Source organism: Wyeomyia smithii, chromosome 2, assembly GCF_029784165.1.
Source record: "Wyeomyia smithii strain HCP4-BCI-WySm-NY-G18 chromosome 2, ASM2978416v1, whole genome shotgun sequence".
In the NCBI taxonomy this organism is placed as follows: Eukaryota; Metazoa; Arthropoda; class Insecta; order Diptera; family Culicidae; genus Wyeomyia; species Wyeomyia smithii.
The window spans coordinates 58,234,260-58,378,438 of NC_073695.1; the positions used below are offsets into that span (position 1 = coordinate 58,234,260).

Here is a 144,179-nt window from a genome sequence, read left to right on the forward strand (position 1 = left end):
TTTGTTAAAGACCGCACATCTCCAGGACTTTTCCTTAAAAAGTTTTAGCACATTTCAGCATATTTTTACCTTTGTTATACTAAACAAAGGTTATAAAATCGGTCGAAAAACGCAAAATAGATCCATGATCTGGAGGGCCGAATCGTATATACCATTCGACTCAGCTCGACGAACTGAGCAATGTCTGTTCGTGTGTATGTGTGTGTGTATGTGTGTGTGTATGTATGTTGTCTGTCTGTATGTACCGCAAAATACTAACGCACCTTTCTTACAAAACGTAATATCCGATTTTGATGATCTTATACGCAAACGAAAGCTACTGTGCTCCCCCAGAATGCTACCGAGTGGATTTTCGATCAATGGCTTAGATTTTAAAGTATTGATCAAAGAGTATTTTTTATATAAGACATTTAACTTTTAAGGCAAAATTAATGGCACGGAGAGTTATGTGTTGTATTCCAATTTACTCAGATTGACGAACTGAACAATTTATGTATGTTTGTGTATGTGTGCCTGTACGTATGTATGTGTAAATATGTTGTTTATATGTGTAGTATATCAAAATCGACCCGAAAAAGAAAAATAACAAAAAAACACTCTTTTTACAGAACGCTTATTCCGATTGTGGTGTTCGCATGCTCAAATGAAAGCCCCAGAGATCTTTGAAAATCATACTGAGTGCGATCTTTTATTTGTTGCTTGAACTGTAGAGTTTTGACCAAAGTATGTTTTAGACATGGGATGTTTTACTTTCTGGATAATTTTTCTCTCTCACTGCTCTTCCTTCTTCTCTATCCCTCTTTTTTCGTATCGCTATTTATTTCTCAAAGGAAATCAACAATAATAAACAACTTTTCATAATCTTTACACTCTTCGTAGTGCGTCTTAACTGGTGTAAATAAATTACCCTTTAGCCTTTTTCTTGAAAATTTGAACCAGATTTTAGAGAAAACTGCAATGCTTACTTAGCTCCTTTTATTCCGAAGCTTACGTCCTCACTTCTTATAAAATATATACTAAATTGTACGTTGAACCTAGATTTGCAAAGAGTAAAAAACATTTACAGCTTTCGGGAGCCAAGCATTGTAGCAAAATCTGATCCCACAGTGTGCACATGTAACACAATTAGCGATGCAGAAATTTTGAAAAACTTCACCAAAGATGTATAGACCTATTTACGTACGAATGTGTTAGTGCCACCCGTTGAGAAAAATACAAATAAATCGCTGTTTTGTTTGCAATGCTACGTTTTGAACGGATGGAAAATTTTTCAGTTGAATACTTATTTCATGTTTTGAATTTGTGACCAGGAAACTAAAGAAGCTGGTGAACGTAATCGGCTAGATTAGGAAAAAGTGTTTAGGCAACTCTACATGGTTATACACGTTTACTAGTGTGCGCAGGTGAAAAGTCACTTTTCTCTTTGAATGATACAATATGCTCATGTAAGATATAAATATTGCTTTCTAATTTAAGACTAAGTGCAAACAGAGTATCCATGTTATTCCACTTCTCGTTATCGCAGCAAGATTTAAAAAGTCTTTATTTCGGGTTTTTTCATACAGCCTAGGCCTTCGAAAACAATAATGTTCTCGCCTACACTCTGAAAATCCAAAATTCTCAAAGATCGTGGAGAACCTTCATTTTCAGATAATGCATTTGAGATAGAATTAAATTGACAACTTTCATCAATAGCTATATTTTTTTCCTGTATAATTCTAAACTATATTTCGAGAGCAGGTTTGTAGAAGTTTGCTTCAATTCGTAAAAAAAACTTGATGATGATTCATAAATCTAGGTCCAGCGATTTCTGAAAATAAAGCGAATAAGTTGAACCGCATTAAGCTAACATACATGTTTGCTGTTCTAGTGTGAAATCAGCATCATTGTTATCTATTACTGTTTCCCAACGCTCGATTATCTAAAAAAAATTCAATTACTTCTAGCCAGCATTTAAAAATTGGTTTGTGATCGAAAAAATAAGACTCATGTACTACAGTGATAACATTCATATTATTTGGAAAAAAAACACGTCAAGCTTTAATTCAATGATCGTCTTTGGTTAACTCTCTGAAAACTATCTTTTAAATTCATTTCATTCATCATTGAAATTGGACTTATGATGGTATACGATCTGTCTGGCCAAATATGTATAAAGTAATAGTTAGTATAACAAAGGTTTCTGCACTACTAGGTGGATTAATCAGGTTTTTTCGAAAGTATTGACATCATGATTCCACTTGCCTCTTTTTAACCTATACGTTCTTGAAGTTATCGAAAAAATAAGCTAAAATATGATATAACTTTGTAAGGAAAAGTCCTGGAGATATATGACCTTTAGCAAAAATGTGTGTTTTGTTTGCCCTAACAATTCCATCGAACAATACTTTCGTATAAAATGCAACTAACAAAAGTAAAGTACAAATAACTAACTTTTAAGTAAGTTCCATTGTAATGTCACAAAATATCCAAAAATTGGTCGCCGTGACGAAAATATTCAACACGGAAAAAAAGTTCTATGTAATATACTTTATAACTATGATTAGGATAAACTTTATAACTAGGATAGGATTTTCATTTGTTCAACAAAGTTTCATATTTTTGAATCTTCTACAACTTTTTTTTGTATGGACCCCACTGCGACCAGCAAGGATGGAAAAATCGTTCAAGTGATAATTAATCAGTAGTCCAGACTGATTCTCTATCGCTAGCGATAATTTCAAAAGGATATGTGGTGAAAAATATTCACTCGCGATTACTTTGATTTGTTTGTTTCGTTTCGCGCTTTCGATTTTTTTTTTCACACGTGTAGATTCTCAGGTGTAGATAGGTACAACACGCTCATACCGAGAAACTAATTTTCTTCTTTTGAAATATGTAAGCGAAAATGAAAGCTGGATGTTCTACGGGATGTTGTCTTCTAGAAATAGGAGTTTAGATACTGGTATTTTGGCCGGGGCGCATCAAACAGATTTCCAGAAAGCATCTATTCAAGTATATTACATGCAAGCTTTCATGTAATATAGGGCTTCGGAAGTGGTTTCCTTCGGCAAGTTCCTGCATAAGATCGCTGTAGAAAACCTGCCGAAGAAAACCACTGACGAAGCCGTTCGCTACCCTACATGAAGTACATAATACAAGATTGAGATTTTAGTTGCCTTATAGTTTAGAGGTTTCAACCAAAAAATACATTAGAGAATTATTGAGTGACTAGTTTGATACTTTCTACTCTATACTACTGTAGTCTATATTTCATACTTTATGAGCACAATTTAACATCATTGTGAGACAAATCTTTAGAGTACGGCATCATTTTATATCGTTGATTCAATGTTGAATGTTGAAATTTCAGCTTAAAACTATTGAACTGAAACTGAAACTGAAACAATTGTTCCGAAAACTTCATTAAGCTAGGATGAAGGTAAAAGGCGCTATGGAATTAAGTTCCACTTTTTGCCTTATTGGACCTCTGTGAGTGTCTTCGAGAAAGTTGTGGTTTCTGCGAGCAACTTTGTTGAAGGTGTCGAATTTATATCTTCTATATTAAAAAAAATATAAAAAGTTTTGCATACAAAGTTCACGCAAATCATAATTTTCAATATAACTTTTGTCATGGATGTTCTACATATTTTATAACAACAACAATATCGAACGCTAGCCTGGGGGGCTAATGCGGTCTCGATCAACTAGATTAGTTGAGAGAATTCGTTATCGATATTGTTTTTGGCACATTTTGCATGTTGTAGGATAAGTACAACGATACACCGTGCCCCAGTGCTGAGTCGAGAAAATTTCCAGCTCGAAAAGATCCTCGACCTGATCGGGAATCGAACCCGATATCACAACCGTGTGAGAGAGCTAGCCGACCGACATCGCTAACCGCAGAACCACGGGGACCACGCACACATATTTTATATCTTCTACAAAATTATTGGCCAAACAGCTATTGGGGTAAGCGGGGTAAGACCGCCCCCTTAAGCATTTCTGTTTATAGAAAAAAAAGTTGCGGCTCCAATTTCATTTTTTCTTCGCTAAGAGGTTCTTCTATTCAATACCCGCATTTAAAAAATAAGAACTGAAATATTTTTGTTTATTTTCCAGCCTTTTCAATTTTAAAAATTCCTTTTCAATTTTAAAAATTCATTGAAAATGTGCAGATCTTTTTCATGCGGGGTAAACCCGCCCACCAGCGGGGTAAGATCGCCCACTATTTTTTGAGGATAACAAATATTTTTAGGGCCAAAGCAGTTGATTTTCTCGGTATAATGTCTTAGACAAAGTTGTAGATGGTATTTTTTTTCTATTTTAATAACATATACACTGTGAAAAATCTGAAAAATATAAATTTTTTTCTAAGTTTTAACTTTTTTTGTTTTTTTGATTATCCAAGCTCAAATCAATGTTTAGGTAACTTTTTGTGGTTTTCAAAATAAATACAGTCATGGAGAAAATAATAAATACACTTGCTGTGTTGGATAATTTTTCGTATTTGCGCACTAATTTTAATTGTTGTATGATGTTATGTTACTTCACTATGATCCGCAGACACTCTTTTCAAAAGAGGCACGGAGAAATGACTGGAGAAATTTCCTTGTCGGTCATTCCGAAAATTTTTTGCGTGAGTTAGTGTTTTTAAAGTGGCGACAAAAATAAATACACTATTAAAATATATATACAAAACTTTTCAGTCATAATTTCACAAATGACGTCATATAAAGTGAATCAATAATCAATTTTTCGAGTTTATTTTTCGTAATTTATAGAAGATATAAGATATTTAGAAAATCCAGGAGAAAAGTTATATTGAAAATTATGATTTGAGGGAACTGTGTATTCAAAACTTGTTATATCTTTTTCTAACATAAGAGATAGAAATTCGACACCTTCGGCAAAGTTGCTAGCAGAAACATTTGCCACAATTTTCTCGCCTTGGTAATTGAACATTTGGATAGGCTAGATGTACTTCATCGTTCAGGGCCCGAGGAATACAACCCTGCGTCCCCGGTGACATTCAAGGCTCAGCGAAAGATAACATACATGGTGTACATTCAACAACAAACCGAACCACTTATTAAAAAAGTGTGTAAAAATTTACCTTTAGCTTATAGAATACCCTAGAATTAAAAGTTACCTGGCTTCGTTAAACATTTGCTTTCACGAAATGTACCCCAGATTTGTGAACAAATACGTAGTTCTTCGTGAGAAGCTCGCCCACAAACAAAACAAAAATTGTTGTTTAAGGACTTAAACTAACGTGTTAGATCTTTTCTCGTTGGCAAAGGTAAAGCTTCCCGAGCCGAGACTCAAACCTACGACGACTGGCTTGTTAGGCCAGCATCGTACTTCAAGACAAACTGGAAGGTTTTATTCGCTGGCAATACAAGGAGCTAAAAAACTCATTTCGAAATGGTAAATTGAGACTAGATTGACATTTCAATGATACCAACTTTGGCCAAACATCAAATATGCACAGCCAAAACCAAATCGATTATCATCTCTCCCTGTGTAAGCTGATAACCATGTCGCAATCGGATTTTAATAATCTTTTTTTCGTGCGACAAATTCGACCCCGGATCTTTTATTGTTACGGTCTCTCATCATTACAACTAGCGATCCTTAGCCGTAACCTTGACCACGAATCATATAAGCCGCCCTACCAGTCGCAGTTCTCGTTAGCTTGCCGTTATTATCGAATAGCAATCAGGTGACCTGCCCACAATGCTCTCATATTTCTCTTATAAATAGCTTCCTCGGGCGAGGAAGTTTTTCTTACCTTCCAAAAAGGACCCGACTGGATACAATAACTGGATACAATAACTGGACTGGATTCACAATAAGTGGACGGTAAGGGGTGGCATATAAACTGAACAAAAGCAAATCGTAACTAAATTGGACGAGATTGCAAAATGTTTTCCCCAGGGAACCTGTAACCTGTTGATTGGATTTGATGGAAACATTTAAATCAAGGTGAGCTGGCGTTGATGTTCCGGATGAATGATGTTGATTTTTTAGATAAAATTGTCTATTGTCTATTAGTTTTTTGGCGATAATGGCGATGGTCATGATACCAATCGGCAATAAATTTTTATTGCTTCTTCTAACGAAACGAATTGCCTCGTGGCCATACACTCAAATTTCTATAAAAAATCAAACCGACGTCACACAGTCGAAGCTGCTCCAGTAGCGCAGAAGCTGTCAAGTTGTTGTGCGACTACATTAAAATTGATAGCAGCAAAGTTCAATGTTTCGCAAGCAACATAGTTTTATCAATATGCAGATGTGCCTATACGGAGTCAAGCGAATGATGAATGGGCAAACGCAAATAAATCCAAAGCTCCAACTGCATGAGTCTAAACCAAGTTTTTCATTGTTTCTACTTCTGTCTCATTTGAGTATAACTTCTTACCATGTTGTGCGCTTGAAAATAACAACCCATCCGAGCAAGTTTTTATAGCTATTTGCATATACAGCAGACCCCATAAATCATTGTCTCCAAGGAAGTTGAATGTGATCCAGCGCCATCAGCAGCGCCTCTTGTCACTATATTTCGACCCAAACTCGTTTGCGCTTAAGATTTAATTGATTTGTCACACACCTTGACCTTCAAGGCACCCGCATGGTGGAAGTGTTGACCGTGTTGGTGAGGTGGTGGGGTCCATGATGTGGAGTAGGTTACGCACCGTTTTTTTTAACATCACTGTTTTGATGAACACCTTCGTCGCGACTCGCGACAAGTTCGTGCCTCGCAGCAGGTCGAGCCAAGCCAATCACTTTCGATCGATTTTGGCCGGAACGCGAATAAAGCGGCAACAACGACGACGATGATGATGATGAAGATGGTAAACAAGCTCTAATTGACTATAATTGAGCAAAGCACCCTCATTAATTGGCCGATCAATTAATTGTGATACATGAGCATAATACTGGTACTTTCCTTTCAAGGACGGTTCCATTAGGCTGAAACTTGGAGACTTAAAAGATGCCCGGAATTTACTTTTCTTCGAATGAACTGCAACAACCAGACAGTTTAAAAAAAAAAACTTTTGATGAATTCAATTATAATATGTCTATCATTTCAACAGATTTTTGTGTCAAAAAAGCAATACCAAGTAAAATCGTCCTAAAAAGCTGGAATCCAAAACAAACATTTTTTATTCTGATGTTACTTTATCTTTGCTTTTGACTGGACAAACAAATAAAGGACCATTTTGTCGCACGTGTTTTTTTTTAACTCATATTTTTTCAGTGGAATTTTAGCAAACAAAAAAGTCTTAAAGACCGGCATTCACTGTAAAAATTGAAAACTCTGTTTGAAACAGATTTTTTTTTTCGTATAAACAAATCCATGCGAACTAAATATTGTTAGTCTAAAAATGGTATTTCAGTTCGAAAGGATTGAACCAAGTTTGGATTGTAATATGAAAACACATATAAAAAACTTTACTTTGCGTAACAACGGCTTACGATTTTACGGTAGTATTTACTGTATTATTAAATTATGCAGAATCCTGCTACTGATATCTCAGTCAGGCACTACATTAGATAAACCGAAATAAAACTTTAATCGTTTACGTAGAATCTTAATTTCAGTATAACATTTTAGTTATAATAAAATAGCCCTAGAACAAACTAACTGAAATCAGATAGTAAGCACTAAAACCACCGAATCGTGTGAGTTATGATAATCATATAAATCACCAACGCAACCGCAAATGATTTGAAAACATAAAAAGGTCATTACTCTGTTCTACTGCATTTCATAGCACTGCGTAGGGGTAAGGGATGGGGGTTCTAAAACGTTAGACTCAGGGAAGGGACCGCGCCGGAGGACGGGGGACAACAGAGAGTATATTTTCGTGGAATGTGTGAACGTAATTTGTACCGCTCGGGTTCTACGGTAAGTCTGCACACCTGTCAAACCGTAAATGGCAAAATCGCACGGCGTGAAATCAGCGCAAATCGTAATTTCGGTACAGCACGGCTCATTAACGCCAACCAGCCAGCCAGCGAACCGGGGTGTTGTTTTTAACCCTTTCCCGCTCATAAGTTTATCATTAAAATTTATAGCTTCACGAGAAAATTCAAACTGAACACTTTGTAGACTAACTAAAATTACTGTCAACTGTAGTATTTTGAAGAAATTGCCCAGTGATGCTCTGAGGCAGCATATAAAAGTTTATGGAACAATCGTGAGCACAACAAACTATTTCATGTCAAGATATGATGATTATAATTCTTGGTGCTTTAAAGTCACCATGAGCGAGAAAGGGTTAATTAGTGGTGCCTTTGTGAGAGGTTTGAGTTTCAAACGCGTTCGACAGCATTCCGACGCGTTCAGGCCGCAAGTGCGTACAGAGGCTGTTCCCATAGCAATATCCAGCTAAAAAGTACTTGCTGTAACCGTGGAATTGATTGCATTTCGAGGAATGTTGATATTTACTGTTTAGAGACGAAGTAGAACAAACGAGGTGATAATAACTGATGCTTTCAGATAAAGTTTCAAATTCAATCGATGGCATCACTGGCATTCGGGGGCTTGAAACTGATAAGAGCAACATATGCGTAGAGACCAATTACAAACTGGTTATCTAACTAAAGGCGCAACGAAAGTTGCTCGTTTATGTGTGGCCGTCTACTTGCTACAGAAAACAGGATAAGCATAATTTTTTTCCTACGCTAGTGACTTACTTCCGACGGTGGGCCTTCGCAACACGTTGGAAACGACGGAAACATGGCCTAGTCCGGTAATTGACACGATTGAGTCTTTCTTGATGCACTCCTAGAAAGAAAAAAACGAAAACAAATTCGTATAGAAAGTCTTGTACCAAAAAACAATTATATTCGTAGATTGTTTTTTACATCAAATTGTAACCTCAGTAACTATTAGAGCACCCAGGAAAAGAACAATACTTGACCTTCTCAGGAAAGGACTCTGCAAGGTAACCTAAAGTTTGTAAGTTTGAAGTTTAGCAGTTGGCATTAGGCAATTGTGAACGGTAAAAGCAATGAAGAACGTTAGAAAGAGTTTAAACTATAAATTTGATATTAAACTTACAGTCAAATCAATTTCTTTTAACATTCCACATACTGATTTTATTGAGGTACTGTCTACAGAAAAAAAATAGTGTATGAAAAGCCTAATATGATGATAAGTCTTCAGCAAAGATAGACTGTATGTAATGTTGTCACAAAAAAACTGTTCTTCAACTTCTTTTTGTTTTTAAGATATAACGTTTCATATGGAATTAGTCCTTAAAATTAGATTTTTTCAAATATCTCGAAAACAGTACTATTAAGAAGGTTCAGCGTATAATTGTATATCATTTAAACACACAACTGAAGTTTTTTTTAATAAATCGATATATCTAAATAATAACGAGAGATAGAGAAAAGTTGTCAAGAGACTACTTCTAGGGAATTGTCTGAATTTTCATAGAAAAATTTGCTGTCCCGGTAAACTTCGAACCGCCTTTTTTTTATTTAAATGATTTCAAACACTATAAATTGATTTCATCTACATTCAAAGATTTACCTCGATAATAGTTTATAGTTAGCAAATGCATAGAATCGGACATGAGATACGTTCAAACTAAAAAAAAAATCGTTTAAAATGATTGATTTTATCGGAATGACAACATGCTTGCCTTTCAATTTAGTACATCACCTCGATTCTAAAAATATTGGATGACATACGGTCATTTGCAGCTGATGTCCAGAAAAGGCTGTTCTCACGAAACCGGAGGTCACCATCCAAGAATTCAAAAGGGTGTCTGAGTATCTTTGCATCATCATGATTATGGAGATACCATATTTGGTCACTTTCGGAAGTTTTCCATACATCGGAAGTCGTCATTTTAAAATTCAAAATGAGATGTGAAGTGAATTTCTGGCCTTTGGGCGTCATTCTGGTTCCGGATATACCCATATTGGGTGGTATTCGGCCATTTTTAGCTGTTTTCTAGAAACCGGAAGTCGCTATTTTGGATTTCGAAAGAGCATGTGGAGTTCATTTCTGGCCTCTGAGCGTCATTCTGAATCCGAAAATAAACAATTGGATTGTAATCGGTCTATTTGGGCTGTTTTCTAGAAACCTTAAGCCACCATCTCAAAATTCAAAATGATGTCTGAGGTCGATTTTTGGCTTCTGTGCTTGATCACGACTACGACAACACCCATTTTGGATGGTATTTGGCCACGTTCGGCTATTTTTTGGACACCGTAAGGTTCCATCTTAGGATTCAAAATGATATATGAGGTTGATTTTAGGTGTCTAGGCATCGTCCCGATTTGGTCACTTTCGGCTGTTTTCTAGAAATCGGAAGTCGCCTTCTTGGAATTCAAAATGGTGGCTGAGGTCGATATTTGACATCTATGCTACGTAACATTCACGGGAATAGCCATATTATGTGGTATTTGGTCGCTTTTAGATGTTTTCCAGAAACCGGAAGTCGCCTTCTTAGAATTCAAAATGGTGGCTGAGGTCGATTTTTGGCTTCTGTGCATCATCATTATTACGGAAATACCCATATTGGGTTGTATATGGTTACTTTCGACTGTTCTTCAGTCCCCTTCCTTCCAAAATAGGGAGGGGTGTCAACAGGGCCGGATTTAGACGCTGGGGGGCCCGGGGCAAATTTGTTTGTGAGGCCCCCTTTTCCTAAAACATTTAGAGGTAACGTTCTGTAAGGTGACGAGCAAAAAAAAACAAAGGTCGCCCTAGGACTAGGGGGGCCCCTTCAATCGGGAGGCCCGGGGCATTTGCCCCCTTTGCCCCCCCTCAAATCCGGGCCTGGGTGTCAAACCATAAAAACCTTGATCATCCCCGAAAACCTTTACATGCTAAATTTTGGCTCCATTTACTCGATTAGTTCTCGAGTCGCGCTGAAATTCGTGTTTCATTCCTATGGTACTCCTATCTGAAAAGAAAGGGGTGTCGTACCATCATGAAAGTATTTTTTGTTCCTGAAAATCTTCTCATGCCAAATTTGGTTCCATTTGCTTGATTAGTTCTTGAGTTGAGCAGAAAATTGTGTTTTATTTATATGGAACCCCTTTCTTCCAGAAGGGGAAGGAATGTCGAAGCACTATAAAAATATTTTTTGCCCCCAAAAATCTTAACACGCCAAATTTGGTTCCATTTGCTAGATTAATCTTGAGTCATGCAAACATTTGTGTTTCATTTGTATGGAAGCCCTTCATTCCAGAGGAGGGAAGAGTGTCGATCAACCATAGAAACATTTCTTACCCTCAAAAAACTCCACGTGCCAAATTCGGATCTATCTACTAGACTCCCATGGAAGGTAATCATGTTAGCTTTCTCGCAAAAAAATATTACGTCCTTGCGTGCGGCCTTTTGGCAATTAGCCATTGCGGACGAAAACATGCGTGTGGGCATTTTTTTACGTGTTTTTTGACTTTGTTTTCTATACTAGATTACACTTTGTGAAATTGAGAATGAAACTGGCAAATGTTGCGTCAGATTTCAAACGATTATAGCAAGCGAACGACTTAATGCATCTTAGTCATTTATATGTCGGTGGATAGATAAAATGTGTAACAATTTCTTGATATAATGTTCAACATTGTTTCTTTACTACTTTATGGTGGAAAAAGGTGAAAAGTTCCAAGGTCAAGCATTCCCATACATTTCCCTCGTTATTGGCTTGCTTCCCGAGCACAGATAATAACAACATGGACGAAATAAATTCCACTGCCTACATATTTTGACTCAACAAAGTGTTTTGGTTTGCTTGTCTTTGTCTAAGCTGCGTGGCCACGCCCTAATGGCAAAAATCTACTCTGAACTCGATACAAAAGACTGCGTGTAGAAAATTCAGCTTCAGTTTAGTTTGTTACACAACAGCGAATGGAGTATGGCTGTTAAAGGTACGCGACATTGAGAAACGAGAGCTGCATACGAGTCAACTTCCAGGCACTGCGGAGCATGTTACCTTTATTTTGCATACGGCAGCAACAGTTACTATCGTACGCTACAGGATATTTTGCTGGCACAGCTACTGGAGGGCACAGCGGAGAGCAAATTTCATGTGCGGCCAACAAAATATTCGATAGGCCGGTGGTGGTGCGATCATCAGCGTTCTATAGCACACATTTCGAGCTGAAGATTATTGGGTTCGGTTCTTTTTAGAACTATAAATGCTTGAAGATAAGAGTTATGAGAATTTCACAACTACTCCTAGTGTGAAATGTTCATCTATTTCTCAATAATCATTTTTACAATAACGACCAGGGCGTTTCCCAGTTAGCTCCGTAAAACATTATATGTATAGTGCCGTGTCAAATATACGTTTTGATAAATAAAAACGACCAGGGCGCACCAAAGATAGCATATAATATTTACATTTAGTCCTACGTCACCATTTCATACAACCCCTAGGGCTGTATACCTTGTAGTATTTTAAATTTTTTCGTTGTTTTATTTATCAATTCCTTCTCAGTTTTCGCGACAAAATTGTTGAAGTAGATCTTACGCTTCAGGCTTGATTAGAAATTCTCGATGGGACGCAACTTGGGGACGTTGAGCAGCAGTATTCAGCAGCTCCATCTCCTCCAAGGATCACTTCGAGTAGTGGGCCGACGCTAGATCCGGCCAAAACACCGCGTCTTCGGACTTTTGGTATTTTTTGATGAACGACGCAACTTCTGGCAGGCACTTCGTATTATAAATTTCCCCGTCCACGGCCAGTCCGGAGCGAAAGAAGAGCAACTTTGAAATCCCTTTCTCGGTGATTGTCAGCCACAGCAGCAGCTTCTTGGGGAACTTGGTGTGTGAAATAAACTTCACCTCGGTGCTCACTTCGTGGGGGAGGTAAAATACGAAGTTCCCTGCCAGTTGTTGCCATCCAGGGTGAGATAGGGCACGTCGTTCATCACCACCGCCTCGTCGTGATTTGCCGGAAAAATCGACTTGACCATCTTATTCAGGCGTTGCCGCTGCGTGATTGCCTGCAGCTCCGAGACTAGTGAACGGGACTGCTGCTTCCTGACATGTATGTACAGGTACCTTTTCACTGTTTAACATGTTGCACCGATCTCCTGGCCAAACGCACGCTGCGATGTAGCCACTTTTCCCTCGGTCTTCCTCTTCAGCATCCTTTGGAGCTTCTTGTCGCTCAGGGTCGTCGGCCATCCGAAACCGGGTTTTCTAGCAATTCTCTGATTGTTGTCCAATAGTGCTAAGATGTTGTAGATGCCGGAACGGGAGTATCCGGTGTCCAGAAGCTGCCGCATGATGTTCTTTTCCGACGCTACGGGGTACCGTTATTTGAACGCGCACATGTCTGAACGGAGCAACTTCACTTTTTTCGCCATCACAGTTAAGGCCTGAATACACACGCGGCGTGACAACGCCTTCCTGACGAAAATTGTCAGTACCTTCTTGAAACCTCCTAATGTGCCTTCTGGTATCTGACACCTTCCGCTTGCCCACACGAAAGGCGCAATCACGCCGTCTCGAACCCCGCCGTGTGCTAACCTTCTTGTCGTCATGCCACCCAATTCATGTTTGTTCATGTCTGTTGGATGAAAAAACAAGGCAACACACTTCTAGAATCACCAGCAGGCGGAAAATAATACAACACGGCGTTGCCGGCGCATTCGCCAAAAGAAAGCGACACAAGACCGTGTGGAAGGCGTGACGCGTCCACACGGAAGGCAGTCAAGTACGCAGCCGAAGGCGGCGATCGATCGATGTGTAATGTCCACGGTCCATACAAAATTTTTAGAATTTATATGAACAGTTGTCCAGGGGGGGGGGGGGAGGGGAGGGATTGAAAATCGTTTAAAATCTGTCCACGTGGTATGTGGATGGCCCCTAAGAGGCAATTCCCCAAAGCTTCCTACCCCTCGCAACTATGATTAGAATATTCAATACCGCAAACTTGAATTGACAGAAACCCATCCCCACTCACTAATAGAAAAGGTCGAAATTAATAAAATCATAACGAATTACCATTTCACCAGCCGATCCGCTTCCGCCGCAGGGATCCTTCCGAATGAATGGCCCTCCTGGGCCGAGCATTTGAGTCTGATTGTTCAGAGCAGGGTGCCCCACCAGTTTATTATTATTGGCACCATTACTATCGCTGCCAGTTCCGACGCATACATTTGCAGCTCCGTGGAGGCCACCGCTGTCCTTACGCTGCTGCTGGTTGCTGATGTCTCTAGTGCTGCCGGCACCGCCACCATCGCCACTGCTATTGGATAGGATGCTAGGAGTACAACCCATAACTACATGGGAACCCGTAGCGGTCGGATCGCGTTCCACGACGCACTTCGGACCGAATTTGACCGCTGCCGGTGGGTCCGGAACGCCACACTCTTCCACCGGAAGACCCGTTGAGGAACCGTTCAGCTCCTCCTGTTCTGTTGGTTCCGACCGGCAGCACTGACCAGATTTTTTCAGTATACCGTCTCCGGTGCCGCAGAGACCACCACCGCCACAGCATAAACCATTGAGCCACATTCACGGGTTACTCCTCCGGGCTCGTTTTGAGGAAGGAGTAAACAACTGCTGAACTGCTTCAAAAATAATTGGATGGTTTCATTTCATTGCTTTTCCTCATTAGCTTGACTGCGTTGAGATTTTCGTGGTAAATAATTTCGCTCTTGTATCAGCTTTTGAGCTTTAAGCTAGATTTCCCGATTAACTTCGATGTCATTCATGATTCTTTCATATCCAGAACAAAGAAACGGTTTAATTAAAAATTTTCACTTGTACTACGAGCACGACTCTCCCCGCAATTATTGCTTCGCGTTACTTCACGAAGTAACTTATCAATGAACACTCTCCCCAGCAGCCATAAATTCGATCACTTTTGTGCTTTTTGCTGCATTCTTTACACATTCATCTCCTTTTCATGCCACAATCTAATTGAAAATTCACAATAGCCAGCAAGCTTTCCGTTTCATCATTCTTCTACTGCACATTACTGTGGCTGCCTGCCTGTTGAAATTATAAGCACCCTTTTGTATTACCAGAGAACAACGCGGCTTCAATTACTGACTGCTCCTTATTTCAAATCCTCACTTTTCCCACATTTGGACTACACTACACAATTCTCGATAAAGAAATCACTCGCGCCAACAGTGCTCGGAACGATAAAACTAGAAACTTTTTCATTTATTCTCCGGCGTAGTTGCCTTCTGGTACGAGGAAACCATTTATTTCCGTTGCTTGGTTCCGACGTTGGTGATGTTGAATTACCGGTCGAGGAAATTCCTCCGCCTGTCGTCGGCTCCAGCCGGTCGTGTCACTAGGCAGAGATGATTAAACCTCGGGGCATGCGGCAACTGTGGTCCCCGTGGCTCTGTGGTTAGCGATGTCGGTCGGCTAGCTCTCCCACACGGTTGTGATATCGGGTTCGATTCCCGATCGAGTCGAGGATCTTTTCGAGCTGGAAATTTTCTCGACTCAGCACTGGGGCACGGTGTATCGTTGTACTTATCCTACACATGCAAAATGTGCCAAAAAACAATATCGATAACGAATTCTCTCAACTAATCTAGTTGATCGAGACCGCTATTAGCCCCAAGGCTAAGCGTGCGATATTGTTTTGCATGCGGCAGGAAAGTCGCTCCTATAGTTAACCAACAACAAACCAAGTGACGCTTCCGTTATTCTCTCGTGATGTTCCACTTGAGCGCTCCGGGTTTTTACTCAGGCAACGCAGGATGCGATGGCGTTTGCTGGAAAGACAACAAAAAACAAAGTGGGAGATGAATAAGAGAAAAAGCGATTAGCAGATTGCGTATGAAAGGGGAAGCCCTAATCCGCGCACTCGACACATGGATACTTGCAGAAGTCAAAAATGTGTGGTTTCGCTTTTAGTCGCTTGTTTCATGAAAGTATATCAAGTGCCTTTTGAAGTTTAAATATTTTTTGTACCTCGCTTCGTCAAGCTAGATTGCGAACAGCATTTTATGATAATTTCACAGAAAGTCTGTGACGGCAGTCGACTGAAGTTGATTAAAATTTCTTTGTATGACTTTTGAGTTCTTCAATGACGGTATATACGAACGAAAAATTTGCGAGGCATAGAAACTTTGTCGAAAATAAAAATATTCATAAGCTGAGCCCTGTCTAGAGATTACATTAACCTACGGTTAGGTGAATATGGACGCGACGCTTTTCGCCCTAACGTATGACAGAATAAAATTGAAAATATTATTCAGCTTATAACAAAAACATTCATTACAGCTAAACTCGAACACCGCCAAAAACAAATTGATTTTTATTTTGGTTCTACATGTAACAGCCGTTTGATTTGAGCCGCAATCACATTAATTTCAAATTTTCAGTAAAAGTTTGGTATATTTATTTTAATTTCTTTACTTTCTATCCGCCCATAATGATCGCTTTCAATTAAATCGTAATTTAATATTTGATGTCGCAAGTCACAGTTGTTGCATCCATATGTTTCGGTACAGTTTACAAACATTTTTGTCAATCAATCCTGTAAAAGTATCATTATACCCAGACGATCAATAATCAGCGTTTCTGTAAGTCGTAACCCAACCGTAATGCCTTCAATAAATCTTAAACCAAACCATAATAATCAATCTTCATTAGGCATAAACACTACTCGTGAATTTGATCCTGTTTCGGGCGAACAATCTTTTGCTACCGTCTTCCACGGGCATGGGAGCATTTAATCACCCTAACGCTAAGGGCTGATAGATTCGGTTGGAAATTGAATTATAGCAGTAAACTTTGCCTCCCACACATACATATGCACATGGTCGACGATCGATAACGTGATATAATCGTCCGGATTTCGATGTGACAGACAATTCCGCTCTCACGGATAACTAACGAAAATTACATTCGAATCGAGTGTTCCCCTTGGCACGTTTGTATACGTATATCGGACAGCACGAGCAATTACCGAAAATTTAATAACAGTTCATCGGGTTTCGGACTTGGGGTAGGTATAACTCGACCGCTTTGTGTGGCACATCAAACTTTGCACACAGCAGACGACTACTAGCAGCTAATTGAATCTCGACGCCGAGACTGGCCACGGCCAGGCTGGGTCGACCGTGAGTGGAATTTTATTATTCTGCTGGGTAATACAATTTTCTAGTCGTTTGGACTTTCGTACCGGTTCCGGTAACGTAGTCACAGGAGGATGGTTTCCGAAGAGATAGGTAATAACTCTTTAACTAGGAAAATTCGATAGAGTTGGGAAGTTTTAAAAAAATCTATCAACGAGTTACACACTAACGCTAATTGCATATTAAGCGCCACAAACTGTTGACCCGCTAGCATTATCGTTGAAAATAGATTAGTGAAATTTTCTTTTATTTAAACTCTCCCGCAAGTTAAAAAAAATAACGCTAGAGTAATAAAAAAAGGATAAACTTCTGCAATCAGCCCTTTGAAAAATATACCTATAAACCGTTAGTAAGCATGCTCACATAACAATATAGACAAACAAAAACCGCTGATTAGTCTTGAAAAGAAGGCCAACTTAGAAAATAATCCCAAAATAAGGTCAGACCCCCAAAACAACTTCTAAAGGGCGTTAATTAAGCAAATTAAGCTCGCGATTGTAAAAAAAACGCTTCTAAGGGCCTGGAAAGGTTGTTATAGACAATAATTCCAAGTAAACTTGAAAATTATCAGGAAACTCTTCTAATGTACTTTAGCATTAGTTAGAATACACGCAAAACTTTTCCTTATTACTTTAGAAGCAATAGCGCAAAATTGCCTTTTGGGTAACAAACCTATTACTTAAAAGGCAATAAAATTCTTCCCCACTCAAGTAACAACACATACTGCCATATATTTAGCACGTGTTACGGGAGTACGACTATCTAATAATGGTCGTTTCAACCACATGCAAGATTTTCTTTTGTCGAAAACTGCTCCCTTTCCATCTCAAGCAAAAAAAATCACACACCGTCCCATATGTTGCACATGTTACAAGTTTCTTCAATCTCCAATTCATCCGGTGTGCGTGTCTTAGTTCGCATACGGAGTAGAGGAAAAATATGACAAGAGCTGCCACGCAGCATTTTCCCCGTCATAGAGTATGCAAACGTTGTTGATTTCAAAGACTTGAAATGCGTCTTGAAATGACATCACGATCTGTGAACTGCGTTAGAGAAAAACAAAAACATTCGCTTTCCTGCAAGATATCTAAAACACAACTCATTGGTTCATGGAAACTCATTTGCACCTGTTTGAAAATACAATACTCGTGCCTATCCAGAGAATATTCGCAACTTTGGCTACTCTGGTCAGACAGTATTACATATTTCCATTACAACTAAACACTGAGGGACGAAACGAAAGTGTTTCTGATTAGACATTTGAGGTTGACGGTTGAGATTCTGATTATGTGTGGATGAAAAGGGACAAAAATGAACCTGATCGTTGCATCAATACAAATGCAGCGAGTGAAGTCTTGCTAACACATGCATTGCGGCGCTTGGCTGTATGTTCTCCTCCAGAAACACATACAAGCGTGTGCCCGTCATAATTTTTATTACTTTTTGTTTGTTACTCTTTGTGTAGTCATAAGACACAATAAGTAATAAAAAATTGCCCTAAAGTAATAAAATGTTCCCCGTTTGCGTTGGGTCTAACCATTCGTTACCTTTAATGCTACAGTGCGTGGCGGCGACGTAGGTGAACGAAGCGTCGGGTTCGTTAAACAAGGTAAACAGATCAAGCGGGTCGTTAGGTGTAGGCCCATCAGTGACAGTTTACGCGTATTGAGAATCAACGGTAGATTCTTCAATTACAGCCTGATCAATGTATACGCACCGACAAACGATAGATCCGGTTCCGATGATGTGAAAGAGGAGTTCTAGGAATATCGTCATCGAAGACGCAAACGCACAGGTTTGATGGTAGCAGTTCTTCTGTCCTACTATTGGTGGAAACAGCCTCCATGCTACCAGTAAAGAGAATTGCCTGAGGTTGGTGAACATCGCCGCCAGGGTTGCCACTAGATTTTAAATAAAATCTGACAGAACGAAAAAAAAAATTTGGCAAAAATCTGGAACTAATTTTCGAATAAAATCCGTGACAAAATTCGAAGTGATGATCTTTGTTTTGCTCTCACCGGATGTAGGTAGGCTAAGATCGGCCACGACCCATCACGCAATAATGACCTTTTTGAGAGACGATGCGAAAGAAATCTGGCACAAATCTGGCTCATTGGCGAATATCTTGTAGATTCTGGTAAAATCCAGATTTATCTTGCATACTGGCAACGTTGTTCGCCGTAGCCGAAGGAATGGCAATCTGTAGCACACATGGAAACGCCTCAATGGACAAGCCTGCTCTCGAATCGACTCGAATGGTTGGGGGTCGGTATTTCTCAGATGTCATAAATGTGCGGTCCTTCAAAAGCCAAACGTCGACTCAGACCACCATCTCGTGGTAGGAACGATTTGCGCCTGGCTAGCCAACGTAAGATGAGCACTTCGCGGAGGATACGATTGGACATCCACAAGTTGTCAACTGAGGGAGTTGATGCTGAGTACACACGGAAAGTTGATTAGCGGATGAGTTAACCGGTTGGAGACCTGAACGAACAGTGGAGGGACATCCGCGATACGGACAGCAATACAGTGAGAGAGGTGTTGGGCACGACCTCCAGGAACCCCACGCAACACGCGGTTTGATGCGGAGTGTCAAGAGGTGACGGACGTGCAAAATCGGGCTCGTGCTCGATAGGCTGAAGCGGGCGCAAAAAGACTCTAACAACGCATTTAACTTGAGCACGGTGAACGACCTCTTACAGAGGCGGAGGATAGCTTCTCCATGCACGACACGAGAAGTTCGTACAAAGTGGTAAATGGAATCAGGAATCGGAGGGTGCCAATCCCTGCCATGTGTAACGACAAGGAAGGAAACCTGATAACCGATGGGATTCTAGTGGCCATACGATAGAAACAACATTTCGAGGTATTGCTGAACGGTGAAGAGGATAGAGGCGTCGACAGAAATAGGATGTGGATCCGCCAAACTTGGATAAGGTTAGAGATAGGGTTTGCAATCCCGGGAACGATTTCCCGGGAAATAGCTTTTCCCGGGATTCCCGGATCCCGGGAACAGAAATATTGATTCCCGGGATCCCGGGATTCCCGAGTTCCGCGGAAAATTTTGTAAGGTTTTTCATAGTTTCTTATGCAATAGTGCAATAAAATTAAATACGTCAATCTGGTGCGGCCTGAAATAAATCATTTAATAAAACTCAAAGTCAGTATAGTATTTTAACGTAAAAATCATCTTTGCATGTTAATTATTGGGCTTTCATATGCTCTAAGACTGACTTATTTTAAGTCGTATTGAACTGATTATTCAGTATTGTATCGTTTCCTTCCGGTTTGTGGATCGAATAACGAAATAAGGTAGTTAGTTAACCAAAATTCTTTCTTGGAATCTTACGCTCTAATCAACGGTGATATAAACTCCAAAAGGGTTTGAAATGTTGTTCTGTCAATTTGAGACTAGATTTGAGACGCAGTTTATTTGAAAAAATCGCAATGACATAGCAAATATATTTAATAAAAAACAGCAATTAGTTTTGCTACCGCTCAAGTAAATCGTTAAGGTTTATTGTAGTGTAAAAAATATTTTGCCCAAAATTTCCGTACCAAATATAGCAAATATTTTCCTCGTTTCACTCAGCTTTCTCTTCAACAAACTGAAAGAATCGGACACCAGTTTCCAATTGAATGTAGCAATAGCTGTAATCGGTGATTTGAAAGTATTCTAGATTCAGCAGACTTGAGCAAAGTTTTACAGAAGACATATATATATATATATATATATATATATATATATATATATATATATATATATATATATATATATATATATATATATATATATATATATATATATATATATATATATATATATATATATATATATATATATATATATATATATATAACATTTTTGAGCTTAAAGAAAAAAAGTCAGCAGATCTGAAGCGATTGTTTGACGACATGAAGACCTTTAATCCTCCTCTCCTGCAAATATATGCTACAAAAATCGATCACGAATGTTATTCAATTCATATTCAAGTGTTTTGTATCTCATTTGTTTTTTGTACTTCATGCGAATTTAGAATGAAATTGTAAACCATTTTTTATTGCCTTTTACTGATAAACTTCATTGAAAATCTCATTTTTGTTAAAAAAATTTTCCCTTTCCGGTTCCCGGGAATTCCCGGGAAATGAGATTTTTTATTCCCGTTTCCCGGGAAATCGATTTCCGGGAATATTGCAAACCCTAGTTAGAGAAGCTTGTAAAGAGTTAAAAAACTACAAAGCAGCTGGAAAGGACGGCCTCCAAGCCGAACTTTCCAAATTCGTGAGTAAACAGCTGTTACGTGCATCGGCTCATCTTGAAAGTTTGGTCCGAAGACAAACATTTGTCCGGTGGTCTATAAGAAGGGCCACCGAGTCGATAACATTCCTGAATTCTGCATTCTTTTCCCATCCGTTGCAGGAAGCCTTTGTCGGAAAGTATCAGTGCGGTTTCCAGGAAGGGCGATCTACAATGGAATAAATGTTCACTTTCGGAGTCATCCACATTCCACGTGGACAGCTTTAGGGGGGGGGGGGGGAGGTGGGTTTGTGTTATGTCCACGGTCCATATAAAATTTTATATGGGCATTTGTCCACGGAGGCGAAGGGGGGGGGGATTTTTTTTTCCTCATCTATAGTTTTTTTGACACGGCACAAATACAAAAGGGGGGGGGGGATTAAAATCGTTGAAAATCTGCCACGTGGAATATGGATGGTCCCTTTACAACTTCAGAGAAGTAAACTTACAGATGATGAGTCTATCTGTTAAGGCGTCATCTGATTCAGTTGAGCATAACAAATTATGGCAACTCATGCTTCAGCACCGTATCGCCATCGAAACTGATTAAGCTATTTCGTGCCACCGTTAACAGCTTTTCATCATGCGTCAGGATAGTGGGTGTAATTTCGGACCCTGAAGCAAAGTGACGGGCTCTCGAACCTGTTGTTGGGCGCTGATTCTTCCGGTGGTACTCTACGGCCATGAGTGTTGGTCGATGAAGGAGGCCGATCAGCGAGCACTTGGAGTCTTCAAGCGTAGGATCTTGCGTTCAATACTTGGCGGAAAACTGGAGAACGGAGTGTGACGCAGGCGCATGAACCACGAGATGTATCGGAGGAGCGACTGTCGAAGATAGTATTCAGCAGAGAGCGCGGTAGAGGTCGATGACTCCGTGGTAGAGCCCGTACTCGTTGGATGTGTGGTGTGGATGAGTATGCCGGATCGGTGGATGTAAGGGGCGATTAGAGAAGACTAGCCTAAGATTGTGTGATGTGGAAACGTACTCTGGAGGCGGCAGTGGGTTTTTAACGCCTGTCACCATGAGAGTTAAGTAAAGTTTGTAATTTTAAAATTATGCCGAGAATATTAAAAGTTTTCAATCAACAAATCATCAAATCCCATTTAGTGAGGCACTTGATTGCTCGAGGATTGGTATAGCGGCTGCTATAGCTGCAAAATTTGTGTTTTTTCGACAATACATTTTCGAATACCACCGTCAGGTTGAGAGCGTTTTCACATTAGTTCTCAGCTATAGTTAATAGCTATTAGCGAGGTCGACTTATACGTCTTGCGTCGGGAACGCGTCTGACCGGAGATTAGAAGTTGTGGGTTCGAGCCCCACCTGCTGGACTATAATTTTCGTGAATTTCTAATTAACTATTTCCCCAGTTAGTACATTTTCAATCGTCAGCTCCACATTTTCTGCTTGAAATAGAAATAAAAATAGTTTGACTTGCATTATAGCCTAAAAAAAAGAAATTTCTTCTCAAGGTTGCCTATTTTGACAAGGCGAAAAGGAAACCATGTCTTGCAACGAAAAGAAAGAGGGACATTTTTCTCTTCGACAACTCCTGCGTTGGCAGTGAAAATTTCTTCAATACATAATAAAACAATTCGAAGTGTAATTATTTTTGAAAAGGAGGAAGTTCCTCCTATTATGTTAGGTACCTGTTTCTTCCGAATTCACCATTTTTCAATAAAGAACTTTAAACATCTTTTTGACGTCAAAAATACCTCCTGAGAATTCGGAATTAAAGTTCATTTGATAGCAGCGATCAAAGTAGGCGTATTTGAAGTCTGATTGATTGATTTGTTTGTTTAGTCAGTTTATTTCTTTCGTCTACAAAACAGGACTCCGCATTTCATCAATAATTCCAACATTAAAGCAAATATTTTGCAAAAAGTGTTTTTTCATGAAGTTCAAATGTTACAGAAGTATTTCACGGGAAAATATAGTGCAATCTTCGAATATTTGATTCCATTACCAGTGCTTGTAAATAAGGCATGGTAGCAATTGTGAGGGAAAACTGAGTTCGAAAATGGAACATTTTTTTAAAACTAGTAATGAAATAGTAATACATAAACAATCTCAATAAATCTTTCTGAACAGCATCAGGAGAAGTTGCTTGAAGTTTTTACGTAATGTTTGAGTTTTTTATTAAATAATGGAGAAATTTCGCATATGAAAATTGTCCTGATCATAGTACATTTCCGGACTGTTCCGATCATGATACATTACCTTACGTCGAAACGAATTTCGGACAGCGCCCAGGTCTGAAATTCTACAAGACCACTGCCAGAGAAGATGTCTCTAGTTAATAAATGAGCTAGGAAACGTTTGATTTGATAAGGGATTTGCAGCTGTGGAGCGAAAGCCAAGGTTCAAGAAAATAAACTTTCAAGTGATTGAATAAACTCTGATATAAAAACATTTCTGTACCTCTAGCCAATACCGAAACACAAATGGTTCTGAAATTTTGGATCCAGTTAGAGAACAGAAAATTTTCTAGCGAATTATTTAGTACGTTTCTACTGCAATGAGGTTAATGATTTATAAATGGTAAAAATACAAAACCTTATGTTGGATTTGTGGGAAATTTCTTCACGGAAAGAACGCATTTCCAATAGGAAAGAATATAAATTGTCATTATGTTAACTGTCAGAGCAATCATATGTTAATTTTTGCTTCTACCCTAATCGTTCGGCTATTGTTAAGGTAAGAAAGAGTAAATAATATTCAAATCAAGGCATTCAATACTTTTTCAGTCAATTGTATCACATACCATGAGAAGCTCGTAGCTTCAAGGTTACCGAGGCCGCTTTGATAAGCGATTATTCATGGGTACGAATGTTAGCGAAATCCTACCGTTCGGTGTCAGGGGGACTTTAACGTATGGGTTTTTTCGCAAGCTCCCCCCTCCCCTTATCTCTCTACTTTAACCCTTTCACGCTAAATTGAAAAAAAAAATCTCCTTAATATAATTACCTATACTTGGCGAAAGTAACGAACGAGGCTCGGTGAAGAAGAGCAGTAGAGTTTGCATATAAGCGTGTAAAGAGAAGGGTAAAAGTAAAAAAAAATTCGTCGCTTACCACGGTGGCAAGAGTACCCTTCCTTTCTGTAATAGTCCTTAGAGATGCAGAGGTAGCTTAGTCTCTGGCAACTAAGATAATTGCAACAATTTTTTTCTTCATTCCCTCACCGGGGCTTAGCCGGGGCCGTTAAAAAGCAAAGAAAAGCCTTAGTGCTACATTCCGTATCGGGATTCGACCTTCTGTTTTACTATACACAGACTTCGCAGCCGACTGTTAAGTGTACAGGACTATCTGCGGTCCTTTTACACAATTTTGAGCTGGCTAAGGGTACCAAAATTTGAAGCAACGCTTAGAAATATATGTTCTTTCATATTTTTCCAGTTTGAGCTCCAGAGTCAATTTTTTTCACTTCTGTCGACCAGTGTAATTTTTTGAAGCTTCAAATATATGAAAGCACCCGAGAACAATGGAATTTTTATATTTTATTGAGCATCTCCCTGAAAGCACAATAAAATTGTTAGTAGAATTTGTCCTTATGCTTCTAGAACTAAATTGATCATTTTTCCTCATAAGTCAAGAGCTTCTCTGACCAAACAATAATCACGTTATTAAAATCAATAGAATTAGGTTAAGTTGGGCTGAAAAATTCGAGTACTTGGGACTAGATTACGATAAAAAAGTGTTTTTGAAGAGTGCATTAGCTTTTGGTGTCGAAGTGTTAAAAGTTACGTTACACAAAATTATTACCGATATACGACGAAAATCGTTTCAATTTTCAGTTGCTCTCTTTCAAAGTCGACCCTCCTCTATGGATTTAATGAACTAGCGATTAGTGTTTCACAAGCTAATTTTTGCTAATACGTTAGTTGAAAATTAACGGCACTTATTGGCAATTGAGCAATTCAGTGGAATAGTGCTCACCAGTGACGAATATTGATAATATATATCGTGCAAAATTCTGCAATCAATCAAAACCAAATTGCTAATAATATAAATGTATGAAATTCGAAAACCTTCAGCTGATTTGCTGTATAAATAGCACTACTTGGGGCGATTAAAGCAATCTACTTTTTCTTGCAGCATTCGGCAAATGCTCATCGTTAAAAGCGTAAGCTTCTTCAATCGATGGAATGGAAAAACTCTGTTCGGAACGTCTGTGGAAACAAAGCCTCGAAAAGCTTCCTTTTTCGATTTATGAGAAGTAGCTGCAAACGGTGCGGAAAATTCACTTGTTGCAGATTGTTTTCCAGCAGCCCATGTTTCCCAAACCCGGAAACCATATGATAATAACTTACAGGAGATAGTTTCCAGCTGCCAGGAAGTTTCCACCGTCAGTTGCAGTGTGCTTGACCTGCAGCAGAGTGGGCATATTCTGGCCCACAGGCAATGGATTGTTTATTTCAATATTCAACAGCGCAGTCTCGAAGAGTCAATCAGCTAAAGTGTCTACTAGAAGAGTTTTCCTTTTCTGAACACATCAACAAACTAATCAATTATGCTCGTCATTTTGTTGGAAACTTTTACAGGTACCGAGACGGTCGGGGCTTAACCTTCCGGCAAAGTGCTATCATCGCCAGCTGCCAAGCGATGCACTCTTGCCGAGTCAATCTGCTGGTAACTTTCCCGGCTCACATTCAATCAACCGTTCACAATCACTTGCCTGATTCCTGTCCTTTCCCGATGAAATCACAAAGAAGCTTTCAACACACATATAGTGCAGGTGCAGAAAAGTTGGAAGTCAAGATCCGGTTTGATTTCACCGCTCTATAAGTTATGGAAAAAACTTTCCTCCCCCGCAGTGTGACCTTTCCAACTGCGCTACATTCGATGCATTCCCTTTGTATATAGAAGTAACTATGATACGGATATTTTTCATGATCTCCGCGCGGTCGCGAGGAAAATAATTTGTACTAACTCATCGATTAAATCCAGATCTGTTAGGTTTGAACCCTAAACTTTTCCAAACAGAGATAAAATGCATCCACAGAGCGGAGAAAAAAAACGAAAAATGTTTACCATCTCAACCCCCCAAGAATGGATGGGAAAAGTTGGAACCAAAATAAATGGTAATTAGAATTGATTATCCATCGAGCTCCAGCGCAATTACAACGTGATAAACGAGTAGGGGGGCACATTCCAAGTCACCACTGACTGGTAGATAATATAAATACAATCACGAAACCGAGAGCCGTTCGCCTTCAGGTAAGCAAACTCAAATCGATTACTATTTTTCTGTCTATCTCAGATACACCATTCAATATCCTGTGTCAGTTTAAATGAATCTTCTCGTTCGCTTGCAGTTCTGGCTAATCCACTTATATCGACCAACCACCAGCTGAACCACTGTCGTCCCACTCAAAGTTATGCATGACATGACAGCCATCGTGGCTTGTCCATCGGAGTGGAATGCACCGCATCCATCCATCACTCGACGAAAGGCCATTCCTGGGTGGCGGGTGCCGACAACAATGGATCTGCATTTCCTAACGAAGGAGATAAGCAAAACCTGTGTCGTATGTACCTACTGTGCAACATGCACCGGTCTAATTTTATCACAACGTATTTCCTACGAAATTCTGACTCTACCACTGGAGCGTCCAACTTCCAGCCGGGGTTACGGTTGATAGGATCGCTGCATATTTTGGCAGCAGAAGTTTCGACAGCAAAACGTTTTGACCCGTTCATATCCGGAAAAGAGAGAGAGAGAGAGACTAGGAGCGTTATGTGATGATGCTGCAGCATCTTATCGTTGTATGTACAGCATTTGGACAGCATTTTAACGGTGACAACTGTTGGTGACTGGCATGATGTGACACCATTTTCCTGTATGCACTAGAAACATTTCTCTCTTCCGAAAATGGGTATGGGTATGAAAAATATGTAATTTAACATTAACAGAGTCTAGAAATAAACGTTTTTTGATATTTTTTTGTTTTTTAATATTTTTGAGATTGAATTGAGCTCAGAATGATCGCAGACCACCTTAAAGATTATAAATGCCATAAATAATTATGAAAATATAACAAAAGCAATAAGCAAAAGCTGAAATTGACAAAAAATAGCTTCGAATTACAAAAAAAAAAAACGGGAAACAAACCTGTTCCAGATTCAAAACAACATTGTTAAATCTAGTTTTTTTAGCATAGAATATTACTAGCAATCTAACCTTTTTGTTGCCAAAGAATGAATTGTGTTATATTGATTATACATTTCAGGGAATCTATTCTTGTTGCTAGAGAGCCATGAATAAACTACATTCGAAAAAGACGTATTTTCACAAACGGCTCTGATTTTCCAAACTTCATTTTCAAATATCCCAGAAACGAATGCAATTTGGAAGTTAGTTAGTAAAGCTTTATGATTCTTTATGATCTAATAGTTGAAATTCAGAGAATTCTTTAAAACTTGACATTAACGTAAAATTTATCTTACGTTTCTCCATTGTAAAATTCTCACCAAAAAATAGAAAAAAATTCATGTTTCAACGAAACAAATAATTTTGAGGAAAATTCAACTTTGCTTTACATGAACATAAAATTAAGTGGTATTATTTCAACTTTCTAAATTTAAATCTAAATAACTTGAAAACGGATGCTTTGAGAAAGTAATTCATTAGAAGCTTTCTAAATGGAAATCTTTTTCAATTATTAGAAGACAAACATTTTTAAAAATGTTAAAAAAGTTTTTTTTTAAACTTGTATTGAAGGTTATTTCAAAAAATTATCTGCTTGGAATTTTATCCATAGTTCCGTTATAACTTGAAAAAAGTTTATTTTTGTTGTAATAAATTAGAATTCAGTGTTTATTTATAATTTACTTCTGTAAAACAAATTTGTTTTTTTTTCACGGTCTATTATTAAGTGACCCTTCTTTCTCTACCTCTAATTCAAAATAACTTTTTTTTCTATTCTCGCTTATTTTTCGTCGGTCTAGTTCCGCCACTGTTGTTGTGCCAATCACCGACGCCCAGGGAAGCAACTCCACCCAGAACCCTAACTCACGACCCGTTTATTAACGGACCGGCACCAACGGCTCTACTTCCTCATGCGATGGAAGGCGTGATCCTAGAGATTTTTCGCCTCAGAAAATCTCCCGGTGTCGGCTAGAATTAAATCTAGACCAGTTGGATTGGTTGTGAGTGGATCACGCCACCTCACAACCATCGACACCTATGTCGGCGGTGGGATTCGAAATCCAGGCGTTGAGCGTGGTTGGCGGAGACGTTACCAACCACACTAGGCCCCCGCTCCGCAACTTGTTACTTATAATATTATATTAATTCATTTAATCAAAAACTTGTTCACTTTATTCATGACTAAATATTCAAATGATCAGAAAAACATTATTAGCTTTCACAAATCCTGGAATATTGGCTCCATATGTTTGTCAATTGTGATAACTGGAAACTAGTTTCTAGTTACCAACCAAAGCATACAAACAATTATTCATTGGTTTGACGAACTTGCCCGATCCTGAAGGGTATGATTTTTTGGAATGGGTTCCTGAAATTTGTCACATGATGATCGAGATTTTGACTAACAATTATCATGGTCTCTTTCAAACTTTCAATCGCGACTTTTTCATCAATAAGGGATGTCCTTTCAGTGGTGCGGTACTGTCAGAAAGGCACAAAACGTACTCAGTAATATTAGAAAAATCCTAGCTGCTTGGAAACTTATTTTCCATTTAGGAATATTTCAATGCAAGGCTATATCATAGATTTTTTCAAGGAGTATCCGAAAACGGCGCAAAATGGTAAAAAGACGGGACAATTAAAAACAGTCGAAAAAACGGTACTGTCCCGTTCAAAATGGTACGTCTGGTCAGCCTATCTGTTATGAATAATAATCATGCGGGCAATCAAACAACTTTCAATACTTTTCAGGCATCACCAGTGTTGACTGTAGCTAGTGGTAATATTTCAAATTCAGATAACAACAAATTAAAGACAATTAAATTGAAAAACATCATGTCCCTCTGCCGCTATTTTTACCTCGAAAACAAAACCATCTTTTTGAAGCTGACTTATGAGAAATGTCAGAGAAGGAAATAGTTCCTAATTGAACTCGAAAACAGAAACATAAAATGAACCGTTGGCAAGGGTAAGATGGCGAGTTTGATAAATTTCCCATGGAAGGTAATCATGTTTACTCAATTGCAAAAAAATATACGTCCTTGCGAGCGGCCTTCCGGTAGTTGACAGTAACATTCGTCATGGCGGACTTTTCTTCCTTTAATTTATCAATTCCTCCTCAGTTTTCGCGACAAAATCGTTGAAGTAGATTCTACACTCCAACGATCACTTTGAGTAATAGGCCGATGCCAGATCCGGCCAAAACACCGCGTCTTCGGACTTAAGGTATTTTTTGATGAACGACGCAACTTTCGGCAGCCACTTCGTACTATGAATTTGCCCGTTCAAGGACAGTCAGGAGCGAAAAAAGAGCGGCTTTGATATCCCCTTCTCGCTCATTTCCAGCCTTCTTGGAGAACTTGGTGTGTGATTTGAACTTCACTACGGTGTTCACTTCCTTCGTGGGGGCAAGTAAAATACGAAGTGCCCTGCCAATTGTTGCCATCCAGAGTAAGACAGGTCTCGTCGTCCATCTAGGACTAGATTATTCTATTCAGGCGCTTACGCTATATTATTGCCTGCAGCTCCTAAATACCTTTTCATTGTTTGGCCGGTTGCACCAACCTCCCGGCCCAGCGCACGTAGCGATGTGGCAACTTCTCCCTCGGTCTTCCTCTCCTGCATCCTTTGGAGCTTAGGGTCGTCGGCCGTCCGGAACCGGTCTTTTTTTACGATGCTCTGATTGTTGTCCAAGAGTGCCGATATGTTGTAAATGCCGGAACAGGTGTATCCGGCCTCTGCAAAGAGTCGGAGAAGCTTCACTGTTTTCGCCTTCACGGTTAGAGTTCGACTGATGAAGCTGTCAATTTTTTTCTGATGATTCATGAGTTACTATGATTGATACTGATACTGATTGATAATCCAATGGATTCCTGTCTGTCTGATCCTTATAGACTCGTAAAGTACTGAATCGACCGATGTGGAAATGTTTTTGTATGAAATTTTCATGATAGATAGTCGCAACCCTCACCCCATTCTGTCAGAGAGGACTCTCATACAATTGAAACACAAATTTTGCATAACTCGAAAATCAACAGAGCAAATAAAACCAAAACTGGAATGAGAGGATTGAATTTGCACTCTGTAAACTTGAAAATATCTCCCACGCTAACCGTGCAAAGTTTGTTAGTATGAAGTGTCTGAAATTACTGTCATTTGGGACTTTTCTGTATCTCATTGACGTAGTGAGGGTGAGCGATGTCAACCTTTAAGTAGCTAATGTATTCCAACGATTTTTGGTATTATCTATTTTATTAGTGTAGAAAGGTGTGAGGAGGCATATTTGTTATTTTTTAACTTCTAAACACCTAATTCGATAACCGACAATTCGATTGAGACATGAAGAATTTTGTCAATTATTAATGGCTTCACGAAAAATGAACCTATTTTGATGAAACCGGTTTCATTTTCCTGGAAAACTACCCTAGTTTTCTAGTATTACTGGAGAACTTGATGTGACCAACGGTCACTAGAAATGTTCCGGTCTTTAGGAGTATGTATCAAAGTGTACATTTTTGATGTAGAACTACGTCTCTCAGGAAGTTCGGCTACATAGGGATGTAAAATGAAAATCTAAAACCGGAAGAAGTGGAGATATGCATAATGAACATAATTCATTTTTTTGTCCTATAACTTACATATTAAGTTGTAAAGTAGGTAATTTATGTGATTTTTTCGAGGATGCGAGAAATGAACACGGGTTAAGGTTGTGATTTAGACTTAGAAAAAATTTCCCTCGTCCAGAAGGAGATTGCAGGTTCGGGATGATGTTTCGGGATGCTGGCATTCAAAATATATGGACTGTCCAATTTTCAGTGTGAAAATAGCTTTAAACTGTGTTATCAGAAAATTGCCTTTATCCCCTCTGTCGGGGTTACACACAGATGCGATCAACATTATATCCGATATGAAATTGAAAAACAACTGTCCTAATAAGGACAACAAACAAATTATTGAAGATTTAATATTTTCTCGTTTTACGCTAGAATTAAAAGTACAATGTTATTTTTATTTCCTTGCACTCGACTGTTGAAACTTGTTTTCGTTGTATAGTGTTTGTTCAATTCCTGTTTAGTGATGAATGTGCAAACTAAAAATCCGGTAGCACTCCAATACCTCTTTTGTTCGAATTTTTAAACATATTCAATACAAGTAATATAACGAATAACCTTATGTATTTCTTTTTCGCAAAGTTGACGTGGCTTTGCATACAACCCTTGTGATTTTCGGGAAAATTGACGTTCTATTCACAACATTCTTGTAAACTGCAAAGCTCTAGCGTATAAAAGAGAATAATTCATATTGCAGAGCCGGTTTTGCAGCCTAATCTATATATTTGCCATTTATTATTTCGTCAAGCAAATGTAGACTACAGTTATAATAATACAATGTTTTCTTATATTCTATACATTATTTCCAGTAGTTAGTCGTTATTTATTTGATTTCTGCCCATGGTGATGTCGATATTTTCGCAGTGCTGATTATAGTTACGCATCATGCGATTTACTGGGCCATTTTTTGAGTAGTTAGTTCTGTGAGAGTTTTCTGAAAATATTTTACGATTTCTTGATGGACGACTGGGTGCATAAAAATTTAGTTGTGATAATAATTTAGTAGATTGCACGCGTTGAGAAATAATGACATTGATAAAATAAAGCATTGAAAGTTCGCGGCGTTCTTTAAGTGCTTGTATGTCTATGAGCATGCAGCGTGCTTCATATGATGGTAAGGGAAATGCTGTCCAATTTAGCTTACGAAGCGCGTACAAAAGAAATTGTTTTTGGACAGATTCAATGCGTTCTTCATGAGTGACAGTATATAGATTCCATACAATGCTACAATATTCCAGAATTGGTCGGACGTATGTAATATACAATAGTTTGATTGTATATGGGTCTTGAAAATTATGACCGAAGCGTTTTATAAAGCCCAGCATACTATTTGCTTTGTTTATTATTGTGTTATAATGTTCTATGAATGTAAGTTTGGAGTCTAAGACTACGCCTAGGTCCCTTACGATTTTGCATTTTTCTACTTGTTGGTTTCCTAAGAAAATATCTGTTGGTGGTGTTACTGTTTTTCTGCTAAAGGCTATTGAATTACATTTTTTAATGTTGAGTTGTAATAGACTTTTGTTGCACCAAGTGTAGAATACATTAATTTCATTCTGGAATATTTCGAAGTCTTCTGCATTGGTTATTTCTATAAAGAGCTTCATGTCGTCAGCATATACAAGCACATGTATTGACTTAAGAAGAAAGGAAATGTCATTTACGTATAATATAAAAAGAAGAGGGCCCAGGTGAGAAACTTGAGGAACCCCAGAAGTTACTTCTATTGGATTTGAAAAGGAATTTCGAAAGCGGACTATTTGTGTTCGATTTGCTAAGTATGACTGTAGCCATTCCAAAAATTTTGTTTCAGTTCCGTATTTTTCGAGCTTGAAGAGTAATAAAGGTATGTCGATTCTGTCAAATGCCTTGCTAAAGTCCGTATAAAGAGCTTCTACGTAGTTGCCGTTGTCCATTGCAGTAAAAGTGAAAGTTATGAATTCCAAAAGCTTAGTGGTAGTTGATCGGCCTTTGTAAAAGCCGTGCTGTTGAGTTGTAATTTGGTGTTTTACTTGCTGAAAGATTTTTTAATTAATTATTGATTCAAATAATTTTGGAATGCATGAAATAATGGCAATTCCACGATAATTACGAATTTCAGATTTAGCGCCAGATTTGAAAATTGGCACTAAATATGAAGTTTTCCAGAGTTCTGGGAAAATTCCATTCTTCAGGGACATATTAAAGTGGTGTTGTAATGGTGTAGATAGTTCTTCTACCAAGTTTTTGAGAAAAATTGGACCTATTCCGTCAGGTCCAGGACCATAGCGTCTAAATTTTTAAGTGCGTTCTGAATTTCGAATTCAGATATTTGATTGACAGATAAAGAATTCGAAAATTCGGGAAAATACGAGAAGTATTCGCGGTCGCGATATGTTTCATCATATGTGGTGTATATTTCTTGAAAAAAAAAGTGGCAAAAAGACTACATATTTCATTACTAGTTTGTCCTACATTACTGTCAAGATGCATTCGTGATGGAAAGTTGTTACTTTTTAGTTTGGTTTTTACGTAATTGAAGAAGTTCTTAGGGCAAGACTTGATTTGATGTTCGATTTTACGATTATGTTCTTCATGTGCAATTTTAATGGCTGCGTCAAGTTGACAGCAAATTTCTTGGTAATTTTGAAGATTTTCGCTATTGTTGTCTTCTTTGTATATTTTATGTGCTTTTTGTTTTCTATTTTTTTGGTTCTTCAATTGTGGATTAAACCACACTGGATATTTGTAGGTGTTCGTTCGTCCTCTTTTTCTTAGTGGTACATTTTCTGATATAATTTGATTAATTATTTCATAAAATTTTGGTACTTCTTCGTTGACATTTCCTTCTTTACAAATTATACTACGCCAATTTATTATGCGAAGTCTACGTTTGACTTGTTCGAAGTCAGTTTTGTGGTATTCCGGTACATCCTCGTACTCGCAGTCGCTGGGGTACGAAGTGTTATTCATTACTATTGAATATTCAATTGCTGTGTGAAATGCTTCATTTGTCCAGATGGGAGTCAATGATGCATCTATACAGAAGTCTTCAGTGCAGTTTGTGAATAATAGGTCTAAATATGCATTTCGTTTGTTTTTGACATGATTGATTTGATATAGCCCGAGTTCTGAGGCCAAAATCCAAAAAGATAATGTTTCGTTTTCGCCTACGACTGGGAGTAAGATAGATTCATTTTCAATGTCTACAATAAAGTCTGCATTACGTTGGTTGAAGTCGCCATAGACATGCAGTTTTACTTCTGGTTTCATGTTAGACATAATAGATTCTAGAGTTTTGAAAAATAATTCATACGAATGTTTATGAGCATGTTCCGGTGGAAAGTACACGGAACAGAAGATATGTTCTTCGCCAGCCATAAATGCTTTGGCCCATACGTGTTCAAATTCTTTATATTCGTTGGATATTATTTCTTCAGAAGTAAAGTCTACAATCATGGCAATGAGGACTCCACCGCCTGACTTTTTTTGACTGGTAGACAAATTCCGCTCGTGCCGGAATACATTATAATTGTTTCCAAATACTTCTTCGCTTCTTACGCTTTTGTCCCAGCTACTTTCAGTTCCAAAAATCATTTTAAAAGATGACGACAATAGATTTTGTTGAATTTCTTTCATTTTGCTTGGGCTTTTCATGCGATTGAAATTCTGACAGTAGATAAGAATTTCAGTCGCATTCTGTCGAAGAAGCGAAGAAGTGTTAGTCAAGTTGTTACTTATGTTAAAATTTAATCTGCCTCAGAAGAGGGCGTCCTTACTTGCGAAAATTTGATGTGCTGAATTTGTTTGCACTTTCGCGTAGTTGTTGAAGACGATGCGTGCGTTCCTTTGACAAAAAATGACGATATGACTGAAGGTCGGCTACTGCTTCGGCTGGCGTGAGTATAAATTCCTGATGGACTTCAACAAAGACGCGTTGGAGTTGTTCTGGAGATGTCGGCAGTCCTTCGGATGCGAGAAGCATTCTTATGCTGGTTGGTGTCATTCCTTCTACGCATACAGATGATGATTGGTCCTTCATGAATGCGAGATATAGGCGTGTAATATGCATTACTTTTGGGTCGCGGAGTCTAGCCTTCAAAAAGCGCGGCCAAATTAACAACAACAATATCGCACACTAGCCTGTGGGGCTGCTAGCGGGAAGCGACCAAATCATTAAACATCAAATTGAAGCCTAAAAAAACTCTAATGACTATAAATCTTTCTTAAGCACTTAAAAATGCTTATAAAGATTTATAGTGATTTTACCGAAGCGCGTCTCAACGCGGGCTAGGGTACTATAGGGTTAAAGGACACACGGTTTTGCTGGCATTCATTCAGTCTCTTGTTGACTTCAATAGAAACCATTTCATTGTGTAACTTCGAACACACGATTTTAGAAGGCCTGATTGCCCCACTCACCGCTTTCCAAAAACCAGAAATTGTTCAAACTATTGCACTATTGTATAAACAAACTTGGCTTGAAAATTACAGCCCAAATTGAAATCAAAATAATCTTAGTGATTTTGAAATTGCTGAAAATTAAAATGAAATTCTGCGAAACACCGTTCAACATGACGAAAGACGAGAAATGAAACAAAATTTGATCTTGGAGACTCCGAAAATTGTCTCGCAAAGAAATAGGAAATTAGGAGTTTAAAAACATCTCAAATCTTTTGGAAAATAGAGAAAGTTTGAATTCGAAATCACTAGAAATAATGAATAAAAAATATTCAAACTTTTGAAAGGCCTGGAAAGATAAAGATTGAATTAATTATTGAGTGAGAAAAGTTAAGAAAATAATTTTATATTCAGCACAGAATGATCAAAATCAGTCTCAGAGATAGAAGCTGCCATAAAAATTAATTGACAAAAAACAGCGTCGAAATACCAGAAATACCATCGAGTAGAGTATTGCTGAACCCAACTTTCGTCACATAGAAAATCACTAATCCCAAATGGACTTTGAATAGGAAAATAAACCAAACCGCAATTATCCCAAATGAAATAAGGATCGGAAGAAAGTTGTAGGCATCACCTATATCCCACATAAATCAATGAACAGTCAAGAAAATCAGTAAATTGTCGCAGAATCCCATAAATCAGGTTTAAGCTAAAAGGTCCATTGAACTTTAACCTTTACCCTTTATCTTATGTTTGACAACCTGAATGAACTTGACTATAATTAAGAGACCGTCCAGTTTTGTGACAAAAAATGATGAATGTTGGTTCGCTTGATCGCCACCGGCAATTTTTCCCTAGCGCGATCACCGGGTAATGATTTTTTATTTGATCCCGAGCCCGCGGAACGGAATCGCTCATCAGTTCATGTGAGCGCTCAGAAGAAGTAGACAGTTGTTTACTCGAGTGCAGGGCCAAGTGCAGGCGGTGATGCCCGGAAGGGTGTCAAAAGAAGATTCACAGCGCACATTATGATTAACGGCTTGTTTATTTTACGTGGATCGTGGATATTTTGCGAGCGGTTTACGTTTCGCTCAATTTTGATCACGCATGTTTGCAAATAATCGGACCGCGACTGAGCATATTGAGGCCGGCTATAAATACTGAGGGAAGTGATTTGATGGAATAATAAATCGCTGATATTTTGGTAACTTTATTATAAGCTGGCATGTTTTAGAATTATTGGATAGTGATTTGTAAATATCGATCTTGAGATATGATCCTTGAAATAGGTTGATTCATATTATACTTTCATGTACAGATGAAATGACTTGAGTGCAAACACTTCTGTTTAATATGTTTCAAATCACATCGTTGAGGCCAGATGGATCATCAGCCAGCGCATAATGCTATCATTTTTTTTACCTATCATCCTAGTAAGGAGATTAAAAAATTCAAGCGAATCTCAATAACAAGTTTTCTTTTCATTCACCTCTAAAATAATTGCTCATAGCAATTTATTACATCCCCGGCGCAGTCATGTACGTTAAACCTATGAATCGAATTAAAGTCTCCAGCATAGTCAACAGCAATAACATCAAGTGGTTCTCGTCAGTTCATTCAAACTGCTCCGAGAAAACAGTACCGATAACATCCCCTCCCTGGTGTAGCCATTGAGCGGGCAAAGCTGACACGGTGCATTGAAAAGCGAGCCCCAGATCAATCGCTCCCATCCTGTTGGTCGATCGGGTCGAAATGGGTTTTTCATTAGCTAGAAACTCCTGGTAAAGGTGACTCGACATAGTAAACTCGTTTACCGAGCGCCCATCGTCGATAGGTAGCGATATGTACGTGTATATGCGATATAATTTAGCACATATATACTGGGAAACCCCCTGCAGGATACAGACTTTATCGAATCGATAGGTGCGAGGATGTTTTCAATTGAATTCAGAACTAATCTCTACTATTTAAAGTTGAAAGCAGTTATCCCTAAGCCCGTTGGCAGAAGCTGTAATCTAGGTACGTTAACAAAGTATTGCACCAGAAATTTATCGGCTGAAGACCAACGATCATTCCATTAAAAGAAATAACTAAACAATTGAATTTGTTTTCATGCCAAAGGTCTATGTGCAATTTGACCACACAATTGAACGATTTCATGGTAGTTCACTAAGCAAAAAATCATTGTTTCGCAAATTATAGTATGCTCCACCATACACACTTGTTCACCATGCGTGTCCGCCGAAACAGCGAAATCCGTGAGTAACTTATTAGCTGAGAGCGTGGACAAATTTCATTTCAGTGGCCTCCGAGGGCTGTTTTAAAGCTACATAGACTGTTATCGGAACGAGAAATCTATAGCTAAAGTTTACGCCTCGTACGCACATTTTCATTTCAAAGAAGTATACGAAGACCAGTGGTCCCCTGGCCTTTGAATGGAAAATTGTTTGATTAGCATGAATAGGCACAAAACAAACTCACACAGAATTCTTTGTAAAGGCCCAAATACACACACGGCGTAATGATACCTTTTCCATACAAAATAGGAGGCGTGATCGCTATCCCGCCTTCCGTTTTGTATGGAGAAGGCGTCATTATGCCGTGTGTGTATTTGGGCCTAAGGTGATTGCAATCTCTCAAACAGGTTGAGTTACATTTTTAATCACCCATTTATTGAAAACAGAAAAGTAAACATTCATTATTTCCAAACCATGTATCATCATTCAACACAGCTTTTACCTATTTTCGATTTTGGTGTTGTTCGACTCGCAGTACTTGTCGTATCGTTACCTAGATACACCCAATAATGCAGGCATCATATCTTACAGCCTTTGACTTAACCTGTTGTTGTATGGGGGGTGGAACATATCCTTTTTACTTCCCCATTCCATTTACTGTTACGTGCGGAACCGTCTTTGCTACGAGCAGCACGGACCTACGTACTGTAAGTACTAAAGCTGCTCCAGAGCCGGCAGTTCGTGATTTACGTATTTCGAGATCAATTTATTGCCGGTAACTCGGTACGCATTTTTATCGCCCTGTAGATATCCCATGTGGCTTCTCTTTTGTTTGGCAGATGTCGTCTTCCTGGTTGACATTGTGCTTGAAATCAGAGGAAAAACGAGCAAACAAGAAAAAAAAGCCAAGGGAAATAAAGAGCTTTCCCAGGCTACCACGATAGAGCTGTACTTTTTTTTTTTGTTTTTCCGTTCAACATGTTGATTGAATCCGTTCTATAGGTTACCGTTTCTGACTTGAGACACAGACTACGTATTGCTGTGTATCCCTAGTGACACTCTGTTCGCTCCAAACTTAATATGAGTTTCTTTGACATGTTTTTCCCCTACATTTAACATAGAAAATGAGTTTTAGAAGTCGATGCTTAGGAATATTGCCAACGGTCGCTTCCAGAGTGACATATGATTGACAAGCTTGAGCTTGTTTATATGGCAAACGAATAAATTAATGTTGCTCGAAAACATCAAGTCAATCAAAGTGTTCTCGGAAACAGTATTCTATTTCCGGCAGATCACTGTTAGGACTCCCTGCGGTAGAAGTTAAATGCAAGTTAATAACTATTTGGTAGCATTTTTAGAACTAGTTTAATCTGGCAGTGAGCGGAAAACTGACTGGGATTGGGATAAAATATGATATAGTTTGTTTGTCATGAACTCATCTTGTTTGGAAAGCACAAACATTATACTTGGCTTCTGCTATTCGAATAGCAGGATAACGAAAAATCAAAATCAAGAGACTTGGGTCGAGATGAAATTAGTGAATCGTTCCGATGTAATGGAAGATGAAGGATAACGAAGAAAAACCTTTAGCGTCGAAACGAATGATCTTCTCGAACAACCTATTCATCATGATTCCTTTCGACACTCGTATACACATCATTTTGGAGGTTCGTACCAAAGCTTTGAAAGCGTTCGCAGGGGATGGATAAATTAAGGTGTAATACTGCAAATCTGATAATGTATGAGTAATAAAACGCAAGCTAGTTTTTATTTTTTTTTTTATTCTCGCTTATTTTCCGTCGGTCTAGTTCTGCTACTGTTGTGGCCAATCACCGACGCCCAGGGAGGCGACTCCACACCCAGGACCCTAACTCACGACCCGTTTATTAACGGACCGGCGCCAACGGCTTTACTTCTTCATGCGATGGAAGGCGTGATCCCAGAGATTTTTCGCCTCAGAAAATCTCCTGGTGTCGGCTAGGATTGAATCTAGACCAGTTTGGGTTGGTTGTGAGTGGATCACGCCACCTCACAACCATCGACACCTATGTCGGCGGTGGGATTCGAACCCAGGCGTCGAGCGTGGTTGGCGGAGACGTTAAGCTAGTTTTTATGGTTATTGTAATCAATAATACAGTTTTCGTCTTAATGTAGATTTTAGAGTGTATGAAGTTATTTGTGCTTGTGCTAATAGCGTTATTTTCTATTATTACGATTTAAGAATATTTTGATGTAACCATCGAAGTTAATTTTGACCAGCTGAGTATGAAACCAATAACAAACGTGCGGCTAGTATGCGCACAATTCTTCGTATTTTGGTCTGAACGTATTCTGCGATTCTTACTTGCTAGAAAGTTGTGGACTCCGACCAGTGCCACCAATGGTAGTAATATCAACTAAATAATATTTTTATTTCGTGGGTATTGCTAAAGAGCAAGATCGCGCCAAATGACCTATGGTCGAATATCGACCATTTTTGATTTGAATGAAACTTTGCACACGTATTTGGCTTAGCAAACTGAGCATTTTCCACAGATGGAGAGATTTTTTACACCCATGAAATACATTCTAAAAGGGCGTACGCCTTTTGGCATAGGTTTTATTCGAAGCATTGTAGCCCAGAAACCGTTGGTTGTATAGAAAAACTGTCTGAGAATGAGTTGTAGGGAATTAAAAATGCACCATAAAAAAATATACACTGTACAAAAAAAACTTTTTTTGACCAAAAATAAAAAATTAAACATAAACATTAAATTTCAATTTAACAAAAAAGAGTTTAATATATTTTTATTTTTTATTTTAAAGAAACTTGACGTTAATACGCAACTTTAAAAAAAAGTCCAGGATGGAGAAATGAAAAATCATTTTGTTATGGTAGATTAATTTTTTTATAAAAAATCTAATTTAGACATTTTTCAAAATATTTGTATTCTGATGATTTTAAAAGTTGCATAGAGTCATTTTGAATCAAAAAGCTCTTGGTAGTAAACATTATAAAGGCATCGGTTTTCGAGTTTTTTTTTAATTTGATTTCGAAAAATTATTAATATTTAGGAAAATACACGTTTTTCTTGATTTGTCCATGGTTTTCCAGCAAAAACCATACGTTCATTGGAATGCTTGATCAAAAATATACAATTCATTCTTTGACAACAAAACGATTGGATAAATAACTCAAGCGCTGTACCTTAGCCTACCTACACGTTCCCCCATGCCGAATGTTTTATAAAAAAAAATGTTTGTCGTGCAACACTACCTACTTGTTTACTAATAATAACTGTTTGTAAAGTACGCAACCAATAATGAGTTTTTTGAAAACAACAGCGAACAAAAAGCGATATTAATGTCTGATGAAGTTGCCTCACGGTTGGCAAATGGCTGGACACGTGTAACTTGAGACCCTAATGTGGCCATTCACCTCTGTCCAGCAACTCCTATCCCAACCTCCACGTGATGCCGACCGGAATACGAGTAACCTTAGCGGAGATCGGGTAACCAACCCCGGTGGAAGCTATGGTCGTATGCTGACTGGGAAGGGGGTCGTACGCGGCTGTATCCCCATAGGGGCGGCGTACAACAGCGTCTGACCCGGAGCGGGCGGCTGAATTATGGAATGCTGTATCCCGCCAGCTACACCTAAGATGGCAGCCCCATCAGCAGGATGTAGGTATCGCGACCCTGGTAAGGTAGCATACCGAAACCTTTCACCAACCACGAACAACGATTTTAGAAATACGGAACGGATCAATCGGCAAAGACCTAGGCTACGAACACGGAAAAAGATTAAGGTAAACGATTGGAAATTGGGTACTTGGAACGTCCGATCTCTCAATGAACCGGCGCGGGCTGGCAGCGCAGCGATTCAGGAGGTTCGGTGGCCAAATTCCGGAGAAAGGGAATTCCGTGCAGTAGACCCTATTGCACGCACTTCTTTCAAGTACCACATCTACTACAGTGGCGGCAAAGCAGCGGAACGGGGCGTCGGTTTCGTAGTGCTGGGAAATCAGAAAACAAGAGTCATCCGGTGGAGGCCCGTAAATGACCGTATATGCGTGTTGAGGATTAAGGGCAAATTCTTCAACTACAGTTTAATCAACACCTACGCACCGACAAACGACAAATCCGATGAAGTCAAAGATGAGTTCTATGACAAGCTTGAGCGAATCTATGACGAGTGCCCAAAACACGACGTAAAAGTCGTCATCGGAGACGCAAACGCACAGGTTGGGAGGGAGGAATTCTTCCGTCCGGTCATTGGAAGGCATAGCCTCCACTCGTCAACCAATGAAAACGGCCTGAGGCTGATAAACTTTGCCGCGGCCAGAGGAATGGCCATATGTAGCTCCTATTTTCCACGTTTGAATGTTCGGAAACACACCTGGAGGCATCCAAATGGAGAAGCCTGCTCCCAGATCGATCACGTTCTGATTGACGGTCGGCACTTTTCGGATGTTACTGATGTTAGGTCTTTTCGGGGACCAAACATTGACTCTGACCATTATCTCGTCGTTTGTAAGATCCGCGCACGGTTGTCGAACGTGCTGAAATCTCGCACAGAGAGGACGACGCGTTTCAACATTCAGCGGTTGAAAGCTGATGGCGTCGCAGCAGAATACGCCAGAGAGCTGGATCAACGGATCGCAGAACAGCAGGAGGAAGGAGTGGAAGACATAAATGGGCTGTGGAGCAGTATTCACGGCGCCATCGAAACGACTGCGAGAGAGGTGGTAGGTACGACGCGTGGAAGGCAGGCTAACGGCTGGTTCGATGCCGAGTGCCAGAGAGCGACAGATGAGAAGAACCGTGCCAGGAGCCGCATGCTCACTGCGGCTACGCGTCAGAACAGAGAGAGGTACAGGGTGGCGAGAGCTGCTGAAAATAGAACCCACCGTCGGAAGAAGCGCGAGTACGAGGAGCAGGTGCTCGCCAGCGCAGAGGACAGCTATGCTCAAAACGACGTGCGGAGATTCTATAGAACTGTCAACAGAGTCAGAAGCAGGAATTTCCCGGTGCCGGTCATGTGTAATGACAAGGACGGCAACCTGCTTACTGATAAACCGACGGTTGCAGCCAGGTGGAAGGAGCATTTTCAGGCGCTATTGAACGGTGAGGAACCGGATGAGCAGAGCAGGAACAGGATAACGATTATGAGTGACGAACAAGCTGTGGAGCCACCAACACAGGAGGAGGTGAAAAAGGCGATTAGTGAGCTGAAAAACGGCAAGGCCGCTGGGAAGGACGGTATCCCGGCCGAACTTATAAAAGCGGGAAGCGAGCGGCTGTACGATGCGATCCACCAGATAATACTAAGAATCTGGGCGGACGAACAAATGCCGAACGACTGGTTGGAAGGCCTCATATGCCCTATCTATAAGAAGGGCCATCGATTGGATTGTGGCAACTATCGAGGGATAACGTTGCTCAACTCCGCATATAAAGTGCTCTCCCGTATCCTGTTCTTCAGATTGAGACCGCTAGCGGAATCTTTTGTTGGCGAATACCAGGCTGGTTTCCGACAAGGGCGTTCCACGACGGATCAAATTTTCACCCTGCGACAGATCCTCGATAAGTTCCGGGAGTACAACTTATCGACTCACCATCTTTTTGTGGACTTCAAGGCGGTATACGACTCAGTGAAAAGAAACGAGCTGTGGCAGATCATGCTGGAACACGGTTTCCCTGCGGAACTAATAAAGCCGAGTCGTATGACACTGGAGGGATCAAAATCGTGCGTGCGGATAGCTGGCAAGACATCAGCCGCGTTCGTAACGTTGGATGGACTGAAGCAGGGGGATGCGCTCTCCAACCTACTGTTTAACATCGCTCTTGAGGGTGCAGTACGAAGAGCAAACGTCGAAAGAAACGGTACGATCATCACAAAATCTCACATGCTTCTTGGCTTTGCGGACGACGTCGATATCATCGGTATCAACCGTAAGGCCGTGGAGGAGGCCTTCGTACCTTTTAAGAGAGAAGCAGCGAGATTGGGACTTGTCATTAACTCTGCCAAAACGAAGTACATGGTAGCTGGCAGAGAGCGTGGGAATCCCCGTGGTGTTGGTGCTGAGGTGGAGATAGATGGGGAACGATTTGAAGTGGTTGACGAATTCGTTTATCTTGGTACGCTTGTGACATGTGACAACGATATGAGCCGTGAAGTGAAACAACGAGTTGCAGCTGCGAACAGGGCTTTCTACGGACTGCGTAACCAGCTAAGGTCCCGTAGTTTGCAAACTCGCACAAAACTAGCGCTGTATAGGACGCTGATACTCCCGGTGGCCCTTTACGGACATGAAGCATGGACGCTGAAGGAAGCTGATCGACGAGTGCTCGGAGTTTTTGAGCGTAAAATTCTGCGATCGATACTTGGCGGTAAACTGGAAGACGGAGTGTGGCGCAGACGCATGAATCACGAGTTGTACCAGGTATACAAACATGCTGATATAGTGAAGGTAATACAGCGGGGCAGGCTGCAGTGGGCTGGACATGTAGCCAGGATGCCTTACGAGAGAGCCGCCAAAACTTTCTTCAGTAGAGAACCAGGAAGAGGCCGTCGACTCCGTGGTAGGCCTCGCACGCGGTGGATGTGCGCGGTGGAAGAAGATGCACGATCTGCTGGTGTACGGGGAGACTGGAGAACGGCTGCTCAAGACAGAAGAAGATGGACATCTCTAATTCGTTCGGCCCTGGACCGGTGAACCAAAAAAGTAAGTAAGAAGTTGCCTCACAATATAAAAATATAAAAAACTTTGCAAGTCTTCGCAAGTTCAAAACAAAATATAACGTGGATGCAGAGTGGCATTTTTATGCGACTTCACATGGTAAAGGCCCATGCGATGCAATTGGTGGCATATTAAAACGAATGGCAGGAAATGCAAGTTTAGCTAAAGAACATGAACATCCCAATACAAGCGCAAAAGAATTGTATGATTGTAATAAAAATTCATCAAAAATGTCATTCAGTTGGGTATCATATGAAGAATATGAACAAGGAGTAACAGAATGGAGCAATATTTTCAAAAAATCTATAATAATAGCTGCCACACAAAAGCATTATTCTTTTGTTCCGATTTCAGAAAATAAGATACAAACGAAGCTGTTTTCAAAAGATGAAGAATCATTTACTTATGATGTATATAAAATATAAGGTGAAACTAGTTCTGTAAAGTATCTATGTCATAAAAAATATGTTCCTAAGATAATAAAACTCGAAAATAAATATTTGATTCTTATATATATATATATATATATATATATATATATATATATATATATATATATATATATATATATATATATATATATATATATATATATATATATATATATATATGTATATATATATATATATATTCATATCACTTAGAACGTTTAACTCTTTTCTTGAGAACCGTTCGCCCAATCGTTTTGTTGTCAAAGAATGAATTGTATATTTTTGATCAAGCATTCCAATGAACGTATGGTTTTTGCTGGAGAACCATGGACAAATTAAGAAAAACGTGTATTTTACTAAATTATTATAATTTTTCGAGCTTAAATTAGAAATAACTCGAAAACCGATGCCTTTAGAATGTTTACTACCAAGAGCTTTTTGATTCAAAATGACTCTCTGCATCTTTTGAAATCATCAGAATACAAATATTTCGAAAAATATTTGAATTAGAATTTTCATAAAAAGATTAATGAACCTTAAAAAAATTATTTTTCATTTCTCCATCCTAAACTTTTTTTGAAAAGTTGCGTATTATCATCAAGTTTCTTTAAAAAAATAAATCAACTTTTTTTTTTAAATTAAAATTTAATGTTTATTTTTAATTTTTTTTGGTCAAAAAAAATTTTTTTGGTCAAAAAATTTTTTTTGTACAGTGTATATTTTTTTATGATGCATTTTCGATTCGCTACAACTCATTCTCAGACAGTTTTTCTATACAACTAACGGTTTCTGGCCTACAATGCTTCGTATAAAACCTATGCCAAAAGGCATACGCCCTTTTAGAATGTAACTTATGGGTGTTAAAAATCTCTCCACCTGTGAAAAATGCTCAGTTTGCTGAGCCAAATACGTGTGCAAAGTTTCATTCAAATCAAAAATTGTCGATTAAATTTTCGCGTATTTCCAGGCAATTTGAAATGATTTTGCTCTAAACAATGAATGACGCCGCAATCCACATGGCCACGAAAATTCGTGAGTCATTTCGAATTAGCCTAAAATCTAATACAGTCCCATGCTACATGTCGTATTCTGCTCAGATGAAAGCACTCCATTAGAATGGACACAAAAAATTGTAAATCAGTTGTTAAAAAAAAAATTGAAAATAGAATAATTCAAATTGCATATTCTATTCTGAGAAACTATAATTGCTAATTTGCAGAACACTGCACCTTTCTAAGTATTTGAATTCTCAAGATGAATTTAGCTCATATAACTCAAAACTAATTGCACACTAAGGTGACGTAGTTACTTTAATCTCAATCAAATTGTTCAAAAGCCAAAAACCCTCAACCTCCTGAACATTTCTGCTGGAAACCGCAACTTGCTTAGTGGTTGAATTCGCTTCACTTGTGTAAGTAGAAAATACTCGAAACTTCATACACATTAGCACCACGTTGTGGCCGAATTCTAATCTCAACTTTTAACCGACCAAAAGCCATTGACTTTCAAAACAACTTTCCTGAAGACCGCAGTTTTCTAATTGTTTGTGTTCACGAGATAATTTTAGTTCGAAATAATCGAAACTACCAAAAAAAACGCTGCAAAACTTTGATATAGCCCGACTAACCCGGACCACGTATACAAACCAAAAACCCTTATCTGGCGGGTAGTGTAACTTTCAAATTAAATTTTAAGCCAATATGCTTGGTTATTTTAACTAACAATATTATTTTCTATTCCAATGAAGATTTCGAAGATTACAAAGTTTTTTGCATTTTTGCATAATTTTATTATTAAGATTTCAAGAATAATTTTGATGGACATTGGGTAAATTGGAGTTCAAGACATTTTCACGTTTTTGTAAAGAAAAACCTTTAGGACATCATCAGATGGCATTTTGCCAGTTATTACGAAAAATGTAGTAACTTGTTTCAAGGCTCAATATGCTGCCGTTCCAATCATAGTAGTCCTATGTTGTACAGAAACCTTATGCACGCTGGGACAACTATGCTTGGAACGGCAATATATTGAGCCTTGCAAAACGATATAACCGGACCCACCAACATAGGACGAGGTGAAGAATACTTGCAAAGAGCTAAAAAACCACAAAGCCGATGTGTGTTTGCGGCCGAACTTTTCAAAGTTGAAAGCGAGTGGCTGTGTAGTGCAATTCACCAGATTATCCAAGGGAATGGTCTGAGGAACAACTACCTACGTACTGATTGGAAGGACTCATATGCCCTATCTTCAAGAAGCGACATAGACTCGACTGTAGTGACTGTAGTTATGTTCGAGAACATAGCTCGCAGACACATCATCTGTTCTAAAAATTTGTTCGTGAATCAAAAGTTTATTCTTTATAAACATCAACATAAACATATAATATAAACATTTCGTATATTTGATGCACTTGGCTTGTATACTCTCAATGTGCTCTTTGAAAATTATTTTGTTATCGAAAATTAGTCCCAATTACTTAACCTTGTCAGACCAACTTAAAATAACCCCATTCATCTTGACAACGTGGTTTGAGGAAAGAAGCCCTAGTATTGTGGGGAAAAATTATCATTTGAGTTTTAGAAGCATTGGGAAAGATTTTCTACTTTTGCGAGTAGGAAGAAAAAATGTCTAAACTTCTCTGCAATCGACTGCATATGACACGAAGACTATTTCGTTTTACGGAAATGCTTGTGTCATCGCAGAACAATGACTTTGTGCATCCTGGAGGTAAATCAGGAAGATCTGAAGTAAATATATTGTACAAGACTGGACCCAAGACTGAACCTTGAGGTACACCTCCTCTGACAGGAAATCTATCAGATTTCGAATTCTGATAGACAACCTGTAGAGTTCGATCAGCAAGATGATTTTATTAAATTTTGATTAGGAAAATTGGAAAATTAAAAGTTTGCAATTTCGCAATCAAACCTTTATGCCAAACACCGTCGAATGCCTTTTCATTGTCTAAAAGAGCAGCTCCAGTGGAATAACCTTCAGATTTGTCAGCTCAAATCATATTAGTAACTCTGAGCAAGTGATGAGTAGTGGCATGCCCATGGCGAAATCCAAACTGTTCATTTGCAAAATTTGAATTTTCGTTGATGTGTGACATCATTCTGTTAAGAATAATTCTCTCAAACAGTTTACTTATTGAAGAAAGCAAGCTGATTGGTCGATAACTTGAAACCTCAGCTGGATTCTTATCCGGCTTCAAAATTGGAGTAATTTTTGCATTTTTCCATAATTTGTAAAAATATGGAATGTTGAAACAGCAATTGAAAATTTTTACTAAGAATTCTATTGTACTTCCAGGAAGATGTTTGATTGATATGTTAAAGATTCCATCATCACCAGGTGCTTTCATATTTTTGAAATTTTCAATAATTGATTTAATCTCATTCAAGTTAGTTTCAGTTATTTCTGCAGTTAAAAAAAATCTGGGAAGAAATTAAATCACCTTGACGTGTGACTTCAAAAAGAAATAGAAATAGTAACCCAGATGTTTTACATACACAAATAGTAACCAAGAAACAAACCAACCGATTCCTATATAAAGAAATTGTTCAGTTATTAAACGGTTCATTATTAAAGCAACCTTCAACAAGACAAAACCAGGCATGCCGAACCAATAAGTTAGTTGTAGTTGTAGGAATATTCGAAGCGGTCCAGAATGGCTAGTGCGAAGAAAGCAGGAATCGTGCAGTTTGCCGGTGAAGGCTACGACACGTGAAATTCCGAGTGAAGACTCAACTTTCGGCGCATGGAGCAAAAGAAACTATTACGGAGAATCCTGGTGAAGACGAAAGAGCAAGAATAGCTTTCCTTGAAAAGGATGAAAGGGCAAAAGCTCTTTCGGTGGCGTATATAGCAGACAGTCATCTGGAGTACATCCGTGACAAGGACACGGCAAAGAAAATGTGGACATCATTAGCAAACACCTTTGCGAAGAAAGGTTTTGCAGCGCAGACATACATGCGTCGTTCAATGAATTCGTTGCACATGGACGAGGGAACGTCTCTGACGGATCATTTCCGTCGATTCGATGAACTAGGAAGACAACTGAAAAATGGGGGTGCTATAGTTACGGAGCTCGATATGGTGAGCCAGCTGTTTATTTCATTGCCACCTAGCTACGATACAGTAACCACCGCGATGGAAAATTGAGAAGATCAACAACTAACTCTTGAGTCCGTCAAAGCACGCCTTCTAGCGGAGGAACAAAAGCGTTCTGGTAGAGAAACTAGTTCGAGTGCTGCGACAGGTCTGGACGGAATGGTGTTGGCTGTCGTAAGCATGAAAAATTGGAAAATTTCTCGGAAAATGTTACCACTGTGGAGAGCGTTTAATCTCTTTCTGTAAATCTTAAACAATTTTTCATTTATTTTATCTCTAGCCAATCTTAAGCAAAAAAGTGATCGTAGAACTATGAATGAATGATGGAAGCATCATAAATAGTTCTGAGTTGGACTCTGTGGTATAGCTATCCCGATCAAACGATTATAGCAAACGGACAACGCAAATATATCTGAACTTGATAAAAAAAAACAAAGCCTGTAATATTCTTGATATGCCAGAATAATAAAGAGTACAGAATTATATCAAATTCTGTTATCATATACCTGAATGTTCAAAAATGTGTTTTATAGCATATTAATAACAAAATTTGTCATTCAAACGACAAAAAATTGTACATTTTAATTATTTCTGATCTTTTTCGCCCAAAAACCTTACAGAACTTGCTATAATTTGTAATAACTAGTAAGTAATTTTAATAGGAATTTTCATATTTTAACTAATAACGAGACCAAGTTTTGAACACAAGGTGATACAAAAAGTTCGTAACAAAATATCAAGATATGTTATAATCATGATATTTTTGACTGATCGGAATGTGCCTTTTCATTTATTTATTTTTTTGTTGAAATGTGATGTCACACTCAAGCTAACCAACATGTATCACAAAATGTCACAATTATTGAAACCTTCTCCATCCCCTCTCTAAACATGTGACATCATTAATAGATGGTCCCATTAAGGAAGAGCAGTAGCAGAGTCTATATTAGGGTAACATTTGCCATTTTTCAAAACCTTTTTTTTTTCCTCATCTATAGTTTTTTTTTTTTTTTTTCAAAACCAGACCATGTACATTTTGTGTATTGGCCCAGAAAATGACCTGTGCAAAATCAGCTCAATCGGACCTGGTTTAGGGGTGCCTTGGAGGAGAGTGCATGAAATTAGTAAAATCATTTTTTTTTTCGATGCCGAATAACTTACAAATGCATTAAACGTCGAGATTTGGTGTTATCTCAAAAAAACAAAAAAATACCCGAAAACCGACCTTCTGGGACAGGGCCATTTTTAGGCAACAGAGGCACAGTGGTTCGCCCATAGGCCAAAAATAAAAAAAAAAAACGTTTCCTGGTTATGCGACACCCGAAAAAATGTTCAATGCTAAGAGATGGCGCTGTAGTGGTAGTGGTAGTAAAGTCGAAATTTCCACGAGCATTTTACTTAATGACAAGAAAAAACTGCTATCAGTTTTTTTTTCCGTGTTGGGTATTTTCGTCACTGCGACCAATTCTTTGATATTTTGTGACATATTCCCCCTTTTTAATTTTGCTTAGTCAGGATAACGTATCACTATTGGAAGTGGTCGTTATAGTCTGGCCAATAGCATTAGTCCAGTCCGGTATTATACTTCGTATGAAGCGCACAACCGTACTGGGATTTGTTCTCCAGATTTCAGAGGGTTCCAGAAGACCTCTCTCGAAGAACTTATATCTTTTGATAAAAATTGCCGGACATCGGCATAACAGATGTTCCGAGTCTTCTTTTTCCATGCCACATACTCGACATGTATCATCTTGAAGTTTTTCATTACTTTCAAATGATAACGGCTCGGACAATGCCCTGTTATTAAACCAGTATACGTGCTTAGATCTTTTTTTGAAAGATCCAGTATTTTACGAGTCATAGAAACGTTCGGAGTGATGAACCGTTTCGACTGCCTACCGATGAAGGTGTTTGTCCAGTTGGATTCCACTTTCAGAGTTTCCCATCTTTTAGTTCCATTCTAAGGGAACAAGCGGATAGACCACAGAAGGGTTCTGGTCCTATGAACTGATGAGACGATCCAAGTCTTGCCAATTCATCGGCTCTTTCGTTCCCATCTATTCCACAGTGACCAGGAACCCAGTATAAGTCTACTTGATTATTACAACCCAGTGTTTGGAGTGATTGAACACACTCCCAAACTAGTTTTGATGTGCATGTCGCAGACTTCAAAGCCTTCAACGCTGCTTGACTGTCGGACATCATGCAAATGTTTGAGTGTCTGTATTTCCTGCGTAGGTATATTTCAGAACATTCTAGTATTGCTTGGACTTCAGCTTGGAAGACAGTTGGCCATTGGCCCATTGGAACTGACAGGTCTATTCCTGGGCCAGTTACTCCTGCTCCCACTCGATTGTTCATTTTTGAACCATCTGTGTAGAAAATGATTGATCCTGGGCGGAGATCAGGACCACTGCGTTCCCAAACATCACGCTCAGGTTCAAACATTCGAAATCGTCTTTCAAAATTGTATCTTTTCTCCATCCGGTCTTCATTGTTTATCACTAGGGGATTGATACGAATAGTTTTTAGGATACCTAGATGACCCGTTAAATCACCCTCAAAGAGCCTTAATGATCTTTTGATCCGTAAGGCACTCTTTTCGGCTTCTAATTGTATGAATTGATGCAGTGGAAGCATAAACAGTAGAGCTTCCAATGCCTTGGTGGGTGTGCTTCTCATTGCACCCGTTATTGAGAGAGTGGCTAGCCGTTGAAGTTTTTCCAACCTATCTTGAGCACCTTTCTCCCTTGTTTTTGTCCACCAGACTAGTGAATCAGTTACCCTTTTTTATACTATTTTAACTTTCTAGTTCTTACTTTTACTATGTACAATCTGTTTTTATCAATAAACTTGATTTTCCAATACAACTCCATTGACTCAATATAGTTATATAGAAAAATCAAGTTTTTTGATAAAAATAGATTGCATATAGTGAAAGTAAGTACCTACTAGAAAGTAAGAATAATGCATAAAAAAGGATAGCTAATAGCAGTTTTTCCGGTCATTAAGCAAAAAGCTCGTGGAAATTCCGATTTCACTACCACTACCACTACAGCGCCATCTCTTAGCATTGAACGTTTTTTCGAATGTCCCATTATCGATTTAATGAATTATTGATGAACCCGAAAATGTTGAAAAACTGCTTTTGTTAGCCTATTTTTTTAACAGTTTACATTTCAGCACGAGATAAGTGAAGGTGTTTAACACTTGCAAAATCAGCTTAAGCATTAGGTACTTGTTTTTTACATTGTGTATATATACGCTGGGAAACTAGTTCAATTGCTTTATTTGCTTAAATTCATCATCAACCTTCAGAAAATAGGTATTGCTATTATAATGTTATGTAGATGGTGATTTGCTATTATAATGTTATGTAGATAGGTATGTGCTAAACTGTAATAAAAATAGTCGTGACGTAATTACAAAGCCAAAGTGCGCCCCTCATACTAAAATTCATGAGAACTTTTAAATGTGTTCCTCGCGAGATACTATCACCAAGTTAACACCTAAAGAAAAATTCAAGTCTTAACAAAGGTTTGTTGATGATTCCAGCTACATACATATTCGCCGTTTGAATTTTATGCCTTTTACATATTGTTTCACAAGGGTTATGGTATTTTCAGGTCCAACTTACAAATTCGTTTTCAAACGTTTATCAATATTGGAAATATGATCTTTTAAAGCTGGAAGAGACATGGAAAAGAGGTGCCACGTGTTTGAGTCATGCTAAGCATTAATTGCACAAGGTTATGTACCTAACATTTGAGACGGATGTTTTGAAGACACGCATTGACTACATCTGTAACAAATTATCTAACCTCTGGGAAAAAGTCGGCGAGTAGTTGTTGCTGAAAACGAGTGTTGGTTAAATAAAGAAGATAGGTGGAACTTCAAGTAGCTAATAACATGTTCCACAGTATCGTGCCGCGAGGGCGGTCTAGAATAGAACACAACGCTACACCTACGTTCAAAACGCCAGTGAATAGCCGAATTGTTTGCAATAAACTTTTCTGCTCGTATAGTTTCGCGTGATTCCTCTCAGCCGATCAAATCAACTAGCTCAGTAAATTTTAACCCTGATGAAGTAGTTTCCTTAATTGTTGAGACGATATTTACGAAGCAATAATATTTAACAATTGAAACATTTGTAACCAAAAATTTTTTTTGCGATGTTCCATTTTTTTAAATTATGTTTAAAGCAAAAAAAAAAGATGTTATCCTGAAAAACGTGCAATCTCTGAGAGTGTTTCAGGGGAAAATTTACAGAGCCTGTTGAATCATAAGGCATTAGGGATTTTTTTAATCAATACCAGAAATGTGAGATAGGAAAATGAGATTTCGATGGGTCCGGTGTACAGAGCGAGTACAAACAATCTTTCTCTGACCCCACTTCTGGAGATAGCAATCTATTTTTCGATTCGTCTGAACTATTTCGACTTTTGGTGGACGACATAATATTCAGAAAAATGCTACTTCTTTAAGTACCAGGTTCTGTCGTCCTATTCTATTACTGTTTGCAAAAGAGACAGTCGAGCTCACAATTCAAGAAAAACTATGTACCCAAATTGAATCTATGATTCCATCAACTGTTCATTCGAGAGGTGGCGTATTTTTAAATTAAACATAAATTACAGTTAACGATTATTGACGGAAAATGTTGCAGTACGGTTTGCGAGACTTTCTCATGCAGGTATTCTTTGATCATTTCTGATCATCTTTCAAGAAATAACCATGTATGTTTATGTTTATTGGATGCTATATATGTAGAGCAAAGCCAAAGGAGATGAATTACATCGAGGAGAGCTTACAAAAACCTGTAAACGACAAAGGCTTTGAGTTTGGTTTATCACGACTTTATTGCTGAACCAGATGCTTTGAGTGTTTTCTCCATGTGTCGTATCGTATTCATTTTACTGATAATTTTTTTTTTCATTGTATTTGGAGCCACCCTAGTAAACAATTACCGAACCACCCTAATGAAAAATCAAATTTGAAATGGCTAACAAAAATTAAAATAATTTACACGCGGTTTGGAGTGAGCTGTGAGTCATTTTAGAAACCAATTCTAAAATATTTCATATTAATCCCTCGGTTGCCTAAAAACGGCAAGGTCCCAGATTTTAGGTCCAAAATTTATTTCGAGACAACACCAAATCTCATTCGTTGTTTTGCTTTCGTCTCGATTAGACGCAAATTGTTCATCTCCGTTTGAGTTCGCAAAATAACAATACACGAGTTATCGTACGGGTGTTTTTGTTTTGTCGATTAGTTCTAGTGCTGCGCGATAACAATAGCCTGCAGTTTATCGGCAGAAATATCTTCTGCACACTGGTAGGGGCAGGCTACCCCGCCAGTGATCTGATACGCAGCTGATATATCAGCAAGAATAATTCTCCCGCACCGCTGTTACCCCGCTAGCAGCACGGACCACCATACGATCGAGCGAGTGGAAGTCAACTACAAGTGGCATCTACAAGGTCGCGTGTAGGATACGGCCACTGTGTCACAACACGAAGCTGGATCATCATTGTTTGTTCTGCGGAGACGCTCGATTAATCCTACTATCAGCCGTGAGGTCGTGACTTAGACGTTCGGTGAAGTATTCACTTTAGAATTTTTATCATTATTATTAATATTATTATTATTATTATTATTATTATTATTATTATTATTATTATTATTATTATTATTATTATTATTATGATTATTATAATTATTATTATTATTATTATAATTATTATTATTATTATTATTATTTTTATTATTATTACTATTGTTATTAGTATTAGTACTACTGTTTTTTTTTTTATTTTGATCCATTGTAGTTTGAAAAATTGTTTTTAAAATTTAATAGCAACTACTTGACCCCCCCCTCCCCCCACATTCGAATATTTATCGTTAGTGTGCGGTAGAGCGTAACGCTCCCGCAAAATGGACGACATGCAGGTGCAACTATTCCTGGATGTGGAAACAAATGGGGAAGAGATTGAGATCTCCCCCATCAATTCCCCAATACCTTCCCCGCTACCTAGCCCCGTACCAAGGGTACCGGAAACACGGGTGAAAGCTTACCCAGATGCTTCGAATGGTCCGTTCGTAGTTTACTTCAGGCCCATAAAGAAGCCTGTAAATATTATTCAAATCGGCAAGGACCTGGCAAAACAGTTTTTGGACGTAACCGAAATTACCGAACTACATCTCTTTGGACAGAGTTCGTCTGCCTGTACGCCTGTTCGTACCGCGGGTCATGCATTGCCGAAACTGCAAGCAGTTAGGCCATACAGCCACCTACTGCTGCAACAAGGCACGCTGCAGCAAGTGCGGAGGCAATCATGCTGAGACCGCTTGCAGTGAGGATACTGAAAAGTGTCTTTACTGCGAGGGAACTCGGCATGACCTTTCGGCGTGTCCCGCGTACAAACAGCGCGAGGAAAAAATTAAGCGTTCCCTCAAGGAACGATCAAAGCGCTCTTTTGCAGAAATGCTGAAGAGGGCTGAGCCACCCTCGACAGGAAACATCTTTTCCTTTTTGCCAACCGTTGAGGGTACATCTGACGATCCCGTCGAAAGGTGTTTTTATGCCATGCCAGAAGGATCTAGGAAGAGGAGAATGATCAACTCTCCTAACCTTTCTCGCAAAGGTCGCAAGATAACCCCTAGCGGAATGACCAATAAGCCAACACAAAAAGGAAGCGGTGAAGAAAAACCGAAGCAAGTACCTCCCGGTTTCAATTTTAAATCTAACCAGGAGTACCCACCGCTTCCTGGGGCACCAAAAACCCCTCGTGCACCCATTTCTCGATCAGAAGACATAAAAGAAACAGGGTTCATAAAATTCTCTGATATTATGGACTAGATATTTAAAACTTTCAACATGCCAGATCTCCTTCAAAACATTCTTCTTGCCCTTCTCCCTACAGTGAAAACCTTTTTGAAGCAACTCACAGCAACTTGGCCCCTCCTTTCAGCTATCGTATCTTTCGATGACTAATACGTCGAAAGAGATTAGGAATTTTGTCACTGTGTTTCAGTGAAACTGCAGAAGTATCATCCCCAAATTCGATTTATTTTCACATTTGATAAACACATACAATTGTGATGCGTTCGCGCTCTGTGAAACTTTTCTCAATTCAAATGACGAACTTAATTTCCACGATTTCAACATCATTCGTCGAGATCGAGACTCACACGGTTGAGGGGTACTTTTAGGGATCAAAAAGTGCTATTCTTTTTTCAGAATCGACCTCCCCTCGATCTCGAATATTGAAGTTGTTGCCATTCAAACGAATATGAATGGAAAAGACCTTTGTCTTGTTTCGTTATATATCCCTCCCTCCGCGCGGATTGAACAGAAGCATCTCACTGATATAGCAGAGTTGCTTCCCGCGCCTTTTTTGATATTGGGAGATTTTAATTCTCACTGTTCGCTATGGGGGTCGCTGTACGACGACAACCGATCTTCTTTAATCTGTAACTTGATCGACGACTTCAATATGACACTTTTGAAAACTGGGGAAGCGTCATGTGTACCTAATCCTCCAGCACGCGAAAGCGTGCTTGACCTATCCCTTTGCTCGACATCACTAGCGTTAGATTGCCAGTGGAAAGTAATCAATGATCCCCACGGTAGTGATCACCTACCAATCGTTATCTCAATTGCTAATGGGTCAACTCCAACGGATCCAATCAATATTGCGTATGACCTCACACGTAACATTGATTGGAAGTCCTATGAGACCATAATATCGCAAAGAATTGAGTCCCACGTGGAACTTCCTCCGGAGGAAGAATACGCGTTCCTTTCTGGCTTGATCATCGACGCCGCGACTCAAGCTCAGACGAAACCGATACCCGGGGTAACGATTAGACGGCGCACTCCCTCCAAGTGGTGGGACAAAGAGTGCTCAGACCTGTACGCGCGGAGGTCCTCGGTGTATTTGGCCTTCCGAGAACAAGGCACTATCGATTTGCTCCGAAAGTACGATGTACTGGATAGACAAATGGAGAGCTTGATGAAAGCAAAAAAAACGCGGATACTGGCGGCGCACAGTGCGTTGAACATATGGAAAGCTTGGACAAAAGTCAAAATCCTTCGTATAGGGCTTTATTTCAGCACAATTTCTATTTAAACGACTTTTTTATGAAAAATACTATACAAAAGACCAAAACTTGATTTATCTCCTAGGGTAAGTGAACCAATTATGGTACTAGTGAAAAATTTAAGTGTGTGATATAGTTTGATAATATTATGGACTAGAGAGTTTGAACAGTATTACAGTATTACTATTACCAAACTGCTATCATTGAGTTGATTCGATTCATTTTTTTTGTATGGACTTCCTCGCTGCGATTAGAATCGTTGATCTATTGTGAGATATGCTGCATCCCGTGTGTCTGCTGTATCCCGTACTTCTATTATTAGCAATACCGCTATTGAGAAGTGGCATGCTTATTATTATTTTTTATCAATGCTTGTGTGTAATGTGATACTCTTTCTTCTACACGCATACTGTTTCTCTTATACCGAGCCTCGTTCCTCCTGCCAAATATCACCAATGATAATTCCCTGGAGAAGTTTCGTCGTGCGTCCTTCTGGCCAGTTTTATCGATAAAAGGCACCTATTTTTGTTAAGAGGAAGTCACGCAAAGGTATTGTAAATTTCAGCGTTAAGGAAGGGTAACTAGCGGGAAGCCTGAGAATAAACCCATCCTTGAAGCCATTTTTGACATCGAATGGCCTGATTCTATTAAGATTCGAACCCACGACCATCCGCTTGACAAAGCGGACTCTGTAACCTTGCGGCTACGCAGCACCCTGTAGATTCACAACTGGCTCACTGGCTTTAGAAACATCTTCCAATCCAAATACTTCCACCGTTGTCGAGAAAACTGCATCATTTTTACTGCCAATTGATTGCTGATGCCACTTCTCAAAAAAGGTTTTGTATGTCTGGCGCGCAAGTTGACCTACAAAAATGCAAAAAAGTCTAAAATTCGCACAAATTAGCAGTTGAAGTTTATGTCTATTGTTTCTTCGCCTTCCATAGTAACTTTCAACATAAATCTCAGATTGGTAAAATTTGGTAGATTTTTCCACGACTTGTTTGAAAATTTTGATGTTTTCCAGTTTATTTTGTGAATAACTTTATGTTTACCAACTGATTCACGATGTTTCTCAATAACAATCACTTTAAATTGTATATAAATGGATTAAACAAACCATTTTTCATGTAATCCATGCCAAGTTTCGATTAGATTAGTTTTTATGTATCAGAGAGAAAGCGTCATGCGCCAATTTCATTTCTTTTGAAACACGTGCTTTTTAACTCGCTAACTTTGTTTCTGTTTCCACTTACTACGCGTGTCAGAGACGTCAGAAACTTACACAAATATACTCATACGATGGTAGAAGGTTGCACTAACATAAAAACATAGTTTAAAATGACGAAAAAAATCATCAAATTTTCAACTTTTGTCTATGGGTCAACGCACTGTGCGGCGGTTTGTGAACGCGTTGTCGAGGGAAACAGCGATGAGCACTCTTTGGGATACCGCCAGGCGCAAGCGGAATCGTAACGTTTCGAATGAGTCCGAGGAGTATTCAGATCGCTAAATACTCGATTTCGCCAAAAAGGTCTGTCCGGACTCTGTCCCCGAACAGAAGACCTTTCGCGACGCGTTTTGAGTAGCTACGGAAGAGCCTCCATTTTCGATGTTGGAATTTTCAATGGCTCTCCTCTCGTGCAACAATAAAGCTCCAGGGCTGGATAGAATTAAATTCAACTTGTTGAAGAATCTACCAGACTCTGCAAAAAGACGCTTGTTGAACTTGTTCAACAAGTTCCTTAAGCTAAACATTGTTCCGCACGACTGGAGGGAGGTAAAAGTCATTGCTATTCAAAAACCCGGAAAATCCGCCTCTGATCACAATTCTTATAGGCTGATTGCTATGCTCTCTTGCCTCCGGAAATTAATGGAGAAAATGATCCTCTTACGGTTAGACAAACGGTTTACTTTCAGATACTCAATTTGGCTTTCGCCGGGGCAAAGGAACGAACGATTGCCAAGCGTTGCTTTCTACCGAAATTCAACTCGCCTTTGCTCGAAAAGAGCAAATGGCTTCTGCATTCTTCGACATTAAGGGGGCTTTTGACTCTGTTTCTGTAGAAGTTTTAAGCGCGAAACTTCATTCGCAGGGACTTTCACCAAATTTGAATAACTTTTTGCTCAATTTGTTGTCAGAAAAGCATATGTATTTCTCACATGGTGATTCGACAACTTCCCGAATTAGTTACATGGGTCTTCCCCAGGGCTCATGTTTAAGCCCTCTCTTATATAATTTTTACGTCAATGGCATCGATGAATGTCTTGCAAATTCATGCACGCTACGGCAACTTGCAGACGATAGCGTTGTATCCATTGCTGGAAGCGAGGCTAACGATCTGCAAGGACCATTGCAAGATACCTTGGACAATTTGTCTGAATGGGCTCTTAAGCTGGGTATCGAATTCTCTCCGGAGAAAACTGAGCTGGTCGTTTTTTCTAGGAAGCATAACCCAGCTCAGCTGCATCTCCTACTAACGGGTAAAACAATCACTCAGGTTTCAGTCGCTAAATATCTCGGGGTCTGGTTCGACTCTAAATGCACCTGGGCTTGCCATATTAGGTATCTGACACGAAAATGCCAACAAAGGATTAATTTTCTTCGTACGATTACCGGAACCTGGTGGGGAGCCCACCCAGGAGACCTTCTAAGGCTTTACCAAACAACTATATTGTCTGTAATTGAGTACGGGTGTTTCTGCTTCCGCTCCGCAGCAAACACACATTTGATCAAACTGGAACGAATACAATATCGTTGTTTGCGTATTGCCTTAGGTTGCATGCAGTCGACACATACGATGAGTCTTGAAGTGCTAGCGGGTATTCTTCCGTTGAAACATCGTTTTTGGAATCTCTCTTACCGGTTGCTAATCCGATGCACAGTTATGAACCCATTAGTAATTGAAAAATTTCGAGAGGTTGGTCGACCTTCAATCTCAATCCAGATTTATGACTTTATATTTTGACTATATGGCTCAAGATATTAATCCTTCTCCATACGATTCCTCCAATGTCGCACTTTTAGATACTTCTAATAATGCTATATTCTTCGACACCACCATGAAACAAGACATTTCTGGTATCCCGGATCAATTGCGACCCCAAGAGATCCCTAAAATTTTTTCCAATAAGTTTAAACATGTTAGTTATGATAAAAGGTTTTACACTGACGGATCTAATCTAGATGAGTCCACTGGCTTCGGTGTTTTCCACGAAAATTTTACCGCCTCCTACAAACTCGATGCTCTTGCTTCCGTGTACGTCGCAGAACTTGCTGCCATTTAGTACTCTCTTGGGATCATCGAAACCCTGCCCATAGACCACTACTTCATCTTCACAGACAGTCTCAGTGTCATTGAGGCTCTGCGATCGATGAAGACTGTGAAGCACACCCCGTATTTCCTGGGGAAAATACGGCGGTTTTTAAGTGCTTTAACAGATAAAAATTACCGAGTTACCTTAGCGTGGGTCCCTTCTCATTGTTCCATTCCGGACAATGAGAAGGCTGACGCTTTAGCTAAGGTGGGTGCTATTGATGGCGATATTTATGTAAGACCAATTGCTTATGATGAATTTTATAGCATTTTGCGTCAGAGAACACTCAACAGTTGGCAATCATCATGAAACTCAGATGAACTGGGACGGTGGCTACATTCCATTTTTCCTAAGGTATCGACGAAAGCATGTTTAAAGGGTTTGGATGTAGGTCGGGACTTCATTCGCGTGTTGTCCAGACTTATGTCTAATCACTATACGTTAAACACGCATTTCTTTCGTATAGGGCTTGTAGACAGTAATCACTGCGTTTGTGGCGATGGCTACCATGACATCGAGCATGTTGTTTGGTCGTGTACCGAATACTGTGGTGTTAGGTCTGAGCTTATAGATTCCCTTCGGGCCCGAGGAAAACAACCGAACGTACCCGTTAGAGACATTCTGGGAAGCGGTGATCTCCAGTACATGACACAGCTATACGGGTTTATAAAAAATGCTGGCATTAAAATTTGATTTCTTTTATCTATTTGCTAGAATACAATTTCTGTCACAAACTGAAAGAGAATGATACACCCGGCTGGAGACACTAAAACGAAGACTCGGCATCTCTATGTTTACGCAGACACCTCAGACCAAAACTGCTCAAATAGAACATCACTGGTTAGCCACGTACAAATGAATACATTCTGTAATATAAAATAGTTAAAAACAAAATTGTAACACCCCTCCTCTCACCTTGAATCCCCACTAGCTCGTAGTCGGCCGCGAGAATAAAAAAAGGCCTCCCTCTTTTCCCTGCTAATTTAGAATTTAAAAAAAAAGTACTTGGCTCAGTTAAACATAAATTGTATCGTGCCGTGTCAAATAAACTATTTAAAAACTGAAAAACACCAAATCTCGACGTTTTATGCATTTTTAGGCCATTTTGCATCGGAAAAAATTCGATTCCATCAAATGGTAGATTTCCAATGGTCAAAATATCACAACTTTGAGCGCTTTGAGGCACCCCTATACCATGTTCGATTGAGCTGAAATTTTAGATGAGTAATTTTTTTGAGCCAATAAACAAAGATTCTTTGAATCCGAAGATGTTTTTTATACAGTCATTGTCACCCTAGAGTATATATAGGCGTGTAGAAAGAAGAGTAAAAGTATGAAAATCTGTCATTTCCAACGGTGACAGAAAAATATTCCTTTCCGTCATAGTTGTTTGAGATGCAGAGGTAAACTCGGTCTCTGGTAACGGGAGAGGAGGAGCAGCTACGAAATGTACGGTCGTCCAAGCTCAAAGTTAGGACATTTTCAAGCTGAAATAGCCTGCCTGACAGTTCATTTTCTTCAAAAAAAATCCACCAGATCTAGACGTTATATGCATTTCTAAGATATTTGGCATAAAAAATTCAGATATCGAACATCTCATGAACTACTACCTCTGCTTTTTTTTTCATCATCAAAAAGGTTAACTTTAACCGCTCTGAGATACGGCTTCCCGAAGCTTGGTTGAGCTGAAATTTCCATCTGAATTGCTACAAAAAGACGAGCTTTTGAGTCCTTTTTTGTAATTGATGTGAGATCTCTTCAAAGATTTTAAGGAAATCTTACCATTATTCGATACTGTTTATTCTGACCCAAAGTTAGGAAGATCGCTTTCAAGACAATATCATATTTGACTTCTATGTAACGATTCTTACTGGCCGTATGAGTTAATAATCATAATGAAAACTATACAAAAACACGAAACTATATGCAACGATAAAAAGTAAAATCGAAATCGGTAGCCTGAGGAGGAGTACGCACTCTTTATATTTTTTTATTTTTTTTTCTGATGACAATTTTTTTAAAACTAGGAAAGTTGGGTTTCTACTATTCCAAAATAATAGTCGAATAATCTAATTCTTGAGTTTTTTCTCGTGAAAAATTTGCAAATACAACCAGCTTTGGGAGTAGGAAATGGCGGAACATTCAGAATTGGGATTGAGAAGCATGAACCCTAATCTATTTTCTATCTTATCAACAATAATCCATCTCGATATAAATAGTGAATGAGCTCTATCTTACTCGTCATTCAAAAAAAACGTACTAAACTTAATTTAGGGTTCATTATTATTACGCAACCAACGCTCCCCGCTTGAACGCTACCTTCGAGACAAACCGCAATCTTTATTGCAGTTGATTCTAGCATTCACCGGAAGAATCTCGGCACCTGAATAATTCACATTCAATTAATGAAAAACGTGTGCGCTATGTATATATTTCGCCAGCCCGGCTCCGAACAGATAAACAATCTGTTCTTTTCACATCATAATGCATTGCGTGCCCTTGTTTACGGTACTGGAAAGTCGGATCTCGGATCCCCGGCAACGGATCCCGCAGTTACTTCAGTATAGTTATTGTGCTGTATATTCAAATCACTTAGCGTCCTCTCTGGCCGGCAGTGAAGCGTAAGCAATATTGGCATGATGTTAAATATGACTTAATTTCGGATGAACACGGTGGGCTTCCGCAGATATTTATTTATAGACAACCAGCGAGCCGCGACCGTGATGTGCTTCGTTGCCGTAACTCCGGCAAAGCACAGCTACCGGGCTAACGGGGGGGGACATTAACGAAAATATTTTCCAATGGCGGACTTTTGCCTTCCCGGTGCGACGTCGTGCAACGCGCGACTTCGCAATAGGTGGCCTTCGGTTTGGTTTTGGTAATGATGAACGGTTAATTCTGATGTTAATTAACAAAGCTTAGTGACGCCAGCGTTTACCGTGAAACCATGTCAAGCATCCGTTGTAAAAGAGAAGGCTTTTCATCCTGTTAAATTTGAAAGCAGAAATTTATCACTTCACAGATGTTGCGCTATCAATTTCGCAGTGTCTCAAATCTAGCCTATTTGATGAAAAATAAGTCAAGCAGCAAATTAATACCGGTCATAGCCGTCTGTGGCTGTTGAAAAATTCAATACTCTGACATTTCCCCATTTGGAATTTGTCACCAAAAAATATGTTATGGCGTACAGTTTTCATGTAGAAAATTCAATATTATCTTAAGGTAATTCAAATTTAGTATTTGTTTCAATTTGTTTTCGGCTCGAAAAAAAATTCTTTACTCTTTGTATGTTTTTTTTATCAACCAAAGTTTCCTAAATTACAATGGTTGAAATAATGTGCATATATAAATTCGCCTAAAACACAAAAATCTTTTTTTCAAAATGCTTTTAAGTCTAATAAATCACCATTTTTTCAATCAATCTCAATTTCATTCCTGTTTTTCCTAACGCCTTTAGGTTTTTTTTTTATTTTTGGCGGTTATCTTTTTTGAAATAAAAAAATCCTGACTTTTTGAGGGAGCACTTTGCTAATATGGAGTGTAAAAAAATGATAAATTATATGAACTTTCAACAGAAATGTCATTGCTTAACTGTGTCTGTGAGCACTGTCATTAAATTTTGCAATGCTATGTCAGCTTTGCCGCGTTTCATAATATCGGTCTATATATGTAATCAAACTAACTCCCACTTCATTTAACAACTCTTTCGTCAAAATAAATTTTTATCGGTTTCATGAGCCCTCTGAAGCCCTTACACCACCCGTACGCAAGGTTATACTGATTATTGTCCAATTACACAAAAGAAGTTTACACCCAGACGTATTTGTTTCCTTGATCGACTAGAGAATGCTCAGCACGCTAACGTTGTCATTGTTCGCGAACCAATTTATCTATCGAATTTATCAGCTTTAGCGATTACCCGACTGAATCCCAATCCAGCACGGCGCTATAGGCCAAATCTGATAAGCGATACTAAAATTGAATTCTCGGCTACGTGCTTATAAATATAAATACAAACCTTCCACTGTACGGAATACTAAGTGGATGCGGTTGACGTTCAATTTGTGAGGCGGTTTTGCCTTTCCATGGCAGAGCAGCGCCAATTTGGCCTCCAGCAGGGGTTCACACCAGCAGACCGGGATACTGATTCTATTGGGGATTGGATTACCGAACATGTCAGCATGTCCAAGCAAGGCTTGCCTTCGAAAGGTAGAGTTTTAGTTCACTACCGCTTTTTCAGCCTGACAAATTCAGTTTATCATTTCGCCGTTACATCCTAAACCCGACGGACAGGAGAAAGAATAAACAACACATTTCGTGTGATTCACTCCCGCCCACACGCCAACGGCTGGTGAAATAACCTCTCAATGTTGTGACATTTTTCTACATTGACAGAGACAAGGAAAATTAGCTCAGACATCAAATCGTGCGTAGCCCGGACTATCGGCATTCATTGAATCGTGATTATAAATTCAAATGAAAATAAAAATGGAAGTGAAATATTCTCCTCTTCCCAGACAAAATGTACCATTTACCAGTCCAATCCTTTCTCATCAGAATAAATTTCCCCGCTTTAATCATGACCTTTTACTTCTTCTATCACTGTTGCTACCCTAGCATAGACGCAGTTCCATGAATGGACTAATGTTGTATATGGCAGTCTATTCGTTTGGCAATCCGGTGAAGATGATGACACATTTCAGCCACTTTTCGGCTAATGGGTTTGCTGTTTCGGCTAACGAATAGTAGAAAAGACAGATGATGGTGGCAAAACGAAAATAAATCTCTAAGCTTGCTGGTTTCCCTGGTAACGATAGAAATCCGACATTTAAGACAGAACACATCTGCCCACAATGCAGCCACACCGTATGTAGCTTTCCACAGAGCATCCGGCGTCTCCATCTAAAATGTACCAGTTCAAACCGTTGCATTTATTTCGAGTGCAACCTGGATTAGGACTAAATCTACATTTAACCTGAGCTAGACTCTCATTACAGAGCATACGGACCGCAGTAAACAATAAAGTGTTCCGTATAGAACCTGATCCAACACAATTCATTGTAAAGTGGTGCTATGAATAGCGGAGAGAGAAAGGAAACCCTGAAGCGTAAATTACCAAACGTCCAACGTGGGAGCCCCGGCAACAGTATTCTTTCAAATCAATTCAATAATGGTTCCACGCGTTTAACTCGAACTTTACCATCCTAGTTCTATTTGCGAGAGGACATAGGAAACGAAACAAAAGGTGTAACTTAAAACGGAGAAATCCTGTCATGTTTGAATTGTCTCATGAATAATAATAACACCAATAATTTTGCTGCTAACTTCTAGAACCGATACACAACACCGGTTGCAGGTTTTTCATTCGTTTGAATACAACCAAACATTTGAAAAGAGTCTACTGAGTCTTTCGAACGAGGCTTTTAGAACATTTACCCCTCGAAGGTGTAAGCTCCGTCGTAAATTATAGGGGAAGGCAATATTTCTGTGTTGGTAATGTTTCATGATAACCCTATGAGGAATCGAACGAATAATTTCTAACTTGCGCTACCACGGCGCATGTATGAAAGCAATTCAGAATAAAGTGTCACTACAGGGTCTGGTACAATTCGGGCGAGAACCAATTAGGCCATCGAGGTTGGCAAGAAAAGTTTTCGCTCAACAATTCAAACAGCCATTTTCAATTCCTATCTTCGTTTGGATAGTTTCTTCTTATTAAAACTTTCACAAATTAATGCTTCATCTTTGGAAACATTATTACGGAAATGATAAATTCAGTATAACCTGTCTGTTAACACGTTTTTTCAGGTATTTGTTTTTTTTTTCCATTATGCTTTTGAAAACTAGTATACCAATACTTTTTCCGGATTCCTTGCTTTATTTTTAAAAAAAATCACTTATCAGTATTTTTCAGTCGTCTTACGTGTATAAATTGTAGGAAAAATTAATTACGAAATTTGAGTATTTTCGTAAAAATAATATATCTCGAGATTGGCTCCTATTACCTCGGGGTGATAAGTATTTCTTATGTAAAATTCTCCGAGAAATATGTTAAAATTATCAAATTTAAAAAAGATTGGCTACATTTGCCGAAAAATGCAAATCTATTTTTTAAATACAAAAATAATCTACTTGGCAACTTTTTTGGCCAAAAACAATATTTTTTCTTCAAAATCTGTGATGGTCTTGTCCAAGGGGCATGTACATTTCGAATGGAATGACCTTCTGTCAGTTTACCTACTTTTTAGGGTATATATTTATTTTGCTTTGGAGGAAGCCCTCCAGTTGGCATGAATCATAATTGATTTCCAGCCTCTGAGCTCAGGTTTCAAACTGGATGAAGATACCCCACAGACTGGCTCCGGCCCGACGAATGCATTTGAAGAAACAATTTTAACGAAGAGATCGGCTTTTTAATTTCCTTCTATACCACAGTGACCAGGCACCCACCCAGTCAACAACAAATCGTATATCAATGTGTGAAAATTATCGCAAATATATCTTAACGAAGTCGAAATCGTATACCACGCTTATTATCATGCGCAGAAATACAGTTTTAATTGTATATCATGGTGGAGTCTTACCGATTTACGATTGTAGGCTTAGAATTGTAAGAAAGTGTGAAACAAATCACTTTCAATCGGAAATTATCGTATACAACTAAGTATATCAATAAATTGCATACAATTGTTCCTCAGTACGTATATCGCCTCCCAAATGATACGCATATGCTGCTTTTGTGCATCAAATGCAAGTTTGTATGATATATATGAGTGCGGATATTGGAATCGAAACATTATTATACGTATGAAAATGTTGACTGGGCAGTATAGATTAACAACGTTTGTTACAGTTAGTTGTCGTGCAGTCCCATACCAACTTCGACTGACATGTGTATGCTTTTAAATCAGTGAGGGCAAGGTTGAATATTTAATTTTGGGGTGACAATTCAATTCAATTGGCCGCGTGCTGATAGCTCGCTCTACAAGTGCAATTTCGAAACGTGATGCACGACAAACTTGCAGTCCTTAAGTAATGCTACAAGGTTGTCGAAGAAAGCAATGCTCTAACTCTATGCCTAGGTAACGGGTGACAACTTAAATTTTGGATTTTTTTTTGACGTAGGACTACGTCTTTGATTACATTTTGTGAAATTGTAAATGAAACTGGCAAATGTTGCGTCAGATTTCAAACGATTATAGCAAGCGAACGACTCAATGCATTTTAGTCATTTATATGTCGGCGGATAGATGAAATGTGTAACAATTGTTTGATATAATATTTAACATTGTTGCTTTATTGCTCAATGGTGAAAAAAGGTGAAAAGTTTCTAGGTCAAGCTTTTCCATACAATTCCCTCGCTATTGGCTTGCTTCCCGAGCACGGATAACAATAACATGGACGGAATAAATTTCACTGCCTACATATTTTGACTCAACAAAGTGTTTTGTTCCGTTTGTCTTTCTCGCAACTGCGTGGCCACACCCTAATGGCAACAATCTACGCTGAACTCGATACAAAAGACTGCGTGTAGAAAATTCAGCTTCAGTTTAGTTTGTCACACAATAGCGAGTGGAGTATAGCTGTTAGAGGTACGCGACATTGAGAAACGAGAACTGCATACGAGTCAACTTCCAGGCACTGCAGAAATGTTACCTTTATTTTGCATACGGCAGCAACAGTTACCATCGTACGCTGCAGGATATTTTGCTGGCACAGCTACTGGAGGGCACAGCGAAGAGCAAATTTTATTATGCGCGACCAAGAAAAATATTCAAAGCTACCGTTGGTGCGATCATCAGCGTTCTGTAGCACACGTGAAGATTATGGAATCGGTTCGGTTTTATTTTGCATACGACAGCAACAGGCACCATCGTACGCTGCATGATATTTTGAGGGGAATAGCGGTAAACAAATTTTATGCGCGGCCAACAAAATATTCAATGCTACCGGTGGTGGTGCGATCATCAGCGTTCTGTAGCACACATTTCGAGCTGAAGATTACGGAATCGGTTCTATTCAGAACTATAAATGCTTGAAGATAAGAGTTATGAGAATTTTCACAACTACTACTAGTGTGAAAAGTTCATCTATTTCTCAATAATAATTTTTGTAATAACGACCAGGGCGCACCAAAGATAAACGGTAGTGTTGCCTATGAATAGTGTATCACAGCAAGATATAACCCTCATTTCAAGAATTTTCACTGCAAAATTGAGTGATTTTCTGGTTCAATTGTTTGTTTGTGCCCACTCCAACACCGTTGTCAGTCAAATATTTGTAACGAAAATTAGTTAATCTAAGAACCAGAGCGATTTTCGTATCGGGAAAGCAAAAACTTTGTTTTGCTGCTTATGAAAATCATTCAGTAGTATCGAAGGTGTTTTGGTTTGTTTGTCTTTCTCTTAGGTGCGTGGCCACGCCCTAATGGCAAAAATCTACGCTAAACTCGATACAAAAGGCTGCGTATAGAAAATTCAGCTTCAATCTAATTTGCTACACAATAGCGAGTAGAGTATAGCTGTTCGAGGTACGCGACATTGAGAAACGAGAGCTGCATACGAGTCAACTTCCAGGCACTGCGGAACATGTTACCTTTATTTGCATACGGCAGCAACAGTTACCATCGTACGCTGCAGAATATTTAGCTGGCACAGCTACTGGAGGTCACAGCAGAGAGCAAACTTTATTATGCGCGTTCAAGCAAAACATTGAAAGCTACCGATGGTGCGATCATCAGCGTTCTGTAGCACGAATATCTAACTAAAGATTATGGAATCGGTTCTTTTCAGAACTATAGATGCTTGAAGATAAGAGTTATGAGAATTTTCGCAACTACTACTAGTGTAAAGTTTTCATGTATTCATGCATCGTTAGTTTTACAATAACGACCATCAAATATAAATGGTAGTGTTGCCTATGTCAGTTTATCGCAGCATATAATATATACAATTAGTCCTACGTCACCACTTCATACAACCCTTAGGGCTATATACCTTGTAGTATTATCTTTTGAATTCATTTCATTTATTATACCAATAAATCGGATTTCGTACGTTGGTTTGGTACCGTGCTGGATCGAAATTCGTACACCTAAGCACATGATAATCTTCGACGGTCAATATAAAATCAAGAAATCACATATTGCTTTAAATTGACATGATTACTTATAGGTCCACTTATATTTTATCACAATTTTCAAGCAAAATGATGAAAATCACTCCGAAATTCGAAAAAATCATGTTTAAATAGAACATGTTTTGAATCGAAATCCGTACACAGTTTTTTGTCTGAATCAAAACCCGTACACTTTTGAATCGAAATCCGCACACACGCGATATAGACTGGATCAAAGTCCATACAACAATAAATCAAAATCCGTATAGATATAGAAGTACGAAAATGAACATCTTTTATTTATAATTAATCTTTAAATTCACGAATAAACATATTTTGAGAATCAATTGGTTCCTAAAGTTTCACACGGTTTTCTAATTTTTTATATCAGCTAAAATAGTGCAATTCTCGTAGCGTTTCGTAGTAACTGGAACGCCGGAACCTCTCGAAGCTTCCCGGTACGACTTTCCCTTGCGCACCTCAGTCGCAGCTCCTTCGAAATTGTTTGCCGTATATTTATACTTGTTTTCTTCCATTATATGCTGAAAACAAGAAGAAAGTTCAACAATACATGATACACACGCTGTACGGATTTCGATTCAAGCAATTAACAAGAATCAAAATCCGCACGGCACAGTTTTTGTTGAATAAATACAATTTACACTAATTACCAGACAATATACAGCTCAAAAATGTCAGACTTACCTTTTCCATCAATTTCAAAAAGATTCACAGAGTAAAACACTTATATCCCACTTGAAAATCGATTTTATCTGAAGAACGTTTCCTTAGTAAATTCTCTAACGATACAACGGAATGACAACTGAAACCGATACACGATTGATTTTTCATTTTAAATATTTTTATTTCATGGCCTACTGGCGCATAGTTTAATTTAACAGAAGGCCAACAGCTCAACGGATATGTACATGTAACTAACATATGAATTTTCATTTTTATAATGCTTGAAACTGAAGAAAAACATGAAGGTGTACGGATTTCTATACTGTACGAGTTTCGATCCAGCACGGTATACGATTTGTGGTATACTGGGTATAAGTATATAGTAGGGGTTTGCGGTATAAGTATATAGTAATAGTTAGTACAACAAAGGTTTCTGCGTCAATAGGTGGATTATTTCTGCTTTTATTTTTCAAATAATAATTATTATAACAAATTACATCGTACTTATAACAAATCTTATAAAATACAGGAATCGAATGATGCATAAACATATTTGTCGATTTTTACATCTATATACATGCTTGTAATTTTACATATAAAACGTTTCACAAGATACGAGAGAAATCACAAAATGGACCCTTAGAGAAAGACGTAGTCCTACGTCAAAAATCATGTTGAATGTCTGGTCTTTATGACCAGGACTTGAGGGGTCCAATAATCGGGGTGGCCGGGGGTATTCACTCCTTTTGACCCCTCTCACACCCCTTAAATATGGGCCTGGTGTTTATCCTATTTAACAAGTCGTCAGTTTTGTGCAATACCGGCACAACTCATTTTTTTCAATTTTGATGTCAAACGATGCCAAATACGGTTAAGTTTAGTTTCACAAAGACTTGTTGTAAACAGAACAATTACAGATACATTATAAACATAAATAGCAACTCAGTTGAAGCGCTGAACTAGCAGAAGTTGTGTGAAAATGACTAATTTTTGGTCAAATAACCGTCATTTGAGGAAAGTGTTACTTTTCTCATTTTATTCAACGATGGCTGAAGCGTATCGAGTGTTAAAAAAGTTCAAGGAACTGCTACTCTGAAGCAGGCATTAAACGAAGAAAATACTTGCTATTTCTGGTATGAACTTTATTTACACGAAATAAAATCTGTACCAAGAATAGCATATATTTGCCTCGTCTAATGCCTGCTTGAGTGGAACGACGCACGTGCTGTGATTGGTTTCCGTAGCTTGAAAACGATAATTTTTATGTTGACCCAACCAATGTCAAATGCAGTAGAAACTTGCTTCGGTATTAGGAATTACACGTTAAGCCGTTTTCAAGTGATTACATGCTTTTAGACCTTTGGTGCCTTTTGAAGCCAAGGGACGTTGGGCGTCGTTTTAATTCGGCTGTAAAAATTTGCTCCAGTGGTAGAAAGAAATGGTTTTCTTGATTGCATCCTGACGGATGATGGAAAGTGGATGAAAATTTGGTGGAACCAGGTCGGTATTATGTATTACGAGCTATTGCAATTTGAAACCAAAGAACCGGACGAGACCATCTGCGGAGAACTGTAACGACTTCTATTGCTCGATTTAGTCGAGCGCTGCGCAAAAAAGGGCATCACACGAGCATTGGCATGAACAAGTGATTTTACTGCATGACAACGCTCGGTCTCATACTGCTAGAGTCGTTAACAGTGAATGGGAAGTTCGCCATCTTACTAACTTACTTTTATGGCGACAGATCGTTGAGATCTTATGCCGAATCCAGAATATGTTTTCAGAAAACTAGGTCTTAGGCTGCTCCTCTCCAGTCTCCCCTTACACCCGCTGCTCTGCATCCTCGTCGGCAGCACACATATAGCGTGTGCGAGGTTTGCCTCGAAGTCATCGGCCTCTATCTCTGCTAAATATTATCTTTGCCAGTCGCTCATCCGCCATCCGTGCTATGTGGTCAGCCCACTGTAACCTGCCGTGTTTTATCAGTTTGACAATTTCAGCGTGTTGGTATACTTCATACAGCTCGTGATTCATGCACCTGCGCCACACCCCATTTTCTAGTTATATTTTCGGCGTCACTACTCCATTTGGTCTTCCTGAACATGGTACATCGGTTGTAGAGGTGCGGTAACGACAAAATTGAATAAAGCAATACTTTACGGTAGAATTAGCTGAAACAGATGTTCTGTAACCTTTATCAAACTACTATCACTAGTTTTTTTTTTGATAACCAAAATAAAAGTTGTAGCATCGATTCGAGAGCAATAACTTGAGAACGAGTTAATAACACGCTAATTAATTTATCCATTAACAATGCAGTTCTCAATCTGCTCACTAGCTTCAAATTGAAAGAACACAAAAGCAGCAAAAAAAATACAATATGAAAAGCCAATCCCTCTTGCCTGCAATGTTATGAACACGTAATTTTTTAATAGAACTTTTTTAACTGGAGTTCTATTAAGAAAAGAAAAGACTGATAGTTAATCTGCGCAAGTAATTGGAATGGAAATAATCAACAATTGAAAAGAAATGTTACATGTTCAAATATTCAAAAAAAGAATAATGTTTTGCTTCCGTCATCACAGTATTTTTGCCGAAACAATAACAATTTTATCTTTCTCCTAGAAAGGTCCTATAACAATTACTGTCAAAACCGAAATTATAAATGTGGTGTGAACTTTTTTCTACAAACAGTGTTTGATTCCAAAAATGACATGTAAAAAGCGGGAGTAAAATGGTGTTTAAGGAATACATAATGCGTCCATTCAAAAACATCTAGAATCAAATGAACGCAAGAACGAACCGAAGAATTCAAAATGCAAAATAAAATCTAATCAAGACATGCTTCGATGAATAGAGAACAAATAATACCCTTCAGGTCAAGAGAGTATAAAAAATTTATTGCAAAAGCTGCATGTTGAAGCCAATTCAATAAAAGCGTGGAAGATTCCAGTTCCGATAGTGTCGCTGTGGAGAATTTCAATATTTCGAGATTCCTGTCCCTCTCGTGCCACTCCAACTAACGAAGTTGTTCCCGAGCTGTCGGGTCTGATTCCCAAACCCAATTCTTTTTCTGGTTTCCGGCTATTGTACATATTTCTTCTATATCCATGTTAGTGTGTTTTTTCCTTCTGCCAAAGCGCTGGTACACAAGTTGGCAAATATTATACTCTAAACCACTGAATGTAGCAGTCGTAGGGAACCTGAATTGCTCAAGGCCAACATAAATCATAATTATCTGGGTTTTGGTATGAGCAAAAGGTAACCCTTGCCGATGGTAATAAACGAATGAGACTTCTAACTAGAAAATCATATACAAACAAACGGTGGTTGCTGGTGGGTGGGTGGTAATCAAGTTGGTCAGTCTCAACTGGAAGTATCTAGGGGAATTGATGCAAGCTCGATTGTATCCAGATGTGATTTTTTCCTGTATTATTTGGTCAATCTAGAATGTATTGTTCCGAAATTGAATAATGAATTATTTTTGATGAATGTTATCTAAAGTACTATATTACTTTTCACTCAACACAGCGGTTGATTATCTTTGAAAACACAAGAATATGTAATCGTTTCGCCAGACAACACTTATAAAGACCAGCACTCAGAAAGTTGTAATGTTCAAAATAGAGGAAAAAAATGTAATTACATTTTCAATAAGTTCGCAAAGCTGAAGTTTTCTTTACTTCTCATAACCGCCTCGAGTAGTTCCCGGTTCGCATGATAAACCGCAATTAACTGTTTGCAAGTGAATCGCTGTAAGTGTTGATAAAGTTTCTAGAAGGTGTAGTAGAAAAAAACGAGCAAAATAATTCAAACCATAATCCATTTCCCTTAGATAATAACTAAACTTCTGCTTCGCTAAAACGCTAGCGCTCGTAAATTCACTTGTCAACAAGAAATTCTCTCCTTGACAGTGTCTGTATATTAACAAAGTGCAGTTCTGATAGTTCACCGTTTAGCTGAAGCTTTGAAACCGCTAACCAACCGGAGCCGGTGCGGCATTTCCTGACCTAGCATACCAACGACGACGTAATAAGCAGAACAAGCATTAAATTCCATTTATGTACGTACCTGCCGTCAGACCTTTGGGCGGCACATCTTTGGCGGAAATCCGTTCGCTGTTGTACAGAGCTATCTGGGGGTGGGAACGTAACGATCAACTTTTTCCATCGAGATTTTTTTCCCATTTCATCTTGTTTTATTGATGGTATATTTCCTCCGTTTATCTTTCACTTTATGAGTAGGTACTTCCGGGTTTTTTGTTTTTCTTAGGACGCAAGTGGACGAACGAAATGATCGATCACTTCTATATTTCTGATTTCTCATGGAGAAATGGCAACGATATTCAGTTTTTGTACCCAAAGCTGACACTAATTTAAATTTAAGTCAGAATAAATTAGATTTAATTAAATATATTGTTGTAATAATAACAAAAAAAAATTTCTGTGACCTAATTTCACTGTTTTCTCGTTCCGTGGGTAACTAACAAATTTTGTGATAGCCAAAACCTGAGCAGAAATTTATCCCCTATAGATATCGTAGTTTCCTTGAAACCGTGTTTTTGAAACAGACGATGCTTTTCGTGACATCTGATATGTTTCTAGGATCAGGTCGTCGTCCTGTTGTGGGGGCGTTTTTCTGAATTCAGGCTAGCAAACAGTTACGTAGAATCACAGAATTCGAAATTTTTTTAGGTTTTTCAGAATGGAACATTTCCAGTTTCAGTGTTCAAAAATTGACTGAACTGTTGTCGAAAATTAAATGACATGACAACTGAAACCGCAGATAAAGCGACACATAGGAGAAAATTACAAGTTGCTTAAAAACAACATGAATTATTAATTGTTAAGTTGTCTTCCGAATATCTTCTCCACGCAAAAGTTGGACTGTGCGTAAGCACATCAATATTGCGTTTTTTTAGAGCAATTTCTGTACTGTTTCGGAACCAGTACAACGAAAGTGTGTTGTTCATAACGCATTTGGTGCTCTAGCGAATGTTCAATGTATTGGACGGCTCAAAATCAAAACACTTTTGAAGTATTAACCGGTGTTAGTATTGCCATGATGATTTGTACTGGTACTGGTAATACTTTCCAGAATGCTGCTATCGTTGAAGCAGTGCAAGCAGTAATCAATGCTGATGATTTTGGCATTGACTAGGTTAACGCATAAATGAACTGATCGATTCACTATCATGAATCCGGTCATTCAAAAGCATCATCGAATCAATAACAATTAAAAAGACATTGGATTTGTTCCAAACATTTTGCATTTAACGACGATTCTTGTTCGATTCATATGCATTCGGTTCCACGTTACTGGCACCAGCGTCAGTAAATTCTGTTGCAACGAGGCTCACTGTTGGCTGTTTTGGTTGCTGACGGTGATTAGGGATGCACGAGCTTTTGATTCGCACCGCCTCACGAAAGTAACCAGCGGTTTTTTGAGAGCCCCAAAACTGATCGTTTGCCAAAAACCGAAGTCTACCGAAACACTACGATTTTGTGTGTATTATACATATTCTGATTTCGCAGTCAGCTTCATTCAAGACACGAGCGCGGTCAGTTGTGCTTTGGAAGTATTGGCAAAACAACTTGTCTTTTCGAGTGATTTGGAGGTCTAGCAGGAAAAAAATACAAATTAAAAAGTGAGAGGTATTAGTTAAAGGTGTTGAGGGTGGATCAAAGGTTATTATAGTGAAATATTTCTAGAAAAAGTGTAATAATGAAAATACGAAGGGAAGGTTAATAGCAGAGTTGCGGAAAGGTAGAGAAAGAGATCAGTGTCAGATGGTGGAAAGATAGGGAAATAGCCAAATAAATTTGAAAGAGCTAGAGGTGTTGTGTTAAAAAGTGAAATAAAGTCTGCTGTTTTAGTTAAATCTACTGAAAATATAAAAAAGACGCCATTTCTGGCGCTTTAGCAGGCCAAGCAAGCGGGAGAAAAGTGTTAAAGTGTAGGTAAACAGCGAGCGAACGACCGTGAGTGTTACCATACCACTAACACAGCAGAGCTGCACAGAGCAGTTGCACCAGTGTGGTAGTGGTGTGAATATTGCGCGAGAAGGTGACGGAGTGAACAAAAGAGAATAGGTATTAGCCTGGAGTAGGATTCTGGTAATTCGACTGCTAAGATCTCTGCATTTTGATTTTTTTTCCTTTTCTCTCCTCACATCATTGCATTACATTTATACACGATTGTACGCACTAACACTAACATTATGTGACAATAACTGTAAAAAAGTGTGCCTCGAGAACGGCTGGCATGTTGATGTGGTAGAATTTTCCGCTTGCTCGATAATGCCGCCGCTGATGCACCAAATTAAACTTAACAATGAGACCTTTCGCTCGCTGAACTTTTCTGAGAGAGAGTTCAGACGAGTGGTAAAGGACCATATACAAAATCATGTGGGGTTTTTTATCGGTTAATGGGGTTATGATTCGAGCCAGATAATCCAAAATATTAGTAGCAAGGAATCCGGTGAGGAGGTAGAACTACTCCGAGCCGTGATGAATATATTTTGTGTCGATATTGAAATTTCAAGGCCATATAATGAACCCGTTATTTTAGCACAATCAATAACGGGCATTCGCGAAAAATATCGACGGAAATTACATTTAATTCATGGAAATATTAATGGAACTGATTTTTTGGAAGTGTGGTAGGGCGAAGTTAAGCGGGTCAGATGAAACGGGAAATATTTGCTGTATTAATTACACAATCGGAACGCACACTGAAATTTTTCGACAGTATGAATGTCCGCTGAATAACAGGAAAGTTTTGGTTAGAGAACTAGAAGAGGGGAATACTGTGTTGCAGAAACGGACGAGAATGCAGGAATGTGAGAAGTGAAGATCAGCAGCAAGGGAAAAAAGTACATGTATAAAGTACATGCGTCTACATACATAAAAAAAAACAAAAAAAAATAGTAACACACTAGGCACGCAAAACGTGCACATACAGACAAGAACTTAAGCATTGCATACATACATTCATATACGGATCACATATAAAATACATTCAGAAGCATACATTCACACAAACGCGTGCAATCACAGACATTAACACAAAACAATGGTAGAGATTCGTTTCACGATTGAAAATTACAATAAGGGAGTTTAGAAGTCGACTTGGGAAATGATAAGGAAAAAAATCAGATTAGTGTAGAGTTACTGGAATAGAGATCAGCACTGGTCGGTCAACGTAAACTCGATTACAATAAGTGTCTTGACGCTGGCTCAACATAATAATAAAAATAATTATAATATTTTAACAAAAAGAATAAAAAGAAAAGATACACAGTAAAATATAATGTAAATATTGGAAAAAAAATCAGAGTAATGATCATAACAAAACAGTCATCAACTACAAAGCATTAAAAGTAGAGGTAAAAAGTAATAGGCAACTGTCGTAAAAAAATACTTTGAATTCATTATAAAAGATGAAAAAAAAATAATAAGAAATTAAAAGCATAAAGTAAGAAACAATAGTTAAAAAAATTAAAAGTTCAAAGATAAAAGTTAAACTTTAAAAATGAAAAAGGAAAAAAAACTAAATTTTTGCCTGAGGTTCGTAGTTTAACGTTCAAAATAAAAAAAAATTCAGTTGAAATCTAAAGTTAAAAGCAAATAGTTAAATGTAAAGAATGCAAGTCAGAAAAAGGAAGCTGAAAGTTCAAAGTAAATCAAATTAATATTATTAAAACGTATATCCTTGTATAATTACATGAGAAGTAAGCATCGGAATCATAAAAATGCCAAGACAACGGAGGATATGTGTAGAAGAAGTTAAAGGAAGGAACTAAAACAAGGCGAGATTGGTGAGTAGTATGGATACGGATACCTGTGAAATACACGGAGCGTATGATTCATGCAAGTAATTATTGATATTTCAATGCTAAGGTATGTTCTCGCTAAATTATCTATTGATTATACTATATTATATTGTATAGTGCTTAAACATATTTCATACATCATATAACACGGGTGGGAGGGGCATCAGGGTATTAAACAAATTGATGGCTGGAGGACGGACGTGGTGTGACCGCCTGAATCACCTGGGAGAAACTGTTTTTCTCCCTAAAGGCCTGAAAAATGTTTAATGCACCCTCCTAACAAACAAACCATCAGGCAAGTTCAGTTTGTACGGCGAAGTTGTTAATTAGGTAACATGATGTTTATGTTGGAGGGAAAGTCTTCACTAACCGTGGAAAGCGCGTAAGAGAATTTGCTTACGGGTCCGCCCAATCCTTTTTGGCCCTCTGGAACAACATATACGTGAAGATTGCCAGATTAGCAAATTCGATTCTACAGTCAATCTTCTTGCATCCGTAGGCATAGCCTTGAACTGATGGTGGCTACTACTTACATACATACATACATACATTATACATATTCTGATTTCAATCTCTGTCAATGTATTCATTACGCAATTGTTGCGTTATCCTTTAGACACATTTGTTGTGTAAAAGCCAGAGCATTTAATGTGCGTTTTGAGAGGACACATCGGATGATGTGAGCTTGAACTTTTGCGTGTATCAATTAAATTTGTACCTACCTCAAAACAGTTTCTGAGTTACAAAATGATGGCAGAGGGAGAATAACCAAAAAAAAAACATCATGTTCAACCAACAGCGTATTTTGATACCGTATAATTATACAGGTCATACATATACCCTTTCTCCGGTTTGACGCTGAGACGTTTCAACTCCAGAGCTAATTAAAACTGAAGAGGCATTTGACGCCTTCCAAGCACGTACGAACGGTGTTCTTCCTGCTCAGCCCCGTCGAGTGAAAAATTAATTTACGTGTGCTTCGCTGTTTCGCATAGAAAGATATAGCCCAAACTAGGGTGGCCCAGGAAAAAAAGTCCTAAAAAAATGTTCCATTTTCCTCTATCTGTACACGTACTCGAATCAAATGATGCCATACTCAGTATGCACATAATTGCTTCAACTAGAGTGGATCACTCCTGTTCACAATGCGGTTTTTGAAGTGTGCATCCAGTCCGACGCAATCCACTAATCCAACACATCCGTGTGCGAAATATGCACCTTGCACGTTCGCTGTTAAGCACTCGATGTGTAACTTCAAACCCACCCAGCAGTTTATATGTCAACCGTAATAATAGAAATATCATCCAATAGGTGCTAGCCACTGATGGCAACTTTGACGAAGAGGAGATCCAGCATCCAGCAGTGCTTGGATGAATTAACATCCCCGAGCCGGTCGTCTAGTAAAGCAACGGAGAGAGCGAGAAATGTGACGAGTTCCGTGGGTGAAGATAGGAATATGATAAGACGAAGGTGTCATATTGTTGTACTTAGTTGGTGGTTGGCTACAGAGGACCGTCACTTGCTAGTTCCGAGAAACCTTTCATCTTCCAGCTTTTCTGAAGTGCTAGTCTGGTTTCTCGCCGGTAACTTCGCGGAACGCGTAGTAAGTGCGAACGTAATGAGCACTTGGGTGGAGTGCCTTGTTGATGGAATGTAAATACATACTTTTCCTCGCGTCTGCCACGAAATATTTGCACCGGGTACAATGTCGCCTGAATCGGGCGGATGAAGACGAGATTGAACGGCTGCGCGTGAATTAATTCCCGGCTAAGTGTGAGTTACAGCTAGACTAGATGCTGTGCTGGTGATTTCCATTCTCTGCTCCGTTGATGAGTGTTATAAATTTACAATTTCTTTGTTAATCTTTACACCATCCATTCTTCCGCTGTGTTTTAGCCACGTTCCACCGAGTAGTTGCTGTGAGGTCAGCGATGGAGTTGCACGAATACGAATAGACAATTTTATTTGCAATGATGGTATAATGGTATGATATTTAAACGAGCCTCTGTTACATTTCAAGGAGATTTCGAAAGCATTAAGCTATTTGTTTTAATTTTACCCAGCATTTCAGTATCCTTAAATACAGCCTGGCGTGGGATTTTTTTTAGGTAGGATTTTACTTTAAAAAAATACTGGAAAAGGATGGATGGTTTTAATACGACGCCCAAAAAAGTTTGCCCTATTTACCATGGTTGTCCGTTTCTGCTGTCAACTGCTGGAAGGAATACCTAGATTGCTTGTGGTATTGGAATTATCTGTTGCAAGGCACAATGCTACCATCCATAAAAAAAGTTAGCAGATGCAAGCAATTCGTCGCTCCAAAAATAGTTCCCGTTTGCAGTGAAAGAGTAATACTTATAAAAATTAACATTCAGGAACACGGTACAATATAAGCTAATGAAAATTTATAGGTCATGATGATGTCAGTTGATCTACTAAGCGTCCATCGTATTCATCGCAAGCATTTGAAAAAAGAGTAACGGGTAAACAGCCAGAACTTCACTAATAATTGATATCTTTTAAAAACAATTGCTTTTTGTTGTTGAGAGACTGTACTATTTGAAAATTATAACTTTGATGGAATGAAAAATTACTAACGGGTAACAACTAAAATTTTGGAATTTTATTGAGGCTCTCCTACTCAACAACAAACACGCTCAGATTAAATTAAAAGTTCACGGTAAACCATTTCAGTGCGAAAATCTTCCTATTTCGACTGTGTATAATTTCCTGCAAGCAATTCGACAAGGAGAAGAACTGGCCAAAGCAATGGATATAAAAGAACTATGTTCTTCTGGTCAAAAACATGGAATGTTTGAAGAAAACTTTGATTCTATTTCTTCAAAAACACTATGCAATCCATTGCACAGTGGTTCAGGAATACAATCTGGAGGAACAAAATTAATAACTCCGGATCGTGTTGGTTTTTTGAGATAGTGTTTTTGGCAATGTTCAGGTGATCAACCTAGGAATATTTTTGTATGAAAGTATTTGTACTAAACGTGTACTTAACTAGTACTAATTTTTTCTTTATTCATTTTTTCATTTTAGAAGGATTGTTTCTTTTACATGGTTTATTAACCAATAATATGAAACTCTTCTAAAAAGTTTAGATATTTTTTCTTCCTACTTGCAAAAGTGGAAAATCTCTCCCAATGCTTCTAAAACTCAAATGATAATTTTTCCCCATAAAACTAGGGCTTCTTTCCTTAAGCCAAACAATACTCACGTTGTCAAGATGAATGGGGTTATTTTAAGTTGGTCCGACATGGTTAAGTACTTGGGACTAATTTACGATAAAAAAAACTTATTTTCAAAGAGCACATTGAGAGTATACAAGCCAAGTGCATCAAATATACGAGATGTTTGTATCCTCTCATCAACAGGAATTCTAAACTTTGTTTAAAGAACAAACTTTTGATTTACAAACAAATTTTTAGACCAGCAATGCTTTATGCTGTACCGATCTGGTCAAGTTGCTGTCCAACAAGTTAGAAAACGCTCCAAAGGATTCAGAATAAAATTCTGAAAATGATTTTGAAGCGTCCTCCTTGGTTTGGTACACTCGAATTACATAGACTCACTGAAACATTAGAAGCTATGTCAAATAAAATTATTAACAATTTTCGATCAAAATCGTTGCAATCCTCAATTGCTACGATAAGCTCTCTTTATAGCCAATAAGTTAGCAATTAAATTAGTTGTAAGTTTACCATTTTTGACAAGTAGGTTTAAATTCCTACGAATGATAAGTCCTAATTGCGTAAGCAAACAAATCCTAACAATTAAAATTACAAATTTCTAACAGTGTTGAGAAGTCACCATTTGTGATTGGACACACATTATTTACTAATATTTATCATAAATCTTTAAGCTACTAACAAATCCCCCTCTTTGTAAAAACAAAAAAATTAAAATCTTCCAAAGTCACAACTATTCACCGAGTATGGAATATTGATTTTTTTTACAAAATGGACCAAAAACTTCAATTTTCATTCTATTTTGTTTCCTAAGCGTACTAACAAATTCTATGAGTTTCTGATTATAATTCTTTCAAACTCTATACCTTGCCGCAGAAATAGGATTGATGTAGCCTGTAGTTTTTGAGATAGTTTTTAAAAAACGAAAATTTTGATGATTTTTTTAAATGTCATATCTTAATTAGTGCACAAAAACGCAACCTGAAGCTATCAGCGCTGGAAGAATATTAAACTCGGTGTATGTAGATAAAATTTCAGCCTGGAACTCCTTGGAGCTCTGTGAGTAATTTTGTACAATTCCACAAAACTATAAGAAAACGTGCTGTTTTGTTCACAATATTATGCCAAATGTCTTCGGAGATGTTAAACAGAATAAAATATAGACTGTTTTGGTCTAAAAGTATTCAGTACAATATTTAAAATGAACTATTTAAGTCTTATGAAATGATTTTTTTTTCAAATAGGATACTTTTCGAGATACTAATCAATAACACTAAAGGGACCATTGTTCAAAAATGATTTGTTCCTATTTCTCTTCATTTCTCCATACATTAAATAAAATATCTTCAAATCCAAACATTGGTTTTTAAATTCAAGCTATATTTTTAAACTTTATGTTCCTTCTACTATAAGATTTTAAACTTCACTTGGAAGTTCATCAAATAAATGTTCTTTTTTATGATTGAATGAAATTCTCAATAATTACTAACGGATTTATTCCGTCTCTCCTGAACTTCTTCATTTTTTTAAACTCGTAGCCGTAGGTTATTTGGAGCCGAAAAGAATATGTACATCGACAGCGAATGAACTTCGCGTGACACAATCAAGCCGTGATGAATACAAGGTATAATGTTCAAACCAAGCCAATTGTGATATTTCAAGACCAAAAAAGTTCATATTTATTTCTCTTTAACATCTCCAAAGACATTTGGCATAGCATTGGCAACAAAATAGCACGTTCTCGTCTGATTTTGTTGAATTTTACAAAATTACTCGCAGAGTAAAATCTCCAAGAAGTTCAGGGCTGAAATTTTCTTCCAGCCCTGGGAATTTCAGGTTGCACTTTTGTGCACTAATTAAAATATAACATTTAAAAAAATCGTCAAAATTTTTGTTTTTTTAATATCTCAAAAACTACAGGCCACATCAATCGTATTTCTGCAACAAGGTACCAATTTTAATAGATATTATAACTAGAAACTCATAGAGTTTGTTAGTGCAATTAGAAAATAAATAGAATGAAAATAAAAGTTTTTTTTCGCTTTTGTCCAAACAATTCAATGTATTTAATACACTGTGGATGCTTGAATAGTTGTGACTTTGAGAGTTTCATACCATTAGCTAACAAACAACTTTGTAAAAGAAAACTTCCTTGTAAATTTAAAAAATGAAGAAAAAAAATAGTTCTAGTTAAGTACACGTTTAGTGCAAATATTTTCATACAAAAATATTCCTTGGTAATTCTCATGAACATTTCCAAAAAAAAAACAACACGATCCGGAGTTATTAATTTCGTTCAGCTAGATTGCATTGGTAATGGTAATTTTCACGTGGACACGATATATTTTCCAAAAAAATTTAATGGCCTGGGATCCTCTCGAGAAGTTCAGGTCAAAAAGGATATATTTCTTTTTTGACGTAGGACTACGTCTTTGTTTTCTATACTAGATTACACTTTGTGAAATTGAAAATGTAACTGGCAAATGTTGCGTCAGATTTCAAACGGTTATAGCAAGCGAACGACTTAATGCATCTTAGTCATTTATGTGTCGGTGGATAGATAAAATGTGTAACAATTGTTTGATATAATGTTCAACATTGTTTCTTTACTACTTTATGGTGGAAAAAGGTGAAAAGTTCCAAGGTCAAGCTTTCCCATACATTTTTCTCGTTATTGGCTTGCTTCCCGAGCACAGATAATAGCAACATGGACGAAATAAATTCCACTGCCTACATATTTTGACTCAACAAAGTGTTTTGGTTTGTTTGTCTTTGTCTAAGCTGCGTGGCCACACCCTAATGGCAAAAATCTACTCTGAACTCGATACAAAAGACTGCGTGTAGAAAATTCAGCTTCAGTTTAGTTTGTTACACAACAGCGAATGGAGTATGGCTGTTAAAGGTACGCGACATTGAGAAACGAGAGCTGCATACGAGTCAACTTCCAGGCACTGCGGAACATGTTACCTTTATTTTGCATACGGCAGCAACAGTTACCATCGTACGCTGCAGAATATTTAGCTGGCACAGCTACTGATGGGCACTGCGGAGAGCAAACTTTATTATGCGCGGTCCAGCAAAATATTCAATGCTACCGATGGTGCGATTATCAGCGTTCTGTAGCACGAATTTCTAATTGAAGATTACGGAATCGGTTCTTTTCAGAACTATAGATGCTTGAAGATAAGAGTTATGAAAATTTTCGCAACTACTACTAGTGTAAAATTTTCATGTATGCATGCATCGCTAGTTTTACAATAACGACCATCAAATATAAACGGTAGTGTTGCCTATGAACAGTTTATCGCAGCATATAATATATACATTTAGTACTACGTCACCATTTCATACAACCCCTAGGGCTATATACCTTGTAGTATTTTCTCTCGTTAGTACTTTAAGGAAAGAAATGTTTATACATATTATCCGTTTGATAATAGGTATGAAAATTTTGGAAATGACCATCGGGTTGCATTTGTGCATGATATTAGATTTTATTGCGCTGTTATTATTTTCGTTTCTGGTCTCAACTATCTTTGAAAAGTATTTTTAGTTAACATGTTTTAGTCATGTTTTTAGTCAGTAAAAGTTATATTTGAGATAATTTTCTTTTCTACTTCTCCTGGGTTTTAGGGATGTGTTTAAACATAAATTTTGTATGCTCTCTGTCTACATTCTGGAAACTTTATTTTTTTCTTAAGGTAATTTGGGATAAATTATTAAAATAAAGAAATAAAATCACAATTTTACACATGTTGGTGGACGCGTAAAAAAATTTTCCGATGTTTTCGGTATTTTAATTTGCACTCCTATCCCAACATGTTGCCGTTAGACATAATTCTGCATCAAAATTTTCAATATTTTTCCCTCAACCCTCAATATTAATATACTGTATGTTTTTGCGTTGCTATTCGACGAAAATAGGGCCAAAACCAAAAAAAAATTACTTCCTATAAAAAATGGTTACAGCTGATTATCAAGATAACAATGAAATATAAAGCAGTATTTTACCATAGTTCTATGTATCAATCAATTTTTTAAAGCCAGCAATTATAAACCGACATATTTTCATCAAATTCATACAAGGTTTCAATTTTGCTTTTCACAATAAGACAATAAAATGTTTTTAAATGTATATATTGCTCAATGAAAATATTCCGGTTTATAATAAAATGAGATCCTTCATACAAGTCAGATGTCTTTAACCCAAACTCGATTATACAGAATATTATAATCGATCACCCGGGGTATTTTTTGGCATATTATAGTTTTTATTTTCAAATTTTAAATATTTTAGTACTAAAATGTACCATTAGGTGCGCAACTATTCTTAGTAGTGAGAACATGTCTGATTTCGTGCCAAATTGAATTTTTGAATTTATTGGTTTCCTCTAACGTTTTCAATAAATGTGATATACGTTTGTTCATGTGCATTTATTTCATAATTTGCGTAGCCTGGATGATTTACCTTCAAATTTTGATTTTGAGCGCTCTTGTGAGTTTAAACTTTTGATACTGGTAAATGATTTCATGCACTGTTAATCTAAAGTGCATTTTTCTGTTTTAATGTATTAAAAATAGTACTGAGAACAACGTCAACGATCAGTATTTATAATATGCCAATAACAAGTTATTTTTGTTCGAGTTCATCCATATTACTTCACAGCGAGCTAGTTTAGAATAATGGAAGCTAATGAATTATTTTCTGCACTACCATTAATTGCGCCATAAACACCAACGAGAGATAGGTTAGACGATTCCGGTACAAACCGGCTAATGAACGCTATGGGAACCGGACAGCGTGCTGCTCTAAATCATATGCTTTTGCGGTCCGTACCTCACTGCCGTTTGAAGGGTTTTGTTTATGCCAGCATAAGTACCTACACTCCGACAATTAAACCAAATGCAGTCTGCTGGCACCCACATACACACAACATAATGCTGCCTAGCCAAGCGTCATAACTCACGGCTGCCGCGAGCCAATAGCTATCTGCAGATTTGATTGATTGTTGGTTCCATATCCCACCTGGTGCGTCTCCCATATACGTTTACGGCCAGGAATAAATGAGTAAGCAAATTCATTCATGGTTTCAAGGAGATTGGCGTTTTGGAGCACGCTACCAGTCGTTAGTCGTAATTCCCACCAAGTGAATGGTACTATGCTTCAGCTCATTATTTTCAGTGTTCGTGAGTGAATGGTGAATTGAACCGAAGCAGCTGATAAATCCACTGCAGTATAATTACAGACCCGGTAGCATGGTTTCGGTAACCGAAGCAATCGCTCCGTGCCACATTCGGCATGAACCCATAACCTGCTATACACAGAGACCGACTGATTTTATCGGCTCGTTTATGACCTCCTAATTTTAGTACTGGGACGTGATTCGAGGGGTTTTGAAACTTTTGTTTTTATGGTTACCCTTTTTCCTAATGGCTGTGGAATCATGCGACCTGGGAAGCGACTCGGTGACGGGTTTTTGTTGTTTAGATCAGTTATGTAACTCTTTTGTCGTTTCCCATAATACGTCATTTATTTGCGTCATCAAAACAGGTAAACAATTTGTTATACAGAATTATTATTAATCTATATTCGCGTTTGGTTTTTTTTTTATTCTCGCTTATTTTCCGTCGGTCTAGCTCCGCCACTGTTGTGGCCAATCACCGACGCCCAGGGAGGCGACTCCACACCCAGGACCCTAACTCACGACCCGTTTATTAACGGACCGGCGCCAACGGATTTCTTCCTCATGCGATGGAAGGCGTGATCCCAGAGATTTTTCGCCTCAGAAAATCTCCCGGTGTCGGCTAGGATTGAATCTAGACCAGTTGGGTTGGTTGTGAGTGGATCACGCCACCTCACAACCATCGACACCTATGTCGGCGGTGGGATTCGAACCCAGGCGTCGAGTGTGGTTGGCGGAGACGTTACCAACCACAACGCGTTTGGTTTATGGAATAAAAATTGCTATCACGCATACGAAGAAATAAAAATGAAACAAACTTTATGGTTTCAGCATAAATTTTGGATTTTGTAAAACGTGTCATTCCAAAAACACTGACAGTTCAAAACATTTGTGAGATTGAAAACACGTATTCGTGTATTCACTTTGGAGATGTTCGGACACTGAAATTAATAAAAGTGTTAACATAATGTTCTCCGGGTTCGAATCACCGTAACTTTAATCTTTTCGGGTTTCAATTGATTTTTTTCGGTGAGATTTATTAAAACAAAACAACTAAATAGTTTACGTTTCAGCTTACTAATTTTTCAGCCATCCTCAGAAAAACTATTTTTTTTTTTTCGTGTGCATCACCGTGTGGATCCCTCTAACTTCTATATAGAGGGAGTTAGTTCTAGTTAGAGGGATTCATAGAAGTTAGAGGGATCCACACGGTGATGCACACGAAAAAAAAAAAATAGTTTTTCTGAGGATGGCTGAAAAATTAGTAAGCTGAAACGTAAACTATTTAGTTGTTTTGTTTTAATAAATCTCACCGAAAAAAATCAATTGAAACCCGAAAAGATAAAAGTGTTAACATAAGAAAATGCTGCAACACTGGAATCATGACCAGTCAACCACAAATCGTATATCAATGTGTGAAAATTATCGCAAATATATCTTAAAGAAGTCGAAATCGTATACCACGCTCATTATCATGCGCAGAAATTCAGTTTTGATTGTATATCATGGTGGAATCCAACCGATTTACGATTATAGGGTTAATTGTAAGATCGTGTGAAACAAATCACTCTTAATCGGAAATTATCGTATATGAAAACGTATATCAATAAATTGCATACCATTATTCCTCAGTACGTATATCGCCTCCAAAATAGAACGCATATGCTGTTTTTGTGCATAAAATGCGAGTTTGTATGATATATATATATATATATATATATATATATATATATATATATATATATATATATATATATATATATATATATATATATATATATATATATATATATATATATATATATATATATATATATATATATATATATATATATATATATATATATATATATATATATATATATATATATATATATATATATATATATATATATATATATATATATATATATATATATATATATATATATATATATATATATATATATGAGTGCGGATATTGGAATCGAAACATTATTATACGTATGAAAATGTTGACTGGGTGGTATCATGGTAATGAAATACTTCTGTATTTGATGCATTAGGATAGTGGTTTTCAACCGGAAGACCTTCAAATACAATACAGCACTTCATACAACAACGCACGTGAATGAGGAATCATGTCATCTTAATAATAGGATAATAATAATTGCACCCAAAAAAATTATCAATATTATGATGTCTTAGCCCTCTAGTGCCCAAGTTAATTTCTAGACGGGCTTCGGTAAAATCATTTTGAATCATTATAAACACTTTTAAAGTATTTATTGAAGCTTTTTAGAGGTTCGACTGAAGCCCGCCAGAAGGCGGCATTGGACACTACAGGGTTAACCGATTTTTAATGTCAGTAAATCTACACTGACTGTTTCGACTTACAGTTTACGATTTTTTTGGCCTTTTGAGTGGATGTTGTTGTACGATAAATCTCAATTATGTTTTTATTCGTTAACGTGGCAGGAATTACTAATGTCTTTAAAATGTTGTATTAGCTTTCTAGCGTTTGCGCGCTCCTCCTCCTCCTTGAAGTTTTGGACGTGTTCGTTCATTCAAGCAATTTAAAACGATAGGCCATAAAAGAAATAAACGAGCTTTCCGCTTTTTTATTTCTTTTGCTTGCAATTATGAGTAGGTAGGACTTAATATTTTCAGAAAAATTATTTGTTTTAGTCGGCGTGACGTTAGTCCAAAACGATTGTGTTATAATTATTAATAGTTTGACATTTTGCAAAAATTCAGATTCAGATACTCTGTGCCGCTAACTGACTTGATTATTACGCGCAATTTTTGATTCATCTTTGAAACCTGGGTAACGAATGTTTCTTATTTAGAACGCGTATAATCATACTTGTTTCTTAATTTCAGTCGATAGACACCACTACAATATCAAGCTGTTTATCGGCTGTACAGTCGTCTTGGGCAGCTATAGAAAAACTATTAAACCGGCTGCAGAACAGCAGCTTGGCAGGCGACTCATTCGATCGCAGTGTTCCACAGAAGACGGACCAACTGGCGGACCGCAGTATTGCTGAACATTTTCGGACATGTTAGTAATTTTGTCCGGATCTGTCGCGTCGCGTTTACTTTCAGCCATTTGGCCAGTGCACATAAGACAGTCTCCATATGAAGGAGTGGCCAAAATTACCAAAACGCGAATTTCATATTCAGGAAATTTTGAGCACGTGATTTTGTAGTTTTTGATATATTTTTTCATAATTTCTTAATGAAATCTTGATATATGAAACGGTTCATGTTGAACAACGCCTCCAAAGTGACCTCTTTCAAAAATGAAGGAAATTAGTTCTTCTGAACATTTTGGAATATATAAAATCCTACTAAAGCTGTTATGGTATGTTTGCATACAATTAAGATCTTTTATATTAGCTTACTAAAACCGGAAGAGTATTGAATTTTAACCCTGCAGAGTCTACCGCAGGCCACGTTGAAAATATTCGGAATTTTCCTAATTTTTATCAAATGTTTTTTAAGGTAAAAACGCTATCAAATGTATGTAAGCACGTGTAAGCAAAGCTCCTGATAGTGTGCCTGAGAGCCCTGTTTATACCCTTCTAGAATCAATGTTAGAAGTTTGCGGGAAATTTGCGTTTTTGTAAAAAAAGATGAATAAAATTTTTTCAGTCTTTCAGTATATATTGAACTTTTTGGTGATCTATCAACGAAATTCTTCGTATATTACACCAATTTGGTCCAGAACACATGGAGAATACAAAAAATTAGTATAATTATTCGTTTGTATACACTGACGAGTTTTTTTTAAAAATTTCGAAAAAATGAGATGTGCCTCAATTCAAGTGGTTTATGGACAGCCCATTTTCACTACAACACTTTTTCATATGACAAAATTATCTACAGTAGAAAACTAACAATTCGACAACAAAAAATAATTTTGGCCGTAAATCTTAATTTTATGACCATTGTGCACTGCTAATAACTGTGAGTGTGCCGAGAACGTACGGACCGTTATGTTTGTTTGCTGGCATGCAGTGCGAAGAACAACAAGGGAACTGAAATCAACCCGTGTCATCGGTGAATGGCAGTTCAATTATTATTATGCTAAATAAAACAAACTTATCTCTATAGTGAAAATACCCAGAGCATTTTGGAAAGCTCTAAATCATAGTTCAAGAAGTTAACAAATTTTTCTGTCACTGGCCAAAAACTTGATGACAACGATAACAACTACCGAAAAGGTGTATAATTTAGTTTTAGCTTTTATTCGTGTTCATTTCTCAGTCGCAGCCTTCAAGAAAAATGAACAAAACTGCGTTTTTTCATGGGTTTACCTTCACAATCCAAATTTTCAATAAAATCTATTAACTCTAGCAGGAACTATAGTGATTTTAGTGTTTTTTGCGGTTTTTTGAATTAAACCTTCTAGGGCCATTTTACCCCATTTGCCATATATTGTGACCATGCGTTTCGAAGTACTATTAGAGTAGAATAATACCTCAAATTTTAAGGAAAATCCATCAAGTCTAGCAGGAGTTATTGCACTTTTTAGTATTTGGACGTTTTTGGACTATCATTTTCAAGGGCCGCTTTATCCCACTTAACCTCAATGAAAAAAATTGAAATTTTGCAAAACTTCCTACCTTGAATAGACAAACAAACTCTGAAAATTTCAGCCCAATCGGAGAGCATCAAAACAACACGCGGTTGCGCCTCTCGCGAACTGGCTCTTAATTGACCATTTTCGATTTGGCTGAAACTTTGCATAGACGTTTCTATAGGTAAAAGATACCATTTTGTGCTATTGGTAGAATTTTTTTGAACGCGACTCAGTTTTGAGAAGCTATTGAAAAATGCTATTTCGGGAAGGTATTGATGATTACAAATATTTTTAGGGCCAAAACGGTTTGTTTGAAATGTGTCGTGTTCTGAAAAATTCAACCAACTGCACAAAATGGCATATTTTGCCTATAAAAATGTCCATGCAGAGTTTTAGTCAAAACAAAAATCACATTTAAATAAAATAATAAAACTGGGACATTTTTTGTGGAACTTCTCAGTTAACTATTTTTTCACGTATAAGCATGCAGAAATTTAGTTTTCATTATATAAACGATTACTGCACAAGAGGACAGCTGACTCTTACTGAAAACTGGCTCGACCCGCAGCTAACAGAACAGCAACTGAACTTAGGGCAGCTAAGCTGGGCAGCCGACTCATTCGATCGCAGCGTTTCACACCAGACGGACCAACCGGCATCGTGACACTGCACAGCATTGCTGAGCATGTCCAGACCTTTTTTCCGGTAATGACTCATCACTGCGACCAGAAACTTGCTGTATTCCGCACTTCTGTTGTTAACAACATTGAGAGTAGGTAACATGATTATCATAATTGGTGCTTGTGTGCATGACCTTCCTTTTTACGCTTACTATTCCGAGCCTGGAGAGGTTTTTTTACTGAATCTCTGACCAGTTATTGTGAGAGGGATTTTTTTTTGTCAAGATATATTTGTAGAATTCAACGTGATTGAAGGATCAATGGGAAGCCTGAGAAAAAAAACCTCTGCTTAAAGTCGGTTGACATTGAATGGAACTGATTCTAATAAGACTCGAATACACAATTACCCGCTTGTCGAAACGGACTCTCTAACCTTGTGGCTACGAAGCTCCCTTGACCAGACATGTTAGTAATAGTTTCCGGATCTCTCGCGTCGCGGTTGCTTTCAGCCATTTAGCCGATAATAATAGATGTGCGTGTGTGTATGATCATTATGTCTTGTTCACTTGCTGGCAGTGTGTACCAAGAATCATCTTGGCAGCAAACCTTAACAACTACACAAAAACCAAAAGGTAAGTTGATCTATGGCAACCAACAGTCAAATCCTAAGACCGCAACTCTTTTGGTTGCCGTTGCGGTGGAAGTCCCAACAACTAACGGCACACAGAAAAGGGTCGTTGCCTCCGCTTACTTCCCGAGAGACTACTAACTTCCACTGACACCAAGACAAGAGGTTTTAGATCTGACTCTATGTAGTGCCTCGATAGCGGAGAGGGTCAAAACCTGGCATGTCTCTGATGAACCCAGCTTATCAGACCATAGACATATCCGATTTGTTATCGAGACAACCCTTCCTAGAAGAGAACACAGGCATGACGAAGATCGAGAAGTCACTGACATATAAGGATACTTTTCAAAACGCACAATCATGGTTTTGGTTTTGTTCAACAAATGTGTTAAATGCATTACGCAACAGTTGTGCAATGAATACATTGACAGAGATCAAAATCAGTTGAACCGAATAAATATGTATTAAACCAAAGTCATAGCAAATTCAAACTCAGGTTAATACTTTATAAGTGTAATGATTTGGAGCCGTCAAATACAGTGAAATTATACTAGAGCATCAAATGCGTTATGAACAACACACATTCGTTGTAGTCCCAAACTTATCAACGGTTGTGTTATTAAGCACAATATTGATGTGGTTCCGCATCATCCAACTTTTGCGTGCACCTTAGCATCCTAAGGGAGTTCAAGCCAGTGTTGTTAGTCTCACTCATGATCTCATGATCATGCAACACCTCAAGTGAGGTTCTCGTAGCTGCCGATATCACACACTGGAGTATTCTCCATTCAAACTATTTCTCTTTCTTTCTCGCTGTCTCCCTTGCTCTCGAGATCATATGCACACGAGCGCACCTACTCTTTTACTCGCGTGTAGTCCCCTTCTCGCGAGTACAACCAGCCGAGTACAATTGTTTCAAGATGCATTACGATAGTTGCGGAGGGACAAAAAAAAATTTCAAATAGGGTAACGGACTACTTCGGTAGCAATGTGTTTCGGCTGGTTTTACATTAGACTGCTATAAAAAACTTACCAAAGCAGTCCGGTACCCTACACGTTTCAGTATGCGATACTTTACAGATTCTTCCCCCACGTTCGGCTGTCGGTCGATGCACGAAGCAAAACCGGGTAGATGAAGAGAGCATTTTCGTTCTCGAACACAGTTTTTCAAGCACTCCTCCTAGTCGAGCAATTTAAGTCGAGTACTCCTACTCGCTTGCAGGAACTCGCGTACTCTTTTACTGTCGCAGAGTAACAATACAATTGAGTTTTTTCGTGTCGGTGCGTGCTTGCTGCTACTCAGGGGAATGCATGAAGAAGAAAGAGTATCTTGAAAGCGTGTGTGCAAAAGACTTGAGAAGCGTAGCATATATCTCGTTCTCAAGCAGAAAGGAGGAGAAAGGTTCTGCTTCTCGCTCGCTTTGCAACGCTTCAAGCACAGCCTGGGAATACATTGCAATACTCAGGGTATCTCAGCCTGAACAAAGGTATGCTACTTTGGGTACTCGGTCACTGCGGAATCGAAAGAAATGAACGACAGCAGACAACATATTACAAATATTATGCTGTTACAATTTTGATGTATTATCGCACTTTTCTTCGGATACCCTCCATCATATTCAGCCACACCATTCGTCAACTTAGGCGGCCCCTTTATTTCACAATCCTCTCATTTCTGCTCCTCCAATTATCATGCCAATTTTCTTCAGTTACCGCTTGATGATTCCCCTTTTTTTCTCGAGCAATTGGGGCAGAATTGGGAGGTAATAAGGATGATTGAAGTACTCTTCAATGAAAACTCGGTTGTAGTGGCAGATTGCCTAAAATTCTGTGTAAGCTCTAACAAACGAAACGAGATCCTCTACTCTTGCTACATGAAGTTTTGGTAAATATCTTAAAATAAAATGAATTTGCTGCCTACTAAGGACATCTTCTAGAATTTGAAGTGTAAGCTGTTTGATTAAAATTACGTTTTGATTTATTGCCAATGACACTTTAACAGTCGCGGAAACATTCAAGTACATCATGATTCAGTTTAATGATTTTGAGAATTTTGACCTGATTGGTTTAATTTTCAGCATGAAAGACTATAATCAATATTTTTTTTCTGTATATTTATTTTAAACAAAGTGAACCGAACTGAAACTTCTACCCTTGATAAAGAAACCTTGCCGAAACAAACCTCTGAACTTTAAGTGCTGCTATAAAAAAAGCTTCAGACTGACTCGAGCACTTTTCGGAATCCCCTCTACTCGCTGAAAACATCTCCTTTTACCCACCTCCATTGCATTTCGCTACGAACGGACATTAATTTACGTAAATAATCAACACTGACGGATGCAGTTGTTTCCGCCAGCAGGAAGCGAAAAACCATCATTCGATACAGTTTCCACTCTCAGCCTGGTGTACTGCTGCTGAATTGAATAAATAATTGAAAAGCAATCGAATGGTTTCAGCCTCGTTTTTTGTATTGATTCACACGAAAGAGAAAACATAAAACCGTGCTGATCTTTACCAAGTGCTACTAATTGCAACTAATTTATGTGCAGGATTCAGCTTTTGTTGGAGAACTCAAAGTTCAACCTCAGTGGAAATTCCTTTCCAATACCGTTGAAACCTTAAAAATATTTTCTTCTAGACCCGAGCGAAAATAGCCCTGTGTGTAGAAGGGCTCCTCCATTCTATGTGTAGAGAACAACTGGGTCAGTTTCCGGTAAAGCCACCGTTACATTCTTCCAACAAGAAAAACGAAAGGATATGGAAAAGCCAGCAGAGAAAGGACTTTGAAGGGAGGCAAAACTTGCGGCTACGTGAGAAAAAATGTGAACGATGTGTGATTAAAATAGCCCTGCGGCGAATAAATTGCTCGCGGGCTGATTTCGTTGTTACTGGTATGCGGAGAAGCTGGCAGGCGCAGAAAAGCGTCATACTTCAGTATAGAAGTGAGCCAAAAATGTTTGGCTTACGAAGTTCAGAAACCAGCCCGAAATAGGCAGTTTGGAACCAGCAAGAGAAACCACGCCAGAACAAGTTTACCTGTGGTTACAACTGCTAAATTTGCTGCTAGTTGCAGTTATTTGCTTGCGATTCTGGGGGCTCTTTAAATTGCTTTAAGCCTGTTAGAAGTGACGATACGTTGAACAGCTGTACGCTGTTGGCAAAACTGTGTTTGTCTGTCTGTTAATTTTTTTCCACAGCGAACAAATAGTTTGAGCTTGTAAGCTCGAGAAGCGGTACCGAAGTTAGTGCTGGGTTTTGCAAAGTGACAGACTGGTAACAAATGAATTCGTTTTAGTCCTTTGAATGAAAAGTGTTCCTGTGACACAATTACCAGCGGGAAATTATGCGCAAGAGGGAAACTTTCGCTCCCTAGCACAGCACGTTATTTACTAGACGGGTGAGTGGAAAAGGAAATTCGAACGAACAGATAAGCAGCGGTGGTTGTACACCGGCACCACCAGGTCGCAGGAAGGTAGACAAAGCAAGCACCCGCCGTACGTCCAGCTTTCTTAAAATATTCATCATGGGAAAATTATTGATTTTCGCAAATAGCGTAAATTATTATTAGGCCTGGGCGCTGTCGCGCAGCTGCTCACCCTACCACAGGATTGTTTTCATTAGAATGTTGGAAGTCAAACGGTGAACAAAGCTACTGATTTACATAGCCGACTGATGTTGCAATTTCGTTACTTTTATTATTCAAACTAAATAGATTTGTAGACTTTTAAATCGAGCTATTTTTAAAATAAAATTATAGAATCAAGTCATCACTTCCAAAGAATGAAACGAGATCTCGCTTTGAAATAGATTGTAAATTTCAACCCGTGGCTTCGACTGCATTATACCAGACAAAAAAAAACGAAGAAGAATTACTTCAACTTCTTCACTGTCCGCAAACGGGGACAATCGTGTTGACGTGCTCAGTTCGGCTTGTTCTGTCAGTCCGCCTGCTGAATGGCGAGTATGTCTAACAGCGAATATGTCACCGAGGTGTTTAAAGCAGGTGAAAAATGAGAGAACATAAATAACACAATCCCACAAATCGTTCGTTCGTTCGCTGTCGTTTGGAATGGGTGATGTGCCAGCAGCCGAAGACAGATGGCAGAAACGGGTCCGTGAATTCAGGTTGAATCATGATAAATAATGGTGGCGTGGTTGCTGACATTAATTGCAATTTGTCAAAAAACAAAAAACAAAGGTAAGCGAAGATTTCGGAACGTTGTCGGTTGTCAATGGTTTGAGTCCACTCGATTGGCCTTGCTCTAATTGCCTCAAAAAATGAAAATATTAGAACAGTTTTTTGTCCAGTTACAAGTTGAAAATTTCAATATTCAAATTGATACATCAACTAACTTATTCGTACCTGAATACAGTATATGTAATACTGAATAATTCCTTGCGCTTTGATTATTAAAAGATTTATGGTGACCATTTGATTATTTTCAATATATTTAATTAATTTTAATTTAATCGAATTTATAACATAAGCCGCGATGACCTTTCATTTCAAAAACATAGAAAAGCAAAGCAAAGCCTTGGTACTACATCCCGCATCGGAACTTGACCTTCTGCTTATTTCACACAGACTTCGCAGCCAACTGTTTAATGTACAGAACAATTGCGGGGCTAGCGCTACGATCCTACTGACGCCAACAGTCTCTCCCGAACCGGGACTCGAACCTACGACGACTGGCTTGTTAGGCCAGCATCGTACCTTAAGACCAGCTGGAAGGCCTAAAAACATAGTAATATTGTCTAATTCTTAGGTCATGAAGTAAAGGGGGCATTTCGTGCCGAATCAACTGAGGAGCTGGCAACATCTTTCAAGGTTTCAATGAAATCCTGTATTCTTTTTTTTTTTTTTGAAAATTTATCTAAACTAACATTTGAGACGGTCTAAAGTTTTTGAAGCCCTTTTATCATAGTTAGAAAAACTTTTTTTTCTTAAGAGTGCCCACTTTTATTCGTTCAGAAAAGTTTTGGGCATCTAAATTGTTTATTTAAAAACTTATCTCGGAAACACTTATTTCGGAAAACATATGAGATCACCGATATTTTAAAAATCATTGTTTATTTTTGAAATATTTTTTTCACTGGAAGATCTCAAATTCAATTTTTTTATTATTGAAAAAAGGGAAGTTCATACAATTTCCTAAAAGCCATTCCACAATATTTTCTAAGCTAAGTAAACACACAACACAGGTCCCACATGTAAACACATAAGAATCCTTTTAAATAATGTGAAGTTATGAGGAAAGTTATGTTTTGATCTAATTTTCTTAGTTTTTTACGGTTCACTTATTCGGAAACTACAGAAACTCGCAAACAACAGAACCTTAACAACTCTAGTATAATTGTGGTTTGTAGGGTGAATTTGTTTTGCTGAAAATAATTTGGTGTTTGTCATAACAATCAAACCAGTTGAAAAACTCATTGTGGGGCAAAAGTACGCGCTAAATTTCTGTAACTGTAACTAAAAAATGTATTCAAGGTCGAATACCATCAAATGTAGATATTTTTTTGCAACCGGGATGATGCCCAGAGATATGAAAAAGACTCAGACAACGTTTCGAATTCCAAGATTGCGACTTCCGGTATCTACAGGGTGGCCACTCAAAACCCGAAATGAAATTCCCGGTTTTTTCCCGGTTTTTTCCGGTTCGTTCAAATATTTTACCCAATTTATTGTACTTCTGAATTCTATAGTTTTCCACAAGTTAAGGATTGAAAAAAACGCGACTTTCGATTTTCATCATAATATGCTCAAAGTCACTACTTAAACGTGTTCAGCCTTATTGGATTCAAAAATCAAATAGCAAAAATTCGAGGAATGTGACGGACTCATCTTTTTCGAGAGAAGATCTTGTCTACGGGTTTTTTTTAAACAACGCATATAATACTCATTACCGGGGACTCCAAGGCCAAATTAAGTTTGAAGGAACCACTCTTACCTCAAGCATATAAGAATCAATATATAAAAGAATTATGTCACACATTTCTTGGAAAACAAACTTCAATTTAATCAGGCCAATCAGATTTTCAAAACACTTCAAACACATTGCGTCAGCAGCGCACGCATCTCCTCATCCATCAGTGCTGCCTTTTTATGGATGTCCGCGAGAAATTTTGCCTTTTTGGCTTCTATCGCTTTAAAGGCACTGGCATTTTTTCCGAACTTTTTCATCTTGATTTGACTGCTCCCTCTCTTAATTGTCTTCATAAGTTTAACATCAACGACTTGGTGATATCAATTTCGTACACTTCACCTGCACCTTGTACTGCATCGTACACTAAGCGCTGTTCTACAAGGCTATATTGTATATTGAGGTTCGGAAGGCACCGAACCGGCGTGATCAACAAAACAGAGTGGTTAACGATAAAGAAACCAACATCGAGACAGACGCAAAGCAGATACTGGGGCTGGAGTTCTACGTTGCCAAATCACAGTTTGATGTTTCAGAAGACCTAAGGAAGAAGAAAGTGGACAAATTCGCCAAAAAATACATGCTCTGGTGGTAAACTGAGTGAACCGTACATCAAAACGGGTACCATCAACAGTGAAATGTACCGCACCGAGTGCCTCCAGAAGCGTCTATTACCCTTTCTGCGGTCCCACGGAGGCGAGGCATTATTTTGGCCGGTCCTGGCATCATGCCATTACGCGCGATCGATGATGGATTGCTATAGAGACTATAACGTATTTTTTGTACCAAAAACCACCCCCCCAATTTCATAATGAAAGCCAAAGTTCGAAAACCGTCCAAGCTATTTAAGACCGAGTTTGAGTTGAGATAAAAATGGATGAATGTGACTAAAATGGTCGACTCCACTGTTGCGCAAAAGGTTATCAGGGGTCTTAAGGTCTGGTGCGTTTTTTCGAGTACATGCCTTACTCAGCAGTATTGTGTTCTCTTGGCGATATTCAGTGGAATTCCTGGTTTTTTTCCCGGTTTTTCCCGGTTCTAAACAATTCCCGGTTGTTTCCCGGTTCTCCCGGTTTTCCCGGTATCTAAAAAAAACAACATGGTCGAATACCCCCCAACATATGTATGAGAGTGCCAATGAAAATCAATTTTTGCATGAAACGTCGAGATCTGGTGTTAACTCGAAAAAAAGTTTTTACAAAAAATCGAGTTTCTGGGACTTTAGGGCTGACACGGTGCTCCCACAGACCGTTATTATAAAATACAATGCACCAAAGAATCTGAGTACACCATTCGATTCGTTATGACGTCCAGATCCTCTGGTCAAAATTTCAAAATCATCGTACGGTACATTTTTGAGTAATGCCCTTTTGAAGGTCGTAAAGGACAAAAAAGTGATATAAAAACGACGAAATACTTATTGTAAAGCACGAAATAACTTCCAAAATAGTTTCTACACATTCCAAGGGTTATATTTCAAGACGATAACAATTGGTGGAAAGATTTATTTGAAAATCCCACATTGCACAGTGGTCTAAACTCGAAAAATCGTGATCATCTAGATTTGACTGTGAAAAATTGATTTTATGTACTCAATGTCTTCAGCATAATTGTTTTATAGAACAAGGTCTTACTTTTGGCGTTTTTAGTTTTTCGATCAATCCACCTAACAGTCAGATAAAAATAATAATTTTTCTAATTTTCAATATACCAGATAGCTTCCTAGAGCAAAGTTGTGGAAAATTTTAGAAGATAAACAACTGCTGAATACTGCGATGTCCTATCTGTACGTTGGATACTACGAAATAGCGTTTTTTGTAGCACACTTCTGTTTAAAATCGGTGAGGGGGGGACTTGAATCGTTTAAAATCTGTCCACGTGGAATGTGGATGGCCCCTTTCGTAAATCGGAAGTCGCCATTTCGGAATCCAAAATAGCGTCAAGAAAATTCCGTTCCGAAAATACCCATATTAAATGACTCTGTTTTATTTAATTGTTTCTATGGTCTCTAGAAGCCCAAGTTGAATCTATTCCGGAAGGTCCATTTTCGGGGCATATCACTAAGAGTCCCAAAACCGGCCTGTGGAAGTAATTTTATGAACCTTGAACCAATAATAGTGAAATTCTGTTCAACTATTCACAAAATCCCTCAGTTCCGGAACAAATTATCGGAAACCGGATTTTTAGGATTAAGAAAATAGATTCGGGGCACCGCTCTAACACAGCTAAAAAGAATCGGTACAAAATTAACCAAATAAGATTAACTTCATTAGGATAGTAATAAATATACTGTTCATACAGTGCGAACTTTTGCCCCGTAAACTACGTACTTTTGCCCTGCTTGCGGGGTAAAACTTCGAATTTGAGTATTTTTATTCGGCCAAGCCGACGACGTAGCTACCAGACCAGGCAATTCCCATGACTTTCTTTTTTTGTTTTGGGTTGTTGTAATCCATTTTTCATCATCCGTTACGATGCGACGCCACTGCAGTAGTTGTCTACAGACGGAAAAATGACGCTCAAAATCCATCATAAGAAACACAAGTTGTTTGTTTTTGAGTCATTCCCAAAGTATAGATTTGGCGGGTAACTACCAAACCAGCTGTTCCTGAGTTTAGCATGGATCCTCATCGAGCAATTGAAGCAGTGACTTCGAATGTTTTTAACTCTCACTGCACTTCAGTAGCCTTTTACCAAAAACATCATATCAAGAAGACTGGGAACTCTGCCTGAGATTGAGCGACAGTTTTGGCAGCGCAGTCTTTTGAGTAAAAGTGGAACTGACGCATGCTAGTGTGTGTGTGTGCTGGCGATGCGAATGCAAGCTGAACCCACATGTTGGACTACCACATACGCCCACTCTATTTTCGCAGCGATGCAAACTTCCACCTTTGATAGATGGAGTGCGCTGTTTGATTTGACGCTTGTCATTTGTATGGGATCGATCCAGAGATGCCAGTCTTCTTGATATGATGTTTTTGCTTTTACTTTTAATGAAATGCAAAAAGTTAACAAGCTCGCTGGTTACCGCCTACAACGATACCAACGGAGAAATCCATCGGAGTATTTAGGGTTGTATCCGCAACTATCCGAACACCCAACAAATGTAAAAAAACACTCACGAAGCTTTGTTTTTCTTACATGACTGTTTATTTTGTAACTATGGGATATGATTTAATAATTCACAGTCTTCTCGGTGATCTTGCTGGCAGCTCTGGTCCAAATTTGATGAAAATGTTGATTATCTCTGACATCCTGATTCTTCCCGGAAAGCGTTCGCTTCACCAGACTCAAATAACTTTCGCGATTGGGTGCAGCTGTGGATAGTTGGAGGGATTGGCGGTTTTTAGTACAATATTGACATTATTGGTTTCGTACCACTCCATCACGATGTAACATAATGACATGATGCCAAATCAGGTCAAAATAGAGAATTAATCGTTTCAGTAGACACTTCTTTTGGTGAATTTCCTTTTTTATTGTGCTGAGATGACAAAAGCTTTTTCTGCCACTGGTACACATTGCTTGCAAAACAAGATATTTCTTTGGGAATTTAGCCATCTTTTTTGTCCTGAAATACTTTTCGGTATCATTTCTGACCATTGCAGTAAAAAAACCAATCCAGGAAGTTGTTTGAGGTCTTCCACGATGTATGTTCCTTCGTCCATTACGACGCATGAAAACTTCATATAAAAATTGCAATACAATCTACAAGCATGTGTTTTCGCCGTCAAATTCTACTTATCGTCGTGGTTGGGGATTTTTTGACATTGTAGAATTTTAAACTGGAACGCTTCTTTCATTTCTGAACATTCATAACTAGTGACATTCCTACTGTTCGGATTAACCACTGTTCGGATATAAAAAACGGCTTCCTCTCCAAAATCTTCTTCACCTTTCTGTCCATAGAACTATTCACACGACCATGATTTCCAGTACGGCTGTCCAAGAACCGTTCAGGCACGTCTTTTTCGATCGTTGACATTTTGAGCCCTGTTTACGTCAAAAGAAATCGAAGTTGGCGGAACGTAAATCCAGGAAATCAAAGAACCTGATCAGACCGGTAGTCCTCTACAGCTATGAGACATGGACTAGCGGCTTTGAGCGAAAGGTGTTGCGTAAAAACTTCGGTGAACAGTAGATGGCGAACGGAAAGTGAAGAAGGCGAATCAACCACGAACTACTTAGGAACCTGCTTAGAGAGCCATCTATCGTTCACATCGCTAAGATTGGCAGGTTGCGGTGGGCTGCGTATGTCGTAAGGGTGTTGAACGACAGCCCGGTAGAAATGGTTCTTAAAACCAACATGTCAGAAACGAGACGGAGAGATGCACAGCGGATAGGGTGGATCGATCAGGTGGAAACGACCTTCGGATCCTACGCAGACTGCAGAGCTGGCGAACCGAGATTCCTACGTACAGCAAAAGTTACACGGCTTCGGACTTTTTTGATCGATTCGAGTTGATTTTTTCTTAAATTAAAAACATATTTTGACGTAGGACTACGTTTTCCTATGCTGGAGTACATTCTCTAAAATTTAAAATAAACCTGGTGAATGTTCCGTCAGATATCAAACGGTTATAACAGCATACCCACGGGACAGATGACAATAACCAATATTTTCACTTTGGAATAAGTTCACTTTTTATTTTTATCACTTCACTTTCACTTTTCATTTTCACTTGTCACAACGCTGATCGTATTTCGACACCGATTTATTGTCCTCATCAGTGCTTATATGGACAGTCCAGATTATTCTTCGATTATTCTATCAAAGCTCAAAGCTAAATTTATAAGTTAATAACCAATATGTCGTTGGATGGATAAACTGTTGGAGAATTTTGTAATATTCTAGTTATCATTATTGTTTCATTGCTCAGCGGTAAAAATTGATGAAAAGTTTCAACGACAAATTTATGCGAACAATAACATGCGAGCGTGCATAGCACAACCGGCATCAGTAGGCACCAACCATTCACTGTGTTATTCCCTATATCAGTCTCTAAAGAAACATTTGGACATACAAAACACACGGTTTTGTTGAAGACCACACATCTCCAGGACTTTTCCTTACAAAGTTATAACACATTTCAGCATATTTTTTCGATAACTTCAACAACGTATAGAATAAAGATTAGGTGGATTGGGACAGATGGAAGTTATAACAGTTCTGGGCACTCGAGCTAAACTTCGAGAAAAAGTATTAACATCATGATTCTACTTGCCCCTTTTTACTTCATACGTTCTTAAAGCTATCGAAAAAATAAGCTGAAACATGCTATAACTTTGTGAGCAAAAGTCCTGGAGATGTGTGGTCTTCAACAAAAACGTGTGTTTTGTATGCCCAAATGCTTCTTTAGAACGACGTTTTCTTGTAAAATGTAGCTAACAAAAGTTAAGTGCAAAAAATTAACTTTTAAGCAACTTTTACAGAAAATACTCTGTAACTCTGTACCCAATGAAGATAGGAATTTTGTTTGTTCAGCAAAGATTCATATTTTCGTACGTTCTAAAACTTTGCCGAATTAACCATTCCTCTATCTCTTAACACAAAAAAGTTAGTATTTTGAATATATGAAAACCTACTGTAACATATGCTCGCCGTACTCTAATATGGTTGGATAAATGGAACCTAAAGCACTTCAGCTTAACTTCAAGGAAAAGTATTGACATCATGATTCCACTTGCCCCTTTTTAACCTATACGTTCTTGAAGTTATCGAAAAAATAAGCTAAAATATGATATAACTTTGTAAGGAAAAGTCCTGGAGATATATGACCTTTGGCAAAAATATGTGTTTTGTGTGCGCTTACCATTCCTCCGAACAATACTTTCGTGTAAAATGCAACGAACAAAAGTTAAGTACAAAAAACTAACTTTTAAGTAAGTTCCATGTAATATACTTTATAACTTTGTACCGAAAGAAGATAAGATTTTCATTTGTTAAACAAAGTTTCATATTTTTGAATCTTCTACAACTTTGCTGAACAAACTATTCGTCTATCTTTTAACACAAAAAAGTTAATTTCTTTATTTTTAGTATAGTAAACTTTTCATACTTTTTGATAATTTGCGATTATGCGGGTCATTCATACAAACAATTGTTCCCAAGACACTTTTAAACTAGGATGAAGGTAAAAGGCTCATGGAATTGTGTATAAACTATAGTGTATAAACAGTTGAATATGGTTTCCATAAAAACCACAAATTACTCAACAAGAATTGAACATAAGTTATTTTTATTTCAGTTTATCTTCGGTGTTCAAAAAATATTCCTAAATACACAAATGTATAGAAAAACCGGCAAATGCTTGTGAACTTTCTGCCCATTTAGGTACTAAGATTTATTCAGAATCTAAAAAATACTTGTCTAACAAAAAACAAAAATAAATCTTCCTAAACTTCAAATCGTTGTAATTGTTGATTGCTACGATTTTTTGCTGAAACTTGTTGATGGTTTTGTTTGACATAGCATCGAATGTTCCCCTATTAGTGAGCCTATGTAACGGTTTCAAACTTATGTTCGGAGTAAGAGATTCATATAATGAATTTGATTTAACCAGAGTTGAATAGACAAAACCATTCATTGAGATAACGTAAGTATTGTTGGGTTTGTATGATTTGTTCTAGACGCATTAGGAGAAATTCATGGCGCTTATTAAACAACAACAATACGCTTGTACCGTGTCAAACAAATGTTGCCTGAACAGGAAAAACATTACAGGCACAATATTGCCAAGTGTAAACGGAAGGAAGATTTTAAAGGAATGCTGAGAATAAAAATAAGTAGGTCACTGAACAAATTTGATTGATTCTGTCTGCAGATTGTGTCTGAAAATCCCTCTAACTACAGTCACAAATCCCTCTTATTACGTCACATTATCATACAACCCTTAGGGTCGTATACTTTGTAGCATTAAAACTTATTTTGAAGGCAAACACTGCCGTTGATAAAAAATGCAGCAATCAGCAATCTTTCAAATCAAAAAAGACCGAGATAAAAATGATGCTTGAGCAGAAAATGATAATAGCTCAAAATTCCTTGCGTAGTCTACAATCATTCGAACGAACCCTTTTTTTGGATATGGATATTACTCACCGGCCTTTAAGAGCGCTGTTTAAGAGCAGTTTTTAAATTAAATCACCTGCCATTGAAAATTGAATTGCAGTCCTTAGCCTTGCAGTTTATGCGTTCACATTCAGTGTCCTACTTTCAGCACGCTGCTGCGTGTGTGCATCAACGCTTGTTAGTCGAAACAATTCGTCGTGCTCATTTCCGCTGATTTTCAATTGCATCTCGCGTCTAGAGCATATTGCATTCCCCAATGGCAAACGCAAGTGACATTCGCATTCACAAAGGTGAGTTTATTGAATCACAAAGCGACCAGCATTCCAGTGGAAATAGGAACATTTAAGCGTCATCATGAGCGATCAACGTAAGCTTACCTTTAGCCCGAGTGGCACGAAATCAGCTGTTCCGCACAAACCGCAACCACCGATCCAGTTGAGCTCGCATGGGCGAAGCCAATTCATTCTATCGAATCCCGCGCTTTGCTGGTATAGATTTCCCAAGGTAACATTCTCACTTTTTCCGAAGTAGGAAACCGTTTTCTCCGACTGGCTGACTTCAGATCCAGTAATCACTGTGCGTATAGCGCTGTTTGGGTGCATAAATCTTCTTTCGCTTGAAAAAATAAGGGATTTTGCTTTTTTCTCCTGAACTAAACTGATTGCCGTTCCACCTTGCTGCTCTGTTCTTCTCGACGGGATAAGTAGTAAAGTATAGCACGTGAGGTAATTTTAACGAGTTTTTTATTGCCTTTCACCGGAAGCTTTCTTCGGCTTGAAAAAACTTCTGGTGCTCAGCCTTGCACGATTAAACGGCGGTGATAACTCGCTTCAACAGAAAAAACAAACACGAAGGTAACGCAAACCGACACCGATCTTGTTGCAAATCAGCGCCTTTCTTGGTAGACGGAGAAAAATCTCGATCAGTAAACATCTAGCCACAAACACATGACCGCACACAGACACACTTGGCCGGGTCGATCTCCGCGAGCGATAGGCGATAATGATGCAGCACAGCCAAACCCGAAGAATACAGTAGCACACACCACACGAGGGTGATAATGAGGCGTCGGATCTCCGGGCCTGCAGAAACACATGAAACTAACGTCACAAAATGCGTCGCTACTCGCCTCTTATCACCTAATGGTCCCGTGCCTGTTTCATACCGATTTCATACAGTTCAACAGTCAACTCCGACTGCGAACGAACGAACGAACCGGACGCGAACTTGGAGGCGATAAAAATACCTACAATCAAACCGCGACGCGCGAAATTCCGGAGCAATCCACCGGCAGCCGTTCCGTCTCACACGGGGCAACAGTGGAAGTTTCCGCCAGCACCGGGAACGCAAAAACACACACGGGGCGATGAAATCGGTGATGGTCAAGTCGAATCTTCTTCCCCCCTGGTTACGACGACGACGACGTCTCTGCCGTGGCCAGTAACGGCGCTGTGCGTATATAGATAATGCCCGGTCTCACGCTGAGAATCCACTGATAGAACCGATTTATTGAAGCGATCCAAAAATACTAAACCGTCTTGCCTGTGTGGGGCTGGGCAGCCAAGCACAGACCAAGGTTCACAGCTCAAAATGTTCATTCGATGACGGCACACCGCCACCGACGAACTGCTCGACTCCAAAAAGCGTAATATATGGCTTACACGGAGCACGAAGCACTGAGCGAACCAAGATCAAAAAAGTGTACTGAGCATTGTTGTTGGGTGAATGAGCTGCCGGTGAAGGTGTGTGATGGTAGCGATGATGGCTCCGCTTATACACAGTTACTTGGCCAGACAGTAACGGGCGGTCGGTCGGTCGGTCGGTGGGTGGTAACAGCTCAGCTGAGCTGGTGTAGTTTTGGAAGATTTTTACACTCCGGTGTAGGTTCTCACTCTCGGAAGGTGGAATCGAGCAGCTGGGAGCGAATAAACAGACACCTGCTGCTTCAAATCAAATATCCGCAAGCAGGGTTGATATTTGTTGACACTCTTGAGTGAAAGTGAACAAAAGCATCCATAAACGTTATTTTTTTACAATCCTTTCAGAGTTCTCCCTTCCCGCTTTTTGCATGGAAGTGAACTGTCAAAACACCTCATTATATTTCATGCGATGAAAGCAAGACAACAAAATCAGTTTATCAGTTAACGAAGATTGTCAAGGCATCGGTCAGTGTCAGTGAAAAAGTGTTTCGGTGAGGTTCATTTTGGTTGAGTGAACTGTTTGTTTTGCTTTTTCGCTTTGAAGTGAAGATTATTTGGTTGGATTTGTCGTCAAATTTTATTCCGTAACCGTGAACGATGCCCGCGATCTATTTTATCTGAGTATAACAGCACGTTACTAGGACGAAAATCTAGTGTATCTGAAAGAGTGCTGCGATTATTGGAAGTGAAAATTGAAAATGATTGGCTGTAATTTTCGAAGAATTTTGCTGGGGAAAATGACTTTTATCAGCACTGTCCGCAAGTGGCGCAAAATAAAATGAAACTGGTTCGTTAAAAGGGGGGAGTAGGGAAAAAAGTGAAAGGTTGCATTCTGGGATTGATCTGATAGAGCTACCGTGTGGGTATTGCTTGAGGAGAAACAGTTGATCGATTACATGATGTTGGATGGGATAAGAAGAAGTTAATAAAAATCGTCTTTAAGTTATTATAAATAAGCATTGTTCTTACAATACGTGTTCTACTTTTTCACATACTTTTGTATACATACATTAATAAAATATTTGATCTTTAATTCCAAACATTTTTCCAATGGCTATAGCAATCCAAGGTGAATCCCTGGAACATCCATCGTAGAAAAAAGCGGTGATGATATGATAGAGCAAAAAGGAACATAGCACTAACAGAACTTTGCCGCCTATTCTTTGTAGAGATTTTTTCCACACAGTTCTAACAAAAACAAAGGTGTAGTTCGAATGTTAAATTTTAGGAAATTCTACAAATCAAATTAACTACCGTTTGATGTGAAACTTGAACCAACTGTCATTGTTGACCAGCAGATCAATTCTGTTGTTGATATCCTTCACCACCGGGCATTGGATATGACGGATCTCTGCAGTAAAGCAGTTGACATCGAACTGGTTCGAATCATCACTTAAATTTATTGGAATCATTTTTCCCGCTCCAAAATGTTTATAACACTTGTCACTAAAACCGGTAACTACTGTCAAACTTCACTCGAATATTTGGAAATTATCTATTACAAACCTGAACAAGCCTACTCTTCTAGACAAACTCGGGATACAAATTTTCCTTCCGATCGATTAATGTTGAGAATTTATAGCAACGTTTTCTAATTCGTCACTTAAACTGTTTTTAAATAAGTTAATTTTTGTTCTATTGCTCAACCTTCTTTTCGAACTATTACTGAAATGCATTCCCAAAGCTATTACAAGAAATACATTGGCATAAGACAGGCTGTCGTTAACCGGTTGTGGCTTAAAAGCAACCTTTTTAATTTACTGAAGAGAAGATTTTTATTTTTAATTATGCTCAATCATGCTCCATGCAGACCGTATTGCGAGTTTGATGTATAGCAACGTCTCTAAAATTGAGGCGATAAGAACGAGATTTTTTTTTCATTGAAAGTAAAAAAGTCGATTCATATATGGCGTTATATTTCGAAAAACACTCATCTGTAGATTTATAAGCAATTTTCCAACGTTTTTTGTATAAACGAACGAACAATAAAAGTATTGCTTGTCAGCTAAACCGAAACAATAACGAAAATTTCTATCGGATGAATTCTGTTTTCAGCGTAAACAGTTCCCACCAGCAAAGCAACTAGTGGGTCACTCACTCTCTCCAAGCAAACTGCTCGACCGGTATTTCTCAGTTCTCTCCAGCAGCAGCTGATGCAGAAAAACAACACGGAGAGTCAATTCGTCTTTCTCCTCCATTGGCAGATAGTATGTTTGCCTTTTACGCAAGGCTATCATAGTCAATCGACTACCTACTAGCATCCGACTGTCTCTATTGCCATGCCGAAGGGTGCGCTACAGGTTGCATGAGCCATCCAGACGAAAACTGAGCGCGGGAGCGAATTTTCCTCCCACAACACCACCCACTCAATCGGACGCAGCCAGTCAGTCAGTGCTAGTGATAGCCGCCGAACTCGGAGTCGTTAACTGTGAAAAGCACCTATTTGCCAGCTTCACCAAGCGTATGATTTTTATCTTTAGGCACTTTGGCTTTGCTATTTTTATTCTTCCACTCACTCACTAAGTTCGTTCCATTTTTTCAGCACATACGCACATGGATATGATAATATCTCTATAGCGGTCGGTGTTTGGCCTCCACCGGTTTGCCGGCTTTCGGTCTAACGTAGTCCGCCGCACTTCGGCGCGCCTTCACCGACTGCACGGTATAATCCAATAGCTTCATTAACATGTGTTCAGGACCGATGACGACTAGCAGATTTTTACACATAGGACTTTGTGTGTTGGTAACTTCCAACCAACCAAGGACGGAAGGCTAAAATTCAAAAACAGCACGAAAGGTTAGCGGATTGCGGTTATTATTATATGGTTTTCTTAGAATTGTTTTGTACTGTATAAAATTGTAATGAAAGTACCTCATTCTATTCGCTTTTCCAGTGTAAGTCTGTAAGTCAAATCGGCAATAGGGTGTAGCGATGAGCATCAGCATCATTGCTACTGATGAGATAAATTAAATGTTCTTCTCGTATAACCGCGAGTGCAGGTGGGTGGGGAACTTCAAACCCGAAGTACGGTAGGAAAAAAAATGTACAAGCTAATTTCATGTGATGTGACAATATTGACACAGCATTGCGCTCACAGGTATCAAATTATGCTAACAACAGTTAAACGTTATCAGGATGTCTTCAATGCGGTTTAAAACAAACTGTATTTTGGGTCTAGATTCTCTACTCTGTTGTAGATGTTTTTTTTTTTTGTTGATATCCCTTCTGAAATTTTTACCAAAATTCATGTTATAACTTCAAATTTTTATACAGCAAAGTTAAGATTTTTTTTCCTTTCTTGTTTGTTTAATTTGAATTAGTTTTTGTTCAAAATTTTTTTCGGTGCATATTTTTACCTAAAAAGCATTATCAGTTCTTCGCAATAATGTTTATATTTTCTGCAAAGCATTTTCTATTTTCTACAACCCAATAAGATAAATTTACTATGCAACCAAACGTTTCTATACCGGAAAGAATATGCCAAAAGATGTCTAGCTAGAAATCTAGATAGAATCGTCCCCTGTGAAAAATATTCAGTTTTTAAAGCCAAATGTATGTACAAAATTTCATTTGAACTAGAACCACTCGAAATTTGTCGATTAACCGTTTGTTATGGATTTATCACGTTAGCAAAATATCAGTTCACTGAACAGATAAGAATATGCAATCCTTGACTAACGATGTGTCAACACTCAAAACAGAAATGGAAAGGAAAAATTATTTGGAACATAAAAATAATGTAATTTTTCTAGATTATTTTTATTGGTGAGTCCATGTGTACCATTTACCATGTTATAAAAAAATGGGTTATCCAGGCCAAATTTGAACGGTAATAATAAACTCTAGACGCTAAAAAAGGGAATTGAAAAACAATAAAGAGCCGTCCATATTCCACGTGTACAGAAAAATCGTCACCACTCCGCCGACCACCCCATCTAGCAATGGGCGATCTTTGAACAAAAATCGATTCTTCTGCATCGATTAATCAAAATAAATAAAATCGATTCATAAGAAAATGGAGCCTGAAAAATCGATTTTTGTTCGATATAAGCTTTTCACTACTTTTTTTGGCTATATTTTTGGAGATTTTGTTTTGTTTGCGTTTTCTGGTTTATTAATCATGTTCATTGAGTTTTCGTACACAACAACTACTAACGATACGGCTTTTTTAGTTTATTGCCATCTTCTTTAACCGCGTGTACTCTTAGCGTTTTTTTTCTACTAAAAGTTTTCGTTGTCGCTCATCCCATAGACCATTTCACGAGACGTTTGGGAACTTGATTCATGAACGAAATTTTGACAGAAAGTTTGGAACCGCTGACATAATGCACATGAAAGCATCAAGAACAACAGCAGGATCCGTGACACCTGTCAGTTCGTGAAATGGTCTATTGTTTCGGATGCACTAAGAGCAATCCAAACCTGTATACAGTCAGGTTTTTTTTACGCGTGGGATACGTACCTTGTAAAAAAACGCATAAAAACCGCGGTAATTCGGAAAACCGCGTAAATAAACGCGCTCATTCAAAAATCCGCGTAAAAAAAACCTCGCTAATTTAAAAATCCGCGTAGAAAACACGTTTTTTTTTTTAAATCCGCGTAAAGTAGTCCAGCGAGAAGGGCTTTAGAAAAAACCCGAGACGCTCTAGAACCAGTATTTTAAATTGTCCTCTTTGACGGTCATTCCGGATCTTTCGGTGGGCGGAGGGTATTTTTTGGAATCCGCGTAAAAAACTGCGTTAACTCAAAAACCCGCGTAAAAAAAAACTCGTAAAAAATCCGCGTATAAAAAACCGCTTAAAAAAACCTGACTCTAATTGGGTTGTTTAGTTATTCACGGATTTCCGATTTTTATATATCATCCAAAAGAGTGTAATTTTCTAAGCAAAACGTGATTTTTTAAAACTTTATATCATTTTCCTTCGGTTTTTAAATGAAAAATAAAAATTCGCTCAAAATCGTTACAATGACAGTTGGTAGATGGGCGAACTGTCATTGTAGCGGTTTCGAGCAGATTTCAAGAAGTTTTAAATCGTGATTTAAAAAGCGAAGGACAATGATAGAATTTTTTTTAAATCACGTTTTACCTGGAAAATTCAGATCATTCAGATGATATGAAAAACTAACATAGCAGAACAACTCAATTCATAAAAAAATCGGAACATCCGCAGAACAAACTCAAATAAACAAAAATTGCGAGCGCGACACCATGCAGAACAGAATACAGCACGGCATATACACGACCATTCAATTCAACTTTTGCAATATTTGAGTTAACGAGTACCCCGCTACTCGTAGTTGAAAAATAAGCGCATATGCCTTTTCTACCTAACTCAAAAAATTGGTGCTTGATAGTAAACACCCACAACGATAGTAAACAACGTCCCTACGGAAGCCAATTTTCAAAAAGTGCACTTGCAGAGGTAGCAAATATGAAATAATGTTGGCTAATATCCAAAATGGTAAATTGAATATCCAATGCAATGCAAAATTTCAGCTAAATCGGAATTCAGGAGTATTTGGGCTAAATTTCACTTTCTCGACTTATGAAGAAAAGCACAGTTTATAATAGTTTTTTTTTGTGCCAAATGTCTTATGCCTTGTTCACACTATAGCAGATATCACGTGATATCGCGTATCTTGAAACATACATACATCTAGTTTTCACGGAAAATTTGGAGTATGGGATTTGAAATCAAGATGGGCGATATTACATCATGTGAACTGGTTATTAGAAATGTATAAAACGTCGAGGTTGGGTGTTATCCAAAAAATCGAAATTTTGCTAACTGTTCGTGAAGGCGAAATTTTGAACACTACTTCTAAATAAAACTGTCAAAGTCAATTTCCATTGCCACCCCAATGTACACCAATCAGATAGTAATGATTGTATACAATATATGTCAAACTTTCGAGACGGTCTTGTGGTCTGGTAATTTATATTCAGTTCGAGGTGCAAACTTGTCTCGTCGTTCTTTTCATCCTCGCTAGGGATGGGCGAACGGCTCACGAGCCGTTCATATGAACCGGTTCTAAGGAAAGAGCGAAAGAACGAACGGCTCACGAAAAAGAACCACGGTTCTTTGGGCGCACCAGAATTATTTGGTTCGCGCGAACCCGAAGTTTACTGAGACAACACGAACTGTCAACGCTCGTGAATCATTGTGAACCATGAGTCTGTTTAGAGCCGCTCTTGCAAAAGAGTCGTTTCACCCACCCCTAATCCTTGATATATTTCACAACGCATGCGTATTAGCCAAATTTCATACGGGGTTGTCTATTGATGTCGCGTTTACAAAGGCAAAAAATGGTTACTGCGTTAAAAATACTGGAGGGACTTAATTTGGCTGCGGATTGTTCTTTTTCAACTCGACGACAAGGTTATCCAGCTTCCCTGACCTACAGAAAACGTCAAAATGGGCTGCGTGCACTATACGCCATCACCGTTCGTGAAAAGCTGGATATGCTGGGTGGTGACATACTCATGAAAAAAGTTGTCATGGACGTAGACAACTGTTTGAACCAACAAAAACATTTGAAATGCGTTTTGCTCGGTTTCATGTCTATTGAATTTTAGCCCATTCTTCAACTATGGACATCCCGGTAAAAAATTGACACATTTTTCAGATCAGTGTCCGAATTCCGAGCAAACACTTCTTCGGAGAGAAGAAAAAAATTTCGTATACTATCAATAAAGAAATTTTCTTCTCTTCAAAGAAAAGTGTTCTCGGAATTCGGCCGCAGATTACGTTAGCAACAATAAATGCAATCACTATTGTTTTCAATCCGTTTTGCACACATTTATTTTTCAGGCGGAAAAAAACGATCTTGCCATCAAAGGATCGATTCAGCAGAAGATCGCGCAAAGAGAAATCGGTTCAAAAAATCGATGAATCGACTAGAAAAGATCGATTTTGCAAAAATCGGATCGATTTTGCCGATTGCTAATCCCATCACCCCCTTGGACAATTGTGGGCATTAACATAGCACTCTTCCCCAGCTCCCTTTTTTGTCACGTGGACATTTTCTTACGAAAATTCAAAAACGTTTGGTTCTGTGGTTTATTTAGTGATTAAGCATATAAATGTCAGCAAAAAATAAAAACTATAATTTCATGTTCAGTTCAAAACCACCTAGACCGGAAAAGCCATAAATAAAAAGAATCTATCAAAATTTAGCCGCAAGGGGCTGAGAAACACACCAAAATATCAAAAAAGGGCAAAGCAGAAATTGATGTCAAATTTTGCAAGAAAGACTAAAAAAGATAACTACGAACATTGCCGGAACACTTTGTTAATTGCGCTAGAACCACTCGGAAGAATTCACGGAAAATATTGTCGACGTATTGACTTGTCTACACAGAATATTCCTTCTTTTCCTGTATTTGCATTAGAGTCCGGCAGTTCGAGTGGGAAAATTTTGTGTGATGGAGGCAAAGTGTATCGCTTGATGGTTTTTTCACCAAAATACAACCAGTGCAAAATCCACGAATGAACTAATTTGTATCTGCGCTTTGGATGTGTAATTTTGTCCTGATGTAAGTCAAATCGTCCGTAAAATGTTGTATATATTGTAGGTCCTGATAAAGGTCCCATAGAAGGACCGAAACGTTGGTGATGGCCATATAGAAATCAACACAATACATTAGACTACAAGCCTTATATAAAAAAAAATCTCTGAAAAAACGGATGAAGCAAACTAGGTATTGCGAATCAACTAAAAACAATTGGTTAGGTAATTTTAATGAGAGGAAGAAACTAAACAGACAGATTCAAATTCAGCCCCAAAGAACAAAGCAATGGTTTATTCAAAATTTAGCTAAAAGTGATTCCATAATTTAAGAAACTGTTAACAAATTTAGCTCACAGCTTAGTTGCCTGAAAAAGTTTCAATAAAGTGTATGATAAATGGTTTCAAATTATCCTAAGAAATTTAAAAGTACTATCGAGAGAAAACGAAAAAAATAGAAATATATTCTAATTTACCTGAAATTCTCAACATGTCTGAAGAAAATGTCCAAAAAACGAGGAGGTCACGAATAAAATTTTTTTCTAGGGTAAAGAACGGCTTAAGCAGTAGCGCCTATTTCAATCAGTCGAAGAAAACAGGCCTCAAACTCCTAAATTTTGATCAAAATCGACAATTTCAATGATCGAAACGTAAACTTTGGTTGTCTAGCTGTCTTACGAATATAAGAAATACCGTTAATCACAAGGAAATCTGTGAACAATTGCAATTGAAACAACTCGACCTATAGTTCAGCCATTGAGGAGCCACTTCGGATGCTGAAAAAAAAACGCCTGCAAAACAGATGGAAACTGCGGTGCTTATTACGAGGGTCACTTCACGGTGAAATATATTTCACTCTCACGCTCACTTCACTTTTTTAGTCCTATTCCCGATTCCACCTCAAGTTAGGTGACAAAAATCACCTCCGTGGACTGAGATTGACAGTGAAGTGAAATTGACAATAGGACAAGTGAAATGAGCTTATTTCCCAGCTCAAAAATGTCTAAGTCCCAGAAAGTCGTTTTCTCCCGTTTTTAGATAACACCAGATCTTGACGTGTTCTGCATTTCTAAGACATTCGGCAACGAAAAAAAAAGGTTTTTTTTTGGTATCGAAAGTTTCCTGAACTAGTTTGCATTTTTTCATCGGGCAAAAAAATGAAAATTTGACCGCTTTAAGGCACGGGTCAATTTCTGATTCGCTTCGTTACTGAAGAATAAATCCAATATTTACCATTAGATCACAAATCAATCAACTTTAAGACTTATGGCATCTTCGTGGAATCATTTCACCGTTCAAAATAGTCGTGAAATAATTCCACGCGAATCGTCGCTTTTTCCGTTCTCACTTCACTTATATGACACTCATAATAACCCAGATTCCGCGGCAGATGTCACTTTGCGACGTTTTTCTCACTTACGTGAGTCCCGTAATAGCATTTTGTTCACTTCACTCTCATTTCACGTGAAGTGACTCCCGTAATAAGCACCTGCTTAAAATAGGTTCGGGGTGATTGGAATAGTGTCCCTCGATTGGTAACTTTAACCGATTATTGTTAAAGTTTGCTAACTTAGTTTTACAATCGGAAAACAAGTTCTGACAGAGAAAAAGATAGAGAACAGATTGATATACTTCTGTTTGAATTTCACCCAACACATTTCGAATATTTCGTCTCAATACACAAGCGGTTCCTAAAGCTGCTTATAATATGTTCTCTACCCTACAATATAACTGACAATAAATGCCAAATTAAGAGAAAGGGTGCGATGTGACAACAACGATCGTTTTCATCAATAGTGATATGTCTTCCACGAATACCCAGACTAAAGAAGGTACACCACAAAAGTGTTCCAAATCTTACAAAAAATCATTATCAGCTCCTCCCCGTCTTCCCATGGACACTTGCGTACTTACTCAAAAGCTCCCTTTTTAACACTCAAAAAATCATTTAGAATATTTGTTCTATTATGCATCTCATTAAGCCGACGTTGTGCAGGGAATAAACTAAACACCAATATTTTAGCAAAACCATTGAAAATATTAACAAAAAACCGCTCTTTCACCAAGACAACGTTCCCACTCATTTTACTCGCGATACGACCGTTAAATTGAAAGAATTGCGCTACGGAATGGTTCAATACACTAGATGAAGATTTTTATAATAGTTTCAGCCAGCAAATGGAATCATGTGCAGATCAACCACCGACAAGCAGACCAGCATGTTGCTGATCCAGTGAACAGTAGCTTGTAGATTTCACAGTATACGCAGTTATGCAGTGATGTGGTGCTGAACGTTAACACAAACGGCTATCCTATGATTTTCCAAGTGTTCACTTTGGAGGAGTGGGACACGCATAGAGTGGTAAGGGGTAAAGGTACATATTTTTACTGTTTTCGCAACAGAACTATTGCAAAAAAGAACATCAAACAATTTGGTTTTATCATCAAGTGGTACATAAACCTTATATTGCAAAAACATATTACCAGAGTTTTTCGAATGTTGTTTTTGGCATGAGAATTACACTTTCCAGAAAAAAACTCAACACGAACTGTTAACCCGCATCCGGAATAAAAGTACACAGTATACGGGGCAATAGTTCATACTCTATGAGGGGTATATTTATTTCAACAATTAATTCTAACTTCATAAAATTACTTTCACATGCCGCTTCGGGTTTCGGGTGTTTTGGTGATATGCCCTGAAAATGGACCTTCCGAAATAGATTCCAATGGGAGCTCTAGTGACCATAGAAAAAATTGAATAAAAAAAGGTCAAATACCATCCTGTATGGGTATTTTCGGAATAGGGATGATATCCAGAGACCAAAAAATGCCCCGACGCCATTTTGAATTCCAAAATAGTGACTCCCGGTCAGGCATTCCTATGGTACAATCGTTTTTACTGTTTCCTAAGAATTTGTTTTCTGATGCTGTTTATTCCTGATACCTATCCGCGCTGGTAGTCCGATAGTCAGCATCATGAAAGAAAACGTAAAATGTACTCCGTGTGTCGATTCGGCATTATTTGGAAAATGTCTTCGGGATTGCGAAAGTAGAAAAGAGAAGAAGCTGTTTTTTATAAAGACGTTCGTGTCCGCACTACACAAACAGCGCGTTTCGGTAACAGCCCGAATCCTCCGGAGACATTTTCCCTCCCTTTTTTCATTTGCTTATGATGGATGTCGTATGCAGTGTTGCCACCTTTTCATATGTACTGGAAGGGTGAAAATCTTTTCATCTGTACTTTTCCATTCGAAAATCTGTACCAAAATCTGTTCCTGTAAAATTTGTACCTCTTGCTAACATTAAACATATTACTAAAATTGCAAGTTTTTCATTTAATTAATGATGCTTATACATATTTTTATTGAATTTGAAAGTTTTCCAAAAAGGGACGCAGGACAACAGCAACGTTTGCATGAATACACGAGTTAACCTTTCACATCTTGCTTTTGTTCCATTTTCTAAGGCAGTGGTTCTCAACTGTTTTTGACCGCGTACCCCTTGGCAACACTTTTCAAATCAATTGTACCCCCTGGATTAGTTTGTTTTCGCAGAGAGGGTGAGAGTAGTGGTAGATCGCGTTATGTAGTCTAGTTCAGGTTTCAAATTAAACTATGGTTTGTTTGAGCAAAGAGCAAGATTGAAAATCAAACTAAATAATATAACGAAAAATGGCTTCGTTCGCCAATCCTGATTTTTATTCGCGTACCCTCTAAAGGCTGTTCTTACCCCTAGGGGTACGCGAGAACCGCTGTTCCATGGCATGCATCTCAAATGATACACCGAGAAAAAAATAGTAGTTTAATTAAGGACCCCTGAAAAATCTGTACCCATCTGTACTTTTTGACAAAAATCTGTAATCTGTACCATACAGAATCTGTATCAGAAACAACGTGGTTAAAGGTCATTTGTCTAGTGCCAAAAATTCGCTTGAATTTTTTAAATTTTTATTTTTAAACTTTCGGTACATTCTATATTTCTAAAATGCAAAAGCTTTTGCTCTTGACTTGGTGGCAACAATAAATTATAAGTCAGAAAAAAGACCACGTGGTCATTTCGTTAACTCCCCCACCCCCATGCGTGGTCTTTCGTGGTCTTTTGACAAACCCCCCCGTCCCCCTCTTTATGACCACGTGGTTTAGGAACGGTCCCAAAGTGGTCAAAAGGGCCGAATGGCATATATCACTCGACTCAGCTTGACGAGCTGAGCATTTTCTGTATGTGTGTGTGTGTGTGTGTGTGTGTGTGTGTGTGTGTGTGTGAGTATGTGCAGATTTTTATTCTCACTCACTTTTCTCAGAGATGGCTGGACCGATTTTCATGAAATTAATTGCAAATGAAAGGTCTTATTGTCCCATGAGACCTTATTAAATTTTATTGTGATCGAATTTTCAGTTCAGAGGTTATATATCAAAATGTAAAAATCATGAAACAACATTATCTCTAAAACCACACAACCGATTTGAACAGAATCGGTTTCAAATGAACGGGCTACCTGAAAAACCCTTAACTTTTGAATTTCATAAAGATTAGACATGTGGTTATTTACAGAAACGTGTTCTGAAGACTGTTCAATCTCACTCATGTTTCTCAGAGATGGCTGGACCGATTTTCATAAAATCAGTGTCAAATGGAAGGTCTAGTTGCCCCATAAGACCCTATTGATTTGTTTTGCAATCGGACTATCACTTTGCTTGTTATGTTTAAAAATGTGAAATCCAGCTATGAAAAGGAACATATTTCGGAGACTACTTGGACTCACTCACTTTTCTCAGAGATGGCTGACCCGATTTCCACAAAATTGGTGTCAATTAATAAGTCTAGCTGCCTCATAACACCCTATTGAATTTTACTATAATCAAACTGTAACTTCGTCTGAAATGTACCAAAATGTGAGAATCACGAAACTTCATTGTCTCAGAAACTACACAACCGATCTGGACAATATTGATATCAAATGAACGGGCTAGTTAAGGGTTACCTGATGAATTATGATTGAACACGTGGTTTCAAAGTTTGGCTGCCATATACGTTCCCATTTCATTTGATTATAATTGAACTTAAGCAACCGTTGTGTATTAAATTGTTAATAAAACAACGGAAGTCTATTATCTCAAAGATTACATGACTTATTTGAACATAACTAGTGTCATACGAACGAGTCATTTCTCGAACTTACAAATAACAAACTTCATAACAATTTGATATGTGGCTCAAAAGTTATGGAAAGAGAAGAAATTCAAAGACTATTTAAAACTATACCTGCTTTGATCGATATATGTGGCCTCAATATTCATATTGGGTGGTATTCGGTCATTTTCAGCAGATTTTCTGGCATCAATCTGACACCGGAAATACCCATATTGGGAGGTATTTAGTTATTTTGGTTGTTTTCCAGAAACTAGAAGTGGTCGTCTTTAAATTCAAAATGGTGTCCAGGGTCAATGTTTGGTTTCTATGCATCATCTCGATTACGGAAATATCCATATTGAGTATTATTCGGTCATTTTCGACTGTTTCTTAGAAGTTACCATTTAGCAATTCAAAATGGTGCCTGTCGTCAATTGTTAGCTCATTGCATCATTCTGGTTCCAGAGATACTCATATTGGATGGTATTTGGTTATTTTAGGCTGTTTTTCACAAACCGGAAGTCGCCTTCTTTCATTTCAAAATGGTAAAAATTTCTGGCCTCTGAGCGTCATTCTGGTTGAAGAAACACCCATATTGGGTGTTATTCGATCGTTTTCGGCTGTTTCCCAGGAACCGGAAGTCGCCAACCAAGAATCCAAAACGGGATCTGTGGTCGATTTCAGCTGCTGTGTATCATTCTAGATCCGGAGATACTCATGTTAGACGGAAATCGGCCATTTTTGGCTGTTTTCTAGAAACCAGAATGTGCCATCCTACAATTCATAATGGCGTCTGAGATCAATTTTAAGCTTCTGGCAACATTCTGGCTCCGGAGATACTCATATTGGGTGGTATTTGGTCACTTTGGGCTGTTTTTCAGAAACCGAAAGTCGTCAGTTTGGACTTTAAAATTGCCTGTGAAATCAATTTCTGTCATCTGAGCGTAATTCTGGTTCCAAAAACATTCATATTGAATGGTATTAGCTCATTTCCAGCTGTTTTCCAGAAACCGGAACTTGCCATCTTACAATTCAAAATGTTGTCTGAAGTCGATCTGTGGCTCCAGTGCATCATTACGATTCCGGAAATACCCATATTGGGTGGAATTTGGTCGTTTGCCGTTGTTTTTCCGAAACCGGAAGTCGCCATTTTGTATTTCATAATGGCATTTGGAGACAATTTCTGGAATCTGAACGTCATACTGGTTAAAGAAACACTCATATTGGGTGGTATTTGGTCATTTCCAGCTGTTTTTCAGAAACCGGAAGTCGTCATCTTAGAGTTCAAAATGGTATATGTGGTCGATTTGAGCTCCTGTGTATCATTCTAGATCCGAATATTATTATATTGGGTGGAAATCGGCCATTTTTGGCTGTTTTCCAGAAACCGGATGTTGCTATCTTACAATCCAAAATGTTGCCTGAGGTCGATTACGGAACATATTTGTTACCACTAAAAACATTCAACTACCAAATTTGGTTCCATTCAGTTGGTTAGTTCTCGAGATGTGCAAAAATTTGTGTTTCATTTGTATGGAACCCCTCCCTTCCAGAAAAGATAGGGGCGTCCAACTATTATGGACATATTTGTTACCCCTTAAAACATCCACATGTCAAATTCGGTTTCATTTGCTTGGTTTGTTCTTGAGCTGTGCAGAAATGTATGTTTCATTTGTATGAGACCCCTCCCTTACAAAAGAGGGAGGGGTCTCAAACTATCATAGGAACCTTTATCGGCACCATAAACTCCTACATACAAATTTTCACGTCGATCGGTTCAGTAGTTTTCGAGCCTATATGGATCAGACAGACAGACAGACAGACCGGACTGCATTTTTATATGTATAGATTACAACATCAATAAAATCAATAAATGTTGTAATATGTATAGATTACAACATCAAATAAAGAGTGAATATACATTAATTGGATTGAGGCGTTCATGTAAATCTATTTTTACGAATAATAAGTTTGAATGAGAAAGGCTGGGTCTGACCGCTAGGTAGATTAATTTAGGTTTTATGTAATCATGGGATATGGGATTCAGAAACGGCCTCAATTTTAATGACGAAAAAGAATGAGGAATATAGGTATGTATAATCATCATCGTAATAGGCACTGACATTGAGTTAAACATCCATATTGTAATTATTATTCTAGAACATTATATTTTCGTTCACAGCTATAATATAATAATTCAACATTGCAGCAGCATTACTCAATAATCTTCCTCCGGTCCCGCGTCTGTTGTTGCGGGTGTAGTTGACACCTCCTCTCCGTCCTCTAGAAAACTTTGCACCCACTCAACGTGCGCTCTGACTTCCTGCAGTGCACCCGGATTACCGAAACTGCAGGCAAACTTCTGTCCGAAACTGGTCAAACCGAGCAGCGTGTACTTCATGTATCCCTTCCGCTTAACGACCAGCGGACTGCCGACGTCACTCACGCAGTTCGGTTGCGCGTCCTCTCTCTGGGCACAGAATTGTCCCGATTCCGGGGTCACAAACTGAAATTCATCCTGGCACTGTTCGTAGTCCAACACGGTTAACTTCAGAAACTGCAGCGAATCAGCTGCGGATTCCGCCGAAAAGCTCAGCAAACCGTATCCGCTAGTGAATACCTCTTCAGATACATGCTGCTCATCTACTGCAGGCAGTGCCACCGGTGCGACCCATGGTGGCAAACGAACCTCCTCATCAGTAAATTGTACCATGGCAACATCATTCTCGAAAGTTTCATCACTAAAACCCTCCTTAACGAAGTACTCAAGCGCAGTGAAAGTGTAGCGGTACTTGTTATCGCCTCCTTCCAGCAAGCAGTTTGCTCCAAGAGTTACCTTGACAGTCGTAGCCCCCTGAACGCACTGCGCCACAGTGAGGACGAATTGGCGACTCACCATGGCCCCACTGCAGTATCGTTTGCCTTCGGCGAAGTCGGACTCCAGCAGGGCGTGATGTGGGAATTGACCATTAATGGGCTGCTTTCCGTTGGCGGTTACGTTCACGTTACCGGTCGATGTGCACCGGTAGCAACTGACGGATGCCACAAGGGCCAACAGAAGAATCACCGATGCGGACTGCATTGCTCGAGGTTAATATTTGACACTTCGACGTTGAAGAAGCAACTGAAAATCATCTCCTGGGTGGACGATTTTATAAAGGTACACGGTTTGAGATGTCTGTGCTAAGAGTATCAAGTATTTATGTTTAGAGATTACAAAAAAAAATGATAAATCCCATTAATCCCGTCATTCAGTTTGCTGAGGGGCGTCTACTTAAAAGCCACTTAGGGGCACAATAATCTGAAGTGTTTTCGAATCGATTAGTTTTTTACTAGTGAGTCATGAAATTATGAAGTAACAACATTTGGTATCAAACACCATCTTTAGAATTGGTTCGTTGAATAACATTATGAGTGAGACTACTTTTTGACTCGATTATAGTTTAATTTTTTTTTAGTTTCATTGATACACACGATTTCTGTTGATTGTTTTGTTAATTAAAATGCATATCTTTCGGACATCGAATATTTCACCAAACAAAAAAGGGGTCATAACGGTATCCATAACACGCACATGCAACACCGAAAATAACACGATGACAACGTGAGCATCGAATCCGATTGATGGATTATCCGCCCCTGAACTCGATGATAACCGCCGCCAACAGGTTGATGCTTTTAAATGAATGATATTGCCGCTCGGGGGGAGTGATACGGATTACTCAAAAAAAAAATCGAAGCGACAAAGCAATTATTTTAAAACATTGTTCTATATTAAAGATCAAATGGTTTCATACATTCCAATAAAACGGATTTCTCCTGACGCTGCAGCCTCCGCTCCTATGCGAGAGCGGCTGATTACATTAACCATCGTTACGGACGAGCGTTTATTTTTGTTCTTCAGTATGTGTGTGTCATATAAGATTACTACAAACTAGTTTACGCCGGGAAAGTGCTCTAACGATGGTGTACATATAATATAGGTAGAAGTGTGTAAGTGTGGGAGGTGAGGATTTACATTTAAAAGCTCCACTGACGAGTCTAGTTGTGTGTGATGTATTCAAGCGGTCATGTCTTTTCTGCTAAATTCTAACCTGTAACTTCTAATATGTATTGCTACTACTGCTACTGCTATTACTAGTGGGTATCGTCAATCTTCAACTAGTTTAAATAGTTTATTTGTTCATTCCTTATCTCACAGAAAAATATATAATAGTTTAAAAAAATACAAGAATGCCTAGAGTTAAAAAAAGCGAAACTAATTAGCACATAGTTAAAACCTACACTTTCTCTACTTTCACTAGGTAATAATAAAAAGAACCTACGGCTAAACACATTTGTTCTTGTTTTAAAAACTTTCTTGTGTGTGTATGTTCCTGTTGTTGGTTTGAATATTTAATCTTAAATTATATTGCAGAATTGTTTTCGTGTTCCTTTTTTTTCTTTTTTTACTTTTGTTTTGTTTCTTCCAGAAAATAAGAAAGATTGCATCCATTGTATAGTAACCGGCGAATGATCGCCCGTTTTGCACTTAAATTGTTCAAACCTAAACTTGTGTTCAATGTGCCAAATAAAATTGAACATCCATATACGTTAAATGTACATACAATTGATGTCAATAATCGTCGTTAACGTGCACACTAATTAGAGAGTATATCTTATAACTTTACTTATTTTTCCTTAAGTAGGTTACTATTACTCGTACATGCTGGTGAGGCTCTTGAAACAGACACAAAAGTGAGAGAAAAATTCGTTGCATTTCTACAGTCTCGAATCCTGTTATCCCTAGAATCCAGAAATAATAATCACATCTTTTCTCCTTTTTTTTCTTCCCATCTCTAACACTAACTGCCTATTTATTTGTCTGTGCTTCACTGAGCATCCTGCTATCCACATGTACATGCACCTCTACTAATGCATTAGCTCGTACTTCGTCTGACATTAACTAAGTCCCTTCAATTAAGACAATTTCAATAAAACAAGTTAAAAATAATTTTTGGTTCAAAAGTGATTCTAGTTTTGCGCTGCGTGTATGACGAACAGCAGAAACCGGTTAGCCGTGACACCAACCTCCGAACCGAGTCAGAAGCTCGCCACTCCACGCCACCTAGCGGTTCGACACTGTTTCTACCAACCTAAGCACAAACACTTTACACCGTGAAAACATTTCACCCATGTTGTGTGTAAAATTTAGACTATGAATTTACCTAAACAAAGCGAGTTCGCGCGTATAGATAGTAATTAAACGATTTTGTTCTTCTTTAAAAAGCAGAAAATGCAACATTCGAGAGCAGATTGCGAGATATGGGGCTACCATTGATTATGGTAGCGATAAGCGGGGATAAATATCCAGTAACAGTAATTTACGAAACAAGCGGTCGCGATGCGATCACCGGCGGCGGGGGCGGATGGCCAATCGGTTCGTCGCAGCCTATCGAAGAGGTAGCAGTTTTGGCCGGCGAAACAAGCAACGATCCGGTGGGCGATGCTACCGAGGTGCTGCTGGTGCTGTTAATACTGCCGACGGGTGACACCGAAGAGGACATTGCACCGGTTACGGCCGTTACCAGCAGCGGAGAAGAAGCTGGATTTGAGCCGAGTTTATTGCCACGATCGGTTCCAGCGGTACTACTGCGACTATCGTGTCCGGTTACTGCCGCCGCTAGCGAGGATGACGAATTGGGGGAACTCGATGGGTTCGCGAAGAGAACACCCTCGTACTGGACACCGTTGAATTCCATCGACACGACCAGCTGCTGGTCGCCCTTGGAGGCATCGCCTGCAATAGACAAAATGTTAATATTGCTATGAAGTTCATAAAAATCATTATCTTATCTTAATATTCAATGCATATACTAAAAACTCTTAATTCTGATATCTAGAATTTTTCATTGTCACTACTACGCTTTCGAGTTTAGCTGTTTTGATGCTATGAATTTAGTCTCAGCTCAATCAGTATTTCATTCATTAGACCTACATAATCTAAAACCATAAAACCTGCCTAACAACTAGTTTGCGGTGTAGTCTCGACTGTATGGGGTTTCGTTGACCATATGGGTTATCATCCGTTTATGGTTATTGATTATGCGGGGATTTATTCGATAAAGAAAACTCCCTACTCTCAAGGGCAATCAAATCGTAATTGAGATTTGTGAAAACAGCAACCCGTTGTTTTACCAAAGCCAGGTTCGGAGTTGTCAAAGATATCTCGTAAATAACAACCAGGATGACGGCTTTTTTTAGTACATAAGGGTCGTTACTTTAGCAACGCATAAACATCCTGGGAGGGTATAAAAACTGAAATTTTCAACCTGGACAAGTTAGTTCATTTTCAACCGCTCCAAGATACGGATCAAATAAGTCTGTCATTTGTAACCCGGCCCTTTTTCTGTTCGAGTATTGCCATCAAATGGTTATGGGCACTCCGAAAGAAGCTGCGCATAAAATTCCCCAACATTCCGGTGGACCTGGATTTGAGATTTCGAGTTTTCGCGTCAAATGTACAACTGAAAACGGCCGGTGCAACGCTGATGACTGGAGATCTAGTGTCCCAGCTTTTCTTGAGCATACCGAACTCGTATGATACATTAGTGACAGCGCTGGTAAACATGGAGGAGGACGATTTTGCCCTGAACGTGGTGATTCAATGCGAAATGCCACAAATACGGAAAACCGGGCCATATGCAGAGAGATTGCATGCAGGAGGAAGCGCATGTTACTACAGGGCAAAATGCAGTTAGTTTCATGGTGAATCGGGCAGGTGCGGCGAAATAGAATGGCGAAACGATCCATTTCAAATTGGATTCCGGAGCTACGGACCATTTCAAGACGTTTTCCGACTCGGTTGACAATCTGTACCCCCCGGTTTTACGGGTTAACGTGGCGAAGGATGGCCAAAATCTAGAGGCGAGACAAGAAGGCGATATTAATGGATACATCAACCATGACGTTCTCCTGAACGTACAAAGAGTGCGGTTTGTACCAGATCTCCGAGACAACCTGCTATCGGTGAAGAAATTGGCGGCTGGTGGTGTGGAGCTGCTGTTCTTGCAGAACAAGCCGCTTCTGAAAAAAAAAAGGCGTTGTCATAACGATGGCGCCGAAAGGTAACCTCTACGAGCTCGAAATCAAGGTGAATGGATCCACTGCAAATGTTTGGCAAATAGATTAAAACGAGTTGTGGCATCGTCGTCTGGGGCATCTCGGTCAAGGTGGAATGGCCAAGCTCGTGCAGAATGAAATGGTAACCGGGGTGAATTTCAAGCCGGGACAGAATCGATTCTGCGACGCCTGTGCCCGGGCAAGCAATGTCAGGATACTTTCGATGAAACACGAAAAAGAGCAAAGTGATCCCTCGAACGGACTCATTCCGATGTTTGCGGTCCAATCGATCTTACAGCCTGGAATGGTTCTAGTTATTTCATGTCTGGACTATGAAGCGCTGGTGATTGCGAAATTCGGTTTGCGAATCTCGAAGTTGACGGTAGACCAAGACTAAGAATACTGTTCGACAGCGCAGAAGAAGTTCTATAAGGCGAAGGGTATCCAGGTTGAAGCTACCGTCGCCTACACGCCTCAACGAAATGGCGTTACTGAGCGATTCAACAGGACGCTTGTGGAAAAAGTAAAAACCATGGTATTTGATTCGTCGATGCCAAAGCAAATATGGAGTGAAGCAGCTCTAGCAGCGGTGTATTTGATCAACCGTAGCCCGTCAGCAGCGATGATGGAAGGTACTACGCCGGCCGAGTGTTGGATAGGATGCGAGGGATATGCATGGGACCCTGAGCTACTCCGAAAGAAGTTAGACGCCAAAAGCCAAGAAATAATCATGATTGGATATGCTCCCAAAAGTTACCGCCTTTGGAATCGTCAAAGCAGAAAAATAATTATTGCTTGTGACGTTCGTTTCGACGAAAAATGTTTCCCGTATGCCTCTGAGCATAGAGAGGAAAAACCATTACTCGTGTTGCCGTTGTTCGAGCAAGAGGGGGATGTTGAACCAGAAGTTCCTGAAACTGAGTAGTCAGAAAATGAAGATGATGGCTCAGGCGAAGCAACTGAGGATTCAGAAGAGGACGAAACAGCCAAGGATTTTGAAGTGAATGAACCAGCCAAACAGCAAACTGGACAGCCTCTTCACCACCCTCTTCACTATCAAAAAGATACAATGCTAATGGCAAGTTGTCGAGGCGCAGCGAACGGTTTCCTGGGTAAGTTGGTTGATTATATCACTGATTTGCCTAATTGTCCTTCCCCCTAGACGTTCCTCAAACCTTTCAACCACCAGAGAGAATCGCGACAAGTGGCTAAAAGGTTTTCTACAGAAACCGGGACTGGACTACGATGAAACGCACGCTCCGGTGCCAAAGCTAGTAACGATCAGGTTCATTCTTGCAATAGGCGTACACGAAGGCTTTTTCTTCCACCAGTTGGATGTGAAGGCAGTTTTCGTTCATGGCGAACTGAAGGAGAAAATCTACATCTGTGTGCTAGACGAAATGAAATCTACATCGGGGATGGCGTGCCTACTGTAGAAGTCGCTTCACGGACTGAAGCTGAAATCAGAAGTTGGTCGCTGAAATTGAAAAGATGGGGTTTGTCCTACAGCTTGTATGTCAGATACCGTGACAAGGACGATTTGTCTATAATCCTGTACGTTGACGATCTTCTGCAAGGGACGATAAATGGCTTCCATCATCCAACAGAAAAAGAAGCTATCATTCGTATTTGCCTTGACGGATTGTGGCGAACTGTCGCATTTTCTCGGAATGCGGATCGGTAACAACTATACTAAGGGGTACTTGAGACTGTCGCAAGTAGCCAGCATCGTGAAGGTTCTTGATTGTTTTGGCATGAGTAAATGCAATCCGACTAGAACTCCGATGGGCAAAGATCTTCGCCTGCCAACTGGAGGACCTAATGTTGGTGAACCGTTCCAAGAGCTACTTGGCAGCTTGATGTAGATCATGCTCTGTTTAAGGCAGGATATCTGCTACCCTGTAGGGTAACTTGGTCGATTCCAGCAGCAGTCTTCAACCATACACTGGAATGTGTTGAAGCGAGTGGTATGATTCCTGGACGGGACCAAATCATTGAGTCTCGTTTATCAGAGGTACAGCGAAGCAAAAGCCATCGTCGGTTATGCTGATGCCGATTGGGTGACCGACCTTCAGAACCGGAAGTCGGTGAGTAGCGCACCGTATCCTGAAATAGCAGAAAGTAGTCCACCGCGTCGCTATCGTCAAACGAAGCCGAATACGTCGCTCTTAGCGTTGCAACAACCGAGGCTGTGTGGATCAGCGGGGTCTTGAAAGATCTTTATATGACTGCCAAACCTATGACAATATGTGAGGATAATCATGGATGCGTTCGCATGGCCGAAAACCTGGAAAATAAGAGGACGAAGCACATCGACGTGAAACATAACTTCATCCGAAATCTAGTGGCAAGGTGAACCCTGAATATCGAGCCAATCGGAACCCATGACCAACTGGCAGATATTTTAACAAAACCGCTGGAAGGCACCCGCCTCAAGTTACTAACGTCAAACCTAGGCATATCAGATTGAGAGGAGTGTGAAAACAGCAACCCATTGTTTTACCAAAATCAGGATCGGAGTTGTTAGGGTTATCTCGTAAATAACAGCCGGGATGACGGTGTCTCCTTTAGTACATAGGCGTCTTTACTTTAGCGACGCATAAACATCCTGGGAGTGTTTAAAAACTAGAATTTTCAACAGCTCCAAGATAAAGCAAAGCAAAGCCTTGGTGCTACATTTCGATTCGGATCTTGACCTTCTGTTTACACAGCCTTCGCGGCCGCCGACCGTTACACCGTACAGGAAAATTGCGGGGATAGCGCTACGATCCTGCTGACACTAACAGTCTCTCCCGAGTCAAGACTCGAACCTACGATGACTAGCTTGTTAGGCCAGTATCGTACCTCGAGACCAGCTGGGGAACTGCTCCAAGATTCAGATTAAATAAATCTGTCATTTATAACCCGGCTTTTTTCCTGATCGAGTATTGCCAACAAAAAAGTTCTATATTTTCTAAGTTCTTGAAGATATAATTTTAATAATGTTTTTTTAATGCAAAATTTCGTTGTTTTTATACCGTTTAGATATTACAATTACTAGAAAATTAGGGAAATTCAAAATTAAAGATCACCAACATTTGTTAAATTTTCATCTAAAAAACTTTCTTCTTCGTAAGTTGAAGACTTTGAATTGATTATCGCTATATTGATTGAGATCATTAATTACAAAAGGTAATTTCATATAGTCGGTCAGTAAATCGACAACTGATATGATATTTATCTAAATTATCTTTGATGTTTCTAGTTTTTTCAGATAAATTTTTTTTCAGTTTGAAAGTTTTATTTCAAGAAAAATGGGCCCAGCTAACAAAAATTTACGTTAAGCCTATCGGCTATGGAGAACATTTAGCACATTAAGTTTTCGATTTTCAGTTCTCTTCTCCTTCTGTGCGAATCAAGATTTGATAAAATCGTTCACACCACTTGCACAAATTTAAAAACAACATCGACTCATAGAAACCAAACAACGAGCGTAGTTACAATACAAGACAATCGAATAATGAAATCCCGACTTTATAGAAACATTGACCGTAGAACCATTTAAATTAAAAAAAAAAAACAAATTTTCCGAATGTATAAGGGGGCTCCAATTTAAAAAAAAAATGTTTCGAAAAATACAAATTTCATGACAACTCCGGTAGGTACTCAACATCGGGCAATGGTACTATTTCTGATGACAATTTTCAATATTCTTTGGTCACTGATATTATTTAGAGGTGAGGTTTTCAATTTCCAAGAAACCTAACAATAATCGTAATTTCAAGAACTTTAAGATTAAAGAGTTATTCGCAATATATTTTCGTTACGAATAAATAACCGTAAGTGGTAAAATAGTTTTTAAAAACAGATAAATTTTGAAATGACTTTGTAACCTAGTTCTTTATTGCAGTTTGGATTGAGTCACAGGCCAACAACAATAGGTATAAAATAGGCTGTTGGTTTCAAAAGACCCATAAATTGATCAAAACAGCATAATAGTAAAAAAGCACAAAAAAATTAAGAAAACTTTGCAATAAAAGAAAACCCCAATAGTCAAAACTCACCTCTACTGATCAGTTTAAACTGCATTCCCATGATGCCGCCGCCACCGCCCGTAGTTGTTCCCACCGGTGCAGACGCGGTTCTGTTCGGACTGTACGCATCATGCGCCGACCCGGAGCGGTGCTGCTGGTGTTCACTGCTGGTGCTGGTGTTGTTGCTGACACCGTCCATGCCGGTACCGCACAGCCGGTCACCATTCTGTCGGCTGCCGCTCTGTTCCTGCTGTTGAATCTGCAACTGCTGCTGTTTTTGCAGTTCACGTTCGCGCTCCCGCTGCAAATCCCGCTCGCGTTCCCGTTCGCGTTGCAGCAACTGTTGCTGCTGCTGCTGTTGGTGGTGTAGCAACTGTTCCCGCTGTAGTTGCTCCAGCTGCTGACGCTTCAGTTTGTCCGCACTGTCGCACCGTTCCCGTTCACGTTCCAGCAGACTCAGGTTCAGACTGGCCAAATGGTTCACCTGTACCTGTTCGCGTTCGCGTTGTGCCGCAGCGGCTAGTGCGGCCGCATGTTCTGTGATTCTGTTCAATGCTAGCGGATGGCTTACATCATCCCCCATGGACATTTCCTCGTCCTCATCTTCCTCTTCTTCATCCGGCATGTCATCGTCGTGATGGCGAAGGCCTCCGTTTTCCCCCCGGAGATTAATCGGTGTTTCATCGAGTGAACGGGCGTCGTCTTCATCGTGCGAGGATAAGTTTAACTTTTGCGGTGTCAGCGAACGATTGTGGCCATGGAGTTGCTGCTGCTGTTGATGATGTTGCTGCTGTTGTTGTTGTTGCAATTGCGCTACCGCAGCTACTGCGGCTATTGAATTGTTGTTACTGCGTTTGGCAGGTGGAATGCCACTGTGATAGTCGCGACCCGCCCCAGAACGGTCAGTAAAATCCATCGGATGATCCCGTTCACGTTTGACTGACATGTGGTGTGGTGGGGATTCCGCCAGGTTGAGAGCTTCCCTAAAATGGAACAAACTAGTGAGTGATAAATGATCAGTTCAGCTTATCTTTGAGGGTGTCGGAATGATAAAATCTTAAACAGATACCAACCTCTGCATTTCCGGTGGGCTGGTGTTGAGCGAATTCGGAGGACTGGTGTTGTTGTTGTACATATTCCACAGTGCGACCCGGGACATTTCCAGTGCGTTAAGGGCATCCCGCGGGGTCATTTGATCGGGGCTCTGCTCCCGTTTCATCTCCTTAGGCTGAAACAGTTTGATGTAGTCAATCATGCGCTGCTCGAAATCGGCCGGCAGGATGTTCGGCATCTGGCCGACATTGGGAGCCCCGAGCAGCCGGTGGTGCTGCTGCTGATTGACATGTGTGACCAGCGATAGCGGTGACATCTGCTGGATGCTCTGTGGAATAGGCGAACGTTGAACTGATGGCTGCACACGTGCAGAGTGTCACGGACGGAGGGGTGGTAAGTAGAGATCGAAAGTAAAAGGAAAGAAAAGAAGAAAAAGCTTGTAGTAACAGTGCCCGCGAAACGGGAAACAATCTCAAAAACATGAGATCGATTTGCAGTTTTATTGCCTGTTTGTTTAGCCAACAGGGCGTTTATTAATGAATGAGTGAATGAAAATGTGAATAATCAAGCGATCCGTCAGCGAAACAACGAGCGCTCGGCCGGCACACGGGTCTCAGATTCGTACGGTCGCCGAATGGATGTATAGATGATCGTGATGATTATTGTACTGTGCTGGGAGAGATTTGTTTGTCGGAACGGCGGCTGGGCCCTGGTGAAGCCTCAAGGGCTAGCAGAAATGTGCACACATAAATCAATGAGTAATGGCCAGCTCGGGTAATGGGCATGCCTACCCTCTCTTTCCTTCACTCCTCGCTATAAAGCATCGGTCATTCACGATAGGCACTGAATGTGTAATCGAAATTACTTGAACGCTTGTGCACTGACGGTTTGGTAAATATTTGCGATTTGAATCTGATCGTGTGTGAAGTGGATTGATGTGTACATATCAGACAAGTTTAGTTGTTTTAAATCTCGCGTTTCCAAACTGTGTTTGTGTGAAATGGTTGGTTATCAAAATTAATTCAAGAGTTTGAGATGTGCCATCGAAATGAAATGAAAAAAAAAATCGAATCTCAGACAGAAAAGAACATGAATATTCAACATTCATCACTCATAGACGGAAGAAGGGTGCATTGACTTACCGAATCAAACTGCCCATAGCTGGACCGTCGACCTTCGCGCCGGTTCCCGTCGATGGCGGCTTGCAGTTCAGCCGGTGTGCTTAAGTTCTTCTTCTCGCACTCGTACGGATAGAGATACTTCATGTACCTGTTGGAAGGAAAAAGAAAACAATCATAGAAAGAAGCAATGTTAGATATTATTACATGAATTTCTCCACAAAACCAGACATGTTTGTTCCCCATAACGCTGCAGTTCTAATTGATAAAGCAAACAGCTGGTCCCTAGGACCGAACAACCGAAACGAACGAACGTCTCAACGTTCACCAAAGCTCGTGGACCTTCATTCGATATTCACCGAGACCCCAAGAGGTGATGCATTTTCATAAATAATTAATCTTCCCCCACGGATGCCTCTTCACCGTCAATCCGTCTTCTGGAAGTGGACTACCAGCCAGCCATAGCCGCCAAGTACGCGAAAGAGAGTGTGTTTCATACGCATTGGTTGTCGAAGAAAACTGCACTCGTTTCCTAACAGAAGGATCGTTTACCAGTATGCGTTTGCATCGCGCCTTTTCCCCACCCGGTTCGTACTCGTTTAGCGCTTGAACAGTCGGCTGCTGTGGAACACGACTCCGAGCACATCTCCAGCGTTCCTTGCGAGGAACGAGCGAACAGCGAGCGCAATGACGCCGTAGAGAACACGTTTTTATAATGATTAAATTAAACAACAAACAAATAGAATCATCAAACAAACTTGTTAGCCCATCAAAACACTGAATAGTGCATGGCAGAAAGTTTTCTATGGTCCTTGGGTGCGCGCGCAGAGGTTCACCGAGGGTTATGCTGCCACAGCTTCGGAATTGCGACCGATCGGTGCCACGACAGTTCTTCACAGATGAATAAGAACACGCTGCACGGCATCGAGAGATCGATGCGACATCACGTCCGCGCGAGGAAGGAAGATGCGAATGATCGCTCGAATCCCTTTTTGTTCCCAGTTACTTATGCGTTTTCTGTTAGTGTAGTCACGGTGCCTTATTAAAAAACGGCGCGAAATGACGAGCTGTACCACCAAGTGTCTGGCTTTCGTCTGTGGATTTTTTAAACGTTCATGGTTTAAAAATTACTCTGATTTTATTACCTTTGTAGGCGATTAAAGGATGTTTAAACTCAGTTGCAGTAAATATGGTTCCACACAGAATGAAAAACTGTTCAACCATTTTTAATTTAATATAACTTTGAACAAGTTTTTAATTTTTGAGGGTGCAATTCAAAAATTCATGAAACGTTTTTTGCATGGATTTCAGTGGAACGTTCAGCAAAATATTCTCCTTTCAAAAGATTATTATATATTTGATTCCATAAGCCTAGAATAATTTGATGTCGAGAAGGCAGAGCTTGTTTGAATCCCTGATTCAGTTTACCTAAAACTGGTGCCTTGAAGGAAAAATGCGTTTGAAAATTGTAACTTTATCTTCCATATTTCAACTGCGAGTTGATTTGACTAAAATGCAATAAAATTTCAAGTAGCTGAAGGTTATAGATTTATAAAAACTGAACTGGCTGGCTGCAGTCATAAAACTGCTTGTCCGCAAAAACTCCAACAATACTCTAAGCATGGGTTGACGTGCCAGAGCATGATTTTTGTTCTCGTTCAAATACTGAAAAATTTGAAACTATGTTTCTATCTAAAAGCAAATTGTACCAAATCCAGCGTAGTCTTTATTAAATCTGAAGGAAGAAACTAGAATTTATGTCACAAACAATCTTATAAAACAAATAAAATACAAAAAAGTTTTTGTTAAACAAACTTGTTTCCCAAAAGTGCCCATTTGAACTGTTAAGAAGAGTTTTGCAACTAAATTGTCCATCTGAAACAACTGATTTAAAGAAAATCTGAAATGACTGATTTTATTCAACTTTTTGTTTTTTAATCAATATTTTAGTGCAGGATAAAAGTTAAAGTTTTCGAAAAGTTATTCCTTGACAACTTTTCTCTATCCCATACATAGATATGACGAATATAAAATAAAAAACTTCAGACCTTTTGAAATGTAAGTGTAGATATTTTTTCTAAAAAGGAAGGCCTACACACCCACAAAGTTTTATTGGATTCTGCTTTCAACTTCATCCTAGTTAAGTAGTGTATTTGGAACAATTGTTTGTATGAATGACCCGCATGGTATCAAACTGTCAAAAGTTATGAAAAGTTTACTATATTTACAATAAAAAACTAACTTTTTTATGTTAAGAGATAGAGGAAAGGTTGGCGAAGTTGTTGAAGATATGAAATAATGAAACTTTGTTGAACAAACAAAACTCTTATCTTCATTGGGCACAAAGTTTTAAAGTATATTATAAGGAAGTTACTGGAAATTCATTTTTTTTGTATTTAACATTTGCTATTTGCGTTTTACAATAAAACATGTTTCGAAGGAATTGATAGAGCACACAAAACACACATTTTTGCCGAAGATCACAAATCTCTAGAACTTTTTCTTACAAAGTTATAGCTTATTTTTACGATTTAAGAACGTATAGGGTGAAAGGGGGTAAGTGGAATCATGATATCAATACTTATTTTTAAAGTTCAGCTCAAGTACTATAAACTGTTGCAGGTATGTAAAATATTAAAAAAATGAAACTTTGCTGAATAAACGAAGTTCGTAACTTCATTGTGTACAGAGTTACAGAGTATTTTATAAGAAAGTTACCTAGAATTTAATTTTTTGAACTTAACTATTGCTATTCATATTTTACAAGAAAACGTTGTAGGGAGGAATTGTTGGGACATACAAAATACACGATTCTGTCAAAAACCAAATATCTGCATGACTTTTCTTTCTAAAGTTATAGCATATTTTATTTTTTCAATAACTTTAAGACAATAAAAAAAATTTGCGATATATGAGCCCCAACAATTCTTTTGAACAAAGTTTTTTTTTTGTAAAATGCAACTTACAAGAGTTAAGTACAAAACTCTATTTTCTAAATTATTTCGACATAATACACCGTAAGCCGGGGTGAGATTGTGCCATACAAACCCATTGTTTGTCAGCTATCTCATGGGGATCACAAGACCAAACTTCCTTGAAGTTTCATCGAATAATCAACTAAGAGAGACTAGTCTTTTTTCCCGAAGAGATGGCTGACAATTCACGGGTTGGATGGTACAATCTCACCCCGGCTGCCGGTACTTTATAACTTTGTACCTAAAGAAGATAAGAATTCTGTTCGTTCAGCAAAGTCCCAACCATTCTTCTATCTCTCAACACAAAAAAGTTATTTTTTTTATATGCAATAAACTTTTCATATTTTTTAATTTTAATTCGAGATTATGTAGGTCATTTTTACAAACCAATGTTTTGAAGACACTATTAAGCTAAGATGGACGACGGTAGGTTAGAAAAGGAAAAAATGAAGTGTTACAATTTTTTGTTGCCAGAGACCGAGGTTACCTCTGCATCTCTAACGACTGTAACGGAAAGGAAGGTTACTTTGTCACCAAGGTCAAGGACGGATTTTTTTTATACTGTTACCCTCCCCTCTACATGCCTATATACGAGGTGTTCGATAAGTTTGAATACAACTTTTCATCGTGGTGGAGGTGGGCAACATGTGCATTCTGTGCATTGGTATTGGTGTCAACTTTAGCCACATATATAGGCTAACGGACGCGCATGATGGCGATTTGCTGTCATTTGTTGTTTGTTTACGGCGCACGATGAAAGAGTACCGCGAACTCGTAGTAAAGTGGTTTGCGAGAGATGAGCGACCCGGCAACATATTCCGGCGGTTGAAATCCCATGGGGTGAAGCGGAATTTCACCTATACCATCATCCGTCGGTCCTGAAAGACGGGACGGGCTGCCGCGTTCGGCGAGAACTCCAGCAGCCATCAAGGTGGTGAGGGGGCGGTTTCGTCGAAAAATAAACCGCTTCATTCGGAAGACCGCTGCTGAACTGGATGTGTCGATCGGAACTACGCACACCATCATGACGAAGGACCTGGGATACAAGCCGTACAAGAAACGCAAGGTTCACGGGGTCCCGGAGACTACAATGAAGAAGAAACTGGACAGAGCCTAACTGATACTTTAGCGGTACGCAAGTCAGAAGTTCGTGTTTTCTTATGAGAAACTCTTTGTCTTGCAACAGCTGCACAATGTCCAAAATGATCGGCTGTGGCCACCGATCTAACCCACATAAAAATTCCGTGGTTCCAGAGCGTCGCGTCGGTGATGGTTTTGAGGGGGCCGTATTCAGGCGTGGGAAGCTCCCACTGGTGATTATCGAGAAAAACGTAAAAATCAACGCCGCGTAGTATAAGACCGAGATTCTGGAGAAGCTTGTGGCCCCGGCACTTTGGGACCTCTACGGGAAGGATCATTAGCGGCCCACACGGCAAATGTCGTCTAAGGGTGATGTCGGGAGAACTCTCAGAAAAGTTTTTCAATATAAATTGCCTCTATAAAAAAATACTTAGAAAAGTATATCTTTCATTTTTAGCACATTTTTTAAGTGTTTTCGAACCAATTAAACACCCCTTATAGACGCGACTGCTCTTCTTTACCGAGCCTTGTTAGTTACCCTACCGATTATCGACAATTTCTGGAATTTAGCGTGAAGGAAGGGTGAAGAATAAGAGAATAAGCCCATGCGTAAAAGTTCCTCTGACACCGAGTGGTCTGATTGTACTAAGATTTGAACTCATGACCAATCGCATATCAAAGCGGACTCTGTAACTTTGAGGCTACGAGCTCGCCCTGTAACTTCTCTCCAAATAACTTTGAACGAAAAAGTATGCAACAATGGGAAACCCGTTCTAAGTTTGGAATAATGATCGTAATTTTGAATGCATTTCTTTATAAATTAATCTTCAGTTTTGAGAATCAATCATCAATAAAAAATATTTTTATTTGAATAAAATACGAATGACGAATTCACAACACGAAATTTGTTATTGAAATGATCGCGTAGTTTTTTTTTTCCTTTTTTCATATAACAATGTCTTCACATACTATCAGAAGGATTGTGTACACATAATTCTTTTACAAGACTACCTATTGAGAATTTGATATTAGTTTTCAACTTATTTCATATTACCTCAAATCAAAGGTCGAAAAAACAATACTCGTATCGTTACGAGGGGCAAGAGGAAAATTTCGCTCTCTGACTCAAGCGTTTGCAAATAAAATTTGTCCAATATGCTACCTTAACATGAGGCCGACGAATCAATTCTTAATAAAAAACAGGAAAAAAGGAGGAAGTTTCTCGCCTATTGTAGTAACTATTATTTTCAGATTTTCGACTCGCGACATCAAAAGGTCATGAAAGGTCTAACCAACGATCAAATCGTTGATGAGATCAAAATTACTTTTACAAAATTACATGGCATAGCTCCTACCTAAGTAAAGCTAATGAAATAAAAATCACGAAGCCTAATCAACTGTTTACCCGAATCATTTCAACCGCAATGAGGTTACAGTTTTCGAATAAATATGATATGCAGGTAAATGGGAGCTATATAGGTTGTTCGGCGGAGGCGAAAAGCATATCGTTTAATGCAGTATTTGCAACGATAAGGCCTTAGGACAATATTTTGTCACATGGATCCAAAATGTTCAAGTTATGAATATTTTTCTCGCAAAAAAACACCAGTCCGATTAATAATATTTGAAGACTGTAGAATTTCAGAAAGAAACAATGTTCAACATATTTTTGCACGTCGCATCGAAATACACAACTTTGTAGAAAACACAAAAACAAAGACCGCGTGTTTTGCTAAAAATTTAAAAAAACATTTTTTTTGTACATCCCCAAATTTTATCTGAGTAAAACTAGCAGACGGAAACTGCATAGGATGCATTACTATCATAATCACTCTTCGAAATTGATTGAAACGTTAGTCCTTTCCAGTAATTTCATTACCTGATAGGCAAATGAAAAAGACATATTTTTTATACTTTTTGGCAATAACTTGATCTGTTGGCAAATGGCTGGACACGTGTAACTTAAGACCCTAATGTGGCCATTCACCTCTGTCCAGCAACTCCTATCCCAACCTCCACGTGGTGCCGACCGGAATACGAGTAACCTTAGCGGAGATCGGGTAACCAACCCCGGTGGAAACTATGGTCGTATGCTGACTGGGAAGGGGGTCGTACGCGGCTGTATCCCCATAGGGGCAGCGTACAACAGCGTCTGACCCGGGGCGGGCTGCTGAATTATGGAATGCTGTATCCCGTCGGCTACACCTAAGATGGCAGCCCCATCAGCAGGATGTAGGTATCGCGACCCTAGTAAGGTAGCATACCGAAACCTTTCATCAACCACGAACAACGAATTTAGAAATACGGAACGGATCAATCGGCAAAGACCTAGGCTACGAACACGGAAAAAGATTAAGGTAAACGATTGGAAATTGGGTATTTGGAACGTCCGATCTCTCAGTGAACCGACGCGGGCTGGCTTGCTTGCTCGAGAACTACAGCGGCAGGGAGTCGAAATCGCAGCGATTCAGGAGGTTCGGTGGCCAAATTCCGGAAAAAGGAAATTCCGTGCAGTAGACCCTATTGCACGCACTTCTTTCAAGTAGGTACCACATCTACTACAGTGGCGGCAAAGCAGCGGAACGGGGCGTCGGTTTCGTAGTGCTGGGAAATCAGAAAACAAGAGTCATCCGGTGGAGGCCCGTAGATGACCGTATATGCGTGTTGAGGATTAAGGGCAAATTCTTCAACTACAGTTTAATCAACACCTACGCACCGACAAACGACAAATCCGATGAAGTCAAAGATGAGTTCTATGACAAGCTTGAGCGAATCTATGACGAGTGCCCAAAACACGACGTAAAAGTCGTCATCGGAGACGCAAACGCACAGGTTGGGAGGGAGGAATTCTTCCGTCCGGTCATTGGAAGGCATAGCCTCCACTCGTCAACCAATGAAAACGGCCTGAGGCTGATAAACTTTGCCGCGGCCAGAGGAATGGCCATATGTAGCTTCTATTTTCCACGTTTGAATATTCGGAAACACACCTGGAGGCATCCAAATGGAGAAGCCTGCTCCCAGATCGATCACGTACTGATTGACGGTCGGCACTTTTCGTATGTTACTGATGTTAGGTCTTTACGGGGACCAAACATTGACTCTGACCATTATCTCGTCGTTTGTAAGATCCGCGCACGGTTGTCGAACGTGCTGAAATCTCGCACAGAGAGGACGACGCGTTTCAACATTCAGCGGTTGAAAGCTGATGGCGTGGCAGCAGAATACGCCAGAGAGCTGGATCAACGGATCGCAGAACAGCAGGAGGAAGGAGTGGAAGACATAAATGCGCTGTGGAGCAGTATTCACGGCGCCATCGAAACGACTGCGAGAGAGGTGATAGGTACGACGCGTGGAAGCCAGCCTAACGGCTGGTTCGATGCTGAGTGCCAGAGAGCGACAGATGAGAAGAACCGTGCCAGGAGCCGCATGCTAACTGCGGCTACGCGTCAGAACACAGAGAGGTACAGGGTGGCAAGAGCTGCCGAAAATAGAACCAACCGTCGGAAGAAGCGCGCGTACGAGGAGCAGGTGCTCGCCAGCGCAGAGGACAGCTATGCTGAAAACGACATGCGGAGATTCTATAGAACTGTCAACAGAGTCAGACTGTGCCGGTCATGTGTAATGACAAGGATGGCAACCTGCTTACTGATAAACCGACGGTTGCAGGAAGGAGCATTTTCAGGCGCTATTGAACGGTGAGGAACCGGATGAGCAGAGCAGGAACACGATAACGATTATGAGTGACGAACAAGCTGTGGAGCCACCAACACAGGAGGAGGTGAAAAAGGCGATTAGTGAGCTGAAAAACGGCAAGGCCGCTGGGAAGGACGGTATCCCGGCCGAACTTATAAAAGCGGGAAGCGAGCGGCTGTACTATGCGATCCACCAGATAATACTAAGAATCTGGGCGGACGAACAAATGCCGAACGACTGGTTGGAAGGCCTCATATGCCCTATCTATAAGAAGGGCCATCGATTGGATTGTGGCAACTATCGAGGGATAACGTTGCTCAACTCCGCATATAAAGTGCTCTCCCGTATCCTGTTCTTCAGATTGAGACCGCTAACGGAATCCTTTGTTGGCGAATACCAGGCTGGTTTTCGACAAGGACGTTCCACGACGGATCAAATTTTCACCCTGCGACAGATCCTCGATAAGTTCCGGGAGTACAACTTATCGACTCACCATCTGTTTGTGGACTTCAGGGTGGCATACGACTCAGTGAAAAGAAACGAGCTGTGGCAGATCATGCTGGAACACGGTTTCCCTACGAAACTAATAAAGGTGAGTCGTATGACTTACCTTACCTTACCAATCAGACGAGAGCCGTGGTGGCTCGTGCTGTATCAACAATTTGTCGCCATGTTGCTCGGTTTTGGGCTGTGTTTCGCCAGTTCCCCAGGCGTCTCATCACCCGCAAGTCTCCTTCGATCTGGTCAAGCCATCGTGCACGCTGCGCCCCTCTATTTCTGGTGCCGGTAGGGTTGCTGAAGAGAAGTGATTTGAGGGGCATCCTTACGACATGACCGGCCCACCGCAACCTATTAACTTTTGCCAGGTGTGCAATGGGATTCTCTCCAAGCAGCGCGTGCAGTTCGTGGTTCATGCGCCGTCGCCATTCTCCGTCGTCCGTCTGTACTCCACCGTAGATAGTCCGTAGCACCATCCGTTCAAAAACTCCAAGAGCGTTAAGGTCCTCCGCGAGAAGCGCTGTCGTCTCGATCCCGTAGAGGACTACCGGTCTTATCAGGGTTTTGTACAGCGTCAACTTCGTGCGTCGTCGCACTCGATTCGATCGAAGTGTCTTCCGGAGTGAAAAGTAAGCACGATTTCCTGCCTGGATGCGTCTCTGGATCTCTTTGCTGGTGTTATTGTCGGCGGTCACCAGTGACCCCAAATACACGAACTCATCGACCACCTCAAGCTCATCACCGTCCACAGAGACTTGAGTTGGGAGGCTGATGTTGTTCTCCTTGTAGCCTCTCTTTCGCATGTATTTTGTTTTCGACGCATTTATCCGCAATCCGATCCGTCCAGCTTCGGCTTTCAGTCGGGCGTAAGTTTCCTCCGCCGTCGCAAAGTTACGTGATATGATGTCGAAGTCATCCGCGAAGCCCAGAAGCTGAACAGACCTTGTGAAAATTGTGCCCCTCGTGTCGATACCCGCCCTCCGGATCACACCCTCAAGGGCGACGTTAAACAGCAAACAGGAAAGTCCATCACCTTGTCTCAACCCTCTGCGCTCAACCCTGGTTAAAGGTGATAGACGACGGAACAGGATCTGTGAGAGTATTTTGTAGGCGGCATTGATAAGCGAGATGCCGCGGTAGTTGCGGCACTCCAGCTTGTCGCCCTTCTTGTAGATGGGACAGATAACTCCCTCCATCCACTCGTCTGGCAGTTTTTCCTCCTCCCAAATCCTGGAAATGACCCAGTGCAGCGCTCTAGCCAGCGCCTCTCTTCCATGTTTCAAGAGCTCGCTCGGCAGTCCGTCTTTGCCTGCGGCTTTATTGTTTTTCAGCTTCCCGATCTCACAAAGAACTTCGTGAATATCGGGAGCTGGTACTCGGTCATCCACTGCTGGTGCTCCTAGGTCAGTTCCTGCTCCGCTTCTGTTTGCTGTTTCGCCATTCAGGTGTCCATCGAAGTACTCCTTCCACCTGTCGACCACCTCGCTGGCATCCGTGAGAAGGTTCCCATCCGCGTCGTTGCACATGTCGGCTTGCGGCACATAGCTTCTGCGGGACTGGTTTACCTTCTCATAGAATTTCCGCGTTTCACTGGCACGGTATAGCTGCTCCAGCTCCTCATGCTCACGATCCTTTTGCTGGCGCTTCTTTCGTCTGAGAATCGTGGTCATGTCGTTCCGTGCCCGTTTGTAATTGGCCTTGTTCTCTCTCGTTGACCTGCCCAGGTATATCGCCCAGGTCCGGTTTTTCTCATTCACCGCTGCCTCGCACTCCCCGTCATACCAGTCGTTTGTGCCACTCGGTGCTTCCACTCCTAGTGTCGCCGTTGCGGTCTCCACGATAGCTGTGCGAATGCTGCACCAGCCGTCTTCGAGAGGCAATGCGCCTAGCCCCTCCGCTGTGGGTAGCACCGCTTCAAGCTGTTGCGCGTATTCCTCCGCAGCCTGGGAGTTCCGGAGCTGCTTAATGTTGAGCCGCGGGGTTCGGCGATGTCGCGCGTGGTATACGGTCGACAGTTTTGAGCGCAATGATACCGCAACTAGCTAGTGGTCCGAGCCAATATCCGCACCGCGATAGGTACGTACGTTTGTAATGTCAGAGAAGAACCGGCCGTCGATGAGAACATGGTCAATTTGATTTGCTATACGTTGGTCAGGTGATCTCCAGGTGGTTTTGTGGATGTCCTTACGGGGAAAGAAGGTATTTCGGACTGCCAGTCCTCGGGATGCCTAGTCTCGCGACGGGGCTGTCGTCTTGGGTGTAGCTGGCGAGACGCCGCATTTCATAATTCAGCCGTCCGCTCCGGATCAGACGCTGTTTGAGCCGCCCCTAACATGGGGAACAGACGCTCGGACAAGCTGCCCTCCTAGGAGAGCAGTATGACACTGGAGGGAAAATCGTGCGTGCGGATAGCTGGCGAGACATCAGCCGCGTTCGTAACGTTGGATGGACTGAAGCAGGGGGCTGCGCTCTCCAACTTACTGTTTACCATCGCTCTTGAGGGTGCAGTACGAAGAGCAAACGTCGAAAGAAACGGTACGATCATCACGAAATCTCACATGCTTCTTGGCTTTGCGGACGACATCGATATCATCGGTATCAACCGTAAGGCCGTGGAGGAGGCCTTCGTACCTTTTAAGAGAGAAGCAGCGAGATTGGGACTTGTCATAAACTCTGCCAAAACGAAGTACATGGTAGCTGGCAGAGAGCGTGGGAGTCCCCGTGGTGTTGGTGCTGAGGTGGAGATAGATGGGGAACGATTTGAAGTGGTTGACGAATTCGTTTATCTTGGTACGCTTGTGACATGTGACAACGATAAGAGCCGTGAAGTGAAACGACGAGTTGCAGCTGCGAACAGGGCTTTCTACGGACTGCGTAACCAGCTAAGGTCCCATAGTTTGCAAACTCGCACAAAACTAGCGCTGTATAGGACGCTGATACTCCCGGTGGCCCTTTACGAACATGAAGCATGGACGCGTAAAGTTTTGCGATCGATATTTGGCGGTAAATTGGAAGGTGGAGTATGGCGCAGACGCAT

The 144,179-nt window shown here is 39.2% G+C and overlaps 3 protein-coding genes across 6 annotated transcripts in view; all 3 read right to left on the reverse strand.

Moving 5' to 3' along the window:
- Positions 1 to 8,671: 8,671 nt before the first annotated feature.
- On the reverse strand, positions 8,672 to 106,894 carry LOC129719635 (uncharacterized). Its single transcript, XM_055671029.1, has 3 exons — positions 105,646 to 106,894; positions 13,973 to 15,708; positions 8,672 to 8,779 (listed from the first exon to the last, which is right to left on the reverse strand). The coding sequence occupies exons 2-3, from the start codon at positions 14,483 to 14,485 to the stop codon at positions 8,672 to 8,674; spliced, it is 621 nt and encodes a 206-aa protein (XP_055527004.1). The 5' UTR covers positions 14,486 to 15,708; positions 105,646 to 106,894.
- A 14,935-nt stretch (positions 106,895 to 121,829) lies between these two features.
- Positions 121,830 to 122,709, reverse strand: LOC129719636 (brachyurin-like). The gene has a single exon (XM_055671030.1). It carries the CDS (start codon positions 122,691 to 122,693, stop codon positions 121,830 to 121,832), a length of 864 nt encoding a protein of 287 aa, XP_055527005.1. The 5' UTR covers positions 122,694 to 122,709.
- Positions 122,710 to 123,378: 669 nt separating this feature from the next.
- LOC129722980 (protein dead ringer) overlaps positions 123,379 to 144,179 on the reverse strand; it is a 217,461-nt gene continuing 196,660 nt past the window's right edge. For 2 of the 4 annotated variants that reach the window (XM_055676881.1, XM_055676884.1), the window contains exons 7-10: positions 132,921 to 133,047; positions 131,799 to 132,136; positions 130,756 to 131,723; positions 123,380 to 125,390 (exon numbers count right to left, since the gene is read on the reverse strand). In XM_055676881.1, coding sequence (XP_055532856.1) covers positions 124,975 to 125,390; positions 130,756 to 131,723; positions 131,799 to 132,136; positions 132,921 to 133,047 — 1,849 coding nt within the window. In that variant the 3' untranslated portion in view covers positions 123,380 to 124,974. Of the gene's footprint in view, positions 125,391 to 130,755; positions 131,724 to 131,798; positions 132,137 to 132,920; positions 133,048 to 144,179 lie in introns of all 4 variants that reach the window. The other 2 variants (XM_055676883.1, XM_055676882.1) reach the window with 2 other exon arrangements.

Excerpts from the sequence above, each read along its gene's own strand:
- LOC129719635 (XM_055671029.1), bottom strand. The coding sequence starts at position 14,485 with ATGTGGCTCAATGGTTTATGCTGTGGCGGTGGTGGTCTCTGCGGCACC. Across the intron at positions 8,780-13,972 it reads GCGGATCGGCTGGTGAAATG|GAGTGCATCAAGAAAGACTC; the intron begins GTAATTCGTTAT and ends TTTTCTTTCTAG.
- LOC129719636 (XM_055671030.1), bottom strand. The coding sequence starts at position 122,693 with ATGCAGTCCGCATCGGTGATTCTTCTGTTGGCCCTTGTGGCATCCGTC.